The 144179-nt window shown below is 35.4% G+C and overlaps 6 protein-coding genes across 11 annotated transcripts; 2 read left to right on the forward strand and 4 right to left on the reverse strand.

The window, feature by feature from the left end:
* Positions 1–9622: 9622 nt before the first annotated feature.
* On the reverse strand, positions 9623–32297 carry LOC131152792 (uncharacterized). 2 transcript variants are annotated; one of them, XM_058104655.1, is made up of 6 exons: positions 32032–32297; positions 18714–18841; positions 16132–16301; positions 14546–14623; positions 11453–11597; positions 9623–10222 (listed from the first exon to the last, which is right to left on the reverse strand). In XM_058104655.1, exons 1-6 carry the CDS (start codon positions 32123–32125, stop codon positions 9815–9817), a joined length of 1023 nt encoding a protein of 340 aa, XP_057960638.1. In that variant the 5' UTR covers positions 32126–32297; the 3' UTR covers positions 9623–9814. The 2 variants fall into 2 exon arrangements, with proteins under 2 accessions (XP_057960638.1, XP_057960637.1); XM_058104654.1 differs by having other exon boundaries at positions 32005–32297.
* LOC131152791 (uncharacterized) lies at positions 21957–24865 on the reverse strand. Its single transcript, XM_058104651.1, has 4 exons — positions 23869–24865; positions 22970–23779; positions 22760–22878; positions 21957–22656 (listed from the first exon to the last, which is right to left on the reverse strand). The coding sequence occupies exons 1-4, from the start codon at positions 24839–24841 to the stop codon at positions 22153–22155; spliced, it is 2406 nt and encodes an 801-aa protein (XP_057960634.1). The 5' UTR covers positions 24842–24865; the 3' UTR covers positions 21957–22152.
* A 6438-nt stretch (positions 32298–38735) lies between the features above and the next one.
* LOC131152793 (AUGMIN subunit 4-like) lies at positions 38736–57076 on the forward strand. Its single transcript, XM_058104656.1, has 13 exons — positions 38736–38940; positions 40650–40697; positions 40864–40989; positions 42845–43183; positions 43367–43466; positions 43952–43997; positions 45035–45128; positions 45295–45366; positions 45515–45573; positions 55403–55471; positions 55568–55619; positions 56282–56359; positions 56712–57076. Exons 1-13 carry the CDS (start codon positions 38818–38820, stop codon positions 56787–56789), a joined length of 1284 nt encoding a protein of 427 aa, XP_057960639.1. The 5' UTR covers positions 38736–38817; the 3' UTR covers positions 56790–57076.
* A 4917-nt stretch (positions 57077–61993) lies between these two features.
* LOC131152794 (protein translation factor SUI1 homolog) lies at positions 61994–63345 on the forward strand. 2 transcript variants are annotated; one of them, XM_058104658.1, is made up of 3 exons: positions 61994–62154; positions 62614–62995; positions 63082–63345. In XM_058104658.1, exons 2-3 carry the CDS (start codon positions 62702–62704, stop codon positions 63124–63126), a joined length of 339 nt encoding a protein of 112 aa, XP_057960641.1. In that variant the 5' UTR covers positions 61994–62154; positions 62614–62701; the 3' UTR covers positions 63127–63345. The 2 variants fall into 2 exon arrangements, with proteins under 2 accessions (XP_057960641.1, XP_057960640.1); XM_058104657.1 differs by having other exon boundaries at positions 62020–62154; positions 62614–63345.
* A 1239-nt stretch (positions 63346–64584) lies between these two features.
* Positions 64585–74515, reverse strand: LOC131152797 (uncharacterized). The gene is made up of 3 exons (XM_058104663.1): positions 73478–74515; positions 65329–65446; positions 64585–65234 (listed from the first exon to the last, which is right to left on the reverse strand). The coding sequence occupies exons 1-3, from the start codon at positions 74513–74515 to the stop codon at positions 65002–65004; spliced, it is 1389 nt and encodes a 462-aa protein (XP_057960646.1). The 3' UTR covers positions 64585–65001.
* LOC131152795 (uncharacterized) lies at positions 73371–96720 on the reverse strand. Of its 4 annotated transcripts, none has more exons than XM_058104659.1 (9): positions 96538–96720; positions 96199–96406; positions 82581–84211; positions 82130–82493; positions 81728–81812; positions 78395–78451; positions 77306–77365; positions 76997–77215; positions 73371–75109 (listed from the first exon to the last, which is right to left on the reverse strand). In XM_058104659.1, exons 3-9 carry the CDS (start codon positions 84208–84210, stop codon positions 74681–74683), a joined length of 2844 nt encoding a protein of 947 aa, XP_057960642.1. In that variant the 5' UTR covers position 84211; positions 96199–96406; positions 96538–96720; the 3' UTR covers positions 73371–74680. The 4 variants fall into 4 exon arrangements, with proteins under 4 accessions (XP_057960642.1, XP_057960644.1, XP_057960643.1 ...); XM_058104661.1 differs by having other exon boundaries at positions 96199–96410; positions 96538–96714; XM_058104660.1 differs by having other exon boundaries at positions 96535–96714.
* Positions 96721–144179: the final 47459 nt, after the last annotated feature.

Below are 144179 nucleotides of genomic sequence, written 5' to 3' on the forward strand. Positions count from 1 at the left end.
CGGGCCTCCGATTCTCTGTAATTTTCTTCAATTCTAATTTTAATTTCAATATTTGTATATTATTTTTTTATTATTTTCACTCTGAATGTTTTTTTTTTCTATTTTTTCTTAGATTTTGGAAGCTTTGAGATTAGAGCGTTGTATCCGACAAGAATCCGATATCTCTAAAGTCTCGCTCGCCGATCGATTTGCAATAATAATAATAATCAGGTTATATTGTTTCAATCTACTATTTCTATAGATTTATTAAATTTATTTTTATTTGTTTACATAATTTGTCAATTTATAGTGTTAATTTTGAAATTTAACTATGTCAACGAGAAAAATATGAATCCGGATATGAAAAAAGAAGAAAGAAAAAAAAATAAAAGAATTAGTGTCATCTCAAAAGGGAGCTCTTGATAAATTTATTTTTAATTCTAAGTAAAATATAAATGAACAAGATGAATGGATTGACTATGTTATCGATAGAAAAAGAAATACTTGAAAATCTTGAATACAAAATTTTAATTAGTGATTTTGCATCTCAAAAAAGTTAGAAAAATTAATTTTAAATAAAAATTAAAATTAAAAAAAATATTAAGGGTTCTTGATTAAATCATTCGCCTAGGACCCCATATTATGAAGAGTCGGCCCTGCCAATAGTTATAAAAATGAAATGAAAGACTATATATATATATATATTAATATATTAAGTGTTTTTCTAAAATAATTATAAAGGAATCTACGATAATTCAATCATTCTTTTCATAAATATCGTCAACTTACAAATTATCTTATATTACGATAATTTATACTATGGATGCATAAATAATTTAATAAATTATTTTATTTCAAAAATTAAAAAATCTTTTTAACTTTTCACTATTTTTTAACTATCTCATTATCCACTAAAAATAAGAAGTTTAGAAGTAAAGAGTGTATTTAAATTTTAATTAAATATTTATAACTTATCATTATCCCTCGAGAAAATAAATTTTAAAAAGTTAGGCACACTTGTACGACTAATTTATGTGTGTGTATAATATATAAAGAATTTAAAATGAAAATTATATTTTTTTTTTTTTTGGGTCTTTGAAATAGAAGGCATACTTATAAATAATATTTGCTTCTAATTAGTAATTTTTCTTTCTAGAAATAATATTATTTACTAGGACCAATAATGGTGTATATGATAATAAAGTGTGATGCTGTTAAGAATTGATTGAAAGGAAGTATATGTAACGACCCAAAAAAATAAAAAAATAAAAAAATTCTTAATTCAAAAAATTTATTATTATTAATTAATTAAATATTATTAAGAAAATTAATTAAATTAAGAAATTTGAGGATTGTAGATATATATATATATATATATATATGTTTATTTAATTTTATATATATATACTTATATATACTTATACATATTACTTACATATATACTTATATATATATATATAATAATTAAATATACATATATATATATATATATATATATCCACAATCCTCAAATTTCTTAATTTAATTAATTTTTTTAATAATATTTAATTAATTAATAATAATAAATTTTTTGAATTAATAATTTTTTTATTTTTTTATTTTTTTGGTCATTACATATACTTCCTTTCAATCAGTTCTTAACAGCATCACACTTTATTATCATATACACCATTATTGGTCCTAGTAAATAATATTATTTCTAGAAAGAAAAATTACTAATTAATTCGTACCTATACTCTGGTATTCATTAGGTTATAGATTCTGCAGACTTTAAGATTGATTAATACTAGAGTATATGTACGAATAAGGATAAGAATAGGAATGGGTAAATTAGGATGTTGATAGGAGATTTTGAGTTTTGTTTCGTAACTTAGAGGCAGAAATCCCTTGATGGACTTCTGTGTGTTTCTGAATCCGGCCAGTTTCAAAAAATCACGGTAAATTCATTGACGGTGATGTTTCTGAGCAGAGAGACTAGAACTCAAAATTAGAACTTAAGGGTTAGGTTGATTTGGGGATAAGGTAGTTGTTTGATGTTTTGATTGAGGATTTAAATGTCAAACTAATTTGTTGTTCTATAATTGATTAGCGAATTTCGAGGATGAAATTCTTTTAAGGAGTGGAGAATGTAACGACCCAAAAAAATAAAAAAATAAAAAAAAATTATTAATTCAAAAAATTTATTATTATTAATTAATTAAATATTATTAAGAAAATTAATTAATTAATAAATTTGAGAATTGTGGATATATATATATGTATATTTAATTATATGTAAGTAATATGTATAAGTATATATATATATATATATATATATTTATATATATATATAAGTATATGATAAGGTTAAAGAAAGGATAAAGGAAAGAAAAAAAAAAGAAAAAGAAAAAGAAAAAAGAAAACTTAGTGTGTAAGTTTTCTTGCTGGAACAAAAGAGAAGGAAAGAAGAGAAAAAAAAATTCACGCACACAAACAGAACAAGAAGGAAAGAAAAAGAGAGAAAGAGAAAGAAAAATTAAATATATTCTCTCACTCTCTATTCCTCTTCTTTTTACGATTTTGCGGTCGATTCTCATCCAATTAAAAATCTGAAGATACCACCGAACTCCATTCTTCGCCACCGATGTATCTACCAAAGTGGATTTGTCGTAGGAATAACGTAGGCATATCACGTAGGGTAAGCTAAATTCTTATTCTTATCTCAATTTTTCCTAAATTTTAAGTCAAATGGGCGATCGGATACCACCACGAGAATCTAGAGATGATTCTCTACAAGTCTAGCGGAGTGAAATTCTCGTGGAGTTATTGTAGAAATAGTCCAAAATTAGGATAAATGTGTTATTTAGAAATTAATTATTATTTAATTATTATAAATTAGGAAATGTTATAATAATATTTTGTTGGGGTTGATTTGATTGAATTAGGGTTTGGGTGAACGCCTTGGGTATGAGTTTGGGAGCCCTGCAAGCATAATTCAGGGAATCAGGTAAGGGGGAATAAAATTATATCAGTGTTTTATTAAAGTGAACCAATTATTTATGAGCATACGAAATTTATTATTTATCTATATGATTTTCAGAATAGCCTGATTACTAGGAAAATGATGATTTTGGTTTAAGGTTATATTTGGGATAATTGTTTATGATATGAAATTCGTGTGACATGGGAGTAATTTTTCCTAATAAATTAAAAATGAATTATTGTGTTATTTGGGTTTGTATGTGGGGGTGTTTGAAATGATTATGTCATGATGAATGAGTTGTTATGTTTGACTCCTGTGTGGAAATGTATTGATTTATGGGGATACTGTGTGAGAAATGAATTGATCTGTTGAATTCCTGTGTGGAAATGATTTAATGCGTTTGTGTGAACTAACTGTGTGGTTATTCATATGCATCTCAATATAACATTGGCATGAGGAGGTTGTTATATTGCCTAGATGTAAATGATGATGTGACGTTGGCAGGTCGAAGAGCTCGTCGTATTGTTATCTATATGGGGTAGGACATTGGCAGGTCGAGGAGCTTGTTCTACTGATGTATGACGGGTAGGTCATGGGGATTGGATACTGGTGAATAATGGCGCCTGTGTGGGCCATGTTATATACCCTGTGTGAGCCATGTTATATCTTGTGTGGATAATGGCGTCTGTGTGAGCCATGTTATATACCCTGTGTGGGTAGTAGTGCCTGTGTGGGCCACGTTATATCCTGTGTGGATAATGGCCCCCGTGTGGGCCATGTTATGTACCCTGTATGGTTAGTAGTACTTGTGTGGGCCACGTGTAGATAAGAAGTACTTAGGTGCCTGTGTGGGCCACGTACTAACATGTACGCAGTTGCTCTGTGTGGGTCACGTACTGAGGACATTGGAAGATGAAGTATGAGATGCATGATTCCTGTGTGGATGTGTTGTGCGCATGTGAATTTAATTATAGCATAAAAATAATGGCATAGCATATTGTGAATGCATGTGTGCGCATGCGGCGAGGTAAACATACCACCGAGGGCTTGCTGAGAAAGGCAAGTGCTCTGCTAGGTAGTTTCTTTGTATCAGTGCAAATGGATGCTACTTGTATGGGCGGGTAGACATCCTGATCCTCGGAAACCTTCGCCTTTAAAATAATAAAGATGTGTGTACTGGCGGCGAGGTAATACTTCACCTAAGGGCTTACTGAGTAAGGTGAGTGCTCTGGTAAGTAGTTTTTAGTACTAGAGCAGAGGGAAACTACTTGTATGGGCGGATAATCTTCCCTATCCTTGGGGACTTTCGCCTGCATAAAAATTATGTACTTGTGCATATTGAATGTGTGTGTGATATTGGATGTCGAGAATGTTATTAATGGTACATTTTCTCAGTTGTTATTGATGTTATATGAGAAACAGTTTATTTTGAGATATAAATATTAAAACTCATTTGTCACACACTGTTATAATTTATTCCACCCTTACTGAGAAGTGTCTCACCCTAGTGGATTAACAATTTTTCAGGTTCTTCAGAAGATCGGGTTTGAAGGCCTAGGCTGGGATTGTTTGTGATAGTTTCTTTTTAGGGTATTGTGAGATACTGATATATGTATAAATATATTTGTACGGAATTACGTTTTAAATGATAGTTGTGGATACAGATATTTGGATGTTGTAGTGTTAGTTTTTTTTTGTTATATAGAACTCTGGTATTTATTTGAGGTTATTTATTCATGTGCCGCTGCGTGTATGTTAATTATGGTATCAGATACAGGTGATTGGAACACGTGACACTCGGGCCCCACTTGGCGGGTCGGGGCGTCACAGTATATGTGTTATTGTATGTGTGGAGGGAGATGGAAGTGGAAAGAAATGTATATCAATTTTACAATAAAAGAGAAATTCTTGAAATTTCAAATAAAAAGATTTGATTCTAGATTTTCTTCTAACTCCTAAACTTGAAAACATGTGGAAAAGAAAAAATATATATATGGAGAAATTTTTTTTTTCTAGTTTGGTTATCAAGAAAAAGTGAAAAAGAAAATAAAAATACATACTACTTTAATGAATAAACTTTATACATTATTAATATTGTATTTTTTTAATTCTTAAATTTTGTACAAGTTTTTTTATTTTTAATAATATTTGATATAAAACTAAAATGAAATGGGAAATGAACGTCATTCTCATTTTTCTTTTCTTTTCTCTCCTCAAACAAATTCTTGATTCTAAGTTACACAATGAACTATGAACTATGATGCCCCGAGGGTATGTGCAATGCGATAGGTGAATGCATTGGAAAAGCAGGCGAAACACCGAAAGTTACATGAGCAAAAGGGTTAATATTTATAGACTTAAAGATCAATGATAAGAGTACCCGCGCTATGGTAGATACGGGGGGCTACTCATAACATCGGGAAATAATTGTTTATTAGTGTTGCATTCTTTTCTTGTTTCATTTTTTTCATTTTTAATTTTTCAAATAATTATAAAAATATCACCTTAATTTTTTAGTTTTTTAACATTTGCATAATAGATTTAGGATATCATAGAAATATTACCCAATATCCCTTTCTTTTTCAAAAAATAAAAAATGAAAAAGGGATTTTGTTTATCTAAATAGGCATAATAAATTTAGGATATCATAGAAAGTATCTTAACAACTTCAAATTCAAAGCTTTGAAACTCTCCACATGTTATGAAGTTGTATTTTAGAATTCATTGTTCTACTGGGATTTAAGATTAAAAAAAATATGAAAAACAAGACAAGAAGAAATTTTATTTTTTTATGATATTTTCTCTCTACGTCAAATACTATTAAAAATAAATTTTATTTTAATATAATTAAAAATTAAGAAAAATTTAATGTCAATAGTGTATAAAGTTTAATCTTTTCTATTGACTTGTGCGTTTTTTTTTTTTTTTTTCTTCACTTTCCTTAATAATCCAAGACAAAAGAAAAGGCAAAAAATTTCATATTTTTCTTCTTTTTCTCTAATAATTTCAAATTTTCAAAAGAGAACTATGTGGGCAAGGAAAAAAGAAGAACAAACACCATACCTAAGGACAATTTATTGGCTAAGAATTTTTTAGAAAATAAAAAGCTAGATAAATATTTCAAAGTCGATTTCCATTTTGAGTTTAAAAGATGAAAGAAAATTTCAGTGTCAATATGGGTTATGTGAAATCTATGGATTTTTAATTTTTTTAAATATATAACATCAGCCTATGCTGTGTTGTTTTAGGGCATTTGACCATAAGAGGGATCCATGTGTGTGGGCCAATGCATCCAAATGCTTTAACAAAATTTTCTTTTGGATCAACAGCAAGTCTAATGAAATCTATTGCCAGTAGCTCAGTCATTAGAATTGCTTTGGGACAGATTTGTTCTCCTTGCGTATCTGTGGGCCAACCCAATTTGCTTCTTAAGTTCTAATGATTGTATGGTGTTATTTGTGTGGTTCTTATTCTTCTATTTTGATAAGCAAAGAAGGAAGAAAAACATAAAAGGAGCAGCACAGTAGGACTCGTTGATGAGGAGCCTATGCTCGTCGACGAGGGAACAGTAGAGATTCGTCGACGAAGGTTCTGAAACTCGTCGACGAACAATTACCGAGAGCAGAAAATTTTCAAACTTCTAGCATCGTCGACGAGAGTCTTGTATTTGTTAACGAAGGGCCTTCTTGATCTCGTCAATGAAGGGCGCCTGGACTGCGACAATTTTCTAAAATTTTGAATTATTGAACGCCGGGTAGTTGGGCAAACGAGGAGAAATCTCCAAAGAAACTCTATATATGTCATGTGGACCTAATTTGAGAATGAGAGTGATCATTATTGAAGTGTATTGTGTACATTTTGATTTCCTTAATAAAATTTGTGTGTCATTACTTCCGTGAATGTAAGTTTTGTCGAACCATGTAAATCTTTGTGTTGATCGTGTTCTAATTGTGTGTGTTATTTACATTCACTTGTTGTTATTTATTCCGCTGTATATTTTCATTTTACGATCCATATCACAAAAAATTAGTATTAGAGCAATTATTGTTATGGCATCGGGATCGTCTTCTACAAGATTTGACATTGTCAAATTCGCTGGAACTAGAAATTTTGGTTTATGGCAAAGGAGAGTGAAAGATATTCTAGTGCAATAAGGAATGGCTAAAGCATTGGTTGATACTCAACCAGAAGGAATGGATGAGACAACATGGGTAGATTTGAAAGCAAAGGCAGTGTCGACAATACGTTTGTGTTTGGCCGACGAAATTCTCTATCTGGTGATGGAGGAAGATTTTCCAGCGATTATCTGGTGAAAGTTAGAAAATCAGTACATGTGTAAATCCATCAATAACAAACTTTTTCTTAAGCAGCTTTTATATTGGCTTAAAATGGTAGAAGGATCTAATTTAGATCAACACATCAATGCGTTTAACCAAATCATAAATAATTTTATGAGAGTTGATGTGAAGTTTGATGAGGATGATAAGACTTTGATGCTATTAAATTCTTTGCCATCGACTCATACCTACGGAAATCTTGTGACCACTCTTACGTGGGGAAAAAAAACACTTGATTTGGAAGAGGTAACAAGTGCTTTATTAAATTTTCATTAAAGGTTGAAAATATGTGATGAAGGAGAAGGACTTGTGGTAAAGGGTTGTAATGAGCGAGGCAAAGGAAAGTTTAAAAATGGGTCTAATCAGAAATCCTAAAATCAATCCAAGAAGAAGAAGGAAATCCAGTGTTATAAATACAGTAAAAAGGGACATGTGAAATCGGAGTGTCCGTATTGGAAGAAGGGAAATGCTAATAAGCATAAGGGGATTTCTAAATTTGTGAATTTTGTTCAAGAAGAGGATTCAGCGGATGGTGATGTTCTATCAGTTTCTGCGGAGTCAGATAATATAACGGACTCTTAGATACTTGACTCGGCATGTTCTTATCACATAACTCCAAACAAGGAGTGGTTCAGCACAGGTTAGTAAATTCTGGAACAGATCTTATAGGTAATGATGTTTCTTGCAAGATCGTTAGAATAGGAAATGTAAAGATAAAAATGTTTGATAGTGTTGTAAGAAAATTATGTAATATAAGACATATACCTGAGTTGAGAATGAATTTGATATCTCTTGATACTTTGGATTGTAATGGCTTTAATTACAAGTCCAAAGGTGGAGTCTTGACAATATGAAAAGGTAATCTGACTGTGATGAAAGGGCAGAAATTGAATGAGAATATTTACACGTTGCAGGGAACTACAATTGTAGGTGGAGTTACAGTCGTGGATGCTGAATCAGATGAGACAATCTTATGGCATATGCGTCTTGGGCATATGAGAGAAAATGACATGAAAGAACTACACAAGAGAAAATTGTTGAAAGATTTAAAATCATGTCAGTTGGAATTCTACAGATTTTGTGTTCTTGGAAAATAGAACAAGGCAAAATTCAATTCAACTACTCACAAGACAAAAGAAATTATTAACTATGTACATTCAGATGTTTGGGGTCTAGTTAGAGTTACATCAAATGGTGGACATATATACTATGTGAGTTTCATTAATGATTACTCACAAAAGGTTTGGGTTTACTTCATGCGTCACAAATTTAGTACATTTGCCAAGTTTACGATTTGGTAGGCTGAAGTGGAAAACCTGACAGGGAGGAGAATCAAATATTTAAGGTTAGATAATGAGACCAAGTACGCTAATTCTCAATTTATGGAGTTTTGTGTGGAGTAGGGCATCAAGAGACATTTTATAGTTCGCCGGACACCTCAGTAAAATGGTGTGGCAAAACGGATGAATCAGACTCTTGCTGATAGGGCTTAGTGTCTCAAATTGAATGTAGGGCTATCAAAGAACTTCTCGGCCGAGGCAGTTAGTATAACTTGTTTTCTAGTTAACTGATCACTAAGGGCATCACTAGCGGACAAAGTGGCAAAAGAGGTTTGGACGGGAAATGCAATAGACTACTCCGAATTGAAGATATTCGAGTGTCCAGCCTATGTCCACGTGTCTAGTGAGGAGAGGTCTAAGCTTGACCCAAAATCTCGTCGTTGCATCTCTTGGGATATTCAAAGGGTGTGAAGGGGTATAAGTTATGAGATCTAGTGGCAAATAAGGTGGTGATCAGTAGAGATGTAGTCTTTGATGAGAAGGCTATGGTGAACAAAAACAAGAGATAGAAAGTTGAGGCAGTGATGAACATGTTGTGCAGGTGGAGTTGGAAGCTCAGAAAAACATTACAAAACCCATTAGGCTTCAAGAACAAAAGAAGATACAATCCATCTCTCGTCTCAAAACCTCTCTCAACTAAACAAATTAAGGAAAGAAAAGGATAAATAAATAATCATTTCACCTTTTTGACAACTTGAAAAAGATAATAAATTAAGAGGTGATATTTTGAACCCTAACTAGCAACACCACGTGCTCATTTAAATAAGTTTAGATTCTCGCAAGGGTCTTCTAAAACTTTTAAAAATTAAAAGTACACCTTTGTGTTGTTATCAGTTGATTTGTTAATATTGTGCACTTTTAGGCCCAAAAAGGGGAGGCATGTTGCACCATGACCTATTTTTTAACTTAAGAATAGTAATCTTATTGAAGGAACAAGAAGCACAATTCATCAAACTCAGGCAGCTGCATGCCGGCAAGTACACATCACAATTGAAGCTACCAAATTACTCAAAGAGACCAATTATATCATATACCTATATATGTTGTAATTTTCCCCTCCATATAAAATCACACTAAACATATTTTAAAGTACATAATATACAACCCAAAACACACAAAAACACAAGGACTGTCCCAACTCAGCTCCGACCCATTCCCCAACCTCGAAAAAAAAAAAAAAATCAACTCTCCTTGTTCTAACTGTGTAGAGATCTGCTCACTTGTGAGGCCAGAGCAACTGCCTTGGCACTTGTATTCCCCATCATCCACTCTCTTTCTGCACGCCGCTGATGTTGCCTTGCATTCTTTGCTCGCTTGGGTGCTAATCGAGTGTCTCTTTGCAAAAATGCAAGCCTAAACTTCTCAGCAATGTGCAATTCATTAGCGCTTGAAATAGATGGGAACATGACCCTCTGTGTAAACCCGCTAACCGCCCAAGTTTTTGGATCAACATCCTTGATGACTAGATCATCCAATGCAATATTTGGTAATGCTTCTCTTGGAATCTCTTTCCCTCTAAAACCAAAGGGTGATGCCTTGGGATTTACTCTGATTCGTGGGCATTCAGTTGCCAAACTCTCCAATGAATCATTGTCTATCTTTGGCTGCAGAAGAAAAGGGGAGAAGTATAAAAAGGGGGAAAGAACATTATAACAGGAGGGCATCTTGTCCTTCCACTTTATGATGTATTATTGAGCAGAACAGAATAATAATTTAAATAAAACAATCATCTGTTAACAATCCCCATGTTGATAGGACACACCTGACAGGCTTACTTTGTACTCCTGTGGTTCTAGAAAACAGGCAAGATCACATATATTCGAGGAAGTTTTAACACACAACCACACTCCCCCCCCCCTCCCCCCCCCCCAAATAAAAGTCACTTGCACAACTAGGTGAGTAGTTGTGCAAAATGAGTTGTGCATATGGCCTTTTCCCTTTCTCCTATTTCTACACAATTAAAGAAGGGATAAGAATCAGCAGCAGCAGCAACAACAACAATCAAGCCTTACGGAGGAAAAACTTCTATTAACAAGTAGAAGACAGAAAGAAACAGTTCTATTTTACCTATCTGAACAGAGAAAAATGAACATTCGTATTTTGCCTATTCTCGGACACCTCTTTCATTGATAAGTAGGCTTTTCATTCAATAAGGAGTGGTTCTAGGCTTAGGTTTTCGCTAGGAGGATTGGAGCCTGTAGCAAGCCAACTGAGGAATTTTGGAGGGCCCATGCCCTTGACACCTTTTGAACTTTATAAAAAGAAAGGAAAGAAATAGATTAGTAAAGCAAGACCTCTTTAGAGCAGAAGAACAGTTCAAAGGTACTGCAGTAAAGAAGCTTTTCCTGTTGGAAGAATCAAAGTTCCAAATCAAACCCCCTTTTATAGATTTTTTAAGACTCTTTGCAGTGGTATAGCAATCTTGTGATTCTTCATATAGTTCCAGTGCACAAAAGTTGCCATGGTCTTTATTTTTTTATGAAATTGTTGCTTATAAAAAAACAAAAAATTGGACATCACAGCCTGGGTCAAGTTCCATGCCATATAGGACCAGAACATCACAGGCCTGCCCAACTAGCACACTGATAAAAAATATATGTTGTTGAGCCAGCAGACTTTTCAGGTTACCAGTCACATTGTGCCAAACTACAGCACGAACTACAAAGATTATGCTCTTGTTTTTAGGTTAAAAATTAAAGATGCTCAAGCAACTTAAGCTCTTAAAGCTCCTTCAAATTGTGATGTTGAATGATGTGAATGATGGACTTAAAGAACAGACTCGCGAGATGGACCAATTTTCAAAGAGACTGCATATGCAAGGATTAAGTACATACCCACACAAGCCATTGCAGTGACTCTGCACCATGAGCAATATCTGTGGCATCAAGTTCTTCCCATGACTCTCCCTCCACATCATTCAGCTTTGGTTTCAAAATACCCAAGCATCTACGTGCAGTTTCATCGCTCCTCAGGCACCCTCTGCAACATCAACTTTGGTTCATTACCTGTTATGAGGATTGTATCCCCAGTCAAAACCCAATATACAGGGCCCAACCCATTATCATGGATGAAAACAAGAAGAAAAAAATCATGCAGAAAAATATATATGCTAGTTCATTGTGTAACAAGCACATTTTTATTATTAGTCAGCTTTTGTGTTTCCTCAAAGGTGCAAGATATCCAAGGAAATGATTTTTGGAAGTAGTCATGACAGCACAAATTAGTCTATCGTCTCTTTTCTCTATTTAAAAATCAAAGACCTGACTGGGAATTTAGTAATAGACCCACAAAAAACTGATATTTCTTTGTTAGAAAGGTGCCAAATTTTGTTGCAGAAACTAAAGGCACATGATGATTGATGAACAATTGTAGCATGAAAATGGGGGTATAAATTTGTGACAGCCGAAACTTCAAAAGGGTTTCAACAGAATTGACACCAACGTGTTTTAAAAAGGTTCCACTAGTGCGAGCGTATGAAGCATGCCAAAAACGCCTTGAGGCAGTCTAAAATACCAAATTCAAAAAAGGCCAACCCATTACATAATGAGGCTTAAACATTTGCACAAAAAGCATACCTCTTGTGCCTTTTTTGTTGAGGCTTATGCATTTTGGGTGTAAAAATGTCAAGTTAGATTTGGCTAGAAATTTTTACCTAAAGTTTATATGAAAGGAATATCATCATACGAGTTGATTTCTAAAACTCTTGAACCTCAACCGTTCCAAAATAATTGAGTTGCAAATTAGATCTTGAAAATATTATGACCTTTGTAGTATTATAGCTATCTCTTGGCATGATTACTTAGTGAATTCCAGATAGCCCTTTTTTAGAATGGCCAGTAAGTAGCTTACAAATTATAATTGATTTTTTTTAACATTTTATTTGTAATTTTCTTAATTTTATTTTTTTTTATATACATGTAATTTATAACACATTTTTATCTTAAAATACCTCTTGAGATTTAAACTCGCCTTATGCCTCAGTCATTGAAAACATTGGTTGGCAGAAATACATTTGACTATTTCCTTATGTTGCTTCTTGTGCCAGTTCTCAAGATGTTTCTATAGTAGTGAATGGCAATGAATTAACTAAGTTAGCCCAATTATTAACTTTTTCAACTCGTTTGGAATTATTCCGCATTTGTTCATTTATAAAAACACCATGTTGTTAGTTTGATACAAGCCATCATTAGAGGGAGTTGTCATCTACCAAGAGGTGCTGGCTGCAATCCAGCAATTCTCAACAAACCAGAAATAGATACTCAAAACCACAATGAAAGCAAGCAGGATGAAATCAGGTCTGATTGGGCAAATCTTAAGTGATGAGCCAATTTACCATGCTCAAGGGCATTCTCAATTTCCAAGGAACAATTTTTTGAAACAGCCTGTTCTATGTGAAACAAGAAAACAATACTTTTTTCTGTTTCTTCTCTAAGGGACCATTTGGTATCATTGTTAAGAATTATGAAATGAAAACCGAAAAACGAAAACTAACAAGCAGAAATGGAAACTGAAAACCGAAACCAACAACCTGTTTGGTTAATATTTTAAAAACTAAAACAAATTAAAAACTTGACTAAACAAATGCTCATTTGTTTCCTTGAATCAAATAACAATAAAAAAATATGATTAGAGTAATAGAAGTGCAAAATAATACAAATTAAAAATACCGCAACAAAAATAAAAATTTATTTTACTCAATAATTATATTTCAAAATTCACTTTACCTAAACAATCTTATTGTACATGATTGAAAATATAAAAGTATTTTGAAAATGGTTTTTTTTATTTTTAAATTTTTTTTGAAATTTTATGGGCATGCTTTATTTAATTATATTTTAAATTCATATGATCATTTTATTTTTGTTTTAATTAAAATGTATGTATAGAATAAATAACTTAATCTAAAAGTCACTAACCTTAGATATTAAAATACTATGACAATGGTTTGTCAAAACAAATGAAAACCATAAAAGAGTTTTTAGTTTTTTTGCAAAATCCACAATAAAAACAGAAAAACTAGCAACGTAAACAAAACGTATTTTCATAAACTGTTTTTTGACAATACAGAAATGAATTATAAAACAATAAAAAATGATACCAAATAAACCCTAAGGAGCCGTCAAAAAATATAGAAACAAAAACCAAAAACCAACCACTTGTTTGGTTACCATTTATAAAACTATTATAAATTTTAAAAAATTAATTGAAAATGCTCATTAAATTTTGAAATCAAATAATACTATAAAAATAAGATTAAAACAATAAAATTACAAATAATACACATTAAAAATTCTATAATAAAAATAAAAATTATTAAAATTATTTTACTTAAGTATTATAATTTCAAATTTTACTTTACAATAAAAATTTTATTGGACATGATAATTGAAAAGTAGTACTTTGGAAATTTATATATATTTTTATTTTAAATAAATTAATATGACCATTTTATTTGAATTTTAATTTAAAAGTGTATAAAATGAATGATTTAATCCAAAAAAATTATTTTTGGATATTAAGAGTTCTAGCAACAAGTTGCAAAAACAACTGAAAACCATAAAATATGGTTTTCAATTTTTTCACAAACAGCTAAAGGCAATAAAAATAGAAAACTGACAACATAAAAATGAAGACAAAGTTGCCACACCTTAGGCTTGCTCGACACCTAACAATGAAGTTACTGTGTTCCTAACACTGCAACACAGTAACAGTACCCATGCAATATTCACATTGTTCAAAGTTTTGGGATCAACAAACTGATTTTATGATTAAAAGCAACATATTACAAATATCAAACAATATCAAATTGGCATCAATTATTTCAGGCAGAAAGATCCCACATTGAAACATGCAACGTGTCTAGGAAAATGATTTGAACATGATACGAGGAGAAACTTTAAATCTTGGAGTTGAGGAAGAGTGTGTACCCGCATCTCAATATTTCCAATGAACGGCAGTGCTGCACAAGTTCAGAAACACCAACAGCAGTAACTTTACCACATCGGCTGCAAAATGACTCTAAATATCAGAAATTGCAAAATCAAATGGAAGTCTAACAAAGTAACAGCATTAGCGCGCAGTTAGCCAATGTGAAACATGCATTCCCTTGGCTAAGAATTGGTGAAAGAGTAAATAAATATATAGAGTAGATGTCATGATTCCTAACAGTGCAGTGATAAGGAAGGAATTGAGAAGAAAAATTCACTGTCTAAAAAATTCACTGTCTTCGACACCAAGAACAAATGATTTCATAATAATAAAACAATAGAAAAGCAGAAGATTTATGGCATGTGGTTCAAATTTTGCTCAACTTCCCCCACTTCATCTTATGCAAAGCCAACTCCAATTTCTTCATAGGCATTGAATTAGTTCTGCAGCATAGTAATCCAGCAAGTCCATCCACATGACAATTCATTCCAATATGATGCATCTCCATCAAACAGAAAACCATCACTAATTTTATTTTGTATACATAATGTAATTTCAGTCATGGTAGGAGGAATGTTGGAGAGAATATGAAACTTGATCATCAAGAAATTAATAACATTAGTAGATTTTGTTACCTTGAATTTATTATGCAAGCTGAAGATAAATCAAGGAAGATGCAATACAAAGAGTTAAAGATAAAAAGGAGAAGTGCTTTGAACATGTTGTGATCACGCTTAAAATTAAAAGGAAAGTTTTATAAAATAGCTAAGACCAACCATGCTATATGAATCCGAATGTTGGGCAACTATGAAACAACATATCCAAAAAGTTAAGTTACCAAAATGAGAATGCTAAGGTGGACGTGTGGTAGAACATTAAAAGATAAATTAAAGAATGAACATATTAGCAGTAAGTTAAACACAACACCTATAGAAGATAAGACAAGGGAAGGATGACTCAGATGGTTTGGGCATCTCCAATGTAGGCCAAATAGTGCACATAGGAGGAAGAGTGAGCTAGTTATTGTTAGTGGCAATTGAAGCTGTAGGGGTGGACCTAAAATAACTTGGAAATCAGATAGTAAGGAATCAATAACCCTTAATTTATCCAAGGAAATTGCCTTCGATCATGTAAATTGGCCGAAAAGGATTCTTTCAACCAGTAACACCAAGTAGGACTTAAGAATTGGTTTGTTGTTGTTATTGTTAATTAAGAATTTACAATTTTTTAGGGTTTAGGAATAGATAGATAGTTTACTTTGGCAGAGTTATTTTCGAGATTATCTTTATGCAGGGTCCTAGATTTTATAATGTATATAAATAGATCAATTTTCCTTTGATACATATTACATTCACAAAAACAAGATGTTCTTGGAGTTGAATGAAATTCAGAATGAGTGTGTATTCTATATTCCTCCCCCCCTCCCTCCTCCATCCATGTACAACTCAATATTTTCATAAAATTATTTTCTTATTTTGAATAGAAAGCTCTTTCCTAAAATTACATCAAAAACCTCAACCCTGATATTATGATCCTTTACAGTGCCCTTGCCATTGAATTGAAACAAAAATTCAAAATTAAATACCTTATGTCAACAGACCGAAGAAACTTGCATAACTTTGCCACTTTTGCTAAGCCAAAATCAGAAACATCAGAGTTGGATATGTCAAGGCGTTCCCAAGAGCTATCAGCCAAAGAGATGATGACATCATCATTCAGTAATTTCCTTCTTCTTGCAATCGCTGCCATTGCCATCTACAATCCAATGATACATCCTTAGAACATCAAAACAAATGAAAGTAAACACCCTCAAACAGAAGCATAAGAAGTTAAACTCGTACCGACTTAACACTATAAAAACTTATGTATGCCGTAATTTATGCAAGTTTCAAAAAATCAACCCAGTTAAATATGGTTCAGGGAGGTCACCAATTGCACATTGATGTGAACTACACTCAAATGGGTAGATGCTTAATTTATATCTTTTTCAGTTTCTATAATACACAAAAAATAAAATCACAACTAAAATGACCAATTAGAACAGACTGTTAATGTTTCGGAGAACCAAAATTGCAAAAGTTTCCTTTTTCCATTTTTATTTTCCATATTTTGGAGGTTCATTGAAGGCCACTGGGCCCAAGCCACACAATGTATGTAGCACATCTCCCATCCCATACCCCTGCCCACCCCACTAAGGTTCAAACCCGAGATCTCCAATATGGAAGCCCCAAGCTCTAACCATTGGGATGCCCTCTAGGGCAAAAGTTGCAAAAGCTTCTGCTTATCAATATCAGCTTCTGAGTCATCATAAAACGTCATGAATAAGGTCTTGACATATGGATTTGCTAACAGTACCAATGGATTTGTTTCTATAAAAAATGTCTTTTCTCCTTGCACTATGGCTGGGAAAACTAGGAATGATGAGCGTAACTACTTAGAACACAAAGTACTCTCCTAAAGCATCAAAAGCTTACCTGCACCATCAAGAGAATGACTGTGTATGATGGCCAAATTGCAAGGGTAGGTTTGAGTCATGCCGATGTTCTAAGTTCCAAGCAAATATGCTAAATTTAGGGTCGTTGGATCCAATTGTAAGAATTTTGCAACTGAACTCAAATGTCACAATTTTTTATGTAATGGAAACAGGCTATATGTGCAGGTAGGGCTGCAGACCTCATGCCCTTGCCAGACCTTCAATATGGAGTCGAGCCTTATGTATGAGTGGTTTTAGATTTTTAGGTTGGTTTGACAATGATAAAAATCGTTGGTTGGCTTGGGCAGGAACAATGGCCTATTTCTAAGTCAAGAATGGGGACAAACCATTAAATCATCTGGAAATAAACTAAAAAAGTCCAATGAATTGAAATTGAAAAAAAAAAATGGTGGATGGATATAAAATCCTAACTCCTGAAGTTAGAAGAACAATTGGATATAGTAGCTACCCCAGATAAAAAGAAGAAAGAGTAGCTCATGGCAGCCAAGTGCACAAGGCAGCCGCCAAAACTAGATCTGCAGAGGGCCAGATGTAAATATCTCACTGTTGAAAAGAGAGGCTGTCTCCACTATTTGAACCTGTGATACTAACATCGTGGAGCATTCTTATAGATTCCCAAGGCCGCCGTTTAACTACCTCAAAATTAAAAAAAGGTTAAGGAAATTCTAAAATGTTAATACCTTCAGGAAACATTCAAAGTAGGAGATTGATAGATTTCAGAGGGCAAAGAGGAGATGCAGCATTAGGGTTTTTTCCCCCTTCTTGTGCTACATGAAAGTAACCGAACACAAACCCTTCAAGTGTGCAATCTTTATGAGTTTAGTTTAAATTCATGTTGGATTACCAACAATCCCAGCACAAGCTTAACTTGAACTAAGATCAAGTGGGAAAAAAAATTACAATTGAGGCCTTGCCCTAGATATTCAAAATCTAGCACATGCTGGACAAATGGCAGTTGGATTGGACTCAACTGGCCCAAGTTGCAGACAATCTCTCTCTCTCTCTCTCTCTCTAAACTATTGTTCTATTAATTTTAACTTATTCCTTTACATACATATAGACTAAAATAAGTTATGTTCCAGGAATGTTAATCATCCTATAGTTGAAGCGCTTCAAAAAATGGCAACGTTATTTTCAAAGAAAAAGGATAAAAACACCTGCTTACACCTCATTAAATCATGACAGAGAACAAGAAACAGTCCTTTTCAAAGGCTTGTGATGGTAAATAGAAACTATGTACTACATGCCCTAGATGTAAGGCCCTAAACTACCTCAAAAAAGGCTATCTGATTACATAGACAGCTAAGCCCCAAAGATTATAGCCACTTTTGCCTCCTATTAGATAGCCAATAATTTAAACATTTACCCACTTGCCAGAGGTGCACTACAGAAGATAGGAGAAGGAAAATGGGAGTTTGATATTTATCCTTCCATGGGTTACATAGGGTATGAACTCAAAACAAGACCTAACCTCACAGAACTCGAATCAGGAAGTGCTCATTGGTTTTAATGTTTTATCATCCAAACATGTTCAATCAGCATTCAGCCAACATATATCAAAAATAAATGCAAATTAAATGCTCTCTGCAGGATTATTACATATGCTCGTGCCAATATCAAAACAAAACAGAACATAAAAATTAACATCGTTTCCCAACAATTCATCACTCAACCTTAATATCTGCTGGAAAGCCGATAGCAATCTCACCCAAGTCTGCAATGATGTCCTCAAAATGCATCCCAATAACTCCAAGACATAAGCTGACTAAAGTTGGAGGCCTAGTCTTCTCAAGATATAATCCTGTGAAAATTAAATTTTAAAATTTAAAATTAATAAAAAATGAAGAGTAAATGCTTTATCTATCGGAAATGCGTAAACACATGCATGCACACACACATGAGCATGCACAAACATGTGCACTCAGATATGAATGCTATAATTATCTGCTGCAAACTAAAACTTTCATTTTCCAGACTTTGCAAACAATCACTAGCATTATCAAATCTATATTATAACTTTGCTCAATACAGCTGGAGGATTCCGTAAAATGAAGATTGCTCTAAAAATTAGGAGCCATTTGCATTTGGCTGGCAATAAATCAAAAGATAGGGGAAAAGAATGAACTAGAAGTCCTATATTCTCACACTGACTTGAGGAATCTGAAGCGTACTAGGGAACTGTCCAGGATTGATATTTAAAACTCAGCTTCCAGTTTAATTGCAACATTTGGAACATCTTTACTTCAACAAGAAAATCAGCTTGGGAAAATATTTCCCATCCATGACAACCAGCTATCATAATTTACGATTGCCATTTTAAAAAATTATATTCGCAGTAAGAATGTCGCCGTGTGAACTGGAGGTCATGGGTTCAAGGCGTAGAAACAGCCTCTTACAAAAATGCAAGGTAAGGCTGCATACTATAGACCCATTATGATCCGCCCCTTCCCCAGACTATGCATACACGGGAGCTTTGTGCATCGGGCTGTCCATTTTTATATTCGCAGTAAGAAGGTAATTCAAGCTATACAGGGCTCCATTTAGGGTTAGTAACAGTAGCACCTAAGATGCACCATATCAAGAACACAATAAAATGATACAAGCATGCGCCTGCATGTTGATAGGCAGGTGAACGACCAATTTAATGAATGAAACATATATATATTTTGATTATATCTATCAGATTCGATTTTTTTTCGGATTTATACCTAGTTTGATGTTGATGGATAATGGACCGTAAATTAAAAAGAAAATGATAAAAAAAATCTTGTTGGCCTAAACACCACTTACGACTCTTAATTTTGATGATAACAAAGGAAGATTATTTAATTTGCTTCAAAGTTGTGGTGGAAGGTTATTTAATTTGCGTCAAAGTTGTGGGGTTTCAGGAAAAACATATATTGAAGCCTAGCATACTTCACAAGGAATCATTTGAAAGCTCATATCAAATTCAGGTGATCAATATGAAAAGCTCAAGGATCAATGAAGCTCAGAATTTAAAATAATAAAGATTTGAAAGCTCATATCAAATTCAATATTGAAATATCAAGGATCATTGAAGCTCAGAAACAAAGAGAACTCAAAGCAGCAATGAAGAGTCAAATGTGTCACTAGGAAATGCTTTGTAAGTATTTCAAGTATATTTCAAGTATGAATTTTTTGTTGAAACTCATTAGGCAAAAGAGACTAAGAGACCTTGTTGTACACTTGGAAAATATTTTTTAAAAGAAAACAAATTAACATTCCAAGAAATGAGGAGCAAAGAGAGTCAGTTCAAGTATATTTTGAAAACCAGAATTTTGTCTTGACAGGAGCCTGACTAAACTTGTCAGTCGGCGGCCAACTTAAGGGTTTTTAAAATACATAGACAGAAGGTTGTCAAGCTACTGCCTGGACCTTGACAGGCGCCTGACGAGGTAATCTGAGAAGCCTATCTGGGTTTCATCAGGCTACTATCACCCTACTGCCTGTCTTTTTAAAACTGAGAAATTCAATGACAAGCGACTGCCACCCTACTACCTGTGAAAAATACCTGTGTATTTTATTGACAGACGCCTGACCAAATTTCATCAGGCTACTACCACACGGCAAAGATCAAATTTTATAATGGACAAATTTTTGAAAATTAGATTGCTTTGGGCTCACACTTGGTTAAAACTTGGACACCACTTCAAGTAAACTTGGGGAACAAGTTAAATGATTTTCTACATCTATAAATAAGCCTTAAGACAAATGAATTCAATACCAAGAATAAAACTCAGCATTCAAACTCTCTCAATTGCTCTCAACACTCAAAGGCTCTCTCACTCTCATCTTGTGCATGAAATTCTCTGAATCTTTGTTGATTCTAAATCACCAATCTTGTGCTATAATTCTGAATTCTTTCAATCATTGAAATAACTATTCAGTGATACACTCTCTTGAGCTTCAATCTAAGTTTCATATTTGAATTACTTTGAAGTATATAGATTGAATTTGAACTAATCAGCTCTTTTGAGAGCATCTCTTGTACACCTTTTGAATATTGTCTTGTAAATTGATTGACGGTTCAAGTGCTTGAATCGTTGGACCGAACGAGAGGATATCATTTGGAGAGGCACACTCTAGCCTAATTGAAGTAGTGACCGAGTAAGGGGATATCACTTGGAGAGGTGGCCTCTAACCTACTGAAGGAGTGTGTAACGGTGTTGTTCCGCCCAGAAAAAGAACTAGATTAGTGGAATTATTTGGTGGTTTGTCAAAGGCGAGGACATAGGCTGGGGATAAGCCGAACCTCGTAAAAATCCGGTGTCACTCTCTTTCCCTTATTCTCTTTATTTTCAGTATATATAAACTGCGTGGATGTTTTAAATTCCTTAATCATATACACTATGTGGATTAGATATTAAATAAACTTAAGCTTAATTTATTTTTGGGATTACGGAAACCGAAAGGGAATACGTTGGTTGATCCATACTTTTCGGAAACCGTAAGGGTACTGTTGATTGGTGAAACACCCAAAGATTCTTTAACTAAAAGTTTATTTAACGTCTAAACTTTTGGAAAGAGTATTGGATTTTATATTACACTTCATTTTGAGAAAGCAAATTCATGATCACAGGGCTTACATTAACCACAAGGCTTGAATCAAACTTTCATATATAAAGGGCTACAAACAAACAAAAGCTGAACCTTATATCTTAGTTTGGGACATTGTGGTTGATTGGATAATTGATCACTTTGGTTGATTGTTTGGGTGAATGTTTAAGTTTTGATTTACTTTGTTGGTATCATAGTAGTCAGAGGCGCGAGGCGAGCCGAGGCGAAAAGGGTCTTTGAAGCCGAGGCGCGAGGCGCGAGGCGAAGGCGCGCGCCTCACGAAGGTGAGGCGCACAATTATTAAAATGGTGTAAAATATCTATTTGGGGTAATTTATATATGAACATATGAATATCTAGTCATATTAGAATTTAAAATGTCAAAACATTCAATAAAAAAATTGGAAATTTAATAAAATTGCCAAGACAAAGCCCAAAAGCCTCAACAATTCAACATAGTTCAACATCAAAAGAAAAGAGTACAATAAAAGATTTCAAAATATAAAATCTAAAAATCCTCCTCAATCATCACTCATCACTCATCATCAACTAGGTCGGTGAAGATATCATCATCTTCCTCTTCATCATTAGAACTGTTTTCTCCAACATCTTTTTCCTCTTCCGTCTCCTCTACACTATCCACTTGGATTTCATCCTCATCTACAAGTTCCAACATTGTGGTCCGACCCGTAGCAGTGGTTGCACTACTAGATGAAGCCCTTCCTCTTCCTTTAGACAATGATGGCATATTTGTACTTATTCTTGATCTAGTGTGATGCGGGGGGTTATTTAGTCCAGCGGATCTAGCAACAGAATCCCAAGTCAAATTATCATCTTCAAACACAAGTTCATCATCCTCATCAGAATCACCATCCATCCTACCAATCAACCACTCATTACTATCATCAATGTCCTTCAGGAGGATGGGATCAATGGTGTCACGTTTGTCGTATCGACGCCTCAAAGTTCGATTATATTTCACAAATACCAAATCATTCAAGCGTTGCTGGGATAGCCTATTTCTCCTTTTGCTATGAAGCTGCAAAAAGTTTAAAGTAATATGGTTAATAATGATTCTAAAAAGCAGTAGATTGGTAGTTCTTGTTCTTTAATAATTAATCCATGATATACTAATGGCTTACATGTTGGAATATGCTCCAATTTCTTTCGCAGCCGGTAGCACTACACGTGAGGCTAAGAATTTTCACAGCAAACTTTTGCAAGTTTGGAGTTGTTGATCCATATGCCATCCACCATTGCGCTGTTATAAAATAAATTTTAAATGAATACCTACTAGGTAAATAGCAAAAATAATTTTCAAAAATGAAGAGGTAGTACAAATGCCACTTTACCTGGTGCTTTTGTCTTCCTTTGTCTCACTGCCAAACTAATTCCAAAGACGCCACTAGCGGCATTGTATTTTTCCAACTCATTTGAAACTTTATCTTGCATTTCAATAGTTGGCACTAACCTTCCAACACATTTGTACAAACCCGTCATAATTTCTTCATCTTGCAAAATGTTGGGGTTTGAATAGAAAAATTCTGGATTCAAGTAGTGTGCAGCTGCATGCAACGGTTGATGGAGTTGGCATCCCCACCTCGTATCAATAATTTCAAATGCCTCCTTGAATTTATCCTCTCTCTCACCAAAAGCCTTAGCTATGGCTTCCTTAGCCCTATCCATTGCTTCATAAATATATCCCATTGCAGGCTTCTTTTCCCCATCAACCAAACGGAGTACACGAACAAGTGGACCTGTTAACTTAAGAGCATAGACGATGGTACTCCAAAAAGTAGGCATCAAAACAATAGTAGCTGCTCTTTTGCCAGCCGCCTCCTTTGCCCATTTAGTAGTATTCCAATCTTCAGAAGTAATCATCTTCCTCAAGTTATTCTTTTGAAGATGGATTGAACGAAGAGTGATGAAGGCAGTTGCAAATCTTGTAACTGCAGGTCTTAGCAACTCCTTTCCTCCAGTGAATTGTCTCATCAAGTTGACAACGCCAACACGATTATAGATATAGCCATTCAAAAAAATTGCCCTTTTCAAAGTTGCATGAATTGAAGGCATCTTCCCAATATCCTCCAAAATTAAATCAATGCAATGAGCAGCACACGGTGTCCAATATAAATGTGGCCTCTTTGCTTCCAACAATCTCCCTGTTGAAAAATCAAGGAATGAAGCCATTAAAATATTAAAATAAACAATATATACAATATAGAAAGTAGTTCTAAAAATAAGTTCTTACCTGCTGCAACATAGTTTGACGCATTGTCAGTTACCACTTGAATCACATTTGATTCTCCAATTTCTTCGACCATCTCATCAAGTAATCTATACATTCTATCTGCATTCTTGACAATATTAGAAGCATCAATAGACTTGATGAATACTGATCCCCTTGGAGAGTTCACTAAAAAGTTAATTATGTCCTTATTAGCAACTGAATCTCTCCAACCATCAGACATAATTGAGCAGCAATATTTTGTCCATTCCTCCTTATGGACCTTCAACAACTCTTTCATTCGACTGACTTCCTCCTTTAGGTAAGGAACTCTCACTTCATGATAGCTAAGTGGCTTTATTCCAGGACCATATTGTCCAATCGATTCAAGTGCCACTGCAAAGCTACTCAAAAGTACAGCATTAAATGGTATCCCAGCATCATACATCCACCTAGCAAAATCTCCCATTGCCTTTTTTCTAAGTTCTTTTTTGCACGCTTCATTTATTGATGTTTGCTTCATCTTCCCTTCTTTCCTAGCTTGAATCGCTTTCTTTGGATCGGGAGTAAAAAACAAGTCTATAGGCCCCTTCTGTTTTGGTTTCTTCAAGTTGGATTGGTATGATCTTTTACTTCCATCACTAGTAAACACTCTCTTGCCACGAATGTCAATTTCTTGAACTTCATCTTCTTCATCTTCACCGTAATGATCTATATCATCAAAGTCGGGCAATAACTCATTTTCCTCCTTTTCCATATCTTTCTTCAACATATACTCTTTAATCTCCTCACGTACATGAGTAGGGCATTTAGAGCATTCTTTCACATTTCGAAATCCTCCGACAATGTGTTGTTTTGCTCGAAATATTCCTCCCCTTGTGACTTTAGCACAAAAATTGCAAGTCAAATTATTTCTATTTTTTTGATCCTCCAAATGTGCATACTTCCATGCGGGATCTTTCTTTGACGAGGCCTCACATCCAAAACTAGAATCCATTTAAGATTTTAGACTTGGTATCCCGTATCCTAACTGAAAAAACAATGCATCATATATTTATAATTTAAGACTTACATAATGCATTTCCAAACAAATTAAAAAGCAGTACCTAAATTTCAATAAAAAGAATAAATATTATGTATTAGTTATAATTTATAAACTTACATTAATTAAACTAAATATTATAAATTAAAAAACAGTAGCTAAATTTCTGTAAAAAAAATAAATATTATGTATTAGTTATAATTTGTAAGCTTACATTAATTAAACTTAATATTATAAATTAAAAAACAGTAGCTAAATTTCTGTAAAAAATATACATATTATGTATTAGTTATAAATTGTAAGCTTACATTAATTGAACTTAATATTATAAATTAAAAAACAGTAGCTAAATTTCTGTGAAAAAAATAAATATTATGTTATTAGTTATAATTTATAAGCTTACATTAATTAAACTAAATATTATAAATTAAAAAACAGTAAGCTTACATATAAAGAAGAAGAAGAAGAAGAAAAAAAGCAGGCAGCAGTCAGCAGTCAGCAGTCAGCAGCACGCAGCAAGCATGCAGCAGGAAGAAGAAGAAGAAGAAGAAGAAGAGAAGCAGCAGCAGAAGAAGAAGAAGAAGAAGAAGAGAAGAGAAGCAGCAGGCAGCGGGACGCAAGCAGCAGCAACAGCAGAAGAAGAAGAAGAAGAAGACTTACAAAGGTTCGAAGTGTTGAAGGCGACGTGACGAACTCACGTCGTGCTCGAAGGCAGTAAGACGAACTCACGACTGCTTCGAAGGCAGGCAGACGAACTCGCGAGGGCTCCGGCTGGTTCGAAACGAAGTTGCGCAGGTCGTGCTTCTTCAAAATGTCGAAGATGAACTCCCGATCCTGGTCGAAGCTCGAAGACGAAGTCGCGAAGGCTTCCGGCTGGTTCAAAGGCTCGCAAACAAACTCACGAAGGGCTTCGAAGGGTCGAAAGGGGCTAGGGCTCTGTTCGTTTGAGTCGAATAAGGGATACGAGTCTGGGGCTTGGGCTATTTGTCTCCTTTAAATGGCTTAAAAATACACAGGCGCGCCTCACTGCGCCTCGCGCTTCACTGCGCCTCGTCTCGCCTGGGGTCGCCTCTTGCAGGTCGCCTCGCCCCACCTGGTATGAGGCGGCGGACTCATCGCCTCACTGCGCCTTGCGCCTAGGCGCGCCTCAGGCGCGCTTTTAACTACTATGGTTGGTATAAGGTTGTGGATTGAATTTTGTTTTAAATATTTATTGTGTATTTGATAAATCAACAACAAGTCAAGAATTCATTAAAAGAAGTAAAAAAGGTTAAGGATTCTTGAAAAGTATTAAAAAAATTCACCCCCCCCCCCTCTTGGGAACCTCAATTTTCAATTGGTATCAGAGCGAAGTTGTAGCAAATTCTAACTAGTTGCTACATAAAGATCTAGATGGCACACTTAGGCGTAGCTCCCTTTGGAAAAGGCCAATCCTCAACTAGGCCACCCATCTTTTGTGGTTCAAATTATGCATTTTGGAAACAAAGAATGAGAATATATCTACAAATCATGGATTGGAAAGTTTGGAAAGTTGTCACACATGGTGACTTAATTCCTACTAAAATAGTAGATGGCAAGGAGATGCCCAAAGAAGAAAAAGAATGGACCGACAATGGCCATAGGATGTTACAAGTAAATTCTAGTGCTATGAATGTTTTATATTGTGCTCTAGACATGAATGAATTCAATAGGGTCATGACATGTAAATCAACCAAAGAAATTTGGGATAAATTAGAAGTTACTAATGAAGGAACCATTGATGTAAAAGATAGTAGAATAGACATGCTCACAAGCGAGTATGAAGCTTTCAAGATAAACCCAGATGAATCAATCATTAGCATGTACACTAAGTTCACCCACATAATAAACTCCCTAAATACATTAGGAAAAACATACACCACTTATGCAATGATTAGAAAAATTCTTAGAGGACTGCCACCTATATGGGAACCTAAGGCCACTGCAATAACAGAAGGACGAAATTTGAAAAACACCTCCTTAGATGAACTTATAGGTTCTCTCCTCACATATGAAATGTTAACGAATGAAAGGAATGGAAAAACTAAAGCCCAAGAATTTATAGCCTTTAAAACTTCAAACAAAAACTCTAGTGATGAGGATAAAGATGAAATGGATGAAAATGAATTAGCCTACATATCCAAGAAGCTAGCAAGAATACTTAGAAGAAAGAACAAATTCAAAAAAAGAATCAAAAACTCGGAATCGGATGAAGAAGAAACTAATACAAAGAAATCAAAGAATAAAATCCCCACATGTTATAATTGCAAGAAGGATGGACACATAAAACCGGAATGTCCACTACTTAAGAAAGATTCTAAGAAGAAAAAGAAAAAAGCAATGAAAGCCACTACTTGGGACAATTTGAGTACAAGTAGTTCCGATAATGAATCAAGTGACCAAGAGGTTGCTTATACTTGTTATATGGCTTGGGACGATGAGGAAAGCTCCTCGTCTAAATCCTTGAATAGTTCTTGTAGTAATTCATCTAATGAATCCAATGATAAGTGTATGTCATCTAAAGAAGAGTTACAAAATGATTTATTCAAAATGCATAAGATGTTAGTTAATGTGACTAAACGATACACATCGTTGAAAAACAAGAATGAAGGAGTGATGAAAGAGTTAGAATCTCTCAAACTTGTTGAAAAAGAAAAAGACTCAAAAATCGAGAAGTTAGAAAGTAAGAATGAAAAATTGATAAAAGAACTAGAAGACTTGAGATCCCAATCCTCTATGGAAAATGAGAAAGACTTATATATTTCTAAATTAGAGAATAAAATTATTAAGATGACTAAAAACCAAGAAAAGGGTAAAAATGTAGAAAATTCAAAAATTTATGATCTTAAGAAAGAAATTGAGGATCAAGCCAAAATCATTTACAATTTCACTAAAGGAAAAGAAAATTTTGACAAAATGATTAGCTTACAAAGAATGTCTTTAACTAAAGAAGGCATAGGATTCAATGGAGTTGAAAATAAAAGAAAAAAGAACCTCTATATGGGGTACTTCACAAAAGCATCTAAAGATTATGCTAGCACCTCCTCAAATGCCTACACACATATCACATGTTTTCTATGTAAGAAAAAAGGACATGTAAAGTTTGAATGTTCATTTAAGAGGAAAGGTGTGAAAACAAAACAAGTTTGGAGAATTAAATAAGCATCACTTGTTAAACAATCCGGACCCAAGAAAGTATGGGTACCAAGATGAAATACTAAATCCTTCAATTTCAATTGATATCAAATCTATGGAAAATCATAGAAGGATATTGGACAAAATTGAAATAGAGAATAAGGATAATATTTTTCACGCTTATTAATGCTTTTCTTATTGAAACTAATGCTTATCTAATTGTCGGCCTCAATTAATGAATAAATCATACAAGGCTTAAAGTAAAAAGTATTAAGTATTGAAAAGAAATATGAATATTGGGAACCCATATGAAAGAAAATGTAAAGCACAAATCAAGCTTATCGCATGAGTTTTTTTTTAAGAAAAGATATTTGAGAATAAACTTAAGCAAAATTGTAGTACAATGCAAATGATAATGATATGCTCCCTGCTTATGTGATATGCTGATATGCTATATGCTACATGTATATATCTTGAAATTGGTATCTTGAAATCTCTAAAGACACTGAAAATATTGATGATTTATGGCTTCTTATATATTGAAAATCTGAGCATAAAGCTATTAAGCTTGATTTAGAAACATGAATTTTTATATGACTTGATTAATTCTTGACCATGTATTCTTATGATGGATCACAAGGATAAATGGATAAATTTGCATCTAAATAATTTAGTATTCATGAGCTGTGAATAATGTGACATTAGCATTGGTATCTATGAAGTATATTGGTATTCATGAATATATAAATTGGTATTTGAGCATGACAAGTATAATTATATCCATGAGCATATTATGACATTAACATGATATTGGTATTTAATATTAGTATCCATGAGCATATAAATGATATGAGTTAATGTATGAAACATGGGATGATAATTTTAAAAACATAATTGGTATCAAAACTGAATGTATTAAATTCAGGGAGAGTATTATGATTTTTTCCTAATTTCTAAACTAGTATCATGAATTTTTTTTTTTTTGTATCATAAATTTTCAATTAGTATTATTCTTTAATGTTTTAATTGGTATCACAAACTTAATTGGTATCATATGCTTGATATGCGTGTTTGATATTCATATGCTCAAAATATGATTTATTTTTTATATCCTACTTTTTTTATTGATGTCAAAAGGGGGAGAAGTTTTTGAGCAAAAATTGAAATTGAATATGATATATGTATAAAAAGGGGGGAAAGTATTTAAGCTTGAATGATCTATTGAACGATGATTGAGCATGCATAATGAAATAATGAATTTATAAATATGCATGATGAGCATAATGACCTTTTGAGTTTATGAAATGAATGCTATAATAAAATTATGAAGTATATGAATTTTGAAACTATGCTATAATGTTAACTTTGAAGTTTTATGCTTATTCTAAAGGGGAGCCTTTTTAAGGCTTACCTATTTTTGCTCCTTATTTGTCATCATCAAAAAGGAGGAGATTGTTAGCCTAAACACGGCTTACGACTCCTAATTTTGATGATAACAAAATAAGGTTATTTAATTTGCTTCAAAGTTGTGGTGTTTTAGGAAAAACATATATTGAAGCCTAGCATACTTCACAAGGAATCATTTGAAAAGTTAATATCAAATTCAGGTGATCAATATGGAAAGCTCAAGAATCAATGAAGCTCAGAATTTAAAACAATAAAGATTTGAAAGCTCATATCAAATTCAATATTGAAAGATCAAGGATCATTGAAGCTCGATAAACAAAGAGAACTCAAAGCAGCAATGAAGGGTCAAATGTGTCATTAGGAAATGCTTTGTAAGTACTTCAAGTATATTTCAAGTACGAAATTTTTGTTGAAGCTTTGTTAGGCAAAAGAGACTTAAAAGACCTTTTTGTAAACCTGAAAAATATTTTTTAAAAGAAAACAAATTAACATTCCAAGCAATGAGGAGAAAAGAGAGTTAGTTCAAGTATATTTTAAAAACAAGAATTTTGTCTTGATAGGAGTCTGACTAAACTTGTCAGTCGGCTGCCAACTTAAGGGTTTTTAAAATACATAGACAGAAGGTCGTCAGGCTACTACCTAGACCTTGACAGGCGCCTGACGAAATAATTTGAGAAGCCTATCTGGGTTTCATCAGGCTACTGTCACCCTACTGCCTGTTTTTTTAAAACTGAGAAATTCAGTAACAGGCGACTGCCACCCTACTACCTGTGAAAAATACCTGTGCATTTTATTGACAGACGCCTGACCAAATTTCATCAAGCTACTGCCATGCAGCAAACTTCAAATTTTATAACAGACAAATTTTTGAAAATTAGATTGCTTGGCGCTCACACTTGGTTAAAACTTGGACACCACTTCAAGTAAACTTGGGGAACAAGTTAAATGATTTTCTACATCTATAAATAAGCCTTAAGACAAATGAATTCAATACCAAGAATAAAATTCAGCATTCAAACTCTCTCAATTGCTCTCAACACTCAAAGGCTCTCTCACTCTCATCTTGTGCACGAAATTCTCTGAAGCTTTGTTGATTCTAAATCACCAATCTTGTGTTACAATTATGAATTCTTTCAATCATTGAAAGAACTATTCGGTGGTACACTCTCTTGAGCTTCAATCTAAGTTTCATATTTGAATTACTTTGACGTATATAGATTGAATTTGTACTAATTAGCTCTTTTGAGAGCATCTCTTGTACACCTTCTTTTGAATATTGTCTTGTAGATTGATTGACGGTTCAGGTGCTTGAATCGTTGGACCGAACGAGAGGATATCGTTTGGAGAGGCACACTCTAGCCTAATTGAAGGTCTATCACTTGGAGAGGCGGGCTCTAGCCTACTAAAGGAGTGTGTAACGGTGTTGTTCCGCCCGGAAAAGGAACTAGATTAGTGGAATTATTTGGTAATTTGTCAAAGGTGAGGACGTAAGCTGGGGATAAGCCGAACCTTGTAAAATTACGGTGTCACTCTCTTTCCCTTACTCTCTTTATTTCAGCACATATAAACTGCGTGAATGCTTTAAATTCCTTAATCATATACACTATGTGGATTAAATATTAAATAAACTTAAACTTAATTTGATTTTGGGATTGCGGAAACCGAAAGGGAGTACATTTGTTGATCCATAATTTACGAAAATTGTAAGGGAGTACGTTGATTGGTGAAACATCCAAAGACTCTTTAACTAAAAGTTCATTTAACGTCTAAACTTTTGGAAAGAGTATTAGATTTTATATTACACTTCATTTTGAGAAAACAAATTCATTATCACAGGGCTTGCATTAACCACAAGGCTTGAATCAAACTTTCATATATACAGAGCTGCAAACAAACAAAAGTTAAACCTTATATCTTAGTTTGGACATTGTGATTGATTGGATAATTGAACACTTTGGCTGATTGTTTGGGTGAATGTTTAAGTTTTGATTTACTTTGTTGGTATAAGGTTGTGGATTGAATTTTGTTTTAAGTATTTATTGTATATTTGATAAATCAACAAGAAGTCAAGAATTCATTAAAAGAAGTAAAAGTGGTTAAGGATTCTTGAAATGTACTAAAAAAATTTTAAATCCAATTCACCCTCCCCCTCTTGGGACTACACCTTAGTTTTCACACCTGACAGACCCGAGTGCCACCGGAACTGTTCATGCAATCTCACACCAAATTATTGCTAGCAATTGGTTCCATCTTTTTAGAAACAATTAGGAGAATTAAATAATTTCGATCTTAGCAAACACTTTTACAATTCTAACATAACAAATTTTTATACTTTTTGTTTTGAGCTAGGATATCAATTCTTCCTTACAGAGGGTGAAATCAAATTCCTACCATCTCAAGTATTGGGACTTTTGCCCCATCCAGTTTCTACGAAAAAAGGATAGACAAATTTTGAGAAGGTCACCAAAAATATAAAACAACCGATCAATCCAAACAATCAGAAGCCAACAATAAACTTGAAGAGAAAGTAAATTATTAAAAAAAAAAAGCAAGAATACCTAAATCAACACTGAAACGACCAATACCGGTAGACTTGGAATTGGAATTCCGATTCAAATCGAGCTTCTGCAACGAAGTTGTGACGTCCGTGGCGGCTGCAGCAACTTTCTCTTTATCCATCAATTCGCACACGCACACAGCGAGAAAGAGAATTTCGATTCGGGCAGAGGTCGTATAAGAAGAATGAGTTTCCCCCCTTAACGATTGGTTTACATGATCAGAGCTAGAATGGAATTAAATCTAAGGAATGGTATTATTTTTCTGTGTTTGGTTTTTCAGACTAAGCCGAGATTTTCATTCCATAAAATTAAATTTATTTATAATAAAAATTTTTAAATTTAATAATAATAACTAATAAATACTATTATTATAATGAAAATAATAATAATAACTAATGATAATATAATAAATAATATTTATTATTTCATATAAATAAAATAGCTAAAATAATAACAAATAATTTTAGGGATAAGAATTATTATAAATATAATAAAAAATAATAACTGCAATAACTAGTATTATTATTACAAAATAGTAATAACAACAACAGCAATGATAATAAATAAAAAAGAAAAATAGTAGTAATCATGTTTTAAGGATAATCATTATTATAAGAATATTAAAATAATAATAACAATAAATAATAATAATTATACTAACAACAATCACTATTTTGAAACTAATAAAATATAATAATATAACAAAAACAATAAAAAATAATAATCCACACCTTCCAAAAGTAGTTCAGTGATAAACTCAATATTGTCTTAGTTAAATAACCAGAGTTTGAGTCTTGGAGGTAAAGACTTTTCATTTGAAATAATAACTTGGTATTTAAATAAAGAAGGTAGAGGACCTTGGATACCATTGTTTTAAAATAATAATAATACTAATTGTTTATTATTATTATTATAATTATTATTATTATTATTATGATTAAAATAATAACAAATAATAATAATTACACAACTATAAAATAAAAAATAACACAAAATTAAATATTATGCATTAGGGATTTTTAATAAAAAACCACTATTTTTATTCCATAATAAAATCAATTGAAGAATACCAAATGTTGGGAAAAAAAATTAAAACTGGATTCCTACGGCCACGCAATAATTGCATTTTGATAACAATTCCATTCATTCTTTAATCCCATTCCTCCTGTGATTCCTTTCTTATTTCAATTTCATTATGCTGGCGTGGCTTAAAATTACCAAAAAATTCCTCCATTTTATAATAATATTTAAGAAAAATTGCAAAATACTCCATTTATAATTTCGCTTAAAAGCAAAAAGATAACTTGACATAATTTATTATTATTTTTTATGAATAATAGGTATTAAAGATCAAAATATGGATGAAATTAATTTTATTATTTTTTATGAATAATGGTCTTGTGAGCTGAATATTTAAACCTAATATTGATTTGGTGTATTTTTTAATAATAGGATAGAGCAAGATTTGAACTTTTTATAAGTATTGAGTAAATTATTTTGTATTTTAATTTGATTAATTATTGTATGAGTATTAAATAAACTAATAAGATTATGATTTGACATAATTTTGAATATACAAATTAATAGTCGTGATGAAAATTTCGAGAGACCACCTTATTTTCTAATCAAACCATTTTGTACAAAATATTTATTTTTTAATAAAATAAAAATAGTTTTAAAATAAATCATTAACAAGTATGAAGAATTATTTATTAGATTTGAGTTTATTAGCTTTTTTTTTAAGATGAAATAAAATATATTATTATCAAAGGTGTTAGTAAAGATGATTAAATGATGTTACAAACTTCATAATAATTTTAAACTTAAAGATAATTTACTCACTCTATTTTAAGATATATTATTTACCTATCATTTGTAATATCGTTACATTTATTTTATTTTTAAAAATAAAAATAGGTTTTAGGCTTAAACCTTAATCTAATAAAAATTTAGTTGTAAATTGGTCTAATTTTATTAAATTTAAGCTTGTTTAGAAATATTTTCTTACTTTTAAAAGTTGATAAAAATTTCACCTACAAATAGTTTTATATTATTTGTAAAAACAATACTTCCCAAACAAATTATTAAAAGATAATGAAGATGATTGCTTCAAAATCAATTTCTTACAAAATTAGAGTTTATTGGCATAAAGAGAGTGAATAAATAAATACAAATGTACTAGTAAAAGATTCTCTAGCAGAGTAGTTTTGATGTCTTGACAAAGCAATAAGACAAAAGTAAATGTTTTTTTCTAAAAACTAAGAACCTCTCGTGTGATCAGGTAAAAAGACAAAAATCTCCCATGAGATTTCAAAAATATTACAGACATCCCATGATGTTTTAAAAATGCAAACATCCCCGCAAAAAATTTATTTTTTTACAAAATATAAAGAGAGGTTTATGTCTTTTTGACAAATCTCATAAGAGGTTCTTGAAAATTTTAAAACCTCAAGAAAAGTTTTTAGAATTTTTAAAACTTTGAAAGATGTCATTGTCTTTTTGTCAAATCCCAAAGTTAGTGTCTTTTGCCATTTATTTTTTATAGTGCTTTGCCCTATTTTGAAAATTAAGGAAGTTTCTTTACACAATAATTTACATTATTTATATTTTTATATATGATAAATATAATTTATTTTTTTAGAAAATAAAATAGAATTTTTTATTTTCAATTAAAATATTTATTTATCTTTATTTCAAGATGTAATTTAATTTAATAATTAATAAGTCTTATAACTACTTTTAAATTATAAATTTTAAAAATAGAATTGAATTAATAATAGTTACAATTTTATATAAACTAAATAAGATATTTGTTTTGGTAAAATTTATGTTTTTACTAAAAAAAATTTGAAAAAAAAGAATGCTTGCCATCGAGGTGCACAAACAATTAGTGATTGTGTTTTTAATTTAGTTCTTTAAATTTTGAAACCATGTACTATATAACACTTTTATGGATAAAATAAATATAAATATAAATTTAGTTTTGAGTTCATGGAATAAAACATCAAACATTTTCTTCGTGTAAATATTTTTTATCTGCCCTTAGTAGAATCTCAATAGCAAAATTGAAAAATATACAATTAAGTTTAACAAGTAAAAAAGAAAAGGTATGGATATGTTTAGCCATAAAAAGAGAGAGAAAAAAAACTGTCTTTTAATTTATTTTTTTTTAAATTCATATCAAAATTCACATTTATTTTAACTAATTTTAAGAAGTTTGTGTCTTCCCTCACCGCCTAGTGTTCTTTGTGCATTTTTTATTTTAACAATGGTAAAGAGACCGACTACTTAGCATTAAAACCTTCTGCCATACGTAACACTATTGATCGATCAAATAGAGTAGCACTGCTTGGTTCCAATGTGTCTCAAAATCTACCTACTACGATCTCCAACTTGTACTCTCTCTCTCTCTCTCTCTCTATCGTATTTTCTCGCCAATTCCTATATTTTTTTTGTGATTTGTTTGTTATTTCTAGTTTTTTTGTTGAGAAACACTTGAACGAATTCTTAGTTGTAATGTAAATTTGGAGTATTATGATTCCTATTAGTTAGATCCTAATGAAACTATTAATTGTTTTAGTCGGGAGTATATAGAGTCGGAGGAGGGGGGAACGGACTCTTTTTGTGGAATACTTATTTTTCTACAAAATAAAAATTTTTGACAAGATACAAAAAATTATATCACAATATAAATATAGATCAACACTAGTATTTTTACATGGTTCGGCACAAAGCCTACGTCCACTTCTTAGCACCAAGTCAAGGATTCCACAATCCATTAAAATATTCTTTCACCGGCAAAACAAGCCTTACAATTCGGGAACAAATCCCTACCGTGCTCACCAAGAGCCTTCACCAAATGGTTCACCAAGAACCTTCACAATGGTTCACAAAGAACCTTACAATAAGAAGATGCTTTCAATGAAAATATTCCTTAATTGAGCAAATATCAAATACAAAGTAAACCTCGCACTTAATCTCTCAAAGAATGAATCATACAAGTAGGTGAGCAAGAGAGATGAGCACTAGTGAATATGAACTAAATGCAAAGTGTTAGGTTTTAGATTCAAAGATTTTTTTCACTAAATGCTTGTAATAATAATCAAAACAATTTTTAAACAAGTCTAAGAACTTGTATTTATAAGCAAAAATGAGCTACTAGACGTTTTATGACCTTTGGGGGGTTTTATTAAAAAGCTATTTTGAAAACTAGCTGTTTTTCACCCGTTGGCGTTCTGTCACTGTCCCAAACTGTCGACAGTTTTTCTGGGCTCTCTGAAACCGTCGACGGTTTCCCACATACGTCAATGATTACCCCAAATTAGAAAACGTCATCAACATGAAAATTGTAGGATTTTTTCTTAACTTTTCATAGACACCAAAATCGTCCTATTTGAACTTTTATAGCAAAAGTTACCAAATATCGAAAAATATTCAGGACTTGGGGCTGCACTACGTTGAACGACAATTGCTAGGTTTTTTCTTGTCAAAAAGTCATTTGATGACTTAAAACCTTTTTGGACAAAAACATATGAAATATATTAAATCTAATAAGGCTTAATACTTGTCCAAATGAATTTTCTCTTGAATATAAGATATCTTATTAATAAAAACATATTTGAAAAATCATTTTGATATCTTATATACTTGTATGTCTTTTAATGAAAATATACTTTACTTTCTTTGAACCTTAGGACATAAGATTCATTTTTATAAAACTAGGACCATTTATAAAAAGATTTTGAAACCAAGATATTGAAAACTTGTCCCTTTGAAAAACATAATTGAGTTTAAGATTCGTTTGACAAACTCTTTATTTTATATTTGAAAACTATAAATGCGAGTTTGTGACTTCAGTGAAAACCTGTAAACTCAAGTGTCATAATATAGACATGCAATTTTGCTCAACTCTTGTTTAGAAATCATACAAGAATCAAAACTGCAAGAGTTACAAAACACGCTACCTAAAACACACACCCTTTACATATAATTAAATAAAAAGCTTCATTTGGTTGTGCTTGAGTCATTTTCGAGTGAGTGTCCATTTGATCTTCCTATTTGAACATCAACTCGGTCTGATTTTTGCCTTTGATCCAGTAGTTAATGTACGTGTACTTGTGCTAACATGATCTGTAAAGATGGAATAACACTAGAAATGACATATAAGTTAATATCATAAAAATATATAAATCATGATAGTGTAACTACCAAAACTTTCTTTCCCTTTTTGATAATGTCTATTTATTAAGAATTTACTTAATCTTTGCATTTTAGCTAGATTTATCATAACTTATTATGCAAAGATAAGCTTACATTGAACCACTAATGGGTTGTTATCATAAAAACAAGATAATTAAGCTCATGTAGTCTCGAAGACTAACATAAACTATTAATGAAATTAAACAAAACTTTTATGTTATGTTGTTTTTTTAGTTTTAATTGGCAACCAAATAGGATCATTGGGAGTTTTATTTATACTACAGAACGTAAATCTAGTTCTCATTATAATGGTTGCGTGGCGTGGTGGGCAAGATAAGAAATTACATGTATATTTTATTCTCTATTTTGTTCATTAACATTTTTTAAAGCATCCGAATCATAAGAATTTTCTCAAATTCTTTTACTTTGTAACCTGTTCCTGGGGAAATGTTGGACAAAATTAGAAGAATTGAAATCATAATATCGGAAGTTTTTTTTTTTCTTAAAAATCTAATTCTCAATACATCAACAACAAGTCTTAATTCCTACTAGATGGGGTCGGCTACATGAATCCTTTTTCGCCACCCAATTAAAAGCATTTTTCTTTATCAGATTAAAAACTATTAAATCCTTTATCGCAACCTTAAAATCAATTTATTAGAAATTTAGAGTCAGTTGGTATAGAAAAGGACGAAGAAATAAAACAAAAAAATGCACTAACAAAACAATAAAACAAAAAATTCTGTAGCAAATAAATAAAGATATGTTGACAAAGCAATAAGACAAAAAGAAGTGGTTTTTCTAAAATCTAAAATCCTTGAAGAACACCATTTATAATGAAATGAAAACTCCGGTAAAGGCATCATTGGATATCATTATTTTTTATTTTTATCATTTCTTTATTACTTGAATTTTTCAGTATCTTGTTCCTAATTCCTCAGTATATTATTATTGTACGCGAATTAGACCAATGAACAATCATTTCTTTATTATTGTATATTATTATTCTTGAAAAGAATGAAAAAAAAAAATTTGACCGTTTTAGTTAAATATTTTTTAAATAAAAATACTTTCTCATGAGATTTAGTAAAAAGATAAAAACCTTTTATAAGATTTCAAAAATCTCAAGGACGGTTCTCGAAATTTTAAAAATCCTAAGGGAAGTTTCTAAAATTTTTGAAATATTAAAAAAGGTCATTGTCTTTTTTGTTAAATCTCAAAAGAAATTAATGTTTTTGCTTTTTATTTTTTTCACAATAATTTACATTATTTATATTTGTATATATGATAAATATAATTTATTTTTTTAGCAAATAAAATAGAATTTTTTATTTTAAATTCAAATGTTTATTTATCTTTATTTCAAGAAGTAATATTATTTAATAATTATACTACTTTTAAATTATAAATATATTTCTTGTACACAAAATAGTTTGTATTATATAATTTAGGTATAAATTTCAAAAGAGAATTTGAATTACTGAAGGTCACAAGATATAAAAATTTTAATTTTAAAAAATATTCATATAAAAATTAACATTTATTTTAAGTAGTTTTAAGAAACCCCCGCCTTCCCGGTGCCTTCCCCAGCGTCTGTGCATTCTGATTTCGGCGATGGCGAAGGGATCAGCGCCGGACGTAACGCAGCTGACGCTGCTGATCGATCAGTTGGAGCGCCACTGCTTGGCTGCCGATGGATCTCTCGTCGCCAAATCCACCTACTACGATCTCCAACTCGTACTCTACTACTCTCTCTCTCTCTCTCTCGACTGTATTTTCTCACCGATTCCTGGAATATTTTTTTGCGGTTGGTTTGTTATTTCCAGTTTTTTTGCTGAGAAACTGTTGAAAAGATTCTAAGCTGTAATGTAAATTTGAAGTACTATGATTTTTATTAGTTAGATCCTAATGCAAGTGTTAGTAAAACTGAACCAAACTTTTATGTTATGTTGTTTTTTCAGTTTTAATTGGAAGCCAAACAGGATCATTTGGAGTTTTATTTCTACTATGTTTTCATGACTGCTTGAAATTGTATAATGTAAATCTAGTTCTTGTTATGATGATTGCTTGGCGTGGTGCGCGAGATAAGAAATTACCTGTACATTTTCTTCTCTATTTCATTCATTAGCGTTTTTTTAAACCTCAGAATCATGAAATTTTCTCAGACTCTTTTACTTTGTGACCTGCTTTGTTGCCGAGAAAATGTTGGACTTTTTAAATCTAATTCTATTACAACATCAATAACAGGCATTAAATCCTACTAGATGGGGTAGGTTACATAAATTCTTTTCCGTTACCCAATCAAAAGCGTTTTTTAATTAGATTAAGGGCTATTAGATCTTTCCTCATTACCTCATTTCAAGTTATTTTAGGCCTGCCCCTACCCCTTTTCATGACAGAAATGATAATTAATTCACGCTTCCTCATAGGTACTTACTAAGTCCGCGTTTTAAATGTCCAAACCATTTAAATTGTCCCTCCCTTATCTTGTTTTCAACCGGTATTATGCCTAAATTATTGCCTATATGCTTATTTCTTACTTTATCTTTTAATGCTAATCCACTCATCAACCTTAACATTCGCATCTTATCCACTTTTTTTTTTTGTTCATATTATTTTTTAGTTGCCCTACATTTTGAATCATAAAGCATAGCTGGCCTTATAGCCTTCTTATGAAACTTTTCTTTTAATTTTAAGGGTATTATACAATCACACAACACACCTGATACACTCCTCCATTTTACCCAATATGTTTAATTCTATATACTACATCTTCTTCAATTTCCTCTTCAACTTGCATAATACATCCACGATATCTAAGTCTACCAGTGTTATTAATCTCCTCCTTACATTACTGAAATTATATTTTATATATTCTGCCTAATTCCTACTTATTCTAAACCCTTTAGACTTTAATGTGACTCTCCAAAGTTCTATCGTAGGTTCTACTCTGCTCCTACTATCATCAATTTACACAATATCATTTGCAAACGATATATACCAAGGAATCTCATTTTGGATATTCCTAGTTATTTCATCAATTACTAAAGTAAAAAGATAAGGACTCAAAGTAGAATCTTGTTGTTCACCTGTTGTGATTGGAAAATCTCTAGATTCTCCTCGTGCAGTTGTAATGCTCGTCACTACTCTATCATACATATCCTTCATGACCTCCATATATATGCTGCAAACTCCTTTTTTTTTTTAGACCCACCAAAGAACTTTTTTAGGTACTTTATCATAAGCTCTCTCTTGGTCAATAAAAACCATATGCAAGTCCCTTTTCTTTTCCCTAAATTTTTCCATTAAACTTCTTAAAAAATAAATACCTTCTATTGTTGATCTCCCCAGTGCAAAACCAAATTGATTGATTGAAATCTTCGTTTCTAATATTTTTCATGACCACTTAAAAAATTACGTATAATTTTTCTTGATTGATATTGCAGGCAAGAGAGGAAATGTCGAGAGAACGACTGCGTTATTTGGAAGCAATGGTAGGGTATGGTGTATTTGAAAGGTTATTCTATTTGCTTTTGGACACCTGGGTCTGAGCCTTTGTCTTTGCCCCCATGTTTACAAATTTTGTAACACCCTGTTGCTTGATCTAATTAATTGTTTATTTACGTATTATAACTTATTGTAATGATGGAGTGAATGTAGGCAATTTACTGTGAGGCAGTTGGAATGGTGGAGGAGTATCAACAAGCTGTTTCAGTCGCTAACCTTGGAGGGATCCGAGATGTTCAGGTCTTATACCCACAGCTCGGCTTGAAGAACTTTCCTCAGGTGTCAATTTTTCACACTTCAACAAGAAACTTAACATAATCTGTGGAAATATTTGAAATTTGCAATCAATTGATGACCTGTTTTGAGTATTCTTAGATTTAAAATTTCAGTGGTTTCAATATCAAAGTGGAGCAGTACATTGGCAAAATTTTTAGTTGTTCATTATGATTGTTGCAAGGAGACAACTACATTTAGTGATTTTCAAACATGTGATGCATGTGAGCAAGGAATGCAGTAAAAGGTACTGGTGAGCCAGTGTCTTGCCAGGCATGAATATTAACAGATCAGTTTATGATTAAGGTGAAATAGAATATTCAACTAAGAACGACGAAGCTGTATTCAGACTTGGAGCTCCAAAAAGGTCTTCATTCTTATTGTTTGAAAATTCACTATGAACGCAAAATTGGTTTGGGATTTGGGCATTAGAGAGGCCATATCCTATTGTTTAGTACATTGTATGCAATGCAGTTAGATGTATATTTTATGGGCAAGTGCCAAAGGGCTAGAGTTAGCACTCCCATTGGCTGATCCCTAAGGTACTAAGTCAAACAATTCCTCACTTAGGAAATGCCTTGGTCAGCCTTTCCTTCTGACCGGATGAAGAAATCCCACCCAAGATTCCCCTAGAAAATGGTAAAAGCAAGAAACACAAGCATTGGAGAAGATAAATTCCACTATCTTGTACAATTCATTTGGATCAAGGATTTTACTTGGGAAAAGGAAAGGAAAATAAGGAGGAAACTCATTTTCCATTATATTTTTCTTCTACATTAGATTCTATTAAAAATGAAAGTTTGTTTTATATGATTAAAAATTAAGAAAAATTAAATATTAATGATGTGTAAAATCAAAATTTTGTTCATGAATTTGGTATATTTTTTATTTTCTTTCTTACTTTCCTCGATAACCAAACATGAAAATGTGAATTCCTTGATATTTTCCTTTCCTTTCTCTAATATTTTCTGAGTTTTAAATGGCGCTTTAAGGAGAGAGTACAAGCTTTTGATATTTGTTTATAAATGAGGTGGAAACCATTTTATTAGGCACCCCTGCCCAACCACTTGTTCTAGGATCATGCCACCTGTCACTCCAATGGATAGGTATTGACTAAGATAAACCATCTAGAGTACTGTATAAAAAATTCTCTCAAGATCCCTCGAATTCTCTACAATTCTCCATTGGGAAAAATCTGTATTACTCTAGATAAAGCCCTCTCTTCTAGAACCATCTTCCACACAAGCAGCCTGTGTTGGCACTTGGCGTCCAACTGCCAATGTGATCTGCCCTTTCATAGGGTAATCCTTATAAGCTAGATGTCATGATACCACATCGGACGTGTACTAGGGAGATCTTGGCAATATAAGGATGGTTTAGGGTTCAACCTTGTAAGGCTGCTTTTATGGGGGCAAAACCATGAGGTTCTGGGCTAAAATAGAAAATACCTTGCTGGAGTTGGGCTAAGAACATTACATTGGTATCATAGCGTAGTGTCATGTGGGTGGATCTTAGGTGTAGTTCCTACACAGGGGTGTGAGCCACTCTGATGAGGGTGTTAGAGATTGGATGGGAGGACCTGTCACAATACTAGGGAGATCTTGGGCATATAATGATGGTTTAGGATTCACTTGTGAGGTGCCTTTAATGGGGCAAAACCGTGAGGCTAAATGGGCCAAAGCTGACAATACCTCATTGGGATTTAGCGGAGACCGTTACACTAGGCATGTGACACTAATATGTGGGTTTTGGAAACAAATTAAACGTAGTCAGAAAAATATGATACTTCATCTAGCAGTTGTCTTGGTATTGGTTTTATGGGTTGACAAGAATCATGCTGATATAACTGGATAAAATGCAGGTTTATGAGTCTCTTGAGCACCGGTTGGTTGTGGCAGAAGCAGCTCAAAGATTGAGGCTTCCTCTTATTTCCAAAGATGGTGAGATTCATGAGGAAGAGATAGAAAAATGGAGTCTAATGTCCCGAAGCTCCCTTGATAGCGCAAGTACTAGTGTCACTATCAGTTCAAACTCTAACTCAACAAATTATGCTAGTGGTTCTGCCATTAGCAGTGCCGGCATGGCAAGTACTGTTACTGATACAGTTGAACCAGGAGTTGGTGGTGTTCCTAATCGTTTTCTTGGAATAACACCAGCCTATTTATGGCAGACTCAGCTCCAACAAACACTGTCATCCTTGGTATGGTACACTGCATTTCTAGTTGATATGTTTGATGAATTTCTTTTGCACTCGATACCTTATTTTACCTGGTCTGACATTGCTTTGGCTGTGATTTGAATTTATATATCCTTATTCTTTTCTAAAAATAATAAAACTTTATCAACAGATATTTTAAAATTTTTTGGGACTGTGTAACCATAGGACATGGCAGATTACCAAATGTCACTTTGCCGAGAGATTGAGGCTCGCTTAAAAGCTAAATGTGATAAATTAGCTGATACCTTGGTGATGGATGGCATGGGTAAGCCTAAAATATTTCTGCTTCCTCCTTCTATTTTACATGTGCACCTATATACACTCATCCATGCCCTATTCCATGTTCTCATTGAGTAATGGGCATTGTGTAATTGTGACCATCCTTTGGTGCTAAGTAGTTTTTTTTTTTTTTAAATCATAAATCACTGAAAAATCAGAATTTATCTGTAATCGGTACTTGTCAATATAGCAATTCTAAGGCAAAAGGCTTGGAAATCTCTCTCTCTCTCTCTCTCTCTCTATATATATATATATATGTATATATATGTATGTATGTATGCATGTACTTATATATGTATGGAGGGGCCAGGGTGACCAAGCTATTGGCCTGAGTGGATGGTTCACAAAACACTAGCCGTGAAATATAAGAATTACATAATCCATCTTATACTAATTTTGTGCATTATATTACTCCCTGCCTTGTTATTTTTCTTATGAAAAAAAAAATACTCTTCCCATGTTGTATTGCAGATTCTTCATCCGGTAATCAAAATTTAAATGCTCGGCTTCCAGAAAGGTTCATTTTATTTTCTTGATAGTTGCTAGTATGTTTGAATAATTTTGCTTCCACATGAAGTACATAAGGTGTTTTTGTCAGCTGAGTATTTTCAATTCAATGACAAAGCAGTTCAGTTTGACATTTCTATGCATGGGCTGCTCTGTATATGTGCTTTGGCTTTTCAGGCAATTTGATTATTTCAGCGGATCACATTGTTGTTACATCAGAACAGTTCTAAGAAAAAATGCAATCTAATTGATGTGGATTCTGCTGTGTGAGTTCTGTGATTTAGATTACCTATACCTGTTCTAAGCAAGGCCATAATAAATGACACAAAGTTATATGCCATTTGATGCTTCTAAAAGTGAGAATCCACGTGAAAGATGCTTGGGGAAAAAAACTATGTTGATGATGATAGATATATTGGTTTTTGTGTAGCCTTGAAATGCAAAGGCCTTCAAAACTTCCATTTTCTTCTTGTGCACCCAGAACACGGAGAAGATGATTCATCAAGAATATGAAGCTATGTGAAAGAACATATTATATGGACAAAAAATGCCACATCAACATGCAATGATATGGAATTTCTTCTATGGGCAAAACATAGGTCTTGATAATTAGCAGATCTATGAACCACAGAAAAATTGCAAATGAAGTGTTCCTAAATTTTTAGTTTTCTCTTTGAGTGTACTTGACTACTCAGTTTGAATTACGCAAGATCTCCATATAGGTATTATGTTAATTATTGTTATTGTAAATAAATATTTCACTATAAAATTGATAGTTAATACTTTGTTGAAAAAGATCCTTAATGTGGCTCTCCCTGGCCAAAAAAGGAAAAAAGGATCTTCAACTTTCCAAGACAAGAAAAAATTATTCTGTTAAATCTTTGTTGAGTTTCAGACATTCATTCATCTCATCTTTTGCGCTGGCTGATTGATTAGTCATGGCAACGAGAAGAATTGTTTGGTGCATGTTTTGTAATTAAAAATTATGTTTCTTAATATGCCATTAACCTCTGTTTTGTTGCACTCTTCTTAACATGAATCCATCAGGGTGAAGTTGATTATTGAGGAGATTGAAAGAGAAGAAGCAGCTCTGCGGGAGGATCTTTATTCTGCAGACCGAAAATTTGCAGAATACTACAATGTACTCAAATAAACAGTAATTATGCTCTCTATATAGTATAAATGTAATATATAGCCTCTGCTGCAAAGTTTTGCCTGGTAATGCAAATTTTTTATTTCTGGCTCACTAGAGGTGGCAAATGTTATTCATGGTGATATCTAACTTGTAATCCATTTATTGCTTCTAGGTCTTGGAATTGATATTTGGCGTACTTGTTAAGCTTGTCAAAGATTTGAAATTGCAGCATCAACATACATACGTAAGTGTTTTATTTGTCAACTATCTCTCATGGTTATCTGGTTTGGGCACTGAATTTGAACATCAGAGTAACTGTATAAAAACTGCCTTCAGTTTTTCTGACCCTATTGTCCTTTTGGGCAATGTAAAATTATCCAACTATCCTATAGGATGAACTGCAAAAAACTTGGCTGTGCAAACGATGCGAGACCATGAACGCAAAGCTGAGGTATGTTGCATAACTGCTGTTTATAGATGTTTCTTCACAGTGTAATATGTAATGCCACTCAGTGATTTATCATTCATAATAAATTTTGAGACTGCAGGGAATAACTTAGAAGTTTTCCCCATGAACTGAAAGTGTGGGACAGCATGTTGCTTGTAAAAGGGTTTGATATTGTTTGGGCCTATAAACAGAATGTGTATATAAACATGTCTACTGGTTAGCTGAGTTTCAAGAAGTTAAATTGCAGCAGTAATAATTGATAGAACTTTGACGAATTTGCTTTCATTTTCAAAAATGAGTCTTCAACTTTTTGAATCTTTGTTTGCTACTTTTACTCACCTAAAACCCTTGTTTGTTCTGTTATAATTGTTTGTCTTTTGAATTGCACTATACTTATTATAGATGAAGAGAAATTTTTATCGAGGAGAAAACAATGTAAAGCTGATTAATCATTTATGTTTTTCTCTTTGTTTTTTTTTTTTTGGAGGGGGGGGGGGGGGGTGGGGGGGGGGGGGGGGAGGTGGTGGAGGGATGGGGTATTTTTTTTAAAAAGAATTAGATTTAAATTATAAACATAATCTATCTTGTGGGTGCACCAAAAAAATTCTCTGTTGTAGCTCCTAAAATTTTACACAATCTTAACAAGGACTGAACACTCCATGTAGTAATGCGAAACATTAAGCTTTAAGATATGGTGAAAGGATTGCTTTGTACTAAGATATGATTTTTCTTTGTTGTACCTCCATCCTTGATCTTATTCATTGCTGACTTGGACATGGTTGTAATAGGAGACTTGATAATGTGCTTTTCATTTTGCTCTTCAATTTGAGAAGACCTGATATTGGTTTGTATGAGATGATTGCTGAAGTTTGCTCTTGGCTTAAATGATGTAGAGTACTTATTCTTCTAGGAAGAACTGAGCACTCTTATATTACCAAGCAAGAAAGGGCAGAACAGCCTGCCATATAATAGTCCAAAACAACTACAGAGACCACTAGCTATAGAACAAGAAAATTCAACAACTAAGAAACAGAGAAACAGAACTCCCAGCAAAATCTTGCTGGAAAATAGCAAACATTCCCAACAGAACACAGCACAATCAGCTTCAACTATTGTCTTCCAAAAATCCAAATCCTTTGTTCCCCAAGCATGCCAAACTAACATCACTAACAACCCAATTCATGATAGATCGTAACAAATAGGAGTGCTTTCAAAAATCAAATCATTTCTAGCTTTCCAAGAATGATAGTTGAAGCTGCCCAGATCATTTTGCAGACAATATCAAGTTTCGAGCTTCCCATATTAGATAATTTGAGGAGGTTGGCATACCAATTCGGCAGAGCTCCTTGTAAGTTTTATCTTTTGTTTCCTTTCTTATATACTTGAACCAAAACTGAGCACTCAAAGTAAAGATGGCTCCTTGTTTCAGTGAAATCCCAACAAATGCTGCATCTTAGATCATTACAATTACCCCAAGACAGAATCCTGTCTTTAGTACTTAATTTATTGAGAACAGCCAACCAAGTAATAAAAGGATGTTTCGGAATACAGTCCTTATTGAAGCTTCCATTGCTGTTGAGTTCCATAAGACCTTTTCAGGTATATTGCTATTTGGACAGAAATTTAGAGACTCTATGAAAGCTAGAACTTTAGCAGTTTGCCTTCTTGGCCAAACCCATGAATTCTCAACAATGATACCTTTTAATTTTGATCTAGAATTAACTCCAAGCTCTACGGCAAAGTGAGCTCCAAAATGAGTAATAATAGGACTATTGTCATGCCAATTTTCATATGGCATATTTACATTTTTACCATCACCTATTTTGAATTTAGTATGAGGATAAACCAGGTCTTGAACTTTAAGAACTTCCTTCCAAATCCAGATATTTTCTGGCGTGTCTTTAATCTCCCATATACTCTTGCTTTTCAATTTATAGGTGTGAACCCATATATCCCACAAAAAGTTCTTAGAAGAACTTGAATACCAGAGCAACTTAACTGCAGTAGCAGTACTCCATTCACAAAGCATCTTAATACCAAGGCCTCCATCATCTAAAGGTTTACAAACATCTCTCCAGCTAAGCCTATGATTTTTAGTATCACTTTCATTTCCCCTCCAAAAGCTTTGAATTTCCTTTCTAATCTGTCAGTACAGCCTTCGGAAGAATCAACACTGAAACTCAGTATCCATAGATGTTAAGCAAAATTGATTTTTTTTTTTTTATGATAATAAAAGAAGAATTCAGTAATAGAATAAGAATATACATCTTGGAGAATAAGACACCTTCTTAACAAAGCCTGGGAAATCCAGATGAAAAACACAAAGGAACAACCCACAGACTAAAGAGTAAAAAGAAAAAACTGTCATGAACTAACATTCCAACGCATAATGCCAATCAGGCTGAATATCAGAAAAGCCCACCCCCCTTAAAATTCCTTTGTCCCACACACCAAAGAGAAGTCAAATAATGTATCTTTTCCCAAACCAGCACCTGAGTCGATTTCTTCCTAGAAAAATGCGCTCATTATGCTCCATCCACAACCCCCAAAAACTGCAAAAACAGGAGAGCACATTTACAAAGTGCTGCCCTTTCCTTTTTCCTGCCAAACCAGCAAAAGTCATGCCAAAAAATCCTTCACTGTCTTAGAACTCACCCAGCTTTTGCCTAAAATACCAAATAGCTTATTCCAAACACTCCAAGCATAGTCACAATGAATGAACAAATGCAATGATGATTCTGAACAATTAAAGCAAAGAACACATAGTATGGAGATGTAGCCATCAAAGGTCTCCTAACCTGCAACAAGTTATTGGTATTAATTCTATCAAGCGCAACCAACCAAATAAAAGCTTTAATTTTAAAGGGGACTTTGGCCTTTCATATGAAACTATAGAGCGGGAAAGAAAAATTCGACCTATTCAAAATATCACTGAAAGATGTGCACAAATAAACCCCTGAAGGAGCCAGATGCCAAGACCGCTTATCCTCTTCTAAGGAAAACGACAGTTATTCAACAAGACTAGCAAAGAGGATAGTTCAAACTCTCTGAACAAGCAATTCATTATCAGCTGTAATATTTCCTTTTGAAATCAAGGGCAACCCCGAATACTTCACTGGTGATATACCTTAGTCCTCTGAATCTCTTTTAAATTTTTCCTTCATAATATCATGCTGAATTCCAAAACTGAATAGCTCAGATTTGGATTTATTACATTTCAGCCCAGTCTTTTTGTAAAAAATATAAAGAATATTTTTATTGCTTTTGCAGAGTTAAAATTCCCCTTAGCAAGAATCAGTAGATCATCAGCAAAGCAGAGATTAAGTAGATTGATCTTCTTACACATAGGATGAAACGATAGAGCACCATTAGAAGCTGCATAATGAAGAAGTTTAGGCAGAACCTACATAACCATGACAAATAGGTAAGGAGAGATAGGATCTCCTTGCCTTATCCCTCTCTGCCCTTTAAAAAAATCTTGAGACCCATTAATCATGATAGAATAAGGGGTAGATACGCATTCTTTTATCCATCCAATGAATACATTTGGGGTATTTATACATTCAAGAAGCTGGATTTAAAAATCCTAATTGACTTAATCAAAGGCCTTCGTCAAATCCACCTTCATAGCCATTCTTGGAGTATTACTTTCACTATGATAGCCATGCAAGAGCAAGAGTTCCTGAGCTTGAAGAATATTATCTTCGATATTCCTTCCTTTAATAAAGGTTTTTTGGTTTGCACTAACAAAAGAACCCAGACAACTCCGAAATCTATTTTCCAAAATTTTAGTGAAGCACTTGTAGACCAAATTGCAGCAAGCAATAGGTCTAAAGTCTTTGGGATGAGAAGGACCAACATGTAGCTTTAACTTGTTTAAGCAATTTAGATTCATCAGAAAAAAACTTGATTGCTTCTGTAACATTGCTTCCAATTTTCTCATTAGCCCCTTCTGGACTTCCCTTCCTTGCAAGCAAGTTTGATTGTGCAAACATCAAATCATTCTTATCTTCTAACACCTTATCTTGCAAGTTAGCGAAATACTTTTTATGAAATAGCTTCAAATTATTCTTCAAGATTTTCAGATTTCTATAAAGCATAGACGTTGGAGTCCCATTGACAATTACATTCCAAGAGTAAGCAACAACATTCTGAAAATCATCTTTCAAGCTCCAGCTATTTAGAAATCTAAAAGGAGTATTCCTTCTCTGGTAGAAATATCTTCACCAAATTTAACTAAAGCAGGAAAGTGATCAGAAATACCAGGCAGAAGAAAACTAACCATCAAATTATGAAGAGAACTAAAGCACATATGAGAAACTAAACTGTGTCCTGTGTCCTGAGATATTAATCTCTTGATCTTTTGCTAGACCAAGTGAAAAATGGTCCTTCAAATGGAGAATCATCCAGAGAAACTCGTTAGAATCATTCATACTGGTTATACCACTTCTGTGTATAGGAGTGCTGCTCTCAGAGAAATTTCAGACTGTATTAAAATCACCCATGACTAGCCAAGGTTTATCACCTATCATAACAGCCATTTTCTTTAAATCACTCCATAACTGTCTTCTATTTACCAGATCATTTGATGCATGTACATGTGTAAGCCAGCAAAAAACATATAATATTGCAGAGTAATGGTCTGTTTCATCTTTATTACTTCTTTGATATTGAAATATCTGTGATTAAAACCCACCCAAATTCTTCTTGAAACATATTCACAATCATAGTTATGTATGAATATCCATTCCTTTTGTAGATTTTTGGTACTTCTTTACATTTTTTTGGTTTGATTTTTGCTTCAAACAAACCCAACATTTGTAGCTTATTTATGGAAATTAATCTACTAACCTTCATTTGCTTTCTAGGGTCAGTTAGATGTCTAACATTCCAGCTGCCAATTGGGCTGGCCTTTTTTTTTTTGCCTCCATTTGATTCTTCCCTTTTGATTCAATCATCTTTGACAATGAAGCTTTCTGATTACTACAATATATACCATCACAACCTGGTTTCATCTGACTCCCAATCTTTACCTCAGCTTCAGTTGATGGAAAAGAATCTTTACCTCCATTTATAGAGTCATTTTCATTCCTCATTGCTATCTTCATCAATCATTTTCATCATTTTATCGATATCTGAAGAATTATTGAAATGACAACTGTTTTTATTAAAAACTGAATCAGCATTAGAAACTTTATTCCCAGAGGCATCCAAACTACTGAGAGCAGCAATACTCTCTTCCATAGTTGTTTTATTGCTCTTGACTTCCTTTGGAATCCATTTCTTTTGAACAATACAATCTCTAGATGAATGACCAAAGTCTTTGCATTTATCACACTTGATAGAAATTGAATACTATTCCAAATCAATAGTTAACAATCCACCTTTAGGAAGTTTAATGTCAACAAAGGTAAGGAAATCAACATTCAGGTCTATCTCTATACTCTTTTTTATCAGCAAAAAGAAATTATATTGGCAAGGCATCAAGGGGATGGCAACCTGTGGTACAAAACATCAACCACTCTAAAAGTGTCACAAAAATCAAGGCTTACAAAATGATCATTAACAAATTTCCCACTAAGCCAACTGGAGACAGCAATAATCTATTGGGCTTCGCAGGTCTGAAGTGAAGTAGATGAATCTTTGAAGGCCCTATTATTTATTTCTTTCCAAGCACACCAAAAGATGGTTAGAGGGATGAGGTTCAAAGCCTTTCTTTTCTCCTTTGTGGCTCTGATGCCTTTCCAAGCCAAAACTGCCCCTCCAACTGAATTTGCCATAACCCATTGCTGCCCAGCCAAGGAAAGAGCCAAATTCCACAAGTTCCTTGTCCAGGGGCAGTGGAGAAGAACATGGTTGACTGATTCTGCATTGGCCATACATAGAAAACACTGATTTGTGACTGGTTGCCCTCTTTTTTGTAGATTATCGAGGTTAAAATATTTCCATGTACGGACTCCCAAGTGAAAAAGGTAACCTTTGAAGGGGCTGCTGTTCTCCAAATGTGAATCCAAGGGGAGTTGTTGCAATTTATTCCCAACGGCGAGAGCTTATAGAAATATTTAACAGTGAAAACGCCATTTTTGTCCAAAGCCCATTTTGGCTCGTTGGGGATGTTTTGGTGATGGACTTCTTATAGAAATCTGTAAAAGTCAAGAGAGTGTGTGAAGTTCCCAATCTGCAATGTTCCTTGTAAAAGGAATGTCCCAGAGAATTCTTTGATCAGTGATTTGGGGATGATGACTAATAAGGGCATTTTATGTCACAAGCCAAGTTGTATATGGAAGGAAATACAGCTCTAAGATTACGATTCTCACGCCATACATCGTGCCAAAAGTAAACATTGTCCGCATCCCCTACTTGAAATGTTATAAATTGCAAAAACTCACCCCATCCTTTCCTGATGAATCTCCATACTCCCATACCATAGTGATCTCTACCATTGTGAGTTGTCCAATCATTGTGCCCAAGCCCACATTTAGAAACAATAATGTTCCACCAAAGGTGGTGGTTCTTCTTCATGAACCTCCATGACCACTCCCCGAGGAGGGCTTTATTGAAATTGAGGAGGGATTTCAAACCCAAATCCCCGAACAAATGGGTTGTTTGAACATTCCCATCTAACAAGGTGATATATAAACTCCTCCTCTACGCTTCCACAAAGAAATCTCTGAATCCCCTACAAATCTCCTAGTGACTGAGGCAAATAAGGGAAGGAGAGACATGAAGTAAATTGGAAGATTCGTCAAAGCACTCTTGATAAGAGTGAGTCTGCATCCTTTTGATGATAAATTTCCTTTCCATCCTGCCAGTCTCTCAAAATTTTCAATAATAGGGCCCTATACTCCTTTATCTTTGAAATTGGCTCCAAGGGGGAGACCGAGGTAACTAATGGGAAAGGTACCCATCTTGCAACCCAAAATACCAGCAAAGGAAGCCAGCCCCCCCCCCCCCCCCCCCAAACACCCTGGCGGGGGGGCGCGGTTGTTCTCCCCAATTGGAATAAGCTCACTTTTTCCAAGGTTCACTTTTAGGCTTGTGATGGCCTCAAACCCTAACAAAATGCATTGGAGGTTGAGCATAAGGCTAAGCACCTCCATGACCAAAATAAACAGGAAAGGTGACAAGGGATCTCCTTGTCTCAAGCCTCTTGAGGAGCGAAAGAAATTAGAAGGGCAGCCATTTATGAGCACTGAGAAGCTTGGGGTTTTGATGCATTGAGCAATCTAGCTACATCATAGCTCCCCAAATCCATTTTCCTGAGGAGATAGAGAAGGAAGTTCCAGTTGACATGATCAAATGCTTTCTCCACATCCAGTTTGCACACTATTCTCCTTTTTTCCTTCTTCAGTTAGGCATCCATCACTTCATTAGCAATAAGGGCAGCACCCATAATCTGTCTTCCAACCACAAAAGCATGCTGATACTGACCAATGACTTCTACTATTGCTTTTTTTAACCTCTCAGCAAGTACTTTGGCTGTGATTTTATATCTGCTTCCTACCAAGCTAGTGGGGCGAAAATCCTTGATGTTAGCAGCCCCAACTTTCTTTGGAACAAGTGTGACAAAGGTGGTATTTATGCAATTGATGAATTTTCCTGATCTATGGAACTCCTCGAATATGTTTAATAACAAGTCATGTTTGAGGAGGCTCCAGTTAGCCTGAAAGAAAGCCAATGAGAAATCATCTGGTCCAGGTGCTTTATCCCCTTTGCAATTTTTAATAGCTTGGAGGACTTCTGCTTCTTCAAAGGGTCTCTCAAGCCACCTTGCAGTGGAAGAACTGAGAGATCTAAACTTGATACCATCCACTGTAGGTCTCCAAGCCTCGAGTTCAGTGTAAAGGTCTTTATAAAAATCACAAATGCCTTTCCTAAAATCCCCTTCCCTAGTTAAGGTGAAAATCCCCTTCCCTAGTTAAGGTGATTTCCCCAATTTCAATGTTGGATAAGGTGTTACTTCTATGGTGAATGTTTGCTATCCGATGAAAGAACTTTGTATTACGGACCCCCTCTTTGAGCCATACAGCTTTGGATTTTTTCGTGTAAAATCTCTCTTCTAGATTAATAACCTCATTCAATCCCTTCTTAAGCATGCCCTTTTTTGCTTTTTGCTCATCAATCTCTTTGATGCAACTAAGGATAACAGTATCCTTTGCTTAGACATTTGCAAAGGTGTTTCTGCTCCAATATTTAGCTTTTCTTTTATTCCTTTCAACTTTGAGACTAGCACAAAACTAGCCTTCCCCGAGACCAAAATAGAAGACCACCAAGTTTTCACTAGCTCCTCAAAACCATCATGTTTTAACCACATGTTCTTGAACTGAAATGGGGTTGGCTCCCATTTAACTTCCCCCTTGTTGAGGGAGATGGGGAAATGATTTTATTGGCCTAGGAAGAAGACTCTGAATGACGTGAGGAAAATGATGTTCCCATTCCTTTGAGGAACCTATCAATCCTTGAAAAGGAAGGTGGCTCCCCGAAGTTAGACCAAGTGAAGTTGCCACCAATGAGAGGAGATCAATAAGGCCATTCACATTGATAAATTTGAGGAACTCTCCCATGCTACTGGTCTCAAAGCTACGCCCGTCTTTCATGCTGATACATGATCATATTGACGTTGTCTCCAATAATCCAGGGAGCATCCCATCTACTCCTAATCTGGAGGGGATCACTCTAAAAAAGAGACCTAGATGGTCCTCCACCTGGGCCATACACCCCTATGAAAATCCACTGAAAGTTATCATTTGTGCTTTTGAGCAGACAAGAGATTTGAGGAGTTAGGTCTATCTCTATACAGATTCTAGCAAAAGGCAAGTTCAATATACAGAAGTTATACTGAAGAACTTTATCCATAAAAGCCAAGTTCAGAAACTGGATCCCATTGAGATAGAAACATAGGATTATTTCCAATAAACCATGGTCTATTCTCCATAATCCAATTCCTAGCCTCCATATTTGGAAATTTGAACAGGAATGAACCAGATGATAAAGTGAAAATATCAATCTGCCCATGTTTTTTTCCAAATCTTATCTATAACTGAACGAACATAAGAGTATGGAGGAGCCTTACTGAGAAATTGCCCTATTAGAGCATCATTTCATTTATGTGAACCAAGAGAAAACATCCTTTGGAGGATCAACAAGAATCCTGCCATTCACATTGGAAGGCTTATAATAATCCAATTCCTTTGCAGAAACTTCTACACCTTTGAAAAGATTCCTCCAGCTCACAGAATCCTCCTGAACTTCCTTTTGAGAAGAAACTCTTATCTTTCGAAGAAGATAAAATCTCATTTATATCAATCCCTGTATGAGTTTTCGCTTCTGTAAATTCTTATTCTCACTCGGAGATGGATCAGTAGCCATCTGCTTCCACAAAATATAACTTTCTGATAAACTGAATTCAGTTTCAGAACCAAAAACAAAAACTGAATTTGATGAAATCAAACAAATCCAAAGATAGAATCTGCAGATTTCTTAATTGAAGGTTCGCTAGTCAATTACTTATGCAGCAAACAATATCAGATTAAGATCAAAATGAATTGAAATCAGCCCCAGAACGATATACAATTCCTGATTAGATGAGAAAAGAATGAATCACAATGCCTTAAGAATCAAATCGAAGAAAATAATCAGAAATTTGCGATCAGAAACAAGAACTGGTGTATTTTGGCAAGAACAGCTTAAAATGCACCGAGTGGATTCTTGAAAAGTTCCCACCTCCAGCTTACGCATGATGTAGAATACTTGAGTTGACTAGGATTGTAAAAATCTTTCTAGCTAATGTTTAAGGCTTGATAGCTCCTGATTTTTTCTGTTATTGTCTCAGAGTTTTGGAGCACATTCTCTTGTTTGAGACTTACACCAAGGATTCATTACCAGCTCTCAATAAAATAAGGTACTTAATTGTTGCAATTCATGGTGGTATAGTATCCTTTGCTTCGAGGTGGGTTTTTGATAAGCTTGACTATTTTTCTTTTTTCTTTTTTTCCAGAAAATATCTTGTTGAGGCGACAGAAGAAGCTTCAATTGCATACAATAAAGCTGTAAGTTCCTCGAATATGTCAGCCCTGTGTTTGATTATTGATACAATAGATATCGTCTCTGTTTGACTTTCTGGTTTTTAAATCCATTGTTCTGCATGGACTAACGGTAAAAATGAAATTATAAAATGAACTGTTATGGGCTTCAGCCAGTTTTGCTGGCTGCTCCTAGGTTTTACTCTTTTGAATGTTAAATGGCATTGATGAAGTATGAGAAAGTGAATTCAACCTCGTCAGTAATTTTAGACGCTCCAGATATTTAGTATTTTGGTTCTGGTTTTAATCTTGTTGGAAGGGTATCAAAATTGCTTTCTGGGTTTGATAACGTGCTGTTAATGTTCTAACACTCCTGACTTTGCAAACAGAGATTTGAATGCATCCAATTCTGCATTAGAGAAAAAAAAAAAAAAAAATTCTCCTTTTAGTCTCATGAAATTTTTTTCCCTTTATTAGGCCGTTAAAATTATATTTATTGTCTTAATATACTGTATTTATACTCACAGAAGACACTGAGCCATTACCTGTCACTGCTAGATGAGCCTTTCTCACTTTTAATTAGCTTTATGACCGAGGCTTTGATACAACAATCCCCCAGCCATTGAACAAAACAACAAGAACAAAGTCTGTAGGCTTTCCCTGGAAATTAATGCCCTCAATTTTACCAGGTGACGCGTCTTCGTGAGTATCAAGGTGTGGATCCTCATTTTGATTCAATTGCAAGGCAATATCATGACGTTGTGAAGGTAAAATATCTTTCTGTGTTGCTAATTTTCTCGTTCAGTTTTTCATGGATTTTCCAAATCGGTTTGGATTAAGGATTTTATTTGGGAAAAAGAAAGGAAATGAAAGTAAGGAGAAAACTCCTTGTATTTACTTTTTATATAAATTCCTGTCAAAAATAAAAATTTATTTTACTATAACTAAAAATTAATTAAAACTAATGTGAAATTGATTTTTTGTTTATAAATTTGGTATAATTTTATTTTCTCACTTTTTTTTTTATAACTAAATATGAAAATAAGAATTTCTTGATATTGTTTTTTCCTAATATTTTCTGAGTTATAAATGGGGCCTAATTTTTTCTTCTCCTTGCAGAAATTGGAAAACATGCAATGGACCATTCGCCAAGTTGAAATGGACCTTAAACGTCTACCGGATCATCCGATCACTTAATTCTCTTCTTTATTTTTTTCAAATGCCATTTGTTTAATCTGCTAATCCCTCAACCCTGCAGTGTATATATATATATATAACAATTTTTATGCTGAAGCCAATAGTCTTTCTTGTACAATGGTAATGAGGGACTGAAAAAAAATTTTCGGAAAAAACTCAACTACCCTAATATTTTTTTTTTTTTCGCTTTTTTGTCTAAGTTGAAATTAATGACATTTTCCCCTGCATTAGGTTGGTTAAAACATTTCATTAGCAGGTATTAATTCTTTAAAACATTCGGTTGGTCACTTTTCCTCTCGAGGATTTAATTCCTTTTTTTTTTCCTCCCTAAATTTGTATCTAGTTTAGTGAGATTCACTGCTTAGAAATGATTTTATTAGACGAGCGGTTGATTCGGAGGGTCAGTGTCGTTTACTACAATACTCTCTAGAGAGACCTAATATTTTTCTCTGAAAACTCTGTATGTGTGCGAGTGCAGGAATTCACTCACTGCCCTTTGTGATTGTCTCGTGAAGATCTCAAACCAAGTTCTTCCAAAGCACATCAAGGTAAGTAAAAAAATAAATGCATCGACTATAAAAAAGAGTGGAACATTTTTCCCCTAGAAAAATAAGTTTTTTTTTTTGCCTGCATGAAAAATTTTTCTTTTTGTTGGGGAAGCTGTTCTTTCTTTTTTTCTTTCTTGGGTTAAAATGTGCTTTCCTTGTTTATACTGCTATGATATTTTTTTTATCCTCAACTCCCAAGATCTAAAGTTATTCATGGCATTCGGCCATTAACGGTCCACAATATATCTAATTACTCTTTGATGGATTTGTTTGGAAGTATGAATTTCAGACCCTAAATTTAAATTTAAACAAATTTTAATATAATTTTATCCAAGATCTCTCTCCATTTATTAACAAAAATCGAAATTCAATCTCTGCAATTTTTGTCCCTCTTAGCTTTCCACCTATTGATAAACAACCTCTTGGTGCAAGTTGATGGCATAATTTGGTGCCATGCTCAAGCTCACTATATATATTCTAAAGAGTCCTAACCCACTATGAATTTTATAAAAATAAAAGATTAAGATAATACCTACTCCCAACCAACTACCTAAATAAATAATGAGTAGATTTATCAAATATACTCTTAAAAAGTCAGAATTCTTTCAACCACCCAATACATATTAAATTTATTCAAACTTGAAATAAAAATATAACAAATTCGAATAGCAAATCTTGATAAATTAGTTCCCTTATGATCTAACCCTTGGCCATTCAAGTCAAATTAGGACTTATCATATTACTTCTACATGATCTCAAAAAAGGGAAAAGCAAAATATTACATGAGTGGTAAGAGAGTGAAAAATAGTGGATGCAGTCTACATTAAAATGATAAGAATGTCTTTTTTGGAAAATGTAGTTAATAGATATTTTTAATATCTTCCTTGTTATTTCATCCAATATTTAATAAGAAATAAAATATTTTCATAGTAAAGTTAGAGAATAGTTATTTCTTATCTTTTCTTTTTTACAGACTCATCAAAAGTTTCACATTATTATTTATTTTGTGATATCAATATAATTTTTTGTTAACTAATTTTAATTATTAATCTACTTTTAAGAATAGACATTTTTCAAACCAAACTTAAAGTGAAATTTTATGTCATGTTTAAGTATTAACAAGAATGAAATTCAACAAAATCACAATATACGAAATAATTTACTTATTGTTGAAATTAGCAAATATTTTTTTATTTTTTTATTTCAATTGCAGGAAATACATATTCTACAAAAAAAAAAAAAAGGATTAAAGATTGCTCGTGTAATGTTTCCAAATAGAAAAATCACCAAAAATAAAAAGAATATTTATAAAAAATTACTACTATAACAAAAAAATAGTTAAATTACTTGCATTTGGAAACTAAAGGCGTAGCTCTATTAAATTTTTTTTTTTTTTTTTTATAACCCACCTACTTCAGTCACTATCGCGTCACTTTGGATATCATGGTGCGTCACCAAATCTCAGGAAGGGAGTGAAAGCCGTTCGCCCATTGACACACCTCTGGTAATTCATTGGCGTAATATCTCAAGGGAGAATGGAACCCGTGACCTTGGGGTTACCAAAGTCACAAGTCGCCTTTACCACTTATTTAAAAATATTTGCTACTCTTAAGTTCGTTCTAAAAAATTGTTCGGAATCACTTATCAATTAATTTAATTTAATAGGTGTTGAAAAAGATAAATTCTAAAAGTTATAAGTTGTGATACAAAAAAGTACAAAATATAAGTAATTATAAAATAAATGCTACTCACATTTTTAATAGTTAATAAATTTTTAACTAAATTTATCACATGTTTCATACTTTAAAATACATAAATACAAATTTCTGGAAATCAAAAATAAAAAATTACTCATGTATAAAATGAAATAGGGGCAAAAATTTTCACATGGTGTACCATGTAGGGGAGCAATGTCAAAATAATTATATTTATAGGGACTGAAAAGAAAAAGAAAAGAATAATATGCCTTTATAGGATAAATAAATAAATAAATAAACAAAATAATAGTCTCCTCCCAATTGGAACAAATCGCAAATGAGCAATTGACTTTATGTCATTCTCTTAACCTTTCCGGATGCTTCGCGATAACGCATGCTGTGGGACCCACTTCTCCAACTCAATGCAGCAAAACATATAGAAAAATAATATTAACACTATAAAAATATTACGTTGTGATCCACGACTCTTTAATTTTTAAAATTTTTAAAAAATTATAAAATAATAATAAAATATTAAGAACATTTTAAAATAGTTTTAGAAAGTTATTGAAGTATGTTGCGATAATTATGAATAGTTATAAGGATAAATTTAAAATTATCGTAAGAATATTTCGGAATAGTTGTGTGTATAGCATAGCAGTTAGAGGAATATTTTGAAATAATTATTAATAGTTATAGGGATAAATTTGATATTTTAAAAAAAATGATACCAAAGGAAGAATTCCCTTAATAAAATGAGAAATAAAAATAGAAAAACCCAATGCATAAAACATAAGATTTACGGGATTTGATAATTTATCTATATGTTTGAAATCAAATCGGGTTATCGATTTTACTATTCAATAATAAGTACTAATAAAAATAACTATCCCCTTTCTCCCACATTACATGTTCAATTGTTTCATTCAAATGAAGAATAATACATTTTTTGTGAAGGGAGGGGGGAGGGTGACTTTCTCATCGAAATCGTAGATAAAGTTGCACCTAAAGCATTGCTTATGTAATACTTCATATATTAGAAATTAGGTTTGAGTAACGATATTATGTAAGGGCCCAAATTAATATGCTCAACTAATAAAGAAGCTATAGATATTATCACATTTAGATCTCAATTATGGGGGCTATTATCAAAGTCACAAATTTTGTAACAATTTTTTTAAAAAAAATTATAAATTGTAACTTTCAAATTGATCAAACTTTAACCATTCAAAGTTTCAAACCAAACTATTTTAGCTTATTTGTATTAATGGTTAAAATATTAAAATTAAAATTAAAATGTATAAATTTTTTAATGTATGCTAAGGTAAATTTTGTATTTAATTTATAAAATGAAATGGAATGCAATAAAAAATTGAAAGAAAAATAAGATAAAACACAATTACAAATTAAATTCTGTTCTATTTTGTTCTATTCCATTCTCGATGTAAAATATATAGTTTATTTATCAACTTATACTAAAAAAGTATAAGTTTCTATCAATTTGAATTGACATTTAAATTATAAAAAAATTAATAATAAATAAAATATTAAATATTTGATCGTACTTCAATAAATAAAAGTTTTTGCTAAAAAAATATCTCCATTAAGTCCATGAACTCCAAAATAAAGAATACAATAAGTAAACGCCCCCAGGGCGTAGCTCAGGTGGTTGAGCGAACTACGGGTGTGCCTCTCACGAGGTCAGCAATGAGCCTCCCGGGTTCGATTCAGCCCCTGGGCTCCTGGTTTACCCTCCTCGTGGTGATGTGGGGCCGGATCCACGGGGCGTGGGATTAGTCGCTGGCCGGTGCGACGGACCGTAAAACGGACGTCGTTGACAGTAGGCGGATACCCGGGTCGTACCCAAAAAAAAAAGAATACAATAAGTAAAGGTACATAACTAATTTATTTTTTGTTTATCTAGGTCAATAAAATTACGACATATAACTTATATTAAACCATTGATTTGGCAAAAATTTAAACTATGAATGCCCAAATGATCAAATTTTTTAGAAACTATTATTATTATTTTTTGAAACAATTGTGTAATACAACAAAGATAATTATTATGATTTACAAAAATAATAAGCAAATAAGTTATTCTATAATTTTTTCCATTTATTCTCATCAATGTTTAGGGGTGAGCATAATTCAGTTTTAACCAAATTAGCTAAATTAATCGACCAAATTCGGTTAGCTTGGTTCGGTTAATTTGTAATTTGATTCAGTTCGGTTTCAAAATGAGGTAAATTTGAGTATTTGATTTTTGATGAGGAAAATGTTATTCGGTTAACTGAATTACATGCATTTTAATTAATTAATAATTAAATATAAATTATTATATTATATGATTTTAGCTTAGGGCTCCAAACTTCCAATGTTCCATTCGGGCATTTCTAGATTCCCTTCCCATTTGACCATTCCCATTTCGATATACAAATTATACATTTATATTTTTTTTCCAAAATTAATTTTAATTTTATTCGACTAAATTTAGTTAACTGAATCACCCGACAATTTGGTTAGGTCGGATATGGTTTCGTTAAAGAGTTCAATTCGGCCGATTCGGTTATGGGGTAGGGTTAACAAAAAAAATCAGTTAATTTGATTATATTGAGCCGTATTCAAACCATATTAATACTAAATACGTACCCAATACGCGTGTACAGTACATATTTTTTGGAATATGCGGAGTATTTTCTTAGTGGGTTTGACGGTCTGACCAAACAGGACCTTAGGATAGTTTTTTTAATATTTTTGTGGGCCCCATATCCGGAGTATTCCGTGATCCCACCCCGCTGTCCTCCGCCGTATGGCGCGGTGCGTCCGTCGTACGCAAACCCCACCCAACATAACCTCATTGTCCACGTCACCATGGATCTCAGCCGTTGACATTCTCATTTCTCACCTCCACCGTCCGATCCATGGTTAACTGACCCCAGGTGTCCCAATACCCAACGCAGCTCTTAACCTTAACCCCGGTTACTTTTTTTTTCGGTGGCCGAGAAGGGAATGCATGCGGCCACCGCCACTTTCCACGCCTATATAAACTCTGCCCCTCCCCCGAGTTTCCTCGTTCTCTTCTCATTGTCTTCTTGAGTTCGTCAGAGACCGTTTTAGGTAACCTACTTTCCTTTTCTTTCTAGAGTTCTAGAACAGATTTTATAATTTTTCTGGCTGATTTTGTTGATGTTAGCGTAAGAAAATGACTTCTTTTTTTTTATTTGATTTCTTTTCTTCGTGCATCGATTTTCTTTATGATTTTTGTCTTTTGGAATTGGAATATCTGTGAGGAACTCTTTATGGATATGTTCTTGTGAGGGTTGATGATTTTTGTTTAGTTACATGACATCTGTAGTTTTTTGATCCTTTGGTTATTCTTTCTCAATTTTTGTTGTGTTTGGAGCATAGTTTTAGGTGTTGAAGCCGGATTTGGGTAAATTTAGACAAAAATTGGTTTGCTTCTTCTTCTTCTTCTTTTTGTGATTGATTTTAAGAAACCCTCCTTACTCACCTAGAAATTCTCTCTTATCTCTCTCTCTCTCTCTCTCTCTCTCTCTCTCTCTCTCCAATTTTCAGCTCTTACGTGCATCCAATCGAGCAGCGCGGCTCTGCTTAAACCGAGCTAAAAGTTTCGACGACCGTACCGGTACCCAAAGGCATATATATGGTTGACACAGACGTACAGATCCCTGGAGCATTTGACCCATTCACAGAGGCAAACGAGTCAGGTGCGCCTGGGGCGAAGGAGTATGTGCATATCCGGATACAGCAGAGGAATGGGAAGAAGAGCCTGACGACGGTGCAGGGGCTGAAGAAGGAGTTCAGCTACGAGAGGATCCTGAAGGACCTCAAGAAGGAGTTCTGCTGTAATGGGAATGTTGTTCACGACAAAGAACTCGGCAAGGTAATTCAACTCCAAGGCGATCAGCGCAAAAACGCCTCCAATTTCCTTGTTCAGGTAAATCAAATCCCATCTCCCGATGTATGTGCTGTTGTGTTTGCTTTGCGCTGATTCAGGTCTTGGTTATTGTTTTGGAATTGCAGGCTGGGATAGTGAAGAAGGAGCAGATTAAGATACATGGGTTTTGAGGAATGCGATGTTACTTAATGCGGCGGGTGTATAATATTATGTGGGGGGGTTTGTCGGGGAATACTCTGTTTCCATGTGGTTAGGGAGTTTTCTGCTTGTTTGAAATCTGGGTGGGCGTGGTGTTGTTGTGCTGCTGCCTTTTTTCAGAAGTTAAGTTTGTGTGGTGATATGCGTCCATGGAATCTTGTTTACTATCAATGAGATTGCTCTTTCACTCCCTCTCCTCTTCCTGTTGTGTTTTGATCGTACATTATAAGCATTGTTAAATCTTAATCAGCAAATTGTCTGAAGTTGTGGAAAGAACAATTTAATGATGAGAACATGCCAAATTTTAGCTCAATCAATGCCTGTTCGCACGGCAGCCATTGTTCAAATTGATACTGCAGTGTCATTCGCAATCAGAAAGAGAAAAGTGGGTTAAAAGGAATGGAGGTGACCGGGCACATAAGGAAATTTAATTTTGAATAGAGTTTTGGCCTTGGATGGAAAATTTAAAATTCCAATAATCTCATATTTCTTTAAAGAGTTGCTTGAAAATCATAAAATTGCATACATCTTTTGATATTTTATTTTTGAGGGAAGCGGGAGAGGATCAAAATTATTAATCCGACCAACCTCCATCCTCTTTGAGGCTCCGCCCGCCTGGCTTTCAAGTTTATGACTCGGGTATAAAAGTGGAGATTTGTGCGTTCTGCTAAAATTTTAAGAAAAATTCACACAAATATGTTAAATTTTTTTAAAAAAAATTTGAAGTTTTTGGGCTGGGATTCTCTGAATTCAACACTTTTTGAGTGGTTCTTCTATTTTCAGGTGCAGTGAAAAAAATATTTGTTCAAGTAATCCACATCGCCTTTCATGATATCATTTAGAATATATATATTCCAATTTGGGCAAGTTTTTTAAATCCGTATGGGCAACACCAAATCAAGAGATAAATATTGCCATCTGATCACAAGTAGAGAATCAAACCTTGCCATTTTTGTCCTCGTCACTATAGAAATCAAACAGCAGACGTTTTAGACTTCATTCAATGATCTTTATCATGACTTAAAATAAAATACTATTTTATTGCATCAGAAAATAAGTTTTAACTATAAATATTTTTTCATTAGTATTTAGCTACCTGTGGTTGTAATAAGTAATGCTTTAAAATAAAATTTTAAACATTTACTTCTTTAACGTATTGTGATAATTAATTTCATGTCTGCATTGAAATAAATAAATTAAAATTACAAGAGAATAGAATTAAATACAAACTATTTTAATTCATATGATTTACACAACAAAAATAAAATAAAATTAGGTGAAATAAAAATGAATTTATCATTTGAACTTTACGTATTTTTATTTGATTTTTCATCTTATTCCTGGACACTCTTATTTCATTTTATGAGCGAAATGTGGGGCACAAGTATAATCAATTAAAAGTAAAATTCATCTCCAAGAGGGAAAACACATGCAGCCCGGATATTTACGTTCTCTAATACTTTCAATCAACAAATTACAAGTTACCAGCCTGTGGTTGAGCGACGACTCACCTCACCCCAGGTGATCCAGCATGGGTGATGGACTTGACAATATATTAACATGAACCCTAAACCATATTTACAGAGAAGAAAAATAAGGAGGCAGCTTAAGTAGATTTATATATGACCACCCTGCAGCTCTTACCAGCACTGCAGGGCTTCTACGCTGACAAACACAAGGATTGGAAAGAAGGGAGGTAGGGGAACCTGAGGAGAAGAAGAAGACCACCTATAAAACAGGGAACCATTTTCGTACCTCTTTCACGACCCAAACTTTGAGCCATCTTTGCATTTGACTACTTGAATCTGCTACAGGATCAGAGCTGCACTCAACCAATCTCACCATTACTAAGACAAAATTGCCTCGGTTCTACGTGCACACTTCCTAGGTTTTCTCAATGGGGTCGTAGAAAGAGAAGCCGGTGCAAGGTGTTTCGGGGTGTACACAGGATGCTGCTGCCTCGAGACATTTTGTGCACTCCGGGTTATCTTCCTGCAAGATCTCTTGGGGCGAGATGATGCTGCATTCTTGCCTGCCAGAGACTTCCCGTTTCTACTCTCTACATGCTTGGACTCGTCCACTGCAGGTCAATCAGGGGCAAATCGTCTTTAAATTTAACCACGAATAACTACCTAAATCTTTTGCTTGGTCAATCAAACCCAACTTACTCATACCGCAATCTAGGGGCAGAGAATCATTGTTTTCATGATTTCCACGAATAATGGGTTCAGCTTGTTGATCATCAACATCTGCGTCTGCCACAACTTTTTCCACTGCAACATTCGAGGCCTCCTAATAACAATCAACAAAACAAAAAGGTAATAAAATAATTATAAGTGTGTAGTTTGGGCAAATTTAGCTCTCGTATTACGTCTCCACAGACGCATGGAGATAGGGAGAGGGAGAGGGAGAGGGAGAGTTGTAGCAGACCCACTAAAATAAGATTGCCACTTTTTACTATATGGAGAGGGACTATAATCCATGTGAACAAAACAAAATATAGCACAAAAAAAGCTAATGGAAAAGTTGTTTTGTTCCTTTCATGACTGTTCGGTATGTTTGAGCTCCTTGGAGATTTTATTGATTTCATTTTACTGCTTAGCAGTATTAGAAGGCACAGGCATCCTAGTAGAATCTGGTTATGTGAAATCCATGGATTTTTTATTTTTTAAAATATATAACATCAGCCTATGCTGTGTTTTAAGGCATTTGATCATAAGAGGGATCCATGTGTGTGGACCAATGCATCCAAACGCTTTAACAAAATTTGCTTCTTGATTAACAGCAGTCTAATGAAATCTATTACCAGTAGCTCTGTCATTAGAATTGCTTTGGGACAGATTTGTTCTCCTAGCGTATCTGTGGGCCAACGCATACAAATGCACAGAATTTGCTTCTCAGGTTCTCAGAGAGATTGTATGGCTTTAGCTAGGCTGATCATTTTCATTGTTTCTTTTTAATTGTTTTGCTCCTTGCTTTTCTCCTTTTCATTTGTTTTCCCTAGGAGGATACCTTATAATCTTCTTTATATCTACCCAAATGTTCAAGCTACAAGTAGCAAATTCTAGAACCAAAAAAAAAAGCACAAACTACAAACAATTTGCTTTGGAGTGTAGTGTGGTTTATCTTGCATGTGTCACTGCAGGTGCTGGCAAGTGGTTTCTTTCTTCATGTTTAGGATTGGTTCTGTTTCAATGACCTATTTTTATTATTTTTATTCTTATGATCTTGTAGCTGGTTTTGTTTTTGTCAAGGGAGGAGTTCTAGTTCTCCTTGTTTTATTTAGTTATTTATTTTTATGCATATTCTCTTCTCTTCCAATACAATTCTCAGTGTATATATATACGCGCGCGCGCGCGCGCACACACACACATACATAGACACAAATATGTATGTATGTATGTATATTTTTTTAAGGGCCTGTTTTGAGTCCTCATCTTTTTGCTTAGCGATGGATGAACTTATTACGGATACCCAAATTTGGTTCGATGATACGTGTACAAAGCTTGCGGTGGAGTAAAATCTAAGTTGGAGTTACCAAGAGAAGCTTTAGAATCTAGAGGTTTTAAGGAAGTTAGAATAAGAAAGAATACATGAAATGCAATTTTACTCATTTTAGGATGAATATTGGAGAAAATATTAAACTTGATGGTCAAGAATTCTTAGCACTAGTAGAGAACAACAGCTTCAATTTATCAATTTATTATGCAAGTTGGAGGAGAAACAGAATATGTAATACAGATTTAAAGCATGTTGGCTTAAAATGGAGAAGTGCTTGGGGGATGTTGTGTAATCATAAAATGCTGTAAATTAAAACAAAAGTTCTATTGAACAGCATTAAGACTAGCTATGCCATATGGGTCAAATGTTGGCAAAAGAGAAGCATTATATTCAAAAAGTAAAAGTAGTTGTTGAAATGAGAATGCCATGGTGGATGAGTGACATACCTCTTAAGAAATAAATTAACAAATGAACACATTTGCGGTAAGTTCGGCATACAGCCGTAGAAGATAAGGGAAAGGTGGATAAGATGGTTGAGGCAACTACAAAATAGGCCAACAATAATGAATGAGCTAATTAATGTTCACAGATGTAAGGGTTAAGTGGTAGACCTAAAATAACTTGAGAGATAGTGAGCAAGGATTTGATGGCACTCCAACTTTCAGCAGATATTTGCTCCAGATAATGTGAAATGGTAAAAGGGGATCCATGTAGCTAATCCCACTTCGTTTGTCTAAAGGCTTAGTTTTTACAACATAAAAGCATAATACCACAAGGCAGGACTAGCAGCTTCTAGCATGAGGAAATTTCTGCAACTTGAGTCCAACACCATTGAGATCTGAATGGACAGGAATGACAGGAATGATGATGAAATCAGGTCTACAAAAAGACGAAGCGGGAGAAGAAGCCAAGGTTAACAAGGGATCAAGCAATCTGAGTAGCAGATTTCAGCGCAAAGGATGATCCTCACAGGTTGTTACAGAGAACTTTCAATGAAAACGGATAATCTCTGTCCCTTCAGGTGCTCGCAAATCACAGATGATCTTTCTTGGCTCTCTTATTCAGGAAAGAAGAGAGATGTCTTAGCCTACAGGTCCCAGAAGCATAGGAATGCATGGATGAAGATTTTCATGAAATTATGAAGAGAGGCAGCAGGTGAAAGAAGAACCTTCTCAGCAAGAACTCAGAAATTGAAGTTGTGGAAAACCCTTCAATAGATTTTAGTGATGGGATCCTTCAGAGATGTTGCTCAAGGGGCTGGAATGGTCAAGTATTGGCACTACAATTGGGAGGCATTCTTTAGATAATAGGAGAGCCACTGTTGAGTTGAAGAACATTGAAGATAGCTTGCAGAGGATGGCATCAGCACAGGTACGAAGCTATACAGGTGATGGGATCATTCCAAGCAGAAATAAAATGCAGAGGTTGGTTGGTAAGGGTGTTCAATATGAATAGAGCCCTATATACTATTTCCACCAACACCTACCTCAGTCTCCCTGACATCAACAAAGCATACGATCACCTTAACTTGGAGTTCCTGTTGAATGTATTATAAAGGTTGGTCTTTGGTTAAAAAGGAGATCCTGGATTTTCATATGCATATCTATTGTTTGATGAGAACTGAATTTGCCTGGAATTGGTGGAAGACTTCGTGTCAGTTTCTTTTAGATGCTTTGGAAGGAATAAATATGTAATCAAATTGTGGAGATACACAATTTTTTGCTGTTTTTTAGGGCTTATGGCTGGAAAGTAATGAAACTGAAAGTCAAAGTAGATGTCTTTGTCATTGCTGTGTGTAATGTTCCTGGGCCCAACTCCGGGTGAGGTATTGTTCACTTTGACCCAATGACCTCACAGGTTTGTCCTACAAAAGGCGCCTCGCATAGTTGGAACCCAAACCCTCCTTATAAGCTCAAGATCTCCCTAGTACACATTCAATGTGGGACTGAGATAGGCTCTCCTGTCCAATCTCTAACGTCCTCATTAGATTGATCTCCCTAGTACAAATCTGATGTGAGACTATGATAGGCTCTCCTGTCCGATCTCTAACATCCTTATCAGAGTGGCTAACACCTCTATGTAGGATCCACTCACATGATAGTACCCCCAAGGTGGCTCTGATACCAAATGTAACAGCCCTAGGCCTAACTCTGGTGAGGTATTGTCTACTTTGCCCACTGGTCTCACGAGTCTGTCCTATAGAAAGCACCTCGCATAGTTGGAGCCCAAACTCTCATTATAAATCCAAGATCTCCCCAATACACATCCGATGTGGGACCGTGACACTACGGGATAGGATCAGATTTATGCGTTCTCTTTGGGCTCATACGGCTGATTGGTTGAAAATAATAAGAATATGATATTCTTTTCAGGAACTACTCCCATCTATGCAGCTGCGAGCGACTCGAGAGCTGTTCGATCATCGTGATGACAAACATATTTTGAGAGCAACAAGGATGGGGCCTGTGGCGAGCAAACCTGCCTCCCCCCCCCCCCCCCCCACAGGAAGCCTGGTCCCTAGCCCTAGCTATCTGCAAGTTCTGCGAATCTTAAACATTTCAAAACCAACCTAGCCTTGATTGAAACTTCTTCCCTGACTCACAGATAGGTTGCAACTCTCACAGAACCTATTCCTCATCATCCAAAAAACCATAACCAAGATCCAGACCATAATACATAAATCTAAACTTCTTCCCTGACTCACAGATAGATCACAACTCTCGCAGAACCTATTCTTCATCATCCAAAAAACCATAACCAAGATCCAAACCATAATACATAAAACTAACTCTCTAGTCACCCGCATCTCCATTTGGCAAGTTCTCCTTAGCTATTCAGGATCGTACAGGAGCAATAATCGCAGCCCTAGAGTCTGTCTAATCCTGTATCTTTCTCGCTGCACACCAGAGCCCCCTTCTCCTCCTTTTGCAGATTTTAGTCAAATTCGAGGCTTGGGGTCCAGAGATGGTTGAGTTTTCCACTGTTAGATTGACAGGAAAGAATTAAGCCTGATTCGGGTAGACTCTTCGACATTCTGAATCACTGAAAATTCCGGGTGGTAAACTTCCTTCACTGAGTTGAAGAAAAAATACATTATATGGGCGACAAAGGTGAAACAGGCAAGAAGCTGGACATTAATAATGTGCTTTACGTAAGTTCAGAAATAATAAAAAAAATCTGGTTTCTTCTATTAATTATGAGGGTGGTAAGGGACTTGGGAGTGGTGGCAAGTGTGTTAAATATGAAGATTATCAGCTGGAATGGAAGAGGTCTAGGGGGAGTTAGGAAAAGGAGTCTTATAAAGGAAGTGTTGTCTAGGCACTCCCAAGACATTGTGTTGAATCAGGAAACTAAACTGGAGATGATTGATCGGCGGGGATTTTAACATGGTGAGATTTTTAGGGGAGAAGAAGAGAGTTTTGGGGGGGGGGGGGTTAGTGTTAGAATGCAGCATATTGATTTGTTGATCAGTGAGTGTGGTCTTAGAGATTTGCCTTTGAGCAATGCTACCTACATGTGGTCTATGTTTTGTGTGCATTTTGGTGGGGTGGGGAGGAGGGGGGGCAGGGTGCTAGGGCTGTGCCCAGCAGATTGGATAGGATCTTGTTTCTTATTCATTGGGAGGACCAATTAGTCTACTCTCTAGTGTTTATAAGATCATTACCAAAATTCTAGCCCTCTAGCTAATAGGTTGATTGAGGTGCTGGATAGGACTAATCTATAGCTCAGAGTGCCTTTGTTGTTGTTTGGGGGGGGGGGGGGGGGGGGGAGGGGGGGAATTGAGGATGCTATTTTGGTGGCTATAGTGCAGGAGATTCATAGGAGGAAGAAGAGGGGATTTATTTTTAAATTGGATTTTCAGAAGACCAATGACAGAATTATCCGTCGTTTTCTAGATAAAATTTGTGAGAAAATTTTTGATGAGCATTGGCGCAGGTGGATAGGAAGTTGTTTGTCTAATGTGTGGTTCTTGGTAGTAGTGAATGGGAGACCTAAGTCCTAGTTTAGGGCTTTGAGAGGCATTAGACAAGGGGATCCTCTTTCCCCTTTTTTGGTCATCTTAGTAGTCGATGCGTTGAGTAGAATGGTGGATAGGGTTGTGGATAGGGGGATGGTGAGAGGGTCGGAAGTGGAGAGAGAGGGAGTTGTGGTCCCTCATCTTCTGTTTGCAGATGATACCATTTTCTTTTTAGAAGATCACAACTCTTCTTTTAATTGTGTTCTAGAAATCCTCAAGTTTTAGAGAGAATTTCAAGGGTTTAAGTATGGGAAAAAGTGGATTAGTGAATATTAATGCGTTATTGATTGAGTTAGGGAGAGAACTTCTGTTGTGGGGTGTGGTATATTAGGGTGGCCTCTGACTTATCTAGGAGTCCTGCTGGGAGGCAACCTAAGATGTACGGATTTTTGGAACCTGGTAGTAAAGAGAGTTGCTAAGAGGCTTGACGGGAGGAAGGGGGCTCTTTTTTCGTTAGGGAGTAGAATCTCTCATCCAGGCCTGCTTACCTAGTATCCCATTATATTATTTGTTTGTTTTTAGAATGCCAGCAGAATTGCTAAGAAGATCAAGAAAATTATGAGGAATTTCTTGTGGTCTGAGGTTAGGGTTTTGGGGATCATTTAGTAAGTTGGGACGAGATTTGTAGGTCTAAATTGGAGGGGAAGGCTGGGTCTTGGAAATTTGGAGTCCAAAAATATTGCCCTTTCAGCTAATTGTTTATGGCGTTTTCCCTTAGAAAATCATTCCCTTTGGTCTAGTGTGATTAGAAGCAAATAAAGGATGGGTGAGAATGGGTGGGGTACAAATGGTAGTTTGAGATGTAGGAAAGCCCTTGGAGATCTATTTCTCAAATTTATCCCTTGTTTACGCCTCACATTAAATTTGCGGTGGGGATAGGTTTACAAATTTGATTTTTAGAAAGACCTGTGGTTGGGGAATGATATTCTAGTCACATCTTTTCCATGTCTCTTTCATTTGAACTCAGGGCAAGATAGTATGATTTCTTTCTGTGGTTGATTCAGGTAGCCTTTGTTTTCTTGGATTTCATTTCAGAAGACCTTTTAACGATAGAGAACTCTTGGAACTCTCATCCTTGTTATCATTATTGAACAACTGTCATCTTTCTTCAGCTAGTGATACTTGGTCTTGGGCTTTGGATCACATGGCGGTATACTCATGCAAATCTTTTTCTGAGTTCATGACCCTTTCTGATTCTTGTTTTCCCCTATATTCATCTATTTGGAAGGCAAAAGCTCCCAACAAAATTAACCCTTCATATGGATGATTGTGCTTCATAAAATCAACACTAGTAACCTGTTGCAGATTAGGAGACCTTTGCAGGCGTTATCTCCAGATGTATGCGTGATATGCTATATGAATTCTGAAGCGGCACCACATTTATTTTTAAACTGTGACTATGCTTGAAGAATTTGGAATAATTTATTTGGTGCCATGGGACAATCTTGGGTCTGTCTGATATCAGTGCAGGAGTTATTGTCTATTTCTTTTGAGGGGTTTGGTAGTAGGAAGGAAAGGATGACACTATGGAAATGTGATATTTTTGCAGTGTTGTGGGGATTATGGTTGGTGCGTAACGCATACATTTTTTCCAGGGAGTAAATAGAATTGGCAGCTGGTTTGGGAGAAGATTCATTACCTGGCTTCTTTATGGTGTGCTGGGTTCAGTTGCTTTAAGGGAGTAAATTTTTCGAGGGATCTTCTGGTCTGAATTTCTTCTCTTTTTTTTCCTGTTTTGTTTTATCAGTTTGTTTTTTCTGGATTTTTTCAGAAATCTTTTTCTCCTTTTTTGTAAATTCTCCTCTTATCAAATAAACCCATTCTTTTGTTATAAAAAAAATAATATTCTTTTCAAAAGCAACAACTTTTCTTTCCAGCGGGATTAGCAGGCTTTATTATTGTGATTTTATTCCGTTAGCAGAGACTTGTGCTATGCATGGGAAACGAGACCAATAAATGTGTATCTTAAATTGTGTGGGTCATTATAGATACACAGGAAATGAGTCCAATAAATCTGTATCTTAAATTGTGTGGGCCATTATGATAAATTATTTGCTATTTATTTGTACAAAAAAATTAATTGATTCTTCTAATTTTTTTTTGTAATAAAAAATCACCATAAATTAGATTCAATTGTTTTTAGGTTCACTAGTAAGATTTAAATTAATTTGGAGTAGAAGTGATAGAATCGTATGGATTGAATCGCAAATTGTAAGATTCTAACAAACTATGGTCCAAAAGAAAAGGATTTTGTCTTCGAGACATTATTCCTTCAGTACTTTTCAGCTGGTTTGGAGACAAATTCAAGAGCTTTTGAAGGAGTACAGACTTCACCGGAGAATATAAAGAGTAAATGGATCTCGGTCATATGTTTTTGGATGAAGGACTCTTTTTGTGATAGCCCTGATGATTCTTCTGTGCAGCTCATTGTATGATATACACTTGAATTCTAATAAATGTAATATCTCTGTAATTGAGTGTCTCCCCCTCGGAGACCTTTTATTACATGCTTACTTATCAAAGGAGGGGAAAAAAAAAAAAAACAACCAAAACTGTGCACCAAGTAAATATATAGAGACTAATTGCAAGGCATAGAACAATTGAACGGAACCATTAAAGGGAATTTATGTAGTAAAAGTCAAGACTTAGCTCCCAAATGCCACAGAATGAGGAACAACATAATCAAGCAATCATAGATAGAATAGGAAGCATCCACGTATTTGCTTTATGAAAGAATAAACATGTCACACACAATTCAGAAGAAATTAAGATTTTGAGTTTGGCAAAGGAAACAGAAGATAAACCTTATTTTGTATGTTGGCCATCTGTTCAGAGTCAGATCCCTCCGCTCCTTCTGAGTCAGCCATCTCCTCACACTCAAACTCTACATTTTCTCCAACTTCATCATCAGAATCACTTAATTCCTCCTGTTCCATCACTATTTCCGGAAGAGACTGGTCATTTATATTATCAATGCAGTACTCACTAATGTCATTGCTTGGCATAGATGTCCCATAAGCACCAGAAACATGCTCAGCATCAGTTCTGTTTGGCATTGAAGCTGCAGGACAATTTTCACCATTCTGATCACATGGGCTACTACAGTTTCCTGTTTCCATTGTAGTCCTAGAATTGGGAACACTTACTATTGATCTTTCTAGATTGTAATCAATCACACTTACATTTCCCACGGCTGTCTCTTTTCTAGATGACGTAGAGCTTAAATGAATCTCCAAATCCAGCTCATTTTCCTTTTCAAGAGGGTTAAATAGTTTATCACTTGCAGCCAGCTGGTCACTGTTAGTCTGTAGCATAGATGGAACAGTGTCTGAAGGATTCCCCATTTCAGCAGCTTCACCTCTAAATGATTCCAAGTTGACAGAAAGCTGGGCAGAAGGTACTCCAGATACTGAGGTACCATTTATATCATTTGTTCTTTGCAGCAAGGGATGGAAGTCAATACCGCCCAATGCCGAACCAGACCTCTTCGACTTCAAAGATTTATTTAAGTAATTAACAGCAGGATTTGCTCGGCGAGAAATATGAGAGAGGCTCAGATTCAATAAAGGCTGATTTCCTGAGGTGAAATTGAATGAAGCAGGTACACCAGTACAGCAGTTTAATGGGTAATATGGCAAACATCCATTTTCAGGAGCCTGGAACAGTAGAGGATGCATCTGAAGATCTGAGTACGAGCCTCTTTGTTCTCTTGCACATTTATATCCTTGCAGATGATTTGCAATATCATGTTTTGGGACATTAATTGCAGTCTGTCTAGCTTTTATTGAATGGCTGTTTCCAGACTCTGTGGCATGAGAAAATTTAGGAACTACACTTTCCATTCCACCACCACTATTACCACCAGAAGCAGAAGTCTTAGTAGTTGCTCCACTCTGGGAGTTTTTTAAAGCTGAGTGAGAGAGGTGAGAGATGATCGAGACAGATGGTTGCGAAGATCTACCGGCGCAAGCCTGCGCTAAGTTGCACTAGGGTGATGCACGATTAGTTCACAACTCGATATAAGGCCGCAAACAAAATTGAGATTTGGAGGATCTTGGAGTTAAATCAGAAACTGAACTATTTTGCTCCATCGTGTAGGAAGCACAATGTGTAACATGAGTTAAAGGAGATGCAGCATGCAGATGATGGGAGTTCATACCATTTAAAAACTTCTGCGCATAACCATTTTGAGGTTGAGATTCTTCAGAACAATTATTATTTGTTTGTTCCCCAAGATGAGTATCCTCTTTTGACAATAAACCACTCAATTGAGTTTTATCTTGAAGATTTGAGAAAGGAGACTCAGAGGAAACAATACAGGAGGTACTTGGCCTCCAATCTGCCAAAAATGCTTCATGCACATAAGCTTCATCTTCGTTGTCAATGTTATCCCCTCCACAGTTATTTTCCCCGCCATCATTCTCAACCTGATTGTCCTGCAGTCATACAAAATCATGCCAGCATTAGATCAACATCCATGAAAAGGAATCCTTGCCAACAAGCCAAGAGTGAGCTTAATCGTGAACAAGGGCCACATGTCAAACCAAGCACTATGTCACTTTTGTGGAAGTTTGGCACAGGTTGGAGCTTAGTTTGTGCAATTAAAGAACAAAATTTGTGAATCTTATTATAGAATGCCGCCAACCCCAACTAGTGGAACTTAAGGCATGTGTTTTTGTTGTTGTTGTTGTATAGCTACAGACCTCTTTCCTGCTTCCAGAGTGTCCTACATGCACAAAATGAACTGGCTGGATTTTCAACGGAAAAAAGATCGGAAGCACTGCGACAGATTCTGCGTCCTGAAGAGCTGTAGATCTGTGAAGCTTGTGTTATGATCCCCTGTTATCAACGGAATATCGGTTATAGACAGATTATTCTAGGTTGCAGGTAGTTCTGTTTGGGTCTCTGTTTCTAGTTTTGCAGGCATAAATTGCTAGATTAGTTATTGCTAGGTTCATTGCTTGCTTCTGCTATGAAGTGCTGTAGCTGTTACATTCAGCATCTGAAGATCTGAGTTGGGCTGAATTCTGCTTTTGGTTTATAAAAAATAAGTGAATTACCTCCAGGAAATATCTGGTCAAAATATCATAAAACTACACTTGGAAGCAAAAAAGGATGAGTTGAACCAATTTCATATATATATATATAAGAAAAAAAGCCTCAGATCATTAACAGCCACAGGGGCTCATAGATTTTCATGCGTAATTAGGCTTGGGTGTAAGGCTTAGCATGCACACAATTACCATTCAGAAGTCCATAAATTGTGTACCCCTATAATGCCCCTATCATATTTAGCATAAGACAAGTACAGTGCATGTGGAGTCACATATCACATGATGCAAATGACAAAATACAAAAAATTCAAATTTAATAACTCCATGTCTTTTATTTTTTTGGTAACAAGATTAGATTATTCACAAAATCAAGTCTTGATGGGCTTCATAGAATTTTTACTGAGTTATTATTATTATTACTATCTCTAATACTAGGAAATTCAGCTATGTGTCATTTTTCATAAATGTCAAATTTATACCTATAACTATTCATAATTGCCTTAAGACACCCGTGTAACTACCCCTAACTACCCTAAAACGCCCTTATAATTAATATAATTAACCATAACTACTCTTCTAATCAAATTTAAAAACCCTTCAACTCCTATTTATTTTTTCCACAATCATTTTGTCAAAATAAATATAAACTTTTAGAAAAATTCGTGAAACACACAGAGAGTGCATGCCCACAATTATTTATTATTATGATGATGATGATAATGATAACAATGAAGAATATATATTTGCATCTTGTATTGGCGATGTAATATGAAGACTTGGCACTTTGCATTGGGTTTGATTTTGGTTCAGTATGGAGGTAGAATAAGAGGTTTGACCATATTTAATTAACGATCAAAAAGAGAGTACGGCATATATTTGAAGGAGAGGGAGAGATGAGATAGAACTTGAGAAACATACTCAATCTATTGATCTCCTTCAATTTAGGACTCCATTTTGTCAAAATTTTTTGTCAAACTCAAATTACAAATAATGTGTAAAGAAGAGTAAATTTTGTCCAATTAAAAAGTGTAAAACACTCCTAACTATCCATGCTTTTATATGTAGTCTAGATTTGTTGGAGCAAAGGATATGAAGGATCCAGGGGCAGAAATTATTTAGTATAAATATTATTATTGTTAGGTTGGTGGTCCCAAGAGGAAGGGTGGGGGAAGAGAGGATCAAACCAGCGGTAATTCCAAGGATGCAACATCCAGCCAACAAAGTTACAGCTAGGCGTTAAATTTTAACTTTAAAAAAAAAAAAAAAAACCTCTTTTTCTGAAGCAGTTTGCCAACTAGACAAAGCAGCCTTGCATCTTCTCCTCTTCGACTCATATAGCCGTCTCTTCTCCTTTTTAGCTGAATCACTCTTGTATGACTTCTGAGTTCCATGAGCAATTCGCCACTGACGAGGTAGCAAGGATGGATCTCGATAAGGTACAATGAATTTCCATATAGACATCCAGTCAAGCTTAAAAACTTTAATCCCCTGGAGCAATTAGGATATGATCAAACGAGATAACTCAAAATGGGATGATAAATTTTCATACAAAAAAAAAAATACTGCCAGGAAAGTCACCTTATGAATTAATGCTATCTCCTCTGCACTCAAGGGAGAAGTTTTCATCCTCCGAACTGCCTGCATGAAATAGTAAGTATCTTCAAAGAATTTGCACTAAATTATACTCTTGTCCAATTGCAATTACAAATAAAAGTTCAACTCACACACATGGCACACCTACTAGACAATAGGAACTCTTCATGAATCCCCATTTGTTTCATCTCAATGAATTTAACCCACAAAATAATTCACAGCTTAAAACTTCTACACCTCTTGCTCTTATGACATTAAAATTCTTGCTCTTATGACATTAAAATTGGGCAGAATTGTATAATGATAATTTTTTTATTTTATTGTTTAAAAAATAAAAATTTCAATTAAATAGAGAGGACATATTCAGGTATTTCTGTTAATTATTCAGAAACAAAGATAAAGCTTCGGACTATTGATTTCTCATGCACCAGCCAGATCCAGATAAGGCATCAAGTTGAACAGAATCTGAGGTGAAGTCTTTTGCATTAAAAAATTCTTATAAAAAGACAGAAAGTAAGCATTTAATTCAGAAATTTTGGATGTTCTCATATGTTTAAACTTTTAATAACTTCTTAAATTGGGGGAAAATCTAAAAATTCAAGGCAATCACCATTTAGCTATAACCCAGCAATTTGCAAAGTTCTGATTGGGCCAAAAATAGGACCCATATATTGGCTAATCATGGGAAGAGGGTGAAAAATAAAAATTGAAAAATTAACCATCACAGAGAGGGAGTGTGGGTGTATCAACTGTGGCACAAGACACAAATCCTGGAGCATACACAATAAGAAATTAGTACACTGAATATGAGAGGAGCATGAAGACAAAAATACAGAATGCCTCTCAGAATCCCATTGCTTTTATAGCTTTGCATGAAAAGATAATGTGGAACATTAAAAAAAATCAATTCTGTCAGAACAGACGGGCATGTCTGTGTAAGTGATTGCCATAGTCCCATTTCATACTTATTTAAAAAATCAAAGATCCGCATAAACTTCCAGGCCTTGAACACAATAAGCATGAGCACAATCCACAAAGTCAAAGTAACCAGTTAATATAATAGAGGGTATATACCTTTATGGGATTTTCTGGAGCCTTAGATGAGCAACGATTTTTCTGCCTAACAAAAATCTGGAAAGATGTAGCACATGTTAAACAGAGAAGCTTTTTCTGTTTTTCGTATGCAAAAGAAAAGCAAACATTAAAAGCACCAAGGTTATGCAACACAATTAGATGAAGGAATAACATAAGAAATTATAGCTAAGCGACTCAGATAGCCTTTTTTAAGATAACAAACATATATTAGGGGAAGAAAAAGAGATTAAAACCTAAAAGAGGACAAGCAATCCTGAAGAGAAAGGTGAAGTGGCTCTCAGTGCTCAATCACCAAATTGATGCTAATTGATTACAACATGCTGCTTTAGTAACACATCTAATAGCAAGATAAGCAACTAAGCAGCAGGTGTAAATGTCCAACCACATGCATAGTCGAAAAAAAATCTAATATTAACTGCAACAAGTCTTCAGGAAAACGTAGCTCAAGAAGAAAAACTTCATCTACATTCAAATTATTTTTAGGAAGGGTGCTTTAGTACCATCCCTTTTCCTTTGGATAGATAGTCATAAAGAAAAACTGAAAACATAATAGTTATCGCAATTACTGAGGCAGTGCAGACTAATTCATCTGGAAAACAAAACCCATCGACATTCCACACAATAACAAGGAAAAGGTGATTAAGATATCCATCCTTATGCATTTTTGCCTAATTGTGCATTTAATTTCTTGATTGAATGGGGTACTCTACCATTGCAGTCCTCCAATGGTCTTTTAAGTAGTATATTCTCTCTTAACATAGACAATTAACATTCCCTAACTAGACAATTCCACATTCCCTAACTAGAAATATCAAAAAAAGGAACTAGCAATTTTATGAGTTCAATTTTCTTATTAACAAAATAAAGTTCTTATTAACTGTTGCTACATTTATAAATTGGATATGATGATTGCGATGTGAAGGGTAACGACAAAACGAGAGAGACAAAAAAAGAACCGGACTTGGAGAGAATATAGTGACGGAGGGTAGAGAGGGGAAAGTTAGTAAGCATAAGGGTACTATGGTCATTGTCATGTACTTGACATAGATTATGAATAGAGGAACAGACCAACCATTGCAATATTTCAACAAGATATCAAAGTAGTTGTCAGAAAAAATCCTGGATGTTGTTGCCCTTTTAGAATCTCACGAACCCCTTCAATTTCGCAAAACTGAGCCCCTATATAGCCATAGAACCTGCCAATCTATACGGCTGTGAAGTTTCATTGCGAAAGGAGCCCCCATGCACTAGCACGTGAGAGCCTGTTGAGCCCTATTTTTGCTCCAATTTCATCCCAAATGCCTTAAATACTTCCATACTACATAATATCAAGTTGTTGCTCATGTCTTTTGTTCAAAGATCCAACCTTTTCAGTTGTTCATTCATGACATTTCATTAATGGTTGTTTAATACCATTAGGGTTGTGTTAGTTGCTCGGGTCTGTGGAAATGTTATGCTAGTTTGCTTGTGACTCCTTTATGGTCGTTTTAGTTGTTCACCATGTTCGTGGCTGTTCCAGTTGTCACGGCTGTTAACCTTGTTTATTTTTTGTCTCATTGTGAGTGTTGAGGTGTAGTCCATGAATCCCAGATCCCAAGAGTATGTTTCCTTCATCATTGTAGTTATGTTTCCTTCATCATTGTAGTTGGATGAAGAGGTGTGTGCAGGTCTAAGGCAACCAAGATCTATATCACAAGCTTAGGTAAATCTAAACACTTGTTTCAATCTAGGCTTAACAATGACAAAGGAAAGAAGCATGTATTCAGGAAGATGCATTGATAGTCTCTGATGTCGAACTCAACGGAATCCCAAATTCCATGGATGAGCATGCATTTAAATGTCTGCGAGGACATTTGGATTATGTCAAGCTCTTATATTCAGTAATACTACACCATGTAGACAAGAGTGTCACAAAGTACTTTGCAGAGATGAGGCATACCCACGAGGATCTGAACATCATGCAACCCATAACTGCTAATGTCCATGAAATGTAAAAGCAAAGGAGCATATCATAGTTCTTCAGGTCCTAGTGGATTTGAGGCAATACGATTGTAAATCCTTGTTAGTGCAGACTGCAGAGTTGCCATCCCTCATGTTTATTCTCACGTCCTTCTTCTTCCTTTAATGCACATTCCTCAACCCTTACTACTAGAATTCCAACCCCAAGCTCTGAGGGCTGAAAAAATTGCTTTTGTAATCACAAGGTGATTTTAAATTTCCTCAGGCAGTTGCAAAAGTTTAAATGGTCATGGTGGAAGGAATTCATGATAGGACCCCAAATTAAGCACTCATTGTTGACAAGGAGATCACGCAATTAAGCAGTGTTGGAATCTTTATGGAAAACCGCCACACAGCATCAATGTAGCCACCACAGATTCCACACTTTCAAGCTCGAGTGGGAGCAGTGTACTGTGTCTATGTCAAAGGAAGAGAATTTCATATCAAGCATCCACCAGCTAGCTTCTCTTCCCATTGCATCTCATAACCCCATAGCTTGCCTATTATCTGATATCTCTCACACTCGTCCTTGAATTATAGATTCAGCCGCTACTAATCATAGACAATAGGTATGTCTAATTTCTTTTCTACTCTGAAAATTTACTTCTTGTTACTCTTGTTTATGGGTCCATTACTACCATTAAGGGAATAGGAACATTAAATCCCAGCTTGGTATTGTATTTTTGTTGGTGGTAACTTGGTATCCTTGAAGAGTAAGAAACACGTTATGGTGGCCAAGTCAAGTGCTAAGTCAAAGTATCAGAGCATGCTCACACAATAATGTGAACTTGTTTGGTTAAGTAACATGTTGGAAGAACTTGGTTTTCCACATTCTCTTTCTATGAAGTTGATGAGCATCAAGTTGCTAGTCATTTTCCTCCAACCCAGTCTTCCATGAATGGGCAAAACACATTGAAGTTGATTGCCAGCTTGTTCAATAAAAATTTGGGCAGAAGCTCATTACAACTACTCATGTGAAGTCTGAATCCCAACTTGTTGATTTATTCACGAAAGCCTAAGGGGCGCTCGTGTTAACTTCATTTGTAACAAGACAGGAAGTCAGGGACACACAATATCTATGCTCCCACTTGAGGAGGAGTTTTACTGGTTATTTTGGCCATTAGCATGTGCTATTGCTATGTTAATAAGAGTGAGTTAATAAAGATATTATGGTAATTGTTATGTACTTGACATATATTGTAAATATAGGGAGACACGTATCAATGCGATTAGATCTTCCAATTTACCCAATTTAAACATTAACAAAAGAGGGCAAAACGAAAAAATCAATACAAAATCTAAATTAAAAACTACCTGATGCTTAGATTTGCAAGGAAGGAAACGTTGCTGAATTGCCTTCCAGTCTGTATTGTATTCCATCAAGCCTAGTGCTAGTAACCTGTAATGCAATCCCAAACTGGAAGCAGTGAACCTCCACAGGAATTCAATATTATAATCTAAGGCACTAGAATAACAATAAAACAACATTCAAAAGCATAAGTATGCATGAAACATACAGTAATGTTTTATGAACAGAAAATAAGTTCATCAGCAGCGAAAATCGGAAAACAGCATGCACATTTTATTCCCAAACCCAGCATGCTATGACTGATACTACTAACAGATTAAATTGTGAGCAAAAATAACCAATAAAGCAGAACCATTTGAACATGGTATTGGTAAGATGAAAATAAAAAGAAGAGAAGAGCAACTCACTCATCCTCTGCCTCAGTGAAAAGCACCCGATTTGCTACAGGCACAGGGGGAGGCTTGTGCGGATAAAATGCTGGATTAAAGAGTGGAAGAAATCTCTGAGCTAATGTCACAATTTCCTTTGGAACTAAAGCAACTGATTGCTTCTTTGTACTTTCAACAAGTGCAGCAGCCAATGTCTTCTTGGGTGGTTGATTACAAGGTGATGAAGATGGGCCTGTTTTAGTAGTTGAGGTAGTGGGTGCTCTTACAACTTGACTATGAGCTTCAACAAATGATGGCAGACTGGGAAGGGGGAATAATGGCTCTCTTTCAAAACGAGAATCACAAGTACTTTCCAAATGACGCCTAAGATTTTCTTGCTTAGCTGTCATAATAATTGAGAGTAAAGCATATTAGGGGCAAACAAGTGAACAAAGAATGATTAGTACCTAATTCCTTTTATATGACATACCTCTAGAAACATCATCCATGTATCTTCCAACCAAATGAAGAGGAGCTACATCCAGAACAGACAGAATGGACCTGCTTATGTAAGGCACCCAAAAAATGCCCTCAGTAGTTTGAAAAGTACTCATCTGCCCATTCGAAACACATTCATATCTTACTTTGGAAGGGGAAACGTTATCAGAAAGTGGCGTTCTATCATCTGCAGAGGAGCAGCCTTGGTCAGCATCAGACATTGGAGATGATTCAAAGGTGACCTGTGCTGGGCACATCTTGGGAAGTTCATATGACACTGATGGATGAACATAAGGAGGTCTAAAACAAGAACTGGGATATGGCATAGTTCTCCACGCCAATACTTGATCGCGTTTATCAAGCATCTCTGAAATCAATCCCTGAATTTGAGAGGCAACATGCTGCCGAGAAGGTTCAAGAACACAAAGAGAATATACCTGAATAAGAAGTTGCATATGCTCATGTATTAAACAATGCAACTGGCCTATTTGGTGTGCAGTGAATCCATTTAAAAAACCATCATGTGCTGTGGAAGACACGCACTGTGGAGCAGTCTCAGGCATCAAATAGTTCCCATCAAGAGCAGGGAAAGGTGCAATTGGTGCATTTGGCATGGTGGGCAACAGAGGACGCAATGGCCTCTTTGCCTGTCCCAAAACCTTTTTCTGATTTTGGACAGAAGATTTCTGACGTCTATTTTGTCTGGTTTCAGGTCGTCGACTAGTTAACTGATACTCTTCTTTACAGGTCTCACTCCTTGAGTTTTCATCAAGGTCACTCTCAAGTGCCTCTTCAATTTCTATCTGAAAATCTGCATCGTTATCTTCATCCTCTTCATCCACATTTTCACTTTCTTGTACTGTCTGACCATCACCATCGCCACCCTGTAAAACAGCTGCAAGAAATTTTCTGTACTCTTCTTCATCGTCAACATTTTGAACATCATCATCATCATCAGTTTCTTGAAGAAAAGTCTCAAGTTCATCAAGCGTAAAACTAGCCAGTGAATAACGGGCCCTAGTGCGCATGCAGATAGCATCATTATCATCTAAATCCATGATCAACTTCCTGGTGTCTGTTGTATTATTCGATTCTCCAACCACACTGTGATTAACAACATCAGTTCCATTTGTTAAGCCATTCTCCTTCTCACAAACAGTGTCAGTCAGCAGTTGAGAAATTAAAACAAAGGTTCTTTCCTCAGGTTTCCCAGGAACATTTTTACCCAAATCCTTTTCAGATGCTCCACAAGGAGAAACTGCACCTCGAATCAGAATCTCCTCTTCACCAAGCTCAGAGCCTCCAATGGGGCAGTCTTCCACCTCACTAGTTATCTTTGAAGACAAATTACAAACCATGGATATGGAATTGATCTCTGAAATGTTCCCTCCACTGTCAACAACATCAGCATCCAAACCTTCAATTTCAGAGCTCAAGCTTGAAGAAGCTTCAAGAGAAGCAGTTTCTTTTAGAAAAGGATTGAAATCAACATCCTCATCATCATTGTCCTCAAGTCTCAAAGGGCTTTCATCTCCTTTGGACAAGCTTGCAGTGACAGAGAGAGCATGTTGGTGACTGAAGCATCCAACTTCAGTTGACAGTGCATTTGAACACAAAGACATCCTGAATAAAACACACATAGTTAACGATATTAATTACAGATGAAGCAGAAAAACCTTAAAAGAATCTAAAAGGGGAAATGGGCCCAAGCATCTATGAGTAGACAATGTACACCATGTCCTATTCTCGGCCCAGTAAAAGTTAAAAAAAGGCAAGCACAACAGAACATGAAGCATCAATCCAGATATATGACTTCACAAGCAATGGAGATTTAGTTCTATAACTTGTCAGCATCAGGATGATAAAACAGCAAACAGCTCTTACAACATAGCAGACCTCAAAATATCCAGCCCAGGCTCTCCAAGTCATCAAATTTATGACATATACCGTAAACCAGTGGTGAAGCCAAGATTCATTATTTGTTTGTTTATTTTGGTTTTTTGCGGTTCCCATGGGGGGTGGGGGGAATACTTAAAAAAGAGAAAATTTTAAAAGAAAAAAACTGATTATTGGGCACAAAAATACTAATCAAACATTTGTCTTGGACATATTACTATCTTATGCATAGTTGGTAGAATCGTACGATTCACGATTCAATTCATACGATTCGTATCAGTCCCATACCAAATTGATTTGAATCTTATTATCGAATCTAAAAACAAATAAATAGTTTTTTTAATTGCTTTTATGTTTACGCAATTACCTTCCATTCCTTGCCTACATCAGTTTTGTTCTAAAAATAAGGAGAAAATAGAACTTTAGGTCTTATGTTGTCTTCACAAAACCATTCTCCACTCTTACCCTATGTTTGGATAGCCTTTGGATTTGGATTTGAATAAGATGTAATATAAAATTTTATTGAAATTTGTCCAAATTCACCCAAATCCAAATCCAAGGTCCAAAAACCATCCTCCCAAATGCAGCATTAAGAGTATAGTGTTCTGACATTGAGAAGAAGGGGAGAAACATAGCTTTTTCAGCAGTTTGTTCAATTTTTTTTCTTTTTTAGCTTAATTATTTTTCTTTTTAATTCAAGAAAGAATATGCATCAAATATTATTTTTAATTATTGATAAATATCAAAAGTTCAATTTTTTTGCTATCTTTTCTTGATTCCTTCCCTTAAACACCATAAGTTCATTTTTTTTATTAATATTTCCAAACCCATTCCCTTATTTTTCATTTTTTAGGGAAAGCATACACATGAAATATGATTTTTTTTAAATGAGAAAATTAAAAGTATTTTACTATTTTGCTTGTTCTTCGTATATCAATATATGCATGCCATTTAGAATAGATTTTGAAAATTTTGTACCAAATCTTACAATTTGATTCAATTCTCGATTCTCAATTACCATATTTGGAATTTAAATTCACAATTTGAATCTTGATTTGACAACTATGATCTAATGTTATGAATACAGATTATCAAAGCACCAGACTCAAGCTTTTATCCATGCACTCGTCTGCTGCCAATGAATAGAGAATGGGAGAGAAACAGTAGGGGATCTCATATGAACGGGCTTGGCTGTTGGGGGATGCACAGAGATGGTGAGGTAACTGTGAGGAAATACTACGCAACCAAGTGATGGTCGGAGACTGTCAACCATGGACGGACTAGCCATTTCACTTTAATGGTGCTTAGGAGATATGGAAGGGAAAAGAAGAGGGCTGACTTCTCGATGGAGGATCTGGGCATGAGCGGAAGATGCAGGGAGTCAAATGGGGAACAAGCAGCCTGAAAATCTGGTTAGAAGCCCGAAATCAAGGGGTAATAGGGAGTGTGCACAACAATAGAGGAAGAAGATGACAGGCTCTTTTTTTTTAAAAAAAATAAACACTTAATAATATGGCTATATTTCCAGGCAGGCATGTGCATGCACACACATGCACATGGGCACCACCATGTGGTCCATGCATGGGCATGGGCATGGGCATGGGCATGTACATATCTGTCACAATTTTTTTAATTTTAAATCAAGCGCCGAATGACACCAGTTCCAGTTGTCGCACATGTGGGTGCACCTCACCTGCCAAATTTAATTTAATTTATTTTTTTTAATTTTTGAAACGAAATAAAATCACAAATGATGCTTATAAAAAATATTCAACAGCTACAAAAAAATCCCAGAGAGGCAAGAAAAATAGAGAAGAAAATCCCCAAATAAAATAGGAGATTTCTACATTATTGAGCGAGAGTTCTGGGTCTCCTTGAACTATTTCAGACCATTCTGAACCACCTTGACCTACCAAAAATGGGTAGGCCACAAAATTGCAGATAAGAGGTAGTGAGTGAGAGAAACCAAGATGTCAGACTAACCCGATTTCTGGCACTGTGTAAAGATTAAAAAAATAAAACAAGCAAACAATAAAGAAAGATTCTTATAACTTATTTATATTCTACATAATTTATTTGGAAAATATTAAAATAAAAAAACATAAATATCTATTTTAAAAAATAAAATGAGCAATCATTAACTATAACTATATAATAAACATAGATAAAAGTATTGTATAAGAGGTTGAATAGCATAAGTTATTAAGTTATTTTATATTTTATTACAAAAATATGTATGCTATTATATTCTTCAAATAGTTCAGAACTGTATTTTAGTTTATAATATAATACTATACATAATATTAAATTATTATAATTTAAAAAGGTGAAGTGGTTTATTATACTATAACAAAATGGTATACTGACTTCAGTATTATTTAATATCACACTATATTAATTAATATTTAATTCAACATCTTAATACATTAGTACAAAATACAAATATACAAATGATCATATGCTATACTAGTTAAACTGTACATGCATTGCCCATGCACCATACTCAGTTTGGAAAAAAAAATTAAAAAATACTGCATAAATTTCTTATAAATCTTAATTGTAGATAAACGTTATTTAAATACATTTTGTTCCAATGCTAATGATGATGGACACATTCAACATCATGTTGGAATCGTTAGCATAGCCTTCTTCCTTCACAACAACATTAGTTATCTAAGTATTATTTAAAAAAAAATATTAAAATGATGAGCTTAGCATGACAACTCAACCTGCAAAATAGTAGATCTAGTGCATTCACTTCCTCAAATGACAAATGGGAAAAGAAAATTCAAAGGTCTAATTTCAAAAGCCAAAGTTTCCTTCAACACCATAACAATTGGAATATCAGCCTAGAATTCAATCACATAAAATGCTGCAACTTTAAAGGAATAAGCCATTTTTCCCCTTAATGCAACTCTCTTAACCGTCACCCATACTTGAGGATTTTGTAGCTAAGTAGTCAACAGTTTGGCAATTACATGTGCAGAAGGAACATATTTCCAGTTTAAGCATAGTATTAAGAAGCGGGCTAGAAAAAAAAAATTAAATAATGAAATAAATTTATTTCTTATTCTGAAGGTGTACTGTGGCTCCTGCCCTTCCACTACAGTTTGTTGCAGCTTAATCAATAAAACAAGTAACAACAATAACAAGCCTCAAGTCCCACTATGTGGGGTCGGTTATATGAATCATTTTCTATCAATTCACACTATCAAGGGCATCTTTTCAACTAATTTAAGAGCTATCAAACCCTCCTCACTACCTCATTCCAAGTTATTTTAGGTCTACCCCTTCCCCTTCAAACACCATTTACATGTATCATAATTATCGATGCGTCCCTATGCACCAACCCGGGATGACTACTATTATGTGTGATTTTAAAAATATGTTGATGTGGGATTTTGGGTTTTCAAAAAATGTTCAATGGAGCCACCACTAACCTATTATTGTGATTAGTTCACCTAAATATCGATAGTTTCTATGTCTCTCAGCTAACCTAGGTTAGGAACCAATAGTCATGGTCTCACATAACTAGAGTAGGGTTTGAGAGTTTGGTTATGCAAGGGAAAGGTATAAGCGCCCCCTACATACCCGTTCTAACGAATGATATGTGATTAGCCTTTGATTACTCATTTTGAATTCAATCAATCAAGAATTGTTTGACTCTTCCATTTTTATTGGCTACCAAATATTTAAATATTGAATAATCCAGCCATTGCAAAAGTTATTCACATGTTTAGAATCCCAAAAGGACATCATTGCCCCACCTTTGAGTTCCGCTGCCAAATTCATTTTTTAGTATTTGCACATAATTAAACACAAAATAGAACAATTAAACATGTTGTGGTGTACTAGAGTACCTGGGCACTCTCCCCTAAAATTTTTAGGGGAGACGACATTTCCCCATCTCCTATCTGTGTTTTCCAATCATAGGGGTTGGAAACACATCTTTTTCGAATTTTTGTAAAAATGACATCAAAATGATAACCAACATTAAGGAAAATAAAAACACAACTTTTTGTATTTTTTTCACATAATAATAATGCTAAACTGCTATGAATTAATCACATAATGCAAATTAAAGCATAATAACATGTGATACATGTATATGCATGCCCACATAATGACATAAACCCTGCATTCACCGATTTAAATACACACACATACATGCATGTGCATTAATCATGTATAAACATACATATTTAAACTCACCTACGCGTACTCACATTTCTATACATCCATATGCATGCATATACAAATACACCCCTGCATCCATACATACATAATCATGCATACACACACACACCAATACATGCCCACACACACATATTTATCACTTTCACCTATACTCACATGCATGGACATACATGTAACAGCCATACAAATATAAACATAACCACATTCCAAGGATGACCCTATGCATACATACATCATATATACACTGTCATTTTCACATACATGCAAACACTGCCACACACATTTATGCAAGCAAAAATCCTCCATTCATGCACACGCATACATTGCCCCAGCACATACAAGCATAATCCATTCACCTATGCATGCACTGATTCACCACACACTTGTTTATTCATAAATATCCATACATAATAACAGGTATACATACTTACGCATGCCACACACGCATCTCATGCATATCATGCACTCATGCACTTACCTATCCTCATTTCCATGCATGCATGTACTACTCATACACACACCCACATATACTCATGCATGTACATTCATGGGAACACCTACAACACACGCACATATGTGTGCACTAACAATACATACCAGCAGACACATGCTTCACAATCCACATGCATGCATGAACATCAAAACCCATGCATGCAGCATGCAGGCAAATATGCACACAATAGAGCATTCACCCACCCACAGAATACATACTAACCACCTGAAATACACACACACACACACACAAAGAGAGAGTGAGAGAGGGAGTGTCTCACAACAAGGCAGAAGAAGAAGCTCAATTCTGTGTTTTTTGATGAATTGATTCTTCAAAGTAGCTTTTGGGATATTAGGGACGAGAGAGAGAGAGAGAAGCAAGGGTTAGCCAAGAGGAAAATCCCAAAGAATGGCCAGGAGGTGAGAGAGAGTCCCCAAAGACTGGCTGAGGGCCTCTCTTTTATAGGAGAAAAAGGAATGAACAAAATAATCTAAAAGGAAGGGGAAAAGATGGGGGTACGTGGGGGAGGTGAGTAGGCAATGGTGGTATGCATAGGTGGGTGGCCGGAGGTGAGGTCTCAGGTAGTGGGCGTATGGGTGGTGTGTCATGGTTCGGGAGCTTTGGGGAGATGGGAAATGGAGGAAAGGGACATGGCTCGAAAGGGAAAGGAGAATGAGGATTGAGCGGGCAAATGATAGGGTTTTACTTGTGAGAACATCGCCTGAAAAGGGGGAAAGGTGGTGTGTGCAGGGCATGATTTTAAATCGCAGTAGCGGGAAGCGGGAGTAGCGGATGTTACACAACAGGAAGTGGGTGTAACGGCCATGAATTTTTTTGAAGCACGCACAACCTTGTGCATATTAGCGTACTTGCATGTTTTAGGCTTTTAACCTTCTTAAAAAGAGTTTTAGTGTATTTTGGATCCTTTAGTTCGAGTAACTAAGTTTTTTGGTAAGGGCAACAAGTTTACATTTGTTTTAAACCACCATTGATAGAAAAATTACGCGTGTACATATTTATACTTCTCATTGTTCTTATCTATGATAAATTCTTATGTGAACTAAATTAATTAATAAAATAAAATACATTATACACTCCATTAATCTATTAGACACGTAAGACATACGAATAATACAAATATAAAATAGCTAGAAAAGAAAGAAGGTTGAAGTTGAAAAATATAGAACATAAATATCACATTACTAATATTGTCAAAATAAAATATTTTCCTAAGTTCGTATTTTTCAAATTGTTAATTAATGCATCTCTTGTGAGTATTTAAAGAAATAGTAAATTTTGTATCATTGTCATCCTCATAATAATCTTTTCCCCCTCTCACCAAGTGGTATATTGAGAATGATTTATGAATGAGAGGGAAAAAGTGAGAAAAGAAGTATAAAATAAAATAATTTTTTTTCTGTAACAGTCCTATAGCGGTTACATACCGGCCGTAATGGCCTTTACGTAACGGTCGCGGTCCGTAACAGCCCTACAGCCGTGATTTTTCTTCCCACCGATTTCGTGGTGTGTAACGGTATCGGTAACCCAAAAAACCGTTACATAACGGCATTACGTAACGGTCACGGCCTTTATTTAAAACCATGATGCAGGGAGAGAAGAAGAAAGGGAAAAGAAATACTCAAAACGACAACGACATCATCTTGGACATATTAGAAAAACTTGCACTTCAGCCCTTACAGGAATAGCACTGTTTTGGTGTTCGTTCATTCTCATTTTTTTAATTAAAAATGCCGAAACAATGTCATTGACTGGCCCCTGTGCATGTGCCCACATGCCAGTGATATTTTATTTTAAAATTTTTTAATTAATTTGACATTATATTTTATACTTTATTTTTTTTATATTGTTTGCAGATGATATTATCTTGATTGTTGAAACTAGGCGTGGAGTAGAATCTAAGTTAGAATATGGAGAGATGCTGCTTTAGAATCTAAAGGCTTTAGGATAAGTAAAAATAAGATAGAATATATGAAATTTAATTTCAAGAATAATAGGAAGAATATTGGAGACAAAGTTGAACTTAATTATGAGGAAATCAATAGAACTAGTAGATTTCGATACCTTGAATCTATTATGCAAGCTAAGGGAGAAATTGAATAGGATGTAATGCATGGGGTTAAAGGAGATTGGGAAAATACAGAAGTGCTTCAAGTGTGCTTTTTGATTGTATATTACCATGAAAATTAAAAGGGAAATTTTATAGGACAGTTGTAAGGCCAGCTATGTTGCATGGGTCAGAATATTGAGCGACTAAGAAACAACATATCCAAAAAGTAAAAATTGTCAAGATGAGGCTTAAATGGACGGGTGGTGTAATGTTAAAAGATAAAATTAATAAACGAACATATCTACGATAAGTGAGGTGTAACACTTGTAGAAGATAAGATACAGGAGGGGCAACTCAGATGGTTTGGGTACTTGCAACGTAAGCCACATGGATCACCAATGAGGAAGAGAGTTATTTACTGTGAGGGGCAGTAGAAGGGATAAAAGTAGACCTAAAATAACTTGAAATGAGATAGTAAGGATTTAATAGTTCTAAATTTATCGAAGGAAATTGTCCATGATTGCATAATAAAGCGGAAAAGGATTCATGTAGTTTTGACCCCACATAATAGGACTTAAGGCTTGGTTTGTTGTTTGTTGTTTGTTGTTGTTGTTGTTGTTGTTGTTGTATTTTTTTTATTTTTTGAAAAAAATTATAATTTATTAAAATTAAGAAAAACCATACATGGGGCCCAAGAAAAACACCTAAACATTTGAAAAAATCCAAAAAGGCTAAAAATAGCAAGAAGAAAAAGAGGAAAACCCTAAAAAGATTGAGGTTTTTCTCAATTTTCGTACAAAAAGCCCAAAACTTTCTCAAACCATTCCTAACAATTTTAGACCATTCCAAATCACTCGGAATGGTCAAGAATGGCTAAAAACAAGTAAAAATCCCTTAAAATGGGAAAACAAAAATGAGCGGAGAGGAAAGGGAATCAGGGTTTTTTCCCGTTCCAATTTTCGATGCAGTGTCCAAGGTTAGTTTGGACAGAATTCAATGCAGAAAATAATTATTAAAATTTTTTACATCCAAAATACTAATATTTCCAACCAAAATAATCAAAGAACATAAGAAGATTTAAAATTTCTAATATGAATGTAACTATACAAGATTTCAAACTGAAGTCATGCCTAAAAATCAATGTCATTCAATGGCACACCAATTCAGAAAATTGCACAATTCGAGGAGCAAGAGTAGTCTAGCGGTAGGCTCCCATTCAAGACAAACCATTCACACAAAGTCTACATGCATTTGGCACTCTTTTATAACCTAAAACCAAACTACAAAATCAATTAGTAGAAACCTAGAGACTTTAATAAAAATTTGTTTATACTTTTCTCCATACACACTTCACCTTTGATCCAACACTACCCTGCACACTGTTCGTCTATTTTTTCTTCATGAAAAAGTTGCAAAAATACTTTCTGAATTAAATTGTTTCCAAAGGAGAAATTGGGAATTGAAGTAAACATTGCTGAGCAAATTTTCTAGTATATTGAAGAGGGATTTGAGGTACAAAGTACCATTCCCCAATAAATACAAGATAGATGAAAATATCCTACAAACATTTGTAAGCACAAAAGTCATACCTTCGCAGAACATTAGATTTCTTTGCAATCACATCACAAGCAAATGCATAGCCTAAAACAACACAAAGATATTATATTTTTCCATCATATAATCACAAAAAAAATAAAAAATCAATTTTTGTCCAATATGGCAGTATTACAACTAAATACTATAATTACAAAAATTTAATCAGCTTTAAATTCAGCTGCATTGCTTGTCTTGCGACTTCCTTAAAGGCACCAATTCTTGCTATTTTCTTCATTTTTTCTCATAAAAATTCTCCATATGAATTGACTTCAATCATAATGTCATTGGTTAAAACAACAACAAAATGCATGTATTTGTTCTAGAGCTCTGTAGCCCAAGTTTTGTAAAGATGATAGATAAGAACTGCACATTAGGGACTTGCTTATCCCTGAAGCATTAAAATTGAGCTAAAGGAGCAGAAATGAAGTCCCAAAAGGACAAAAAATAGATGACAATGAAAAGAAAAAGTGGGAATGCAAAGACAGAGCTTTGTTATGTTGACTATGGAACATAACGACGAAAAAGTAGGCATTCTCAAGCATTAGCCAAGCCAACACAGTTTCTTGTCTCCTTTTTCCATGGTGCAAGTCATTGCTTGTCTTAAGCAAAAAAGTAAATGCACAAATGACATTTGCGTTTTTCTCAGAAGAGATGATTCACTTTACTTTTAGCAACAACATAACGAACATGGTTTTCGCCACTAAAAGCGTTAGCCTTTATTCTTTTTCTTTTCTGCTGTTTCAAGTCTCAATCTTCTTTCCTTATCTTCTCAGCAAACAAAGTGGCACACACAATTGAAAAGAACAGATCTTAATGGAAATCAACACCCACTAAATCATTAATAAATGTGGATTGTCAGTGAATACACATTCAAATTTAAATGGAATAATAATAGTAATATTTTCAAATAATTGTGATTTCACAATGCTTTGAAGATCTATATATTGGGAACCTGGGTCATAGTTCAACTTTCTAAATAAAGATTTATATTTTCCTCTAGGTCATTCTTCATTGGTCGACACCTAACTCAACCAAGTTGGGGACAAACATCACCCCAAAAATGCTATACAATAAGCACCTCAAAGCAACATATTTTCTTGATTTGGGAATCTCCTACTTTCATCACAAGTTTTTAAGTGCTAATTGTAATGGACTTGAGTTTTAACATTCAAGTGATAAATTGAGGCTTTATCAAACTGAACAGGTTCGACAAGATGAGCATTGTTCTCGATTTGAATACACATGCATACTATGCAAATGGTTTTCAAACAAAAAGAAATCTAGGAGGGAACTAGAATAAATTATTAGCCACCAAGTCCAACAAATAGCAAATGAAATCATGCAGAGCATGTTCAAACAAATGAAGAGAATACCGACAAATATAGAAAGAAAAAGAGAAGAGGGAGTTCTACCAAAATGAATATGATTGAGAAAGAAACCAATGAATTTATTGACACAAAGACAAAGTCAGCCAGCTAACCAGCACTTGTTCCATGGATGGCATGTGCTCAATTAAGCCATAACTAAATTTAATGAACAATGTGAGTGAATCTTAAAAGAGCACTCAAAATAATTGTATGTTCATGGTATACCATTAATATATGCACCATTAGCGAAGCCTCCATAGTCATTAACATCAACAACTCTGTGTGTGTGTCTGTGTGCGCGTGTGAGAGAGAGAGAGAGAGAGAGATGGTGGCCAGCCCAGCTTAACCCACCAAATGATTGATTTTCTATTTTTCATATATGCTTCCTAACTGTTGCTATCAGATTTTCTAACAACACATTTGGGAAAGAAGCCAAAAGCCACACCAATCTACAAAAAATTCATTACATGTTTCTTAACTCATACCAAGTGTTTAAAATAATCAATTGGTCCATATTAGATTCAATATATGTAAATGAATAGAAGAAATGTATTATTTCCCCTCATAATATTCCATAGGTAGATTTCTGATCTTTAAATATATATATATGGTATGCTGAGCAATGGTTCAATAATTCTACTTTGACTGGATGATTTACATGTTTAATGATCGACATACATCGCAAGTATAATCAGCTGCTTAAGCTCCAGTGGTTGAATGACCTAAATCAAAATTGCCCAATGGAAAGCAGTCTACCTATTCAAATGGGTCATCTGACACTCCTAAAGAGCACATTCTCAAATCTGACAATTTATTGTTCATCAATACTTGCAGCTCTTTTGAAAATCACCAATTGAAATTCAAATATCCACTGATTAAATGGGAAGTAATTTTCCAACCTAAAAGGGTATCAGCATTTTGGGGGAAACCAATCCCTCTTTCAAATGAACAAGAACAAAGCAATATTCATATGAAATTCAGATATACGAATTTAGATTGTGATTAACAAAAGAAATTTACTTCTAGACACCAACTAAAACTGTCAGTCTATTTAGTTTTCAACTAAATTTCTAACATAAAATGTAGAAAGGATACCTTACTATTTTCTGTCAACTAAATTTCAACTAAAACTGTCAATCTATTTAGTTAACCACCAACCAAAGCCCAGCAAGAACAGGCGTGAAACCCAGCTACAGAAAATAACATAATAGAGACAACATGAAAAAGAAGAAAAAAAAAAATGCAGATCAATGGAAGAAAAGTATATCTGCTTCTGCAAGTGACCTAATTAATCAGTTTCAAAAATAATTTAAACATACGTAAATATATGGGATTTTGTTGACTAATGACGGCCAAAAGTTGGAAGGATGTAGAATTTATGATCATATATGGGAGGGTATTGTAGATCGTATGTTCCTAATTACAATTCCATACTTGATAAATTAGGGCTTAAATCCATCCAAATCAACCAGGAAATGCTTAAGAGCGAGAGAGGGAGAGAAATCTGACAGGGAGGGGCTCATTCGATACCTGCTCAACGGTGAAGATAGACGACCTCATGCCAATATGAGTTGACGCTGGCGGAGGCCTTCAGGTGGCACTTGTTAGACAAGTTTGACGGAAGTCTTCAAAGAAGAAAAAGAAGAGAGAAAGGGAGATTGACGGAGGGATGGAGGACTTCACACGGCGCTGGCGGAGGCCAAAGACGATGAAGAGGGAAACGGCTCGGGGTAGGGGTGGCAAAACGAGTTCGCGTTTGAAGATTAGAAATCGGTTTATACATTTGGGAAAGAAACACCAAAGCAACCCAAAACATACTCACCCGCAGACTTCAATAGCAGCATGCACAAGTCCAATTGTTAAATCAATTTCTAGGGTTTTATTTCGCTAAATCAATTTAATAGGTACAAAATCGAATGCGTGGGTGTCTGTGTGTGTGTGTGTGTGTGAGAGAGAGAGAGAGAAAGAGAGACAAAGAGAGAGAGAGAATTACTCCAGGGCTACAACTACTCTTCGTCACCACGACAAACCTTCTGCATCGCCGCAACGACAGCAACCCTTCACGGCATAGCTCTTCACAACAATGGCAGCAAAGATTTCCCCAAATTTTTCCCTATTTCTTTATGAGAGAAAATCTTCACCATGACAATACTCCTTCACGGCAGCAGCCCCTCAAAGCAATGACATCTCCTTCACGGCAGCTGGCTTGGAAATTGATTTGGGGATTAAAACAATTTTGGGGTTAAAATTTATTTAAAGATGAAAATCTATTTGGGAATTTGAAGAAGATGAAGAAGGAGAAAAGATAAACCAGAGGAGAGAGGATTACCACCTGATGGAAGAGGACGGTCCTAGTAGTTAAGAAAGTAGCCGCGGCCGGCGCCGCCGGCTGGAGGCTCTGCGTGGAGCCTTGGGGCTAGCCGAGTAATATGGTGGCAGCGCAATGGGACAAGGCGGGGGTGAAGAAACAGATCGCGACTATGGTTATTCTGACTGCCGTACGATGATGTTTTGTTATAAATGCCGAAATTAATAACAAAATAAATAGAGAAGAGCATAAGATAAATAGAGATGATTCCGAATAGTGGCAAAGCGAATCGAGTCGGTTTATCCGTAGCAGATAAGCCAAATTATCAGGTGAAAAAATCATAATTTATATTCGACTCGTTTTAATTGCGGATTAGGCGGTTTCATGTCAGATAATTCATGGCGGATAGGTGGATAATCCGCCATTCTCAAATATAATTTTATTAATAATTTTTTTTTTTTTCATAATAATTTAAGTTGTACACTTGTATACGATAACTCGCGATTAGTTTGTGTATTAAATTTTTTAATAATTATATCAATCATTTAATCATTTATACTAATTAACAACTCTTGATTCATGCAAGTAAAACTGTAAACAATAAAACATAATAAATTAGTCACAATCCAACTCAAAATAGAAACTCAAATCGTGCGACTCGTGTGAGTCTAAAATCTAAACATTATAACTATTCTTAAAGCATGTGAGTTTCTTTAAACACAACTATTTTCAAATTGTGTGAATCTCTCAAAATAAAACCATTAACAAACTAAAAAAAGCTCAATCCATCCTTCAAATAACTTCAAAATCATTTGAATGCCTTAAATTAATTAAAATGCTTACATTTGTGACATCAAAGCTTTCATCTTCTTCTCCTCGTGTGCCTATCATGAAAGAATTCAAAATATAATTTAAGTTATGAATTGAATAACATAAATTGAACTTATTAATTAGCATCTCAAAAGTTACAAGTTATCAAACTGGAAAAAAATATTTACAAATAATTTATTCAACACTACAAGTTAAAACAACAAATAAACAATAAATTATTTACTACATAATTTTTGAAAATAAATAGAAGCACTAGCTGCGTAGCCTGTGCTAGTGTAGTAATGTAGCCTGCGCGACGCTAGTGTAGTAATATTCAAATAAAGTCAAATAGAGCAAGATGATTGTCTAAATGAGGTACAACCTGCTCTTTCAGCTTGACTGAGACATTTTTTTCCCAAATTCTTGTAATGCACTGCAAAAAATTAAGAAATAGGATTAAATATTTTCTTTACCCAGCAAAGGATTAAATTCATCTTGAAACAAAAACAATGCTACTATGCAGGCCTATAGCAATAGCAATGCAAAGATGTCAAAGTATTTAAAATGACAAATAAATATCTATTTTAAAGAAATACAATTAATACATTGATAAATTTTTTAATGTTTTAAAAAAATATAAGGACAACAATGAAATTAAATAATTTGTTAGAGAAAAAGCTAGCTTTTAACTTTTGAAAAGTATCAATTTTGGAAGAAGATAAACATTTATTTAAAATGTTAACTAAAATATAGATGTGAACAAGGATCAATTAACTGAATTCCAAAAGAATTAAGATATGGAAATTCATACTTCATAAAAATTTAGATTTGTATTTAAAGAAAAAAAAATCCCTCAAAGAGAAAAATTAAAAAAAAAAAAAAAGAATCACCACATTTGCAAAGCTTATTAGTTTATAGCAGGAAACCTCCATTGCCAATCAAATCATCAAATGACACTAAAAAGGGAAAAAGCAACCATTAAGAGGAAGAATTCAATTATTCATCTAAAAACCTTGAAGAATCAGCAACTGATCTCTGTGTCCTGTGTATTTTCAAAAACAAAAAATTCAATAAAAGCAAAAGCAATTCTTGAGAGATCGAACAAAACTAAATTTTTCGTGCCAGGGATTCAGAAGAAAAGACAATAATAAGCTTACAGAGATTGGACGAGGCGATTTGGCAAGGGCTGTGGGGTATTGTGGTGAGCAAGTGAATGCTAATAGGAAGCAAATGATTAGGGCTTTACTGTTGTGAGAATATGCCATTTTTTTGAATTAAACTCTACTGTCAAAAAAATTACATGCACAAAATGTAATGACCTGCTCCTTTTTCGCATATATTTTTTTTTATATAAATAAATTATCATCACATCATACACTCCAACTCAGCAGGTCACAATCCACCTGGGCCCGTGGGTACCAGAGATATAACAAAACATACAGCAGAAGCCTACGCAGCAGAAAGTATAAAATCATATGCATCTCATCATAACACATACCAGAGTCACTACAATTACTATCTCACAGTACATACATCACAAAAATGAAATCTAGGGACAATTCCCACAAAACCTAACTGTCCCTACCAAAAACTTACCCTTCCAAAGAGGGCAAACAACTGATCTAGATCAGCGGAGCTTTTCCCGCTCTCCTATCAGGGGCTCCTGAAAAATGTATAAGATTTAGGGGTGAGACACTTCTCAGTAAGGGAAATAAACTAATACCAGTGTGTGGCAACATGAGTATTCTGTGTTCTACATATACCATACATAACATATTTAATACTGTTTATCAAATCTGGGAAAACATATGCATATCAAAACATGACAGAACATACTACATTTTCATAAACATTTCTCATCTCATATCATAATAATAACATAAAAACAACCCTAATAGGTTAGCTGGCTGTTGTCATGTATTACCCCCACATGACTGGGTTGTGTGGCCCGAAGGCGGGACCTGACAATGGTTGGCCGACCACTGCCAAGTCAAACAGTAGTCTGTAGGTCCGATGGGTCTACCCAGACTGGTCCGTACACCAAGGGTGATAACAGCACACTTCTTGAAAATAACCACATCGACCATCCAATCTCACACCACTCCGTACAGCGGCGTTAACACAGATATCATGATCACGAGGACCATGGACACATAGCAACAGTACCGTGCAAGTGCTAGCCTAGACCAAGCCAACCAGGTTCTAATATCATATACATATACTAAAACCGTGATACATAAATATCTCATGTAATTTATTTTCACATCAATCATATCATTTCACATATATACGTGTATCATGAAAATCATCGGCCCGTACGCCGGTATTACACATTTTATCATAGCTCGGCCTGTACGCCGGTAAATCACATAGTACAGCCCGTACGCTGACAAACCACATAGCACGGCCCGTACGCTGGCAAATCACATAGCACAACCTGTACGCTGGCAAATCACATAGCACGGCCCGTACGCCGGCAAATCTCATCCACATAGCACGGCCCATACGCCGGCAAATCACATATACATATAAAAATATCTCGACCCGTACGCCGATTTTCCATCATAGAAATCCATATCGTCCCCATTCCAAAAAAAAAACAGTATTTCACAACATTTTTATACTCATGCCACACTAAACAAATTTTCTACGTATTCAACATATCATCATTTAAACAATATTTTCCAAATATAAATCATATATATAAATATATTTATTTTTCCTGAAACCAGATGCTACATATATATACATACATTTTCTCAAAACAAAACTAGCTTAGTTTATCCCCTTACCTGATTCTTGAAAAGCCCCTAAGAAAATCTTCCCCGTACCCACAAGGTTCTCAACTCAATACCCTGAAAATGAAAATTCACAGAATTAAAGTTTAGTATTTTCGTACGTACAACATTTTCTATAACTACCACTAAGTCAAATTCGACTTAAAAAGTCTTACCTCAACTTAGGGATGATTCCCAACGTTCCCAATCAACACCTTGGAACTGAAAATTTCCAGTATTAAAGTTCAATATTTTTACGCGTATATCACTTTCTTCAACTGCCAAAAATCCAAATATTGAATATAAAGTCTTACCTTGGATTTGGGATGAAATCCAACTTCGTTTCCCTGACGATCCACTCCGGCAGACTTGTAGAGAACTTCGCTAGGAGCGTCGTGGTGGCTTCGGTTTGTCGATCCGGCGTAAAACTAGCCCGGAATCGAAGAGAGAGAGAGTCGTAGGAGAGAGGGAGAAGAGAGAGAGAGAATGAACTCAAAGCTTGTTAATTTAATTAATTAATTTTATTTTATTATTTTATTATTATTATATATATATATTTTCCTGGTTACTACATTCCTCCCCCCTTAAAAGAATTTCGTCCTCGAAATTTACTGTTTCCGTAACTCACCATCCTTTAATCAGGAAAAAGGGTCTACTCATTTTATTACCTACCCTCACTTATGGCGGAGGAATACCGTGGTTACATCTCGAGTCTTGGAAGATTACATATATAAAAGAAAACCATTCTCCCAAAACTAAAGTACTACACTATTCAACCATTACATGTACCTGCAACAGAAAACTACTTAACTATTTACATTTATTCACTCAGACTTCTTGAAATAAATGCGGATACATCTGCTTCATCTGCTCCTCAGACTCCCAAGAAGCCTCTTCTACTGCATGATTCCTCCACAAGACTTTTACTTGAGGAATCGTCCTGTTACGTAGCTTTTGCACTTTCCTATCCAGAATCTGTACTGGTACCTCCTCATATCCCAGTGAATCACTAAGCTCCAACTCATCATAATTGATGACATGAGAAGGGTCTGGGACGTATTTCCTCAACATAACAACATGAAATACGTTGTGAATCCTGGACAATACAGGTGGCAAAGCTAGCCTGTAGGCTACCGGTCCCACTTTATCTAGAATCTCAAATGGACCGATAAACCTAGGACTAAGTTTACCCTTCCTCCCAAATCGCATAACCCCTTTCATCGGAGCTATCTTCAAAAATACGTGATCACCTACGTCAAACTCTAAATTCCTGCGGCGATGGTCGGCATAACTCTTCTGTCGACTCTAAGCTGCACTGATTCTGTCCCTGATAAGACGAACTTTATCACATGCCTGCTGAACCAGATCTGGCCCCACTACTCGCCGCTCACCCACTTCATCCCAGAACAAAGGAGAACGACATCTCCTACCGTACAGAGCCTCAAATGGTGCCATGCCAATGCTAGACTGATAACTATTATTATACGCAAATTCTACTAATGGCATGAACTGAGTCCAACTACCCCCAAAGTCTAGTACACACGCTCTGAGCATGTCCTCTAATATCTGTATCGTCCTCTCAGTCTGCCCGTCTAACTGAGGATGGAATGCCGTACTAAACGATAACTGAGACCCCAGAGCCTCTTGCAAACTCCTCCAAAATCGTGATGTGAATCGTGGGTCTCGATCAGATACAATAGATACAGGCACCCCATGAGAACGTACTATCTCCTGAATGTAAATCTCTGCTAAACGGCTAAGGGAGTAGCTGATCTTGATGGGAATAAAGTGGGCGGTCTTCGTTAATCGATCAACAATCACCCAGATGGCATTATGACCATGTAATGTCGTCGGCAGTCCTGACACGAAGTCCATCGATATGTGATCCCACTTCCACTCCGGGATGAATAACGGCTACAATTGCCCTGCCGGTCTCTGGTGCTCAGCCTTTACCTGCTGGCACGTCAAACATTGCGCTACATACTCAGCAATCTCTCTCTTCATACCACTCCACCAGTATAACTCTCGCAGCTCTCTGTACATCTTCGTACTACCGGGATGAACTATATACAAAGATCTGTGAGCCTCCTCTAGAATAGTCTTCCTGATCTCAGTATCAGCAGGAACACATAATCTGGAACGGAACTGCAAAGCTCCGTCATCTGCGATACTAAACTCCTCCCCCTGCCCACTCTGTACTTTGTCTATCACCTCCACTAGCTCTGGATCTTCCTTCTGGGCAGCTTTAATTCTCTCCTGCAGGGTAGGCTGTACCACTAGGCTGGCAATACATACTAGGAGATCACTCTCCACCAACTCTATGCCGAGTCTCTCCAGATCCATTATGATCGGATGCTGGATCCCCATAGCCGCCAACACTGGCTCCCTGGATTTCCTACTCAACGCATCAGCTACCACGTTTGCATTCCCTGGGTGATAACTGATGGTACAATCAAAATCCTTAATCAGCTCCAACCACCTTCTCTGCCTCATATTCAGTTCTTTCTGCGTAAAGAAATACTTCAAACTTTTATAGTCAGAGAAGATCTCACACTGCTTACCGTACAGGTAATGCCTCCAAATCTTCAGTGCGTGTACCACTGCAGCTAACTCAAGATCATGGGTAGGGTAGTTTTTCTCATATTCTTTCAATTGCCTGGATGCATATGCCACTACCCTGCCATGCTGCATTAATACACAGCCAAGTCCCTTCAAGGACGCATCACTGTAAATGGTATACCCTTCACCCCCACATGGGATGATCAACACTGGTGCTGTGACTAGTCTCTGCTTCAGCTCCTGAAAACTCTGCTCACAACTATCGTCCCACTCAAATCTAACATTCTTCCTCATCAATCGTCAAGGGTCCTGACAAAGCTAAGAATCCCTCAACAAAACGACGGTAATAGCCTGCTAGCCCCAAGAAACTCCTGATCTCCTGGACATTTCTCGGTCTAGCCCAATTCACTACAGCCTCAATCTTGCTAGGATCCACAGAAATACCGCCTCCAGATACAACATGCCCCAAGAACACGACCTTCTCCAGCTAAAATTCACATTTACTGAACTTGGCGTACAGCTTCTTTTCCCGAAGTGTCTGCAAAACTTGCCTCAAGTGCATCTCATGCTCCTCATAGTTCCTAGAATAGACCAGTACATCATCAATAAAAACAACAACAAACTGGTCTAAGTATTGGTGGAAGACTCTATTCATCAAGTCCATAAATACCGCAGGAGCATTCGTTAAACCAAACGGCATCACTAGAAACTCGTAATGGCCATAACTAGTCCTGAAGGCCGTCTTTGAGACGTCTTCTGCTTTCACCTTCACCTGATGGTAGCCAGATCTGAGGTCAATCTTCGAATACACCCGTGTACCCTAGAGCTGGTCAAACAAATCATCGATACAGGGTAGAGGATACCTGTTCTTGATTGTCACTTTATTTATCTCCGTATAGTCTATACACATCCTCATAGTCCCATCTTTCTTTTTCACAAATAAAACTGGAGCTCCCCACGGAGATACACTGGGCCGTATGAAGCCCTTATCTAGCAGATCTTGCAACTGATTCTTCAATTCTGCTAACTCCACTGGCGCTATTCGATAAGGTACTTTAGAAATCGGCGCTGTACCGGGAGGTAGATCAATAGAGAAATCCACCTCACAGTCGGGTGGCAAGCCTGGTAACTCATCTGGAAAAACATCCACAAACTCCTTCACTACAAGCGTGCTAGCAAGTTTCGACTCATTCTCTGACATCTCTTTCACAACCGCCACAAACCCCTGACAACCACTCAGCAGTAGTCTCCTGGCCTGAATAGCTGAAATTAGCTGAGGCGGGGATTGTACATGCGACCCTACAAACTTGAATTCTGCTTCCCCCGGGGGTCTAAATATCACCTCTCGTGCACGACAATCTATGCTGGCAAAATTAGCTGCTAGCCAATCCATGCCAAATATAACGTCAAACCTATGCATGTCTAATACTATCAAATCAGCAGACAATGTTTTCCCCTGAATCTCTATTGGGCAATCGCGGAGTACCCTACCGCACCTCACTACCGACCCAGTCGGTATAGATACCAACAGTTCAACATCTAATGATTGTGTTTCAGCCTCACATAATTTAATACACCCCAAGGACACAAACGAGTGTGTAGCTCCTGAATCAAATAATGCAATAACTTTAAAAGAAAGCATAATGACCATATCTGTCACCACGTCACCTGGCGCCTCAGCCTCACCTGGCGTCAGAGTAAACACCCTGGCTGGAGCCGTATTCCTCTGCTGGCCCCCCCGTGGTGCCTGATAACCTCCCCGGTATGGTCTAGGAGCTGGAACTGCATCTGGTGGAGTAGGGCAGTCTCGTACCATGTGCCCCGATCTACCGCAGCGATAGCACACCGGAGCTGCATCTGGCGGGGTAGGACAATCTCGCACTATATGTCCCGATCTACCGCAGCGGTAGCACACTACACCACCAGCTCGACACTCTCCCCCGTGTCTCCTACCACAAGTCTGACAAACTGGAGGACCCTGCCCTGTCTGCACCTGGCGTCCTCCCGTCTCCTATCTCCGCCCTCTACCATGATTACCTCTCCTCCACTGACCCGGTCTATGACCCTGCTGGTAGCTCGTAGATGCAGATCTCTTCCTCTGTCCCTGCTCATCCGCATCAAGACGCTCACCAATCTCTGCCAAGGCCGCCCTGTCGACCAACTCAGCGAAGTCCTGGATCCGCAGCGCCACCACCTGCCTAAATATACTCCGCCTCAAGCCTCTCTCAAACTGCCTCGCCTTCTTCACCTCATCAGGAACAATATATGGGGCGAATCGAGAGAGCTCGATAAAACGTGCTGCATACTGCTAGACGGATAGCTGTCCCTGCTTCAGACTCAGGAACTCTTCTACCTTAGCCTCCCTCACAGTAGCTGGAAAATATCTGTCAAAGAACAGATCTTTAAACCGGTCCCATGTCATAGCTATTGGAGTCACCCTCTGCTGCTCTAATAGTCTCACCGCAGTCCACCACCTCTCAGCCTCTCCTATCAATTTATAGGTGGCAAAGAGGATCCTCTGTTCCTCACTACATTGCAGCACAGCCAAGATTTTCTCAATCTCCTGCCTCCAGTTCTCAGCGGCTACTGGATCAACTCCACCTGTAAACGCCGGAGGATTCATCTTTGTAAATTTCTCTATAGTGCACCCATGGCCTGTAGATGGACCACTCTGCTCCCTCGAGCTCCTAGCAATCTTAGCCATAACCTGCTGAGCCACGCTACGTAATACCGCATCAGAGTCGGTCCTAACTGTACCTGATGGTCCTGCTCCATCACTGCCACTCGCATGGGCACTATTTCCTTCTGGATCCATCCTGGAAAATAGCAGTTGCAATTCAGTAATCCTATCCTCATAATTTACCCACCTATCCTCACCACTTATCTCAACATTTCTAACTCATTGTTAATCCCCAGTCCTACATTCTAGGAACACAACCCGACAATAGCTTACTATGGTTTCCTGAAATCGTCACCCCAGGAAAAACACAGAAACTACCACGAAAGTCTTGCTTCTAGACTGTAGAACAAAACCTCAAATCATTTCCTAAACTCTGGTATTGTTCCTGCTGTACTCTAAAGTCTACAGAACCTAGCAACCTAGGCTCTGATACCAACTGTAACGACCTGCTCCTTTTTCACATATATATTTTTTTTTATAAATAAATTATCATCGCATCATACACTCCAACTCAGCAGGTCACAATCCACCTGAGCCCGTGGGCACCAGAGATATAACAAAACATACAGTAGAAGCCTACGCAGCAGAAAGTATGAAATCATATGCATCTCATCATAATACATACCAGAGTCACTACAATTACTATCTCACAGTATATACATCTCAAAAATGAAATCTAGGGACAATCCCCACAAAACCTAACTGTCCCTACCAAAAACTTACCATTCCAAAGAGGGCAAACAACTGATCTAAATCAGCGGGGCTTTTCCCGCTCTCCTATCAGGGGCTCCTGAAAAATGTATAAGATTTAGGGGTGAGACACCTCTCAGTAAGGGAAATAAACTAATACCAGTGTGTGGCAACATGAGTATTCTGTGTTCTACATATACCATACATAACATATTTAATACTGTTTATCAAATCTGGGAAAACATATGCATATCAAAACATGGCAGAACATACTACATTTTCATAAACATTTCTCATCTCATATCATAATAATAACATAAAAACAACCCTAGTAGGTTAGCTGGCTGTTGTCATGTATTACCCCCACATGACTGGGTTGTGTGGCCTGAAGGCGGGACCTGACAATGGTTGGCCGACCACTGCCAAGTCAAACAGTAGTCTGTAGGTCCGATGGGTCTACCCAGACTGGTCTGTACACCAGGGGCGATAACAACACACTTCTTGAAAATAACCACATCGACCATCCAATCTCACACCACTCTGTACAGCGGCGTTAACACAGATATCATGATCACGAGGACCATGGACACATAGCAACGGTACCGTGCAAGTGCTAGCCTAGACCAAGCCAACCAGGTTCTAATATCATATACATATACTAAAACCGTGATACATAAATATCTCATGTAATTTATTTTCACATCAATCATATCATTTCACATATGTATGTATCATGAAAATCATCGGCCCGTACGTCGGTATTACACATTTTATCATAGCTTGGCCCGTACGCCGGCAAATCACATAGTACAGCCCGTACGCTGGCAAACCACATAGCACGGCCCGTATGCTAGCAAATCACATAGCACAGCCTGTACGCTGGCAAATCACATAGCACGGCCCGTACGCCGGCAAATCTCATCCACATAGCACGGCCCATACGCCGGTAAATCACATATACATATAAAAATATCTCAGCCCGTATGCCGGTTTTCCATCATAGAAATCCATATCGTCCCCATTCCAAAAAAAAAAACAGTATTTCACAATATTTTTATACTCATGCCACACTAAACAAATTTTCTACGTATTCAACATATCATCATTTAAACAATATTTTCCAAATATAAATCATATATATAAATATATTTATTTTTCCTGAAACCAGATGCTACATATATATACATACATTTTCTCAAAACAAAACTAGCTTAATTTATCCCCTTACCTGATTCCTGAAAAGCCCCTAAGAAAATCTTTCCCGTACTCACAAGGTTCTCAACTCAATACCCTGAAAATGAAAACTCGCAGAATTAAAGTTTAGTATTTTCGTACGTACAACATTTTCTATAACTACCACTAAGTCAAATTCGACTTAAAAAGTCTTACCTCAACTTAGGGATGATTCCCAACGTTCCCAATCAACACCTTGGAACTGAAAATTTCCAGTATTAAAGTTCAGTATTTTTACGCGTATATCACTTTCTTCAACTGCCAAAAATCCAAATATTGAATATAAAGCCTTACCTTGGATTTGGGATGAAATCCAACTTCGTTTCCCTGACAATCCACTCCGGCAGACTTGTAGAGAACTTCGCCAGGAGCGTCGTGGTGGCTTCGGTTTGTCGATCCGGCATAAAACTAGCTCGGAATCGAAGAGAGAGAGAGTCGTAGGAGAGAGGGAGAAGAGAGAGAGAGAATGAACTCAAAGCTTCTTAAAGAAGCTTGTGTTATTTTATATATATATATATATATATATATATATATAATAGTAAACATTTATTAAAGTGTAGCTTCTTGAAGAAGCTTTTATACTTTATATATATATACACACACACACACACACACACACACACACACACACACACACACACAAATATATATATATATATATATATATATATATATATACATGCTTTAATATATATATATATATATTTGTTTCTTATCATACTATTCATTTTACTTGTTAATTTAATTAATTAATTTTATTTTATTATTTTATTATTATTATATTTTTTTTTTTCCCGGTTACTACACAAAAAGATTTATCCTTTTATATTATATATTATATATCTATGTATTTATCCAGCTCTTTTGTATAGACTAAGATCTAAAGAGCAGGCCCCAAACTGCAACCCTCTCCTATGACGTCTCCTCCAACCGAAAACCTTGAAGAATCAGGAGCACAACATAATATGTTATGTGGAATAAAATTAATTTAAAGATTAAAAGTTAACGCAGCAGAAAATTGCACTAAATAACAAGAAGCTGGTTCGAAGGGTGATGAACTCACAAAGCCAACTTGCTACAAAATCATTAATTAGATTGCACTAAAATTAATCTAATGCCAACTTGCGGCAAAATCATAAACATGAACAAACAAAAAGTGCCAACTTGCTGCAAAATCATAAACTTGCAGCTGGTTCGAAGGGTGACGAACTCATGAAGCTCCTGATGACCTCGCGAAAGGGCCTGTTGGTTCAAACTTGAAAGCGTTGAAGAAGAACTCACGAAGCTCCTGTTGGTTCGAAGGATCGAAGAGACTCGCGAAGGGTCGGAGGGCAGAGGGCTTCGAAGGGTCGAAGAAGAAAGGTCTCCCCAACTCTCCCATCTCTCGTGCGGCCACTGGCTGGCTCTCTTTCTCTAAGTCTCTATTGGCTCAAAATATCAAATGATGAGGGAGGGTTAGGGCTCTTTTCGAATGGGAATGGGGCAGGAAGTGGGAGGGGCCGAGAGGGCGTGCAGGGCGTGTGGCAGCGTGGGCACTTGGGGCTTTGGGTAGTGGGCTGGCTGCGGCAATGAGGCTGTCGGGTTAGGTTGGTTATAGCGGGCTTTTATGGGTTACTAATGTAAGCGGGTTGGCGGATATCCGCCAGATAAACCCGACCCAACCCGCTAAGGGGGCGGATATGAAAATGAAAACTCATATTCGACTCATTTAATAAACGGATGATTATGAGTCGGTTAAAACGGGTAGAATACGGTTCGGATTAACGGATTTTTATCCATTTTGCCAAGTCTAATTCCGAATGTTTTTACGAGGAGATTCGGGTATATCTATTCCACGGACGTTTGAAATCAAAATTTCATTATTTATGAGGAATTACAAAATAATACATCCCTCAAACTTTCTTTTATCTCTCTTGTATTTTTTCTATTTCTCTCTGTTCTTTACTTTCAATTTGTACTTGCTCTACTTTTCTTCTCACAAATCTCTCAGCAATCTTAGCTCTTATATAGTGAAGGAGCAAGTGACTATTTTTTTTTTTTTAACTTTTCTTACATGTGTCATTTTTGTGTGGACAGCCTGCATATCCTTTTTTACTTTTCTTACATGTGGTAGACAACATTGGCAGTTGGCGGCCACCACTCAAGCTACCATTATTTATAATACTCCCCTTGACTGTCAGTTATGTATTAACTCATTTTTCTAAGATTTTTAAGATATCTCATTCCGATTAGATGAACCAATTTCTTAAATATAGTAGTTGGCAAAACTTTGGTTAACAAATCGGATAAATTATCACTTGATCGGATCTGCTGAACATCTATTGTAACAACCCGGCCCTTTATACGGATCAGCATCGTTAACCCAAATACAAAATATTTGTACCTATTCAAGATACATAGACAACCCGTCTTAAACAGGGACATACGGGTGTAAACCATACATAATTGTAATGTAAATGTTGCGAAAAAACATAAACATTCATTAGAATTTATGCTAGATTTATACTGGAGCTTACTATTACATCCTCAAGTACATAAATTTGAACATAGAATATGACCTGTTATTACAACCCTCCAAAAATAAACTTCATCAAAGTTTAGTACATAATTTGGAAAGCTTACGTAATGCTAAACCAAAAGACAATCTCCCCAATCCCTCTAACTACTAAGACCGACGTACTGATAGATCTGAAAACAAAGGTTATATAATAGGGTGAGACACCTATCAGTAAAGAAGAAAGTGTCACAACAGTGTGTGATTGCATATATGCATATTTTTATAAAAACTCATACACATGGAACATCTCTTTATAATACTGTAACATATAAAATTTATCTGCACATTCAAGTATTTAAATCATGCATATGATTATTAGAACAACTTCCAGCTTGGTATGACAATTTGCCTGTTTACCCCTGTGGCACGGGTTGTGCACTGATACCTCCGACAGTGTCATGTTCGTGCAGACAAAGCCGAGCATCTTTTATAATCCGACCGCCCCCTGGTTTATTTTTACCAGCAGTTTACTAACTCCTCGCAGGTCGACCATCTAAAGTACCCATATTGGTCCCTCATGTATGGTTGCACTGTACTGCTAGCATCGAAACCGTGCTTATAATAGTTTAAAGTATTTTTCAACCCCATCACTGAAGTTTTTTTCAACTTCTTTTGGTAGCAAGTTGTGGTTTTAGTATCATATATACAATTTATAGCAAAATATAGTAACCTGTGCAATTCCAGTATTTTCACAAATTCAGATAATCACATCGGGTACAAACCAGCGCCTATCCACTCGGTTTACGCTTTTTACAGATACAGCTCGGTGTATAACCAGCCTCTGTTTTCCACATTTCAGTATAGCAAAATGGAACTTCAGTTCCCATATCTCATATACATAGTATAGAAATTCATACATATCCATTTCAACATATATCACACGAGTTTAATCCAAAAATAATCCGCTAAATGATAAAAATCCAGTAAACACCATTTAAATGGAAAAGTAAAGGATTCAAGCATCTCCAACTACAGTATAAATGCAAATAAGTGATTTTCGTAAAATTTGGAGATCATAACCAAATCCTTGTTTTTACCAAAAATCAAAAAATCGTAAAACCGGCATTTCTACTCGGTGGAATTTAACAAATAAGCAATTAAATCATACATATAAGTATAAACTAACTTTTTAGAGATTTAGTTTTCCAAAAATGCTATTGTAATCAAATTTCCCTTACCTTAAACTTGAAACGAAACTACGTATGAAAATGATCCAAACCGACAACGCGGGATCCTCAAAACCTAAAAACCATAGAACATAATCTTATTATAATTCCAACTACTATCCAAATATTCAATCGAAATTGAAATCAGATCCTTACCTTGATTTTTTAGGAAAACCCGAAAATCCTCAAAACAATGATCTGATCCGCTAAATTTGTAGAACTTCCTCCTCTGATCCCCGCAGGAACTTCCGTTTTTAGAAACGGATGTCGAACGGCGAAGAACCTTAGAGAGAGAGAGAGAGAGAGACTTTTCGTTGGTTTTGAGAGAGAGAGAGAGAGAGAGCGAGAGAGTTTGGAAAGAAACTTAGCTTTTAAGCAACCAAAATGGATATTTATAGAGCATTTGATCGAGTCAAACTCGTCGACAAGGCGGTGTCTTCATCGACGAATCTGCCACACAGCTCGTCGACGAAGCCATTCCTTTGTCGCCGAGCCCAAATTCCGGATATTTCTCTAACCTGCTCGGTATTTGATCGTCGACGACGCTCTGAATTTCATTGATGAGGCTTTGAAGGACTTCGTCGACGAATGTGACTCCTTCATCGAAGAACCTAGCTTATTTCGGGTTTGGGTCTCTACTTCTATATCACCATTCTTATGTAGCTCATGTGTATAGAAGAATTTATAAGAGATATGTTTCGTTCTGTCACCTTTTATGTATCCTCCTCTTAGTTGAGCTATACATGCAGTGTTGTCTTCATATAAAACTGTTGAAATATCTTTGATTGATTGAAGACCACAATTATCTTGGATATAGGAAATCATTTATCTGAGCCACATGCATTCTCTACTAATTTCATGGATAGCTAGTATTTCAGAATGGTTGAAGGATGTTACTGTAATCGTCTGCTTCACTGATTTCCAATAAATAGCAGTTTTTTCATAAAGAAATACATACCCAGTTTGAGATTTAACATTGTGAGGATCAGATAGATATTCAACATCTGCATATCTTACTAGTTGAGATTTGAAATCAAACGAGTATAATAGACTCAAATCAGATGTACCTCTCAAATAACGTAAAATGTGTTTAATTCCATTTCAGTGTCACCGAGTAGGAGTAAAATTATATCTTACTAGTAGATTTATAGCAAATGTAATGTCGGTGTTGGAAATGGTGTATTCCTAAGAGGGGATTGAATTGGATTTTAAAATTTTTTGGCTAATTTAAACAATTCGCCGATTTACCACAAATTTTATCCCATTCATAATACAAACATGTATATAAATAATAAAACTGTCAGTGCAAACATACATGTGCAGCATATCTCATTTAAATAAATGTGTGCATGCAAATAATTATAAATGTAAATGGACAAACATACATACATTGAAATTACAGTACAGAAAGTAAATGAGACAAGGAGAGAGGAATACACGATATTTGTTATCGAGGTTCGGCCAAACCAACCTATATCCCCGCCTTGGGCATACCCCTCAATGATTACACTATCCCTGCTCACTTAAACGGGCAAAGTAGAATTCGTTTGCATCCTCTCCTTACGAGGCGAGGAAAACCCTAGTTCAATTTTCAGGCTGAACCAAACCAGTCTCACTTATGGGGCTAAAAATCACAATTCAATTCTGGGCTGAACCCAATCGATACAATTAAAAATATTTTGTACAAGATAATGCTTCTGAAAATACAAGTATGGATGTACACATTAAACTCATAAAAATACACACTCTAATTATATGAAATAATGCTCAGGGCGTAAGAGTGTTTTTCAAAATATTTTTGCAATCTTTGAACATAATATGTATGATGAAGACTTCAAAGATTTAAACCCTAATAAAATATTTTCTCCAAACAATATTTTTCATGATATTAAATAATACTCAGGGAGTAAGGGTGTTTTTCAAAAATTTTTTGCAATATTTGAACATAATATGTACGATGAAGACTTCAAAGATTTAAACCCTAACAAAATATTTTCTCCAAACAATATTTTTCATGATATTAAATAATACTCACGGAGTAAGGGTGTTTTTCAAAAAAAAAATTGCAATCTTTGAACATAATATATATGATGAAGACTTCAAAGATTTAAACCCTAATAAAAGATTTTCTCCAAATAATATTTTTTTAAAACAAATAAAAGAACCTAGGGTTTTGGTTTCAAATGATTTTAGACAACAAAAATGTCTATATAAAATACTCTTTTTATAAAAATGATTTACAACTAAATGAAAGAGAGGTTTGGAGAGTAAAAGATTTGTCCCAAAAAAAGAGTTTTGTAATTAAAATGCGTTTTGTGAGAACTTTGATTAGGATAAAATTAGAGATAAAAGTTGGCTAATCAAAGGTCCTAATCTAAGCAAATAAGAGGGTATTTATAATTTTTCAACAAAATATGACTTGTAACGACCTACTTAACTTATCACATAATAAACATAAATAATAATAACATCAACCCGAACCCATGGGTAACGGGGATAGCCTGGCATAAACAGCAGAAACCTAAGCAATAGTAAAAATAATTTACATCCATCAAACAATTAATTACATAATACCAGAGTCTACTACATTCCCAAAATACAATATTTGAATAAAATCTCCAAAACATCAAAATAGACCTAGGATCTTACAACAAAAATCTCCTGATCCTAGATCAAAGCTTACCCTTATAGCAGGGAAGCTCAACCCACTCAACGGTGGCTACGACCCGTCAGTCTCTCAGGGTCTCCTGAAAATTTTATTAAGTTTGGGGGTGAGACACATTTTAGTAAGGGAAAATAAACTAAATACACCTATGTGACAACCTGAATATATAATGCAGTTATACATATATAATACATTTCATATATCTGTAAACATTCGTCATAACATACTGAATCAACATATACTTTCATATTTTTCTAGTAACTCATATCATTCATAAATTGTTTGTTATATCTGATAATACTGAAAACATACCCTAGATGAATAATTAGCTGATGTCATGTATTACCCCCCATGACGGGTTGTGCAGTCCGAAGGCAGGACCCAACAATGGCTGGCCGGCCACTACCGAGTCAAAAATTTCTGTAAGTACGATGGGCCAGTCGCACCTTGGTTCGGACTGTCAGGTGGACGTCTACAACTCCACACTAAAAGCCACATTGACTGTCCATCTCCCACCCCCTCGTGGGGTACTTAGCACAAGTCTGAACATAGATATTTGATCTATATATAGCTACGGTACAGTGTTCCTGAACTGAACTAAACTAACATCCGGGTTCTAATAACATATAATATATCATCTTTCATAATTTCATAAATACGGCCTCGTGCCAAAATCATTTCACAAATACGGCCTCGTGCCAAACATTTCATAAATACGGCCTCGTGCCGAACATTTCATAAATACAGCCTCGTGCCGAACATTTCATAAATATCATTCTAAAAATAAATCGATTATCATGTATTTCAAAATCATCATATACTGCATTATTTCGTAATTCCTGAAAACATGCTTATTAGTAAAATTGTCGTAACATAATACTTTTCATGAAAAATAATACTCATGCCACACAACGCTGAATTAAATCTTACGTTCCATCTAAAATCGTAATTCCTGTATACAGCAGTATTTTCCAAATATACATTTACTCAATAATATCCATATATAACACATGTTTTTCTAAAAGTAAATTTACTCATACATAATAGTAATTTGCATGGAAAATAATTGTTTTAGTTTATTCCCTTGCCTGTCTATTGAGAAAAACCCTAAAAATCTTAGTCTAACACCCGTAGGGTTTCTTGCTCAATACCCTGAAAATGAAAACTTCCAGTACTAAACTTCAGTATTTTCACATGTATATCATTTCCTATAATTACCGTAAGACCAAATTTGACTTAAAAAGTCTTACCTCAACTCAGGGATGATTTCCAACTTACTTTTACCAATGATCCGCTCCGACAGATTTGGAGAGAACTTCCCCAGGAGCGTCGTGGTGACTTCAGATCGTCGAACCGGTGGAAATCTAGCCTGAAATTGAAAAGAGAAGAGAGAGAAACCGTAGGGAGAGAGAGAGAGTGAAATTTTTCCATATTTTTTACGTTTAATCCGGGTTTTAGATATTTATAGGACTGGATTTGTCGATGAGCCACGTCATCTCATCGACGAATCCTTTAATAATTTTGTCGACGAAACCCACTCCTCGTCGACGAAATTCAGATTCCCAAAACCTCTCTCGTTATTTCCTCGTTGACGAATCTTGCCTTCGTCGACGAGGTCCTCTTATACCCTCATCGACGAATCCCCTGTGTTCGTCGATGAGGCCCTGGTAATTTCCCTCAATTATTTTTTCCAAAGTGCAATGTCGTCGACTAATGCGAAGCGTTCGTCGACGAAGTCGACTTCCTCCTTCTGTTACTGTTTCCATTTCCCTTCCTCTATATTATTAAAATCCCATTATTATTCGGGTTGTCACATGACCATTAGGGACCTATTGGGAATTTTGGAAATATTTTAATTGAATTTTAACCTTAATTACCCTGACAAAAAATTTGCAATTCGAGAGTTTCGGTTGACCAAGCTATAGGTTCGGTCGCCCGAGCAAACACAAAAGAAAAAGGCAATTTTGAACTTCGGGTGGCTGAATTAGACGATTTTCAAAATGTCCGAGATTCGGTCGCCCGTCCTTAAGTTTAGTCTGCCGAACTTGCATGTTCGGTCATATAGGGACCCAAATCCGAAAAATAAATAAAGAAAAGAGAAGGGAAATCTAAAAGGATAAAACAGTAGAGCTGGTCGACGAGGCTCATTTTCTCATTGACGAAATCGATTCTGTGGCTTGGCGACGAGACGCAGGGACCCTTTGATGAGAAGATACCGAGGGATTTTCGGAAGTTCTAAAATATTAGGCTCGACGAAGAGGTCAATCTCTCAGCGACGAATGCCCTTCTTCGGCTCGTCGATGAGAACTTCAACTCGTCAACGAGGCTGCCAGGTAAACCTAGTTATAAATAGAATATTCATTGCTTTATGGTTAAGAAAACTCAATTATCCCCCTCTCTCTCTCTCTCTCTCTCTCTAAAACACGAACAAGCCCTCTCTCTCTCTCTAAGATTCCATGTCGTCTATTGTCGGAATTAATGATCCGATGTCGCTACGTGGATTAAGAGGAGAATCTCTACAGTTATAGTGGACCAGATTTTCGTTTTGAGGATTTTCGAGTTTTTCCCTAAAATCGAGGTAAAAATCTGATTTCATTTTTGGTTCGGTAGATATGTAGTAGTCGAGATTATAGTGAAGTATTGTTTTTCGGTTTTTAGGTTTCGGGGATCCCATGTCATTGTTTTGGATCGATTCGTTTGTGTTTCGATTTTCGGGGTGAAGGTAAGGGGACTTGTTTACATCAGTATTTTTAGAAAACTAAACCACTAGAAAGTTAGCTTGTGTCTTTATGCACGTTTTGATTGCTTATTCACGAAGTTTTACCGGGTATAAATGTTGTTTCTTACAATTTTACAATTTTTGGCAAAAATGAGGTTTTGGTCTATGAACTCCAAACTTTCCAAAACTACTTTATTTGTTTAAAACCTAAAGTAGAAGCTTCTTGATACCTATGTTTGCGGTCCAAATGGTATTCATCGAGCTATACGCTATATATAGCGGATTTTGACGAAACAAGCATGACATATGATATGAAGTGGAATATACTAAATTGTTATACTTGTAAATGAACTACGAGAACTGAAGTTCCATTTTGTTATCTAAAAATGTGGAAAATAGGTGCTGGTTAATCACCGAGCTTTATATGTAAAAAGGGTTGAATCAAGAGCTTTTGTGTCGGTTAACACCACAGTTTGAAAGAAAGAAAGAATGCATGAAAGATTGCATGAGTACAATTGTGAAATTACTAGAATTGCACGGGTTGTTATGTTTTCATTGTAAATTATATATATGTTAAATTGGGACCACGACTTGTTACTAAAGGAGTTGAAAGACACTCCAGGTTATATGAAACTTTAAATAGCTTGAGGCGCGGTTCCATTGCTAACTGTAGGTACAGTGCAACCACACATGTGAATCAGTGTGGGTATCGAGATAGTCAGCTTACAGAAGTGTGGGGCCACTGGTGAAATAATGGACCAGGTGGGGCAATCAGACTATATATGTGATGCTTGACAATGTCTACACGAACAGGGTCTTGTCAGAGTTTATCAGTGCACAACCCATGCAACAGGGCAATTAGGCATATTTATGAAGTTCCAAAGCTAGTCATTGTCCTAAATTTTCATATACACGATTTAAAAACTAAAATGGGCAAAGACACAGGGTTGAGTACCGTGTGAAGGGATCGTATAGTGTATGGGCTTGTACCCTACCCTAACCTCGGGAACTAGTGCTTGTAATGATGATGAATTATATTTATATATCTCCTATGGTACAGTATTGTGAATGTGATATTGTGCAACTGTTTCTAATTGGAATAAACTCATGTAGTCACGTACTGATGTAATATCTTCCACCTTACTGAGAAGTGTCTCACCCCAATCTTACAACCTTTGTTTTAGGTCCTACAGGACGTCGATCCTAGTCTTCTAGAGAGACTTTGGCGCGTAGAGTCTTGTTAGTAGACGTAAGTGTTTGTATCAGTACTGGGCTGTTAGCCTGGTTGAATGTAAGGGGATGTAATACAATTTATGTTTTAAGTATGGATCTTATGTGCTAAATAATACAGATAGAACTCTGATACATGTCTAATAGAATCCCATAAGAATGCTTATGTTTTTCGCTGTGCATGAATACAGATATGTATGAGATACGCTTCTTTGTCCCTATTTTGGACGGGTCATTTATGTATGTTTATCAGATACAGGTATAACGTATGTATAGTAGTACTCTGGGTTCATATAAAGGGTCGGGGTGTTACAGTTGGTATCAGAGTCATAGCCAGCCGAAAGTGTGATGTGAATTGCACTGGCTGGTTATGGATATGCTCATAGCTTATGTTGCTAGGTTCTATAGATTGGACTATACCAGAGTTTAAGATGTGAATATGATTATCGAGATTAGCTTTGTATACCTAGAGATAGAAATTCATTGACAGACTTCTATGCTTTTCTAGATCATTCGAAAGGTTCAAAAAATCACGGCAATCTATTGGTGATTTTGTTTCTAAGTGGAAGGGCGGAACTTGAGTTAGAATGAGAATGTGAGTCATTAGAGTATGTCAGTACTAGGAATGTTATTATGGGAAATGAGTTTATAGTATTGCAGTATTAGTTGATTAAGCTTCTAATTGATTTTCTCAATTGCTTCTTCAGGATGGAATCCAAGGATATTACTACTAACGTTAGAGGCAGTAGTAGTTGTAGACACCCTATTTTTGCCCTAGCCAAATAGAACAAGGGGTTTCCTCTGTTTTATTATTTTATTATTATTATTAGTATTATTATTATTATTATTTTCTTCAAAATTGATACTTTATTATTATTATTTTTTTATTATTATTTTCCTATATTATTAGTATATTTATTATTATTATTATTATTATTATTATTATTATTATTATTATTATTATTATTATCCTTACTAGTACTTTTATTTTAAATTTTATTTTCCATTATTACTATTATTATTATTATTATTATTATTATTATTATTATTATTGTTATTATTATGTTCATTATTATAATGATTATTATTATTTTATTTTCTTATATATATACATTTTATTATTAAATATTTTTTATTTTTATAATCCCTATGATTTTATTGCGGGGGTATGAGCCTTTGGGCATCACGTACCCTAAGCTCTGAGGGAATATATATATATATATGTATATATTTATTTATTTATTCATTTTTCATGTGTGTTTATTAATTCATAAAAGGAGTAGTTTAAAGAATTATTAGATTAACTTAGGGATAATTTCAAATTAATTAGGTACCGTTCGTAAGAACGGGCGCGTAGGGGGTGCTCGTACCTTCCCCTTGCGTAACCGAACTCCCGACCCCAACTCTGGTAATGTAGACCGATTCTACCCCTAACGGGGTAGTAATCATGTGTTCTAACCGCACTAAAGGTTAGTGGCGACTCCGACATTCCATGTTTTTCCATGAAAATATTAAAATGATTTTAATTTCGCCGCCTAGGGCACACGCGCTCCCGAGACGTCGCGACAGCTTGGCGACTCCGCTGGGGAACTTAGAGAGTCGAGCCATTAATTAATTAGAAATTATCCCAAGTTTAAATTTATTAACTCTTTTGATTACTCCTTATTTTGTAAATATTGTAATTTGTAAATAACTTTACTTAATTGTAAATATTTTACTTCCATAATTTGTAAATAACCTCAATTAATTAAAAATATTTTGTTTCCTAATTTGTTGAGCATTAATTGTAGATATTTTGTTTCTAAATATTCTGAATAAGCATATTAATTATAGATATTTTGTATATTAAATCGTAAATATTTTGTTTCCTTATTCTTTTGTTGCCAAATTTTTCGTGAATAAACATATTAATTGCATATATTGTGTTTCCTTATCTTTTGAATATATATATTTATTGTAGATATATTGTTTCCATATTGTTTATAACATGTGAATAAATGTGGGGATAGCGGGATTAGGTTAAAGTTTGAATTCACACACTTTCACGCTCTATACCCGAGCTTTACCTGCTAAGATTAGATAGGGGTGTAATAGCGTTTGTCCCTTCGTAGCTTAAGCTTGATGGGACCTGCGAACCACCCCGCTCAATGCGAGTTTTGTCCGGACCCCTATGGGGGAGGATGAAATTTCAAATTGGGGACCTTTTTGTCAATAGGGATTAGAGCCTACCCACACGTACTTGTCCATAGTTTTCCCTTAACTAGGATAGAGCCATAAAGAACCCTGTATATACATACCTACCCTAGGTTGGGACATCCTTATCCCCATACCGTCTATTGTATATATGTTGTAAGATACCTTGTATTATATCATGCATTCTGCATCCATTTTAGATTTACATACTACTTAGCCGATATTATGAAAAAGCCCAATAATGAGACCATGGCCCATCCTTTCAAAAAATGAAGCACTTAGCCCAAGCATTTTAAAATATGGGTCGGCCCAACCCTTTTCAAATAACTCGGGCCCAATTCTTTAAAAACAAACTTGGGCCCGATCTTTTTCTAAGCAAAAACTTGGCCCATGCCTATTTTCAAAAACAGGCAAACCCAGATTTTAAAAGAGGGCTTCAACCCCATTGCCTAAAAATTTGGGCCAACATTTTTTTCAAATAATCCAAGCCCAAGTCCTTTTTAAAACTAAGGCCTGATCTCATCAGGAAATACATTGAAGCCCATATTTTAAAATACTTGAGGCCCAAGTGCACACTAAAGTCCACAAGTCCACATTGAAAGAATCTAACGGGTTGACTAGCCTGGGTCAACCCCAACCTCAGAACATAATTTGACCCTTTATAGAATCTGAGGTACATAGACCCTCATCAAGGAAATGAATAGGTAAGGGAGAAATTGAATTGAAATCGTAGCCCATCAATGATCATGTTAATCTTGACCCGTGTCATTAGTGGGATTTTTCTAGAATTCTGGCTAAGTAGTAATTTAGGACATCATATTCATGCATTTCATTTCATACATAGTCATGCACGATAGGCTGCATGCACGTTTATATCATTATTTGTATGTATAAGTGCACTAGTTGCATCCATGCATAAACACCCATTGCATAACCTTATCGTGCATTCCATGCTCAACTTCATTACTATACATGCATAGTCATCTCCAATGAGTCAGTAATCATATCCCAATTTCCTGTAAAACCAGTGTGCCAAGGTGGTGAAATCGAGATTTGAAATTCTAAAAGCAGGCGAAACAGAACGGTTTCTGCACATCCTTTTAAGTTATTGACAAAGGGTTAGACTCATGCAGAAGGATCTAGAAGGTCAGATGTGCTCTCCCGCACCAATTTCTAAAGATGTCCATCAAGATGTGCGAAAAATTAAGAATCAGATGGAGGAGGTAGCCCCCTCGTGGAGCCAAACTACACAACTTCCAAAGCAGGCAGTTGAAAACAAGCCTTTGTTCCAACCATGGTTGATGGAGTCGCTAGCTGGTCTAGGCTTAAGCCTACACACATTTGTCCTATCAACCCAGGATATGAAACCTCAACTGGAGAGAGATGTCCAAGTTCCGCCCTTCATCAATCCTAAGATTCAAGAAGGGGGAATAGCTAAAGAAATGGGCAAAGAGCAGATACCTAATGAAGAAATGGATCATAAGAATGTAATCTGGGAAGAACAGCTGCAAGCTATGCAAAAGGCAAACATGTCTGGTTCATCGGATGCTTTCAATCCTTGTCTAATGTCAAATTCGATCTTACCCCAAAAGCTCAAAGTCCCAAATTTTGCAAAGTTTAGTGGGTCTGAGTGTCCACTAGCTCACTTGGGACTGTATTTACAGAAGATGGCCGCATATTGTGATAATGATGATCTGTTCATCCATTGTTTCCAAAGTAGTTTAACAGGGGAAGCTCTAGAATGGTGTCGCCAAGTAAAAGTACATACATGGAGAGATCTAGCTCGCGCTTTTATGACTCAATATCGCCAGGAGGCAGTTCTAATTTCAAAGAGTAGGGAGGAGAAGACGAGCGATTGCTCTTATCAAAAGAGGGAGATGACAGCCCAGAGTTGCCCTATGATAGGAAAAGGGAAAGTAGTTTACCCATATCCATGTGTTGCCCATTTCCCTAAAAGGACCCCCAAGAATAGTCCCAATCGGGCAGTCATCCAAGAGCAAATTAAAGATGCAATCAATACGGGGAAAGCAAAGTGCTCGGAGTCAGAACGAAGCCTTGTTAAATGGGTTGATAGAAAGAAAAGTAAGAAAGCCCAAATGACGCAAGAGCAATGTTGTCAGATAGTCTCGCACATCGAATCTAAAAGCAACCTCGTTTTTAGACACCATGATGATCAGACTGTACATGCAAGCACAAGGCCTTTGGTCATGCCCGCCCATGTTCAAACACAAAATAGAGGTGTCCAGAGGAAAGTCAGAAAGATAGACCGTATCCCGATGACCTACGCAGAATTATTTCCACAATTGGTTGAAAGACATCTAGTTGCGCCTACGCCTGGAGCGTTGGTAGAGTTCCCTTACCCAAGATGGTACAACCCAAATGCTCACTGTGAGTATCATGCTAAGGCAATAGGCCATTCAATTGAAAAATGCTGGGCCTTTAAGCATAAAGTACAATCATTGAGAGAGGCTGGTTGGTTAACCTTCAATGTCAAGCAACCAAGGGTCCAGGGGAATCCTTTTCCCAAACACGAGGAAGGAAGTGGTTAACGTATCAGAGAGGTTCCCAAATCAATGGTTTCGGTTGTTATCCATAGAGGCTAAAGTGTTGGAGTACTGAGCTTTTTGACTATCTAATCCTTTTCGGTTGATATTCTTTTGTTTTCCCCATTGTTATTTGCATTTTGTGATCGGTGGACGCCTGTGTCTCGGAAGATTTTCTATATTCAATAAAATGAATTATGCATCTTACTTGCATCATGAGTCCAGTTGCCAAATATTGTTTGCTTATGTTTCATGCGGGAATAGGGAAAGTAATATTGCCAGTGTTCATGAGCTAGAAAGAGATATTAAAGGATGAAACAATCATTGCATTCAGAGGTTATGAAGAAGTTTTTTTTACTTTCCAAGGAGTTCAACAAGGTGGCTGCACTGTTTTGATAAATTAATCACTCATGTTTTGATCAAATGATGGATGGCCCTTTTTGGCTGACCAGTTATCCCTAAAAGAACCCAAATAATGATTTACCATTTGTTAACCAAATTGAGTCTGAATGTTAAACCAGTTTTTTTTTAAAAGTCAAATCACCAAAAATCCAACCTGGGTTTGGGTCCCTTAATGTTTGGCAAATCGTTTGAGACAATAGTCATTACCAAAATGATGGCAGGCCATTTTTCTGCTATCCAAAAGAAAGTAAAAGAAGAAATCCCTTGACAACCCTTTTGAGCCTGAAAAATTCATTCCTTGATTAACCCGTCAAAGGATCACACCCCACACTGGGGCAATTTTTAAAAGATTGGTCCCAATTGAAGTTCAAATGAAAATGAAGTCAAGATTCCTTTATAAAAGAAAAAGTGAAAGTTGTAGTAAAAGAAGGAAAAAGAGATTAAAAGGGAAAGAAAAAAGAAAAGCAGGAGGAAGAAGAAAGAGAATAAGGGACTTACTACATATGTGATCTTTGACCAAATTACCCTTGATGAAATTGATGATTTTGAGCCTTATGTAACTCCTTTCTTCTTCAACCTATACCCTTAGCCTATATTACAGCCCAAATGAAAGTCCTGACCAGATTGGTATACATTGTTGTCTTAAATGATTTGTCAGACTCAATGTTGAGTCTGAACTACGTAATGACCTGATCCTGAAAAGGTACGTAGGCAACTTGTTTAAATAACAAGTTCGGTCAACATCTTGCAAAACGCCTCAACTCGAACTGGGGGCATAAAACATTATTTGGGGTGGTCTTTTTGAGCCTTAGTTTCCCTTTTTATTCTAAAATCCTACATCCTTAAGCCTACGTTTCGTCCCGAGTCTTAAAGACCATCTTGAGATCAAAGCATGAGTTGATGAAACAGGGGCAGTTGAAGAGAAGGACAGTCATCTAGGCTGGGAAATCAACGTTATACGACTTTTGAATACTGATATGAATTTTTCCCTATGATAGCATTGAAACATGGTAAAACATTTATTTTGCGCAGATGGCCTTGTGATTTAGCAAGTTGATGTCATAGTTGCATAATCATTCCTCGTTCCTTAAAAAAAAAAGAAAAAAAAAAGGAAAAAAAAGGGAACCCTTCTTATTCTTTAGAGCATTAAAAGAGGATGGATAGTCAAAGAGTTTCAGAATCACCAGAAATTTCTATAAAGAAGATCCTTGTGGAGAAAGAGCATTCAAATTAGGGCAAATGTTATGTCAAGTCAAAAAGAATCCAACAATAGAGTCAAGATCGGTGGCAGATGAATTTAACTAGGGCAAATTCCGAGTTGAGTCTCAGTAGGTCCCATTCAAGCACCTTCTTATCAGATTGGAATATGAAATTAGAGTCAAGATCAGCTGTAGGTCCATTCAACTAGGGCAGATTTTTGTGATTTTTGAGCTGAGTCAATCACTTTCATGACTGGATGAATAAAGAAGATTAAGCCAAGATCAGTTACAGATCCATTCAAATATGACGAGTTTCATGTGGAGACCAAAAATGAGGTCATTGATCACGAGTGCATTGGGAGAACAGATTCATGCACTGTCATGCATTACCCCAAATTTCATGCATTGTCATACATTTCATGCATTACCTAGATTTCACATATTGCCATGCATTCCATGCACTACCATTCATCTCATACATTGTCATGCATTTCATGCATTATCTACATTTCATGCATTATCATCCATTGCATGCAGTACATACATCTTATGCATTTCCATGCATTTCATGTATTACCATACATTTTATGCATTGCCTTGCATTTCACACATTGCCATACATCTTATGCATTACCATATCTCTTATGCATCGCCTTGCATGTCATGCATTACCCTATATTTCACACATTACCACACATCTCATGCATTGCCATGCATTTCATGTATTACCATGCATCTCATGCATTGTCATGCATTTCACGCATTACCATACAGCTTATGCATTTCATATTTTAGCATCACAAAAATAAAAAATAAAAATGCATACATATAATCACAAGTTAGCAACATGCATACATATAGCAGCATATCATTACATTCTAGCATCACAAGCAGCGATAGAGCACCCTTCACACTTGTCTTGAGCTTTCAAATGATTATTTGACATCCTTGATGGAGAAATTTCAGTTGTATTGGGGTAACTGACCCCAAGCACACATTGATTTACTTGGAAAACTAGGGCAAGTTGACCCCAGACACACATTGATTTATTTTGAACTAGGGCAACAAATCCCAAAGATAGGGGATTCATTCATTGACATTCAGACTTTACCCCAAGTGCATTTTCCAAATAGAGTAACAACTTTCCAAACTTTGCTTGCACACCTTGCTACTGGTTGAGATGGCTGGATCATCGTGTCCCTACGGCTCGGATTCTTACATTCGAAGCAAGCCATCATTGTGTCCCATGGCTGGATCATCGTGTCCCTACGGCTCGGATTCTTACATTCGAAGCAAGCCATCATTGTGTCCCATGGCTGGATCATCGTGTCCCTACGGCTCGAATTCTTACATTCGAAGCAAGCCATCATTGTGTCCCATGGCTGGATCATCGTGTCCCTACGGCTCGGATTCTTACATTCGAAGCAAGCCATCATTGTGTCCCATGGCTGGATCATCGTGTCCCTACGGCTCGGATTCTTACATTCGAAGCAAGCCATCATTGTGTCCCATGGCTGGATCATCGTGTCCCTACGGCTCAGATTCTTACATTCGAAGCAAGCCATCATTGTGTCCCATGGCTGGATCATCGTGTCCCTACGGCTCGGATTCTTACATTCGAAGCAAGCCATCATTATGTCCCCTAGCTGGATCATCGTGTCCCTACGGCTCGGATTCTTACATTCGAAGCAAGCCATCATTGTATCCCATGGCTAGATCATCGTGTCCCTACGGCTCGGATTCTTACATTCGCAGCAAGCCATCCCTGTGTACCTCAACCTAGATCCTTACATTCAGTGCATATCGTCTCTGGTTGGCAGAAATAAACAACTCTTGATTAACCTGAAAAGCCATAGAGAGTTGAATGGCTTGGCTAAAATAGGTGTCTTTTATCTTTGCAGGCTTGTTGCTACAAAAACGTAGGAGAGTTCCTACCGTTACATTGAAGCAACTAAGCCTACAAAGAGGGGCAGCTGTAGACACCCTATTTTTGCCCTAACCAAATAGAACAAGGGGTTCCCTCTGTTTTATTATTTTATTATTATTATTAGTATTATTATTATTATTATTTTCTTCAAAATTGATACTTTATTATTATTATTTTTTTATTATTATTTTCCTATATTATTAGTATATTTATTATTATTATCCTTACTAGTACTTTTATTTTAAATTTTATTTTCCATTATTACTATTATTATTATTATTATTATTATTATTATTATTATTATTAGTATTACTATTATTTTTTTTACTATTGTTATTTATTATTATTATTATTATTATTATTATTATTGTTATTATTATGTTCATTATTATAATGATTATTATTATTTTATTTTCTTATATATATACATTTTATTATTAAATATTTTTTATTTTTATAATCCCTATGATTTTATTGCGGGGGTATGAGCCTTTGGGCATCACGTACCCTAAGCTCTGAGGGAATATATATATGTATATATTTATTTATTTATTCATTTTTCATGTGTGTTTATTAATTCATAAAAGGAGTAGTTTAAAGAATTATTAGATTAACTTAGGGATAATTTCAAATTAATTAAGTACCGTTCGTAAAAACGGGCGCGTAGGGGGTGCTCGTACCTTCCCCTCGCGTAACCGAACTCCCGACCCCAACTCTGGTAATGTAGACCGATTCTACCCCTAACGGGGTAGTAATCATGTGTTCTAACCGCACTAAAGGTTAGTGGCGACTCCGACATTCCATGTTTTTCCATGAAAATATTAAAATGATTTTTAGTTCGCCGCCCGGGGCACACGCGCGCCCGGGACGCCGCGACAGTAGTGAAGGAGTTGGCTATAAGGCTGGCAGCAACTCCACGAGTGTTCTGCGGGACTTTGCTCAGTAGCTTATGGCTGAGGTGGTTCGGACAAATAGGGGGCAGGATCATCCTACGGCTGAGTTAGGTTGTTCAATCGATCAGTTCACCTGACCGAAGCCTCATATTTTCATGGGAAGTGTAGACTCGATTCAAGCTTAGAATTGGATCGAGGATATTGAGAAGATTCTAAAAGTCCTGAACTACACTGAGAAGTATAAAGTGGCCTTCGCATAAAAGAATAAGTCGCCCCTAAATCAAATAAGGTAATAGCTTTATATGACGGTATTAAAACAGTACTCACATTAACGTCTCCTGGTGTTAAAGCATAGACTCATGTCGGGCAGTATTCCTCTGCTGACCACCTCAGGGTGCCCGGTTGTTTCCTCAATGACGATTAGGAGCGGGTGCATTGTTCAACGACCCATAACATCGTCGTGCAAAGTGGTCGGATCCACCACACTGATAACACGTATTCATTATTCTCTGGCATTCCCCCTTATGCCTCTTGTTACATCTAGGACAAATGGGATATGATTGATTATCTTGATCAATTTGATTCCCCATTCACGGTCTCTAGCCCACATTGTTGTTATTTCTCCTCCACTGACCTTGTCTCGTACCTATTTGAAATCCAGGAGGTGTGGGCCTATTCCTCTGACTTTGTGCGACAACGCCTCTCTGTAGACCACTCTCTATCACTGTAGCTCTATCAATTACCTCTAAAAAAGTATGGACTCATAAGCCTACAACCTACTCATATAATCTTTAGCTTAGGCCCTCCTCAAACTTTCTCGCATTCTTTTCCTTATCTGGCACTAGGTATGGAGCAAAGCGGGACAACTCGATAAATTTAGCGTGTTGAAATTGGTGTATTCTCAAGAGGGGTTGAATTGGAAATTTAAACTTTCTTCTTAGGTTAAAACGGATAACAGTATAACACAACCTAGGGTCTTTCTAATCATATACCAATTGCGCAGATAATGATATGCGAAAATTAAATCATGTGCATCATTCACAATATATTAAATATAACATTCATGTGTAGTAAATAAAAAGTGTTGAAATGAAAAGTGCATACACAATATGTTATCGGGGTTCGACCAATACTGCCTACGTCCCTGCCTCAGCTCACAAACCCAAGCATTCTACTAATGCTCACTTAATGGGTGGAGTGGTACCAATTACAACCAGGTCAAATTACCAGGGCTTACCTCAACCTTTACACACTCTCTTTACGAGACAGAAAAGACCCTACTAATCCTTATGAGCTAGATCAACACCCTCTCAAACCACGCCTGGAATACAATCAGACAATATAAGATTTGTGTACAATCAAGATGCTTCTTATACTAAACAGATATATGCCAATACGCACATGCAATAATCAATGCACCTCAAACAGATAAGAACTATAAGCTCAATGCAACAATGTGTAATAACACTCAATTTAATGTCAATGGGCAATTAATTGTAAGAGTGTATTTTCAAACAATCTTTGAAACAATATATCAAAGTATCTCAAACACAAGTATGGTTTCAAAGATATCCAACCAGTGTAGTTAAAATATCTCAATAATGATTTTCTCAAAAAATCTAGCGCAAGAGATATTTGTAATATAAGCTCGTCAAAATAGTTTTCGCAATAACACAATTCAAGATAAGCTTAATGAGTCTTACAATAATAGTGCAAATACTCACTAGCTAAAAGTTTTCCCCACTCAATGAGTTTATTAATTAAACCCGCGGGGGGGGGGGGGGACTTTGGCTAACAACTATTAATCAAAAATCAACAATAGAAGATTTCACATTAAGTTGTATACAAATCAAATTCCAACCGAGCCGATGCCTAAGCAGTTAAATTGGTGTCCTATTGTCAAGTAGGATTCACACAGGATAGAGCGAAAAGATAAAGCTCCAGGTCTTAGCATGTATGGTTTTTCTTTTAGATAACAGATTGCTAAAGGTCCGAGTATCATTATTATTTTTCTTCTAAGTAAGTTGTTAAAGATGATTCTGTTAGGTGTTATTTGGTTCACAAGATCCTTCAAAATACTTGGCAATGTGATGCCCATGACATCCTATTCTCATGTTTGTTTTCAGATTATGGCAATAACATCACTTCCCACGTAATAAAGAATTTCTACAAAACATAGGAGTCCAATTGTTGCCCACTTAGTATCTTACATTCTTATGGGCATCTTAATTTTAGGATTAAACTGTTCCCGTCATTTTGGCCGACTTATTGAACTATGAAAATATGTAGTCGATGCACATTCTCATCGACCCATCATTCTTTTTCACAAACAATACCGGCACTCTCCAAGGTGACACGCTGGGTCTGATAGACCCTTTATCAAACAATTCCTGCAACTGTTCCTTCAACTCATTTAGTTCATTTGGTGCCATTCTATACGGCGCTTTAGAAATCGACGTTGTTCCTGGAATTATATCAATAGCAAATTATACCTCACGTCCAGGAGGTAGTCCCGGAAAATCCTTGAGGAATACATCAGGAAAATATCTCATTACCGGGATATCCTCTAATCTCAACGCCCCTTCTGATACCTTCTTCACATAAGCCAAATATCCCTGGCAACCCTCTAGCAACAACCTCCTCGCATGAATGACGGATAAAAATTATGGTGGGGTGCGCATATATGACCCTACAAATTTGTACTCTTGTCCTCCTAGAGGTTTGAATACTACCTCTCTTTGATAACAGTCTATACTAGCCTAGTTAGTAGCTAGTCAGTCCATTCCCATAATTACCTTGAACCCATGCATATCTAAAATTACCAAATCAGTCGGTAAAGACCTCTAATGAATCCAAACTGGACAATTCCTAAGTACCTTTTCTACACAACACTACAGTCCCAATCGGTGTAAACACTGACAAACTGATACCTAACGGTTAAGTTTCTATCCCACAAAATTTAACAAATTCTAAGGCGATAAAAGAATGAGTCGCCCCTGAATCAAACAAGGTAATAGATTTATATGACAATATTAAAACAGTACATGTCACGACATCTCCTACCGCCTTAGCATCTCCTAGCGTCAAAGCATAGACTCGTGCTGGGGCAGTATTCCTCTGCTGATCGTCTCGGGGTGCTTGGTTGTTTCCCCGGTGACGAGAAGCAGGTGCATTGTTCAATGGCCCATGACATCGTCGTGCTAAGTGGTCGTGTCTACCACACCAATAACACGTATTCATTCTTCTCCAACATTCCCCCTCATGCCTCTAGTTACATCTAGGATAAGTGGGGTATGATTTATTACCCTGATCAGTTTGATTCCCCATTCCCGATCTTTAGCCCACATTGTTGTTATTTCTCCTCCACGAACTTTGTCTTGTACCTGTTTGAAATCCAGGAGGCGTGGGCCTATTCCTCTAACTTTATACGACAACGCCTCTCTATAGGCCACTCTTTATCACTGTACTCTATCAACTATCTCTGAAAAAGTTTGGACCCGGAAGCCTACAACCTACTCATATAATCCCTGGCTCAAGCTCTCCTCAAACTTTCTCACCTTCTTTTCCTCATCTGGCACTAGATATGGAGTAAAGTGAGACAGCTCGATGAATCTAGCGTGTTGGAATTGGTGTATTCCCAAAATGGGAGGGGGGTGAATTGGAAATTTAAACTTTATTCCTAGGTTAAAATATATAATAGTATAACACAACCTAGGGTCTTTCTAATCATATACCAATTGCGCAGATAATGATATGCGGAAATTAAATCATGCTCATCATTCAAAATATATTAAATATAATAGTCATGTGCAGTAAATAAAAAGTGCTGAAATGAAAAGTGCACACACGATATGTTATCGGGATTCGGCCAATACTGCCTACATCCCTGCCTCAGCTCGCAAGCCGAGGATTCTACTAATGTTCACTTAACGGGTGGAGTGGCACCGATTACAACCATTTAAAATAATTTTAATAATTTCCCATGTATCCCCAACGGTTATAATTTAGGCTTCCTCTATATATATATGGTTCATTTTCTCATATTAGATAGTGATTAACATTTTGATTAGTTGAAAAATACTTTGAAATTTTTCAAAGCCTATTCTTCATACAAACCCTATACACTCATATACTACCATTCTTTTGAGAAATCAAAGTCTTGTGAGTGTTTATTCATTGTTATAGTGTGCTAAAAACCCTCACTTATTTATTGCATATTTGATTTTTGGATTGAGGGCTTAGCCAAGTTTTTCCCCCGATTTTATTTGATAAATCTTTGTGTGGGAAAATCTTATGGCTAAGTGAGTCTTTACATTATTATTGTAATACTTATTGGGTTTGTATTTTTGTGTGTGCAAAAATATTTTTATAAGCTCATATTTGAATATCTCTTTGTGCTTTGATATTGAGAAAATATTTTTGAGATATTCTGATTACTCTTAGTTCAAATCTTTGAAACCCTAAACTGTGATTGAGATTTTCATCTTTACATAGTTTCAAAGATTAGTTTGTGGATACACTCTTGTGCTTGAATTAGATATAGTCATTACCTTGAGTGTTGTTTGCGCATATACACCATTTAGCTTATAGTTCTTACGTTATTGGTGTGCGTTGATTAATACTGGTACAAATCTGCTTGGTTGAGAAGCATATATTTTGTACACATCTTGTATTGTAATTGATTGTATTTCAGACGTGGGCTTGAAGAGGGAAACTTGCCCTTGTAAAAGTCTAGGACTGGTTACGACCTGGTTAGGAAAGTTAGGTGCACCACCTTGGTAAGGTGTAGTTGTAGGTTAAGGTCAGCCCCGTTAATTGACCTGACTGTAAATGGTGTCACTCCACCTATTAAGTGAGCCGTAGTGGAAACCCTCTTGCTTGTGAGCTCGAGGTGGGGACATTGGCAGTATTGGACGAACCCCGATAACATATCATGTGTGCCCTATTTTACATTTTACTGCACGTGTATGTTATATAATGAATGTTGCGCATGATTTAATTTTCGCATCTTACATTTATCTGCGCATTTGGGTATGTGAGTATATAGACAGACCCTAGGTTGGGAAATACTGTTTGTGGAACTGAAATCAACCTAGGAAGTTTTAAATACCCAATTCACCCCCTTTTTGGGATTGCACCAATTCCAACAAGAAGGATTCTTGAAGGTCTCGATATATTTTAGTGCCTCCAGGATGCACTGTGTAAAGTGATATGTGTGCCTCCTCTAGGATAGTCCTTCTAATCTCAGCATCTACAGGTATGCACAGCCTGGTATAGAACCTCAAAGTTCCATCATCTGAAATACTGAACTCCTCCCCTTGTCTGTCTTGTACTTTATCTATCAATTCTACCAATTTTGCATCTTCCCCCGGAGCAGCTTTAATCTTCTCCTGCAAGGTAGACTGTAACACTAGGTTGGCAATAAATGTATGGTGATCATCCTCTACTAACTCCACACCAAGCCTCTCCTGATCCATTTGAATCGGATGTTGGATCGTCACTGCTGAGAATGTTGTACCCATTGATTTTCGGCTCAAAACATCAGCCACCACGTTTAATTTCTCTAGGTGGTAGCTGATAGTGCAATCATAATCTTTAATGAGCTCCAACTGTCTTCTCTGTCTCATATTCAATTCTTTTTAGGTGAAGAAATACTTCAAACTTTTATGGTCAGTGAAGATCTCACATCTGCCACTATAAAGAAAATGCCTCCAGATCTTTAAAGCATATACCATTGCAGTTAACTCTTAAATCATGTACTGGATAGTTTTTTTCATATTCTTTAAACTGCCGAGAAGCATGAGCAATAACCCTCTCATGCTGCATCAACACACACCTGAGTCCCTTTTAGGACGCATCACCGTATATGACAAATCCATTCTTTCTTGATGGAATAGATAATACCAGTGCAGTGACCAACCGCTGCTTCAACTCCTAGAAGCTCTACTCACACTCATCGGTCTATTCAAATCTCATATTTTCCTCATGAGTTGTGTCAATGGCCCCGATAATCTGGAAAAGTCATCCACAAAACGCCGACAGTACTTCGCCAAACCTAGGAAACTCTTGATCTCTTAAACATTCGCTAGTCTTACCCAATTCACCACTACTTCTATTTTACTCAGATCCACTAATATACCGGCCCCAAAAATCACATGGCCAAGAAAAGTGACCTGCCTTAGCCATAATTTACATTTCTTGAATTTAGTGTATAACTTCTTTCCCTTAATACCTGGAACGCTAGCCTCAGATGATCCTCATGCTCCTTAAAATTCTTTGAGTATACCAGTATATCATCAATAAATACCACAACAAATTGGTCCAAGAACTTATGAAACACCTGATACATTATGTCCATAAACACTGCTAAGGCATTAGTTAATCCGAAAGACATTACCATGAACTCATAGTGCCCATACCTGGTTCAAAAGGCTTTCTTCGAAACATCCACTACTTTAACTTTCACCTGGTGATATCCTGATCGAATGTCAATCTTGGAGTAAACCTGGGTCCCCTAAAACTGATCAAATAAATCATCAATTATGGGAAGAGGATATTTAATCTTATTGTTACTTTATTTATCTCTTTATAATCAATGCATGATAAAAAATGTAACATAATCAAATTTACTTACCTCTTACTTAACCTTGTGCTACGGTCACAATGAACATCTCTAAAAATGAGATCGAAAAGAGTGGGTGAGTGAGAATTTTAATTATAACAAAAATTCTCCCTCCACCACTAATTCTTTTACTCACTAATCTTTTTCTTCCTTTGGAAAATTTTTGTGAAAAATGAAGGCAGAGAGCTTCATATTTATAGGAAAATTTTGGGAAAGAAAATAAAATTTGTAAAAGTGTGGGGAGAAAAATGAAATTATATATATTTTTTAAATAAATGAATGAGTAAGAAATGGGCATGGAATGGGTTTGGGATGGGAGGTATGGGATGGGGATGGGGGTACATGTGGGGAAAATGAGAGTGCTTGATGACACTCATTTAATTAATTTTTAATTAACTTACTTAATTAATTATTTAATTTTTTTTGAAATCATTATTATTATTATTTATTATTGTTATCATTGTTATTATTTTTAAGTTCTGTTTTAGTATTTTTTTTATGAAAAAATAATTAAGTTCAAATTTCAAAAACTCATGCAGGTCCCACATGGTATTGTGGGCCCCACACAATTTCGAGACCTGAGTGAGCCATACGTAACTCCAATAGTGCTCATACAATTTTATGGGCCCTATACAGTTTCGGGACTCATGTGGACCCCACACGACTTCGGGACTCATATGGGACCCACACAGTATTGTGGGCTCAGCATAAGATGCATATTATTATTATTATTATTATTATTATTATTATTATTATTATTATTATATCATATATTTATACAAATTATGTCAGCCAAAATATTATTTTATGTATATGTACTTATTTACTTGTACAAATAGTGTCTGTTGATTTAGGTGTAAACCCAAGAGGGGGGTGAATTGGGTATTTTAAAACTCTTAGAAACCTATTTACCTCTTAGTCCTTCTTTCTAAATTTAATCAATTACTTATCAAGTTCATGTGACGTTATTCAATACATACATGCAATATAAGTAATGAGGTGTGTTGCGGAAATTAAAAAGATAAGGGGAAGGAGAATGCAAACGTGATTTTACAAGGTTCAGCCAATCCGGCCTACGTCCTTGCCTTGAGCAACCCACTCAAGGATTCCACTATAATCTCTGCTCCTTAAATTGGGACGGAGCTTCCCTTATATCTGCTACTTACAAAATGTACATCTTCCTCCTAATCCGCTGCTTAAAAGAGATACAATTCTCTCATAATCCGCTGCTTACAGGAAATACACCTCTCTCCTTAAACATGGTTTACAACCCGAACCGTGATTACAATGAAATTTGTAAAACACTCAAAGTTGTTTCTAACAAAACTGAGTACAATTGAAATTCCTAACACATAATCATATGATGAAACTTGAAGCTCATAATATATGTAACGATACACTCGTTAATGAATGAATATGCTTCAACACACAATTTCCCTTTTTACCAAAACTCCCAAGTAATGATATCATTAAAAACTTTGGAGAAAATTTGGGTTCTAGTTCAATTTGCGAAAATGCATGAATATCTAATGTGAACTTATCAAAAGTTTTATCTTGAATATTATATCAATCACAATCAAAAAGCTCTCTTTCAAATAATAATCACAACACGATCTTTGTAATATCCAAATCTATGTATATATATATATATATATATATATATATATATATATATATATATATATAATATGATTTCCAAAGATAAAAAATTGAATATAAAGTTTTCCAAATAAAACATCCCTCGATAAAATAAATATTTATGAACACCAAGGATATTTAATCAAGTATTTTAATATATCTAAAATATAGATCCTTTAACTGAATACACATTTGAATCAAACTATTTAACCAATGACGAAACCCTTTAACAAGTAGTGAGATTATCTAAATAATCTATATGAAAGTATACTCACTGTCAATCACTCAGCTTATTTCAACAATAGATTTTGGAATGAAAAGTTCTTTGAAAAATATATATTAATCAAGCAAATCAGTTTATATGAAGAACTCTATGAGAAGAAATATTAACATGTAGATCGATTTACCAAACCTCAATACCAAAATGATTCCACAATGATAGCTAGATTGCTTTTTGACAAACGAGATAGCCTTGGCTCATATTCGATGTAAGAACGTTGAAATCCCAAGCAAAGGTTTCAGCAGTGTGTTCAAAGTTGTGCTAAACGTGCAATCTCTACAAAAGGTTTGTTCTCTTCTCTTCCAAAAGTCTTACCTTTAGCACTAGGGTTTAGAAGATGTATAAATAGGTATCTTGCCTTTAGAATCAATCTTGACCGTTGGATCAAGAATTAGCTCACGTGTTCTTTCATTAAAAAATAGATTTTTAAACTTTCCCGCAGGTTCAGGTGACTGATGTTAAAAGCCCAAGCGATTGAAGTTCTTTAGAGTTTCAAAAAATTAACTTGGACACAAGGTCAGATGATTGAAGTTTGGGGTTCAGACGACTGAAGTTTCAGGTTCAGACGGCTGAAGTCTAAGTTCAGTCTTCTGAGATGCTTCTGTTAGGTTTTGTGTTTCACCATAAATTTTTCAGGCGTCTGAACTTAATCTTTGGTCTTCTGAAGAAATTCTTCAGATGACTAAGGTTAACTTTGGTCTTCTGAAGTGGCATCTTCAGGCGACTGACCGTTGACTTTAGTCTACTGTAGTTCCTATTTCCTAAAAAACTGCTTTGCTCTCTTTCTTGTCCCTTTCATAAAAATATTTTATGGGGTTTTAAAAATATTTCTTAGTCCATGAAAGTCCCCTAATAATGGTCATGAAATGCTTGAGTCCTAAGGTCATTTTAGGGTATATGTTAAGTTTCAAATTAAATCATATGAAAATGTAAATACATGAGTTCTAAGTACCCATTCACATGACGCTCTTGAACTTGTCGCTTGCATCTTCATTCTTCAACTATTTTAGTTCCAGGGATCTTGTCCAAATATGTATGTTTTATTCTTTATGACTTTCATGACTTGTTATCCTTCCGTGCATGCTTAATATAGTTTCTGTTCACAATCTCAATGCACAGATCAAATATCAAGTGATTTGTCATTATCGAAATCGGATTGGACTCATAGAGTCAAGAGTGTCTACCCTATTTATCCTATGAAATTCCATTTTGATCAGACAGACCTTCAGAGAGCGACTGAGCCGCAATGGCCTCTAAGCACTCGCTAAAATAAGGTATTTCTTAAGCATTATACATAGAATCAAGGATCCTAACAGAAAACACCTTCGTATCAAATGACCATTTTTATTATTTTATTATTATTCTACTTTAATCATATATACATTTTTTGGGTCATTACAATTTAAGTGAATTTTAATAAACAATTCAGGATAACTTTTGATTACTTGTAAGTGATATTGTTCATAAACACGATCAATTTTGTAAATATAAGAAAATTTAATAACTATTTTATAATTTAAAAAATACATAAGAAGATAATCATATATTATTTTACTATGCATTATAATATATTAATTATTAATGAAACATAATTAAATTTTGAAATAAGCAATAAAAATTCATCTATTAATTTAAATTAATATTAAAAAATAATAATACTGTTTTAATATAAATTAATATAATAATCTTATATTAAAATGTATATTAAGAACAAGATTATTATTAATAAAAAAATAATACTTTTATTTTTTTACTTAATAAAAATATTTAAATTTTAATTAAAATAATAGTTAAAATAATTTTTAATTAAATAATGTTTTTGAAATTAATGTTATCCATAGAACATCATTCCAAATATATAGAGCAAAATTAAATAAAGATTTTTTCTAGAAGAAAAATGAGAATTTAAGATATAATTTTTTCCAAAAATTTTATGAGAAAAAGGTTGGGGAATATAAGCAAAGATGGATAAAAGAAAAGGTAAAATAGGAAAAACATATATATTTCTTTGACTAGTTTTCTAATAGGAAATAAAGATTGTGATCCAATTGATAGAAAGGGAAAAATTTACAAAAAAAAAAAATACAATTGTAGGAAGTCATCCCCCAAAAGTAAGATTCAATTTCAACATAATGAGAATGTGGTAGAAGCCTTAACTGAAACGACCTGCTAATAAAATAAATTTTTTTTTTCTAGTTTTAAATCCAATCATTAACCTAAACAGCGGAAGGTCAATCATATAAAATAAATCCACACATAATACAATACCAAAGTGTCAAATCATCCCACAATATACAAACATCACTGTTCTCTCGAAACTACCCTTACTCGTACAAAGGGTTTACAAAAACATGCCACCCAAAAATACTCACTCTCAAAAGGGGCAGTACAACAGCCCCTCTACCTGCGAGCCTGCTCCGCTCGTCTAGCTGGTTCACTTGAAAAATAATTCAACGCTGAGATGAGCTAACGCTCAATAAGACGAAACATGCTATTACTAGTGTGTGGCTATTGAGTTATATTTTTGTGTTTATAATCTGTTTTAAAAATAATATCATGGATAACTGGAACTGTAAATGCTGGTATAAGGAACATATATTAAAACTCTATAAATTTACTTTTCATAATATTACTACTATTTCTGGAAATATACTTATACTTATAATATTTGAAAAACTTTCCCTTGATGGTTGTATGTCATGATTTAACCCTTCATGACAGGATTGTGCGGCCCGAAGGCGGGACCTATCCTGGTTGGCCGACCAGGGTAAGTCAACTGAACTCCGATAGTCTGATCGGCCCCCTCAATCCATATCTGATGGAGAGTCTGTCCCAACGTGGGCACGATCGACCTCATACCACTTACTATCTGAGTAAAGTGGTTGCACTCTAAACTGAATATCTGTAGTTACGGTGCCATGCTCTACTGTCTGATCCATCAGGGTCTTATACTATATAGGTAACTGATGTTTGTAATATATTGTTTTTACTGTGGTTTCTAAAACCACCATAACCCCATAGAATTTATCTGAAATTCTAAATAAATTGACTGAAATTTTGATTTATGTATAACTGAATTGCTATCTGAATATCTATTTATTGGGGCGTTGTGGTACTGATAAACGTTGTATTCTAAAATTACTGAAAATGCGTATTTCTGAGTATACCGTACACTGAAAAATTTGTCATTCTATAAACATGTAAATATCATGGTATTTCTGTTAATAACTATAAACATGGTATTCACAAATTCTATAAATATAATCCTGTTCTGTTATCAACACAAGCCACACAAATAAATATTAGTATTATAAGATTATGGAAACTGTAAATATATATATATATATATATATATAATCTGAATAATAATTTGATAAAAATATATCATTCGTACTGAAATCGTAAAAGGGTTTCCTAGCATAGCATATTTCCCTTACCTGACTACTGGAAAGCCCCTATTGAATATCGGTCCTACACCCGCAAGGTTTCCCACTCAACTCCCTGAAAACCACATTTACCAAAACAAAATATCATTATTTCTCTATCTACTTCATTTCCCTACAACTGCTGGAAAGCCTAATTTCGAATAAAAGACCTTACCCTAAACCTGGGGAGAAATTCAACTCGATCCCACCAACGATCCGCCCAGGCAAACTTGAAAAGAACTCCACCAGGAGCGTCGTGGTGGCCTTAGATTGTCAATCCGGCATCAGATGGGGTCGAAATCGAAGAAAGAAGGGAGAGGAACCGTAGGAGAGAGAAAGGAAAGAGAACGACACTGAATTTTTGCATTAATTTGAGGTTTTGCACTATTTATATTGCGGACTTCGCGACGAGCCACGTTGTAACACCCCAACCTGGGTCTACCAGGGAGCACTGCATCTCTTCTCCTCCACTTGGACCAAACAATAGGGGGGTGGGCCTTATCGGACTAATGACTGGCCCCACAAACTAACACGTGTCATTTTCAGTGTGTTTTGTCCTCACTCACACACTTTTGAGAAAACTTCCCAGGTGGTCACCCATCCCAAGATTGCTCAAAGCCAAGCACACGTAACTATAGAGTTCTTATGGGAAAGCTCCCAAAAAGAATGGTGCACCTTGTTGATATGGGTAGTAACATCTAATCTTTTAAGTCTTTCATCCATGGGGTATCACATTCTCCCCCACTTATAGAACGTAACGTCCTCGTTGCGAACCCACATTTCCAAACCCAGGCGATGTGAATCTCATCACACTTCCGGCTGGGTGTTGGCTCTAATATCATTTGTAACGCCCCCAACCTGGGTCTGCTAGGGAGCACTGCGTCTGTCCTCCTCCACCTGGACCAGACAACAGGGGGTGGGCCTTATCGGACTAATAACTGGCCCTACAACCCAACACGTGTCCTTTTCAGTGTGTTTTGTCCTCACTCACACACTTCTTGAGAAAACTTCCCAAGTGGTCACCCATCCCAAGATTGCTCCAAGCCAAGAACGCTTAACTATGGAGTTCTTATGGGAAAGCTCCTGAAAAGAAAGGTGCACCTTGTTGATATGGGTAGTAACATCTAATCTTTTAAGTCTTTCATCCATGGGGTATCACACACGTCATCTCGTCGACGAGATCCAGAAGGAGGTTCATCGACGAATACCATCTCCTCGTCGACAAAATTCAATATTCGAAAAACGACCGCTCGGCATTTTCTAGTCGACGAAATGCTACCTCGTTGACAAGGTCCTCATGTACCCTCGTTGAAGTCACACCCCGAACCTCCAGATGGGTCCTAGGTGTAAATATAGTAACCTAGCTTATCTCTGTATCAATTCAAACATACATGATACAGTACAATAAGAGGGTCCGACCCCGTGGGGTACACGGATGCCCTATACACATACACATATACATCTATACTCATCAGTTATGCAGTGAAAAATGCTTCATCTATCTATATAACATACCATACCAGAGTCTGTACAAAGTTAGGATACACGAACCCATACAATACTAAGGTATACAATCCCATAAACACCGTACATACTCCGAATGTCTACAAAAACCATCACAACAACCCGGTTACAAAATCTCATACCAAATCAGGTACTAACAGCAGCTAATGACGCCCTCGCTTCCAATTGCTAAGATGCTAAATATGGCTACTTGATGGACCTGAAAACATTGTACGTACATTCAGGGTGAGATACCTCTCAGCAAGGAAGAAAGCAGGTTATATCAGTGTATGGCATACCAATGTTATTTACGCAAAACATAACACTATACAATATGATAGAGTTCGAAAACATTTCCATACAGTTCCATATAGTTTTAGTATTTTCACAAATGCATTCTAGTAGATACGATACCCAAAACATACGATCAGTGTCGTCACACTAATACGCAACTACGCTATGAAACACAAAACTTCACAGCGATTACATTGCCAATACGATGTAGCTCACACTAGTATGCAACTACTCCATGAATTTGAAGCCTCACAACAATTACATTGCCAATACGCAACTACTCCATGAAACCTAAAACTTCACAGTGATTACATTACTAATACAGTGTAGCTCACACCCCTCGGTGACCAGCTAGGATACGTAGTGATATTTGACACTCTCGGATATAGAGCCGGACACTCTCGCCCACGGTTTTCACACCGGTACATAGCGCAGCATACAGTAATTAGCCGCCACATAGCTGTTTTGGCGTACGGTAATTAGCCACCACTAACTGTTTTACAAAATACCTAGAACAATTACATACAACCATACATACCACACTTATTTGGTTTACGGCAAATCATATCGTATCCCATTTCAAGTATACAGTTTATGCAAATATGGATAACATTCATCTCAATAATACAGTTTAAACAAAACAAACGGTTTTCCAAACAAAGCAAAGATGATACCCAAAATTCCCAAATTTTTTCGAAAACTGTAACCCGAAAATCCCGTATTTTACCTGATATATTTCCCCAAATAAGTTACCAAAACATACGTATGATCATAGCTTACAAGCTTACCGATCCCGATTTCGAAAATAAACTGATATAAACTGAATCCCCTTACCTTAACCCGAATTCCAACTACGAACTCTACGGTCCCCAAAACTACAGACCGAGACTCAAAGACCTACAAATCACAGTACAATACCTGCTTACAATTTGTACAACTACACATATTTCGAATTAGAAAGGAAAATCGAGTCTTACCTCGATATTGTCCCGAAACACGAAACGGCTCGAAACGAGATTTCGATCTGCTAGAAACGTAGAGAATCCTTCCCTGATCCTCGCAGTAACGTCAGATTTATGAATCCGACAAAGAACATCGAAGAAATCAAAAGAGAGAGAGAGAGAGAGAGAGAGAGAGAGAGAGAGAGAGAGGAGAGAGAGAGAGAGAGAAAAAGAGAGAGATTCGAGATATAGAGAGAGAGAGAGGGAAAGAAAATCAAGCTAACTTAGCTTGGAAGCAACCCTTTTGGATATTTATAGCCCTTTGACTCGGGTGAATTCGTTGACGAATTGGCGTCCTCATCGACGAGTTTGCCATTACCTTCGTTGACGAGATAGTGGCCTCGTCAACGAGCCGAGGTTCCAGATTTTTCCCAAAATCTTTTGGGATCTCCTCATCGACGAGACACTGAATTTCGTCGCTAAGAATAGAAGGGACTTCCTCGACGAACTCTGGCTTTGTCGACGAAGCTTGCCCAAATTACCACTTTACCCTTCTTTCAAATATTAAATCCACATACTACGGTTCGGGTTCTTACAGTCAACGAATCTCCTGTGTTCGCCAACGAGGCCCTAGGAAAATTATTTGGTTATTACATTCCAAAATGCAACGTCGTCGACAAATGCTTCGTCGGCTGCCTCCTTGTGTTATTGTTTCTATTTCCATCCCTCTTTATTATTTAAATATCATTATTCTTCGGGTCGTTACATTAACATTCGCCAAAGAGAAAATAGAAAATTCTTACCAAACTGCAACCCAAGGCCATGGTGATACAATAATTTAATTTAGTAACTATTTTATAATTTTAAAAATGCATAAGAAGATAATCATATATTATTTTTACTATGCATTATAATATATTAATTATTAATGAAACATAATTAAATTTTAGAATAAACAAGAAAAATAATCTATTAATTTAACTAATATTTAAAATTAAGAATACTAATTTAATTAATAATATTATTTTAACATAAATTAATATGACATTCATATATTATAAATATATATTAAGAACAATATTTTATATTATTTTTTAATAGAAAATATTTAAATTTTAATTATTTATTAACAAACTATTAATTAAAATATATTAATAAATATAATTTCAAATATGATTAAAAATAATCTCATATTACCGCATAATAAAAGTAAGTGTTCAAATAAGTTATTTTAAATACAACCAAATATCACTTATAACTTATAGAACTTTTCTAATTCAACACTTATTAAATTTAATGTTTTTTTTCTAAAAAGTACTTCTGCATAAGTGGTTCCAAAAGATCTCTTAAACAGATTTTAAAATCAAATAAAAAAATACATCCTCAAAAATTTAATATTAAATTATCACAACGCCAAAGGGTTGCCACAACATCGTAACGACATCTAAGAAAGGTGAGGAGCAACAGTTCTCTATCGGAACAGCTGAAAGAGAGGAGATTGAGAGAGATTGCTTGTAGGAGGGAGGGAGAAAAAGTTATGACGGGAAAGGAGCAAATATAGGTTTTGTCAATAAAAATTACTAATCATGACACGTGATCTTTGTGGTTTTTAAGTGATAATTATTCATTATTAATAGATATAATGTAACAAATAAAATTAAATAATTTAAAAAATAATACATCTAAATATTAACATATGAAATTGATAGAAGATTATTATTTTTTTTAAAAAAATTATTTTAGAATAGTTTGGATAATTATGAAATATTTTAAAAATATTTTTAGATAATTATAGAAGTATTATTAAAATAGATATAGATAGTCATAAGTGTGTTTTAGAGATCATAAAATTAGGCCAAGATCTAATACTAGTTCCACATCACTATTTTAATAGCAATAGACAATGATTTGTCAAAAATTGCGTATAAAATAGTATGCAAAAATTCTGAAAAAAAAAAAAAAAAGTTTAATTATAAATTTGTATATGAAATCATGAAAATGAGCTATTGCAATAATTTCAAAAATCATGGTACCAAATTAGTCAATAGTTAAACATTTTTAAAATATATAATTTAGACATTTGTTTTGTTGTTTCAAATGTTTTTTATTTTTTGACTTTTAAAAATTATTAAATATATTTAAATAGTAAATAAAATAGGATTAATATAATAAGATGAAAGAACAATGAATTTATAAATTATTTGTAAAAAAATAACTATAGTGTTAAAGAAACAAATAATAAAATATAAATAGAATAAAACAAAGTAATCTCATTAATTTTCTATGTATTTTTTAAAAATATTTTCTTTTAAAAAATATGCTAAAAAATTATTTCCGCACTTTTGATTTGCCTTCGCTGCTCAATTTTGCATCAACTATTAAATAAAAAATTTTCTTAAAGTAAAAAAAAATTAGAAGATAGATTTTTTGAACATCAAATAATCAATATCCAATAATGTTGAAGTAATTACCACCTTCCTCTATTAGCCAGCTTACCATAAACCTTGGAGAATATGCAATCCAAATTAAGGATCCGAGATTTGCACAACATTCTGAGCAAGTCAATTTATGAGTTGTTACATTCATGATTCTCGATGAACTATTTTAAAATCATATTACCCTAAATTATCTTCTTTTTCTTTTTCTTTTTCTTTTTCTTTTTGTTGAAACGATGCTATTTAACACCTTTACACACTCGACTAATTTATAAGGATAATGTC

Source organism: Malania oleifera, chromosome 4 (genome assembly GCF_029873635.1).
Source record: "Malania oleifera isolate guangnan ecotype guangnan chromosome 4, ASM2987363v1, whole genome shotgun sequence".
Classification (NCBI taxonomy): Eukaryota; Viridiplantae; Streptophyta; class Magnoliopsida; order Santalales; family Ximeniaceae; genus Malania; species Malania oleifera.

What these genes read in the sequence shown, in the direction of transcription:
- LOC131152795 (XM_058104659.1), bottom strand. Translation starts at nt 84,210, where the DNA reads ATGTCTTTGTGTTCAAATGCACTGTCAACTGAAGTTGGATGCTTCAGT. An exon ending in TTCACTGAGGCAGAGGATGA is followed by an intron (nt 81,813 to 82,129) that starts GTGAGTTGCTCT and finishes ATTGCATTACAG; the next exon opens with GTTACTAGCACTAGGCTTGA. An exon ending in AGATAGCATTAATTCATAAG is followed by an intron (nt 77,216 to 77,305) that starts GTGACTTTCCTG and finishes TAATTGCTCCAG; the next exon opens with GGGATTAAAGTTTTTAAGCT.
- LOC131152793 (XM_058104656.1), top strand. Translation starts at nt 38,818, where the DNA reads ATGGCGAAGGGATCAGCGCCGGACGTAACGCAGCTGACGCTGCTGATC. An exon ending in AATTTGCAGAATACTACAAT is followed by an intron (nt 45,129 to 45,294) that starts GTACTCAAATAA and finishes TATTGCTTCTAG; the next exon opens with GTCTTGGAATTGATATTTGG. An exon ending in CAATTGCATACAATAAAGCT is followed by an intron (nt 55,620 to 56,281) that starts GTAAGTTCCTCG and finishes CAATTTTACCAG; the next exon opens with GTGACGCGTCTTCGTGAGTA.
- LOC131152794 (XM_058104657.1), top strand. Translation starts at nt 62,702, where the DNA reads ATGGTTGACACAGACGTACAGATCCCTGGAGCATTTGACCCATTCACA.
- LOC131152791 (XM_058104651.1), bottom strand. Translation starts at nt 24,841, where the DNA reads ATGGATTCTAGTTTTGGATGTGAGGCCTCGTCAAAGAAAGATCCCGCA. An exon ending in GTCAAACTATGTTGCAGCAG is followed by an intron (nt 23,780 to 23,868) that starts GTAAGAACTTAT and finishes ATTTTTCAACAG; the next exon opens with GGAGATTGTTGGAAGCAAAG. An exon ending in AAGGAAGACAAAAGCACCAG is followed by an intron (nt 22,879 to 22,969) that starts GTAAAGTGGCAT and finishes ATTTTATAACAG; the next exon opens with CGCAATGGTGGATGGCATAT.
- LOC131152792 (XM_058104654.1), bottom strand. Translation starts at nt 32,125, where the DNA reads ATGGATAAAGAGAAAGTTGCTGCAGCCGCCACGGACGTCACAACTTCG. An exon ending in GCTTTCCAGCAGATATTAAG is followed by an intron (nt 16,302 to 18,713) that starts GTTGAGTGATGA and finishes ATTGGATTGTAG; the next exon opens with ATGGCAATGGCAGCGATTGC. An exon ending in CACTGCAATGGCTTGTGTGG is followed by an intron (nt 10,223 to 11,452) that starts GTATGTACTTAA and finishes TTTCTTCTGCAG; the next exon opens with CCAAAGATAGACAATGATTC.
- LOC131152797 (XM_058104663.1), bottom strand. Translation starts at nt 74,515, where the DNA reads ATGGAAAGTGTAGTTCCTAAATTTTCTCATGCCACAGAGTCTGGAAAC. An exon ending in TGGCCAACATACAAAATAAG is followed by an intron (nt 65,447 to 73,477) that starts GTTTATCTTCTG and finishes GATTGTTATTAG; the next exon opens with GAGGCCTCGAATGTTGCAGT. An exon ending in TTCTCTGCCCCTAGATTGCG is followed by an intron (nt 65,235 to 65,328) that starts GTATGAGTAAGT and finishes ATTGACCTGCAG; the next exon opens with TGGACGAGTCCAAGCATGTA.